Raw genomic sequence first — 144,179 nt, 5'->3', positions numbered from 1 at the left:
TGTTTTCCCCACATTTCAGTGCTGAAATTCCATTAGCATGTTTCTATATGCCATTTCCATGCCATTGCATTGCATATACCATTGCCTCGATTTGCGTGCCCGTGTGCACGCATTTCGAGGCACTTCATTTTCATCTATCGCCCTCTTATGTGAGTGTGGCTGAGACTCTCTCATGTTAGTATAAGTCCATGTTGCATTCTATATGCCATTTCCATGCCATTGCATTGTATATACCATTGCCTCGGTTTACGTGCCCGTGTGCACGCATTTCGAGGCACTTCATTTTCATCTATCGGCCTCTTATGTGAGTGTGGCTGAGGCTCTCTCATGTTAGTATAAGTCCATGTTGCATTCTATATGCCATTTCCATGCCATTGCATTGCATATACCATTGCCTCGGTTTGCGTGCCCGTGTGCACGCATTTCGAGGCACTTCATTTTCATCTATCGGCCTCTTATGTGAGTGTGGTTGAGGCTCTCTCATGTTAGTATAAGTCCATGTTGCATTCTATATGCCATTGCATTGCATTGCATGTACCATTGCCTCGGTTTACGTGCCCGTGTACACGCATTTCGAGGCATTTCATTTTCATCCACCGGCCTCTTATGTGAGTGTGGCTGAGGCTCTCTCATGTTAGTGTAAGCCCATATCATATTTCCATGTCGTTTGCATTGCGTATGTCATTTTCTCGATTTGCGTGCCCGTGTGCACGCATTTCGAGGCATCTCATTTTCACAGCATAGTGCATACTAAGTTGTATCTTAGATCGCATTCATGCATTTTCTCGGTTTGCGTGCCTGTGTGCACGCACTTCGAGGCATCTCATTTTCACAGCATAGTGCATACTAGGTTGTATCTTAGATCACATTCATGCATTTCCTCGGTTTGCGTGCCCGTGTGCACGCACTTCGAGGCATCTCATTTTCATAACATTGTGCATACTAGGTTGTATCTTAGATCGCATTCATACATTTCCTCGGTTTACGTGCCCGTGTGCACGCACTTCGAGGTATCTCATTTTCATAACATTGTGCATACTAGGTTGTATCTTAGATCGCATTCATGCATTTCCTCGGTTTGCGTGCCCGTGTGCACGCATTTCGAGGCATCTCATTTTCATAGCATTGTGCATGCTAGGCTGTATCTTAGTTGCATTCATGCATGTCATGCATATTGCATCGTGTTCGGAATAGGAGTTAGCCCGGGCACGGGAAACGAGGTGCATTTCGTACTCCGAGTGACGGAATGTATCTCAATTCCCCAGTCACCGACACTCCGGATCATCCATGATGGAGTTAGGTCTCGTTGTGTTTTCATGTGCATTCATCCCATATTAAATTGTGCAATTCGACTCCTCGGCCATCATGCCTCGGTATGCGTGATTGGTGGCACGAGGATCGAGGCATGCATATATTTGTGAAAATACATTGCTATGCCCCTTTCCTACTCTCTGTTGCAGCAAAATGAAGAATTAGCAACTTTTCGGAGTCTAGCACGCTTTCCAAGAATAACTGCTAAACAGAGGCTAATTGGGGCATCCCAGTGGATTTTCGCACAAGGCAGCCTAAACATACAACATTCATCAGAAGCAAGGCAGTCCCCTGGCTTGCATGCCAATTTTACAGTTTTCTTAGTTAATTTGTTAATTAATTAGGAATTTGTATATTATTTGGACTGTAATATTTGGATTGTATTATTTTTTTTATTCGGGACTGTAATTATTTATTCGGGACTGTATATTTATTCGGACCCTCTGCGCCAGGGCACAACTGTAATAAGTGTGCGTGCGTGTGTTGTATGTCTTCCAACCCCACGTCTTTCTCCCTTTTATTTATCCGCTTATGATGGTTAGATTAGGGCATGTTTTAATTAGCATACAGTATGATAGCATGTTTGCATTCATTCATCTGTTGTGCATGCACCGGGCTCGGCGCACCATACTAACCGCATTGTATTTTCAATTCCAAATTGAATACATGTTAGCTGTAGCATTCCATATGCCATGATTAGAATAGCCGAGCCTGCTATAGTTGCATTCTGTATATGTTGCATTAGGCATTTCTGTATACTTAGGATCATGCATGATTTCTAATATAGTTTTTGTTTTGGCTTGGAGTACCCGGTAAGCTTTATGCTTTAGCATCCTTGCATGCGTGTGAGTGAATGCCATGAATAGCATGCTTACCATGAGGCTAATTGCTTATGTGATATAACTGCCTGAATGCCTGTGGGTGAAGGTTGAGTTATTTGGATTGGAGCAAATCATTGACTGTGAGTTTTAAAGCCCACTAGATAGTGGCAAAACCATCTTTTCTAAGCCCACCCGAGGGTGGCAAAATCTGCATTTTAAGCCTACCTGCGAGTAGCAAACCATCTTTCAAACAAACAAACATGAAATATTTTGTTCCAATTCAGGCGACTCAGTCTATACTTGTATGCTGTGCGCATCACATAGTAACCTAGGCTAATAACCGGAATAAGAACATACAATGTTTTCAAAAATAGATATAATGGTTAGTAGAGGCCGATCTCTGGCCGGGCGAGCGGGGGTGTTCACGAAGTGACCTTCCCCAATCGTACCCAAGTTCCCGAGCCGAGGCAACTTTAGTGATGACGGACACGTGGCCTTAGGCAACGAGTCAGGGTTTCCTAAATTTCCCAAAATAAAATATTTAGGTGGCGACTCTGTATCTGGAAAAACAGTCCATGTTTGGCACTTCTTTCAAAATCTGTTTTCTCAAAACGATTTGCCGGATTTGGACTCTTTGGTTCAGATTTAGAACCGTGACACAAATCGAGTCCGAACTGTAGCGAGGTCCCCCGCGGACTTGTTACAGTTTCTGGCGACTCTGCTGGGGACTTAGAGAACTTGACTCGAACTCATGATATCTGTTTTTGACTACACTTGTGTGTTTTTTGCATTTCATTTGCATTGGTGCGCCTAGGACACCGTGTTTGCCATCTGCTATTCCTGAACGGTTTGCCGGAGGCTTGCCTTGTCAAGGCATGACCATAAGGCTGACCGGTTGTGGGCTCTGCCAGTATGGGAACAAAAACCCCGATTTTACCGGGGCACCCTCTTTGACCATTCGACCTAGTGCATATTCGGATCCATAGTGACCATTCCAAACTAGGACAGGTTGCTTACCCGTTTATAGGTTGTTTGAAACCGCTGCGTGCGTAGTGAAACCCTAGCTCCTGACAAAATAGGACAGGGAAACCCTACCCCAACATAGGGGTGTTTTGGCTCTCACTTATCTGTTATGTGCTTTAGAGTGCGTCTCTACAGGAATGCATGTATCAGTATATGAGTTTGGGCATCAGGCCTGCGGGCATCAGTTCAGTATTGTCAGCATCAGGCCTACGGGCATCAGTTCAGTATATGAGTTTGGGGCATCGGGCCTGCGGGCGTCAGTTCAGTAGTATGGGTATCAGGCCTGCGGGCATCAGCCAGTATTTGAGAATTAGTTATCTGTGGGTATCAGATTCTGTTTTAGGGGACAGTGATACAGGGATAATAATCAGTGTTTGAGGACAGTGTGTATTCAGCTTATTGACTGTGTGTTGTTATGCCCGGCTGTGTGTTATGCATTTTATTTTAAGCTGTTATGCTGTCCGTTTATCTGTTTATTTATTTCCTTTTCGCTTTATTTATCTTTTGCTAGGTCAGTTCTAGCACAATTGCTTCCAACCCAGCAGGCATTCCCCAAGCACTTTGGACACGAGGTCGTCGACTCAATCGATCTAAGGATCTAATCGACGGACAGCCAGTGTTCCATTCTCTACCCCCCGTTACCAAAAGAAAGCCGAAAAAGCGCAGTGTGTCAGAACAGAGGTTGTCAGAGCAGTGGGTTACTTCATCAGAGGACTATAGGACTGAGGTCTCAATTACTGCTGTAGAAATAGACATACCAGTTAGTCAGATGGATCAGCAAAATACATCAGGGATGGAGGCTCTAATGCGCCAGATGCAGGAGAGCATGAGACAGATGCATGATGATGCCGCCCGTCAAGCGGAGTTCTCCAAACAGCAGGCCGCGATCATGGCCCAACAGGCCGAACTAATCACCAGACTGCAACAGCAAAATGCAGCATCTGCTTCACACCAAATTCCTCCTCCGGCAGGGGCTCCATTACTTGAGCAAACGCCTACTGTTCAGAACGCTCCGCCAAACACCCAGAACGATGTGCCAAATCTCCAAAACTTACAAGAGGACACGAATCTTCCAACGGGGCCAGCTCCGCCCCCGCTTCCGCCACAACTGTCCAAGGTCCATACACCCAATCACCCGGACTCTCCCTTCGAGTTCGAGGTTGATTATACAGCTCTGAAATTGAGCAAACTTGAGAAGCTCTTCAAGAAATCCCAAGGGGTCAAGGCTATCCCGGATATCGAGGACGGATATACCGACGTGGCCGTAACATTGCCCGATAGGTTCAAAATGCCTCAAATTGACCGCTTTGACGGGTCCGGGGACCCCATGGTCCATCTCCGACTGTTCTCAGACATCTTGCGGCCAATGGGCCTAACGCGACCACAAAAGCTTTCATTATTCGGCCGAACCCTGTCGGGTGTGGCCGCTCACTGGTACGCAAAGTTAGAGGATGAAGTGAAGAAGAATTGGGATGAAATGGCTGAGGCCTTTGTCGCGCAATATTCGTATAACACTCAGATCGAGATTACAACTCGCGATCTCGAAACGACAAGGCAAGAGCCCAAGGAAACTTTCTCGGACTTTGTAATCCGATGGAGGGCAAAGGCGTCAATGATGACTCTAAGGCCCACGGATAAGGACCAAATCCGGATGATTGTGCGCAATCTCCACCCAAAGTTGATGCAGAGAATGATTGTAATCCCCTTTCCTACTTTCTCAGATTTACACGAGATGGGGGTGCAAATCGAAGATGCAATGAAACAAGGTCTGTTTGACCACGACAGGGAACAACCGAGGAGGACTTTCAACCGTAACAACAATGCGGGCCCGAGTGGCGCTGCAAATACAAGAGCCTCGGAAGTCAGTATGGTCACCACCACTCCCCCTCCCCCTTCAAGGCCCATGGCTGCCACACCCTTCTCCGGCGCGTCCGGAAGCAACACACAAACCACCAGATTCCAACCTCGAGGCCAAAGAACCTTCACCCCATTATATATGCCCCTGTCCAAAGCTCTAGGGGTATTGATCAAGAAAAAGCATTTGAAACCCCTGGAGCCGAAGCCACTACCGAATCCACTCCCTTCCTTTCATGACCCAGCAAAGTACTGCGCGTATCACCAATAACACGGTCACGACACCGACCGTTGTTTCAGATTGCGTCATGAGATCCAAGATCTTATTGACAAACAGGTGATCGCGCCTCCTGATAAACCCAATGTCACAACCAACCCTCTCCCACCACATAACCAAGCTCCCCCTCCCAATAGAATCAATTTTATCCAGACTAGGGTCGTGTCTTACGATCCTAGCATCTATATTACTCCCACCCACCTACCCAAGCCGGAGGTGTTCCTCCCCGACTGCACTGACTTTTTGTGCGTGTTGGACATCTCCACAAACCAACCAGAGCCGACGGTGGTGGCCATCGGAGATGGGGAAGAGCAAACTTCAGGAGAAAGTGGGGTTGTTGAATCCGGGACTGGACAGAGTTTTGCTGGGGGAGCTTATGATCCAAGCGAGTACATCCTATCAACGAGCCGGATTGGGCTAAGTATAGAATTGCCAGAGACAGGAGAGCTGTGCATGATCCGGGGGGATGGATCTGGGCTAGGGGCAAATGATCTGACAGCCGTAGAGGAGGACTTTGCCAACCTACAATTTTTCGATGACCAGGAACCGGGGGATGCGTCAATCAACTGGTTCGACTATGAGGAATCGGTGGAGGCCACTGGATGGCTCGAGGATCAACCAGATGAAGTGGGGGAAGCCCAACCAGAACAGAGCCCGGCAGGGGCAGGAGTATCAACTGTGGCCGGAATGGCCGGAAGTCAAGTTGTATCGCCTGAGAGCGCCGGTGCTAAGAATTCCGCTCGAGACTTGGGCATTATGGATACGGGAATTGTTGAACAACCAGCTGTACTGATGCAGCTGGAACGAGAAAAGTTTGAGGATGCCGAGAGAATTAGGAAAGCTAAGGGCCCTGAGGGGACTGAAAGTGCTGTGTGCACGAAGATAGAGAATGCTGCGAGCATGTGGACAGGGAGTACTGCGAGTACAACTGAACCGGAGCCAGACAGGTGTCTGTTGGCTGCCGACAGAATGTGGTGGGAAGACGATGACTTATGTCTTGCCCACACGGATGAAGACTGGGGAAATAATCAACCGGATGACACTTGGTACCTCGATGAGGTTGACCATATGACGAGAAGTGGGCGGTACTTCAAACCCCCACACCTGGACCAACCCGAGGCATCCGGGAAGGATAGAGAAGTGGAGAAACAGAAGGAGAAGCAGATTGAAGAGGAAGCTGTGCTGAAACAATTAAAAAAGATACAAGCAGACATCTCCATCTGGGGACTGCTAATGGCATCACGAGTACATAGGGAAGCTGTCCTGTCTGCTATGGACAAGTCCAAACTCTCCATAGACACCACGCCTGAACAGCTGGTTGGGCTGGTTTTTCCGGGAGGAGGTTCCCCGGCATTAACCTTTTCGGACAAGGAACTACCACCTGAGGGCACAAATCATAACAAACCTCTCTATATTTCTGTGGAATGTAGAGATAAGTGGATACCGGTGGTACTTGTTGATACCGGGTCTGCGATTAATGTCTGCCCGACCAGAACGGCATATGCAATCGGGTTGAAGCCCGTGGACTTCGTCCCAACTACTCAAGTGATCAGAGCATATGACAATACCAATAGAGAAGTGATGAGGACTGTTAAAATTCAAACCAAGGTTGGTCCAGGACAACACAGCATTGAATTTCATATCTTGGACGTTCCCGCAACCTTTAACCTACTTTTGGGGCGACCGTGGTTGCACCAGGTCAAGGCAGTCTCTTCCACTCTACATCAGATGCTAAAGTACCCTCACGGGAAAGGGGTAGCGATCGTTTTTGGGAATTCATCAATCCATCCGCCGCCGGAAGTGTCCACACCTGTCTTGGAGATCGAGCACGGCACGGAGGATGTGTTTTTATCGGGGTTCACTTTGGGCGAGGCTCGAGTGGTACAGAATGTCATGGCTGTGAATGAGGGTATGTACGTCAGTGCTCAATCTGTCTACCTCATGAACAAGCTACAACATATCCCCGGAATGGGATTAGGAAGAAGCGGCCGGAAAGGCGTCGCGGCATCGGCCGAAGTGCCACACAACCCTCACACCTTTGGATTGGGTTATCTGCCCACCAAAGAGGACTGGGTGAGGAAAGGGAAAGAAATGGCCGGAAGAGCCAGAGCAAAGAAGGCTGGGAAGCCATTTGAGTTAATGCATAGGCCCATCTGGGGTACCCTAAACGGACGCTTCGTCCGGGAGGGGGAAGACTTTCCATTCTGCGGCTTCCCAGAACCATGGCAGAACGCGGAGAGGAAGCGCGTGCCTGGTTTCGAAATCTTCTTCGACTTACAATTACCTGGGGATGACGTTGCCGAAGCGCAGACAGACCCACCAACTGAGGTTGAGCAGTGTGAAGCAGTGGATTCTGAAAGCACCGAGCTTGAAACGAGGGTAGCACTGGCGTGTCTACTTTCAGATCCTTCGATCGACCAAGAGTGCTTGGGGGATAACTCTTTGGTTTCTATGATTGGGGATGAAATAGCTGCGGGCTTTCCAGCGCCTATCTTGGATGCATCTATCGCACCTTCTCTCATCTGGCAATATGAAGAAGGCTTTTTATCTAGCAGCTCCGGGTCAGGTAGTGAGCCGGAATCTGATTCCACCGAATCTTGTGCGTCGGAATCAGGTTCCAGCTCGGCTGAGTCTGAGTCCGGTATTCCTGGGGGTGATAACCCGGATGCCACAGTCCTGTCTAGGTCGTCATTTTCATTTTCTTTTGAGTCTGTTGTAACAGAGGAATCCGACGGCTTGGAAGTATTTAATGAGAACGATGTGGATGTGGTTTCTGAGTATTTCTCTGTGCCTTTGATTTATTGCTTAAATCAGGATTTTCAAAATTTTGATGAAAACAACGAGGGAGAAATTCCTCCGGTTTTGCAACGGTTAATTGATCAAGAGCAGGAAAGATTTGTTAAACCCTTAATGGATGAAATCACTACCGTGAATGTTGGTACTGAGGAGGACCCGCAGCTGGTCCAGATCGGGTCCACGTTGTCTTCGGAGGAACGCGAGCGCTTAGTCGCTTTATTAAAAGATTTTAAAGATGTTTTCGCGTGGTCCTACAAAGACATGCCTGGAATCGATCCTGAGATTGTACAGCACCGGATCCCTCTTGACCCCGAGGCCCGACCTGTCAAACAAAAACTCAGAAGGATCCGCCCGGACTGGGCTCTTAAAATTAAGGAAGAAGTCACCAAGCAAATTGACGCAGGTTTCCTGCTGGTATCCGAATACCCAACTTGGTTGGCCAACATTATTCCGGTGCCAAAGAAGGATGGCAGAATTCGGGTCTGTGTAGACTTCAGAGATTTGAACAGGGCCAGTCCGAAGGACGACTTTCCCTTGCCACACATTGATGAATTGGTGGATTTCACGACAGGACACGCCTTGCTTTCGTTTATGGATGGTTTCTCAGGCTATAATCAGATAGTAATGGCACCCGAAGACCGGGAGAAGACTACATTCACTACCCCGTGGGGTACATATTGTTATAGAGTGATGCCATTTGGGCTGAAAAACACTGGAGCTACTTATCAACGGGCAGCAACTACAATATTGCATGATATGATCCATAAAGAGGTCGAGGTGTATGTGGACGACATGATTGTTAAGTCCAAAGAAAGAGAAGGCCACTACACCGCCTTACAAAAATTCTTTCAAAGGATCAGAGAGTTTCGGCTGCGATTGAATCCCCAGAAGTGCACGTTTGGTGTTACAACAGGGAAGATGCTAGGGTTTCTGATTACACAAAGGGGCATCGAGGTCGACCCTTCCAAAATCAAGGCCATCTTAGAAATGTCACCACCAAGGACTGAAAAGGAGGTGCGAGGCTTTCTAGGTAAAGTGCAATTCATAAGACGGTTTATCTCTAAATTAACTTTGACTTGTGAACCACTTTTTGGTCTCCTGAAGAAAGGAAAGAAATTCCAATTGGACGGCCGATGTCAAGCAGCTTTTGAACAGATCAAAGAATATCTACAGAACCCGCCCGTGTTGTCACCACCAGAGCCGGGGAGACCGTTGATATTGTACCTTTCGGTAACTGAGACTACCATGGGCTGCATGCTCGCGCAGGAGTCAGAAGACAAAGTGGAAAGGGCCATCTACTATCTGAGCAAAAAGATGCTGGATTACGAGACCCGCTATACACCGCTGGAGAAGGCTTGTTTGGCCTTGGTATGGGCTACCAGGAAGCTGCGGCACTACCTGTTAGCTCACTCTGTAATGTTGGTTTCACGTTTGGATCCCATCAAATATCTTTTCGAGAAACCAGCACTTACGGGTAGGCTAGCTCGTTGGCTGCTGTTGCTCTCCGAATCTGATTTGAAGTATGTAACGCGCAAGTCAGTAAAAGGGAGAGCGGTAGCAGAGTTCCTTGCCGACCACCCGGTTGAGGGTGATGAAGCGGTTGAGTACCTATTCCCAGATGAAGCCATTCTGCACGTCGAAGATGAAACTTGGACGATGGACTTTGACGGAGCGTCAAACCAGTATGGGTATGGGATAGGGGTGTTGCTGATAGCGCCTGACGATTCCCGTATCCCTTTAGCATTCAAGCTCCGGTTCAAAGTCTCGAACAATGAAACAGAGTACGAGGCATGTATTGCTGGCCTGGAAGCAGCCCTAGAACTAGGGGCAAGACGGTTGGACGTCATTGGGGACTCAAACCTAGTTGTATCTCAAGCAAAAGGAGATTGGAAAGTCAAGGAGGAAAGGATGATAATTTACCACCAAACCTTGGATTTGTTAATTCCTCGGTTTGAGAAGCTAAATTTCATCCACCTCGTAAGAGAGAACAACAGGTTCGCAGATTTACTAGCAACTCTATCTTCCATGATAGACATCCCGTCCGGAGTCCGGATGCGTCCAGTCATTATTGATCAGAAGTTTGCGCCAGCATACGAGTCGATTTCCGCCATAGATGAGGCTCAAGACGGAAACCCCTGGTATTACGACATCTGGAACTTCTTGGAAAAGGAGACGTATCCACTAGGGGCAAATGCCAAGGATAAGAGGGCCATCAGAAGAATGGCTGTTCAATTCATCATCTGCGGGGGTAAGCTGTACAAAAGGGGTCATCTGGGAATGCATAAGCTCTGTGTAGAAGCTGAAGAGTCGAAGCGCCTGATGGAGGCCATCCATGGAGGGGAGTGCGGTGCACATATGAATGGAGTAATGCTGGCCAGAAAGATCCTCAGACAGGGCTACTACTGGTCAACCATGGAGGAGGATTGTATTAGTTTTCTTCGGCGATGCCACAAGTGTCAAATTCATGCAAACCGCATGAACATCCCGCCGTCAAAGCTGTACAACATGGCTTCGCCATGGCCTTTTTCATTTTGGGGAATTGATGTGATCGGAGCTGTTACCCCGAAGGGGTCAAACGGGCATGAGTTTATCCTGGTAGCGATAGATTATTTCACAAAGTGGGTCGAGGCCCAATCATACGCGGTGTTGAAGGCGTCGCACGTCGCAAAGTTCATCAGAAACAACATCATCTGTCGCTACGGGGTGCCAAACGAGATAATTTCAGATAATGGCTCCCACTTCAAGAAAGAAGTGATAGACTTGTTGGAAAAATACAACATGGCTTTCCATAAGTCATCTACATACCGGCCGCAAACCAACGGAGCGGTTGAGACCGCCAACAAGAATATCAAACATATACTGCAGAAGATAGTGGAAACCTATCGGGATTGGCCAGACAAGCTGCCGTTTGCTCTGTGGGGCTACAGGACTTCAATCAGAACTTCTACTGGAGCGACTCCGTATTCATTGGTCTATGGAATGGAGGCTATTCTACCCATCGAGATTGAGGTTCCATCGTTACGAGTATTGGCTGAGTGTCAAATAGCCGAAGCAGATTGGTAGCAGAGCAGATTTGAAGAACTCATGCTCTTTGATGAAAGAAGACTGAAAGCACTGTACCACATCCAAGGCTATCAACGCAGAATTGCCCGGGCTTTCAACAAGAAGGTTAAGTCCAGGAATCTGAAAGAAGGAGATTTGGTGCTCAAAGACAACCGAGCTCCCATCCACGACCCAAGGGGCAAGTTCAAACCCAATTGGACTGGTCCTTACATCATCAAAGCTATCTGGTCAGGTGGAGCTGTGGTTCTGATGGATCTAGATGGCTTGGAGTTCTCACAACCGATCAATATGGACAAGTTAAAGAAATATTACCCTTGAGAGGCTCGCTAGGCCGAAAACCCGAAAGGGCGACCTAGGCAAAAGTCAGAGCACAAAAAATTAGAAAATATAAAAACTGAGCTCGCAAGGTTGAAAACCCGCAAAGGGCGGCCTTGGCAAAAGTTACAGCGCAAAAGGAGAGTGAAAATACTCGAGTGAACCTCAGCCTGAACTACGTAAGGCTTGATTCCCATCTTTGGGATACGTAGGCAACTTCGCCTTGAAGTTCAGCCATAAACTTTTCCCCGATCAACTCTGTCCATTTTGATCATCTCAGTCATCTTTATCCATCAGCATTTATCGCGATCTCCGGTACAGTGCTATTCAGGCTAGGGGCAACTTTCCGTTGCCATGCAGTGCCGCATTGTTCTTCAGACTAGGGGCAACTTTCCAGTTGCAGGGATCTGGGGTTGTGCATCTCAGTGACAGATCTTCGGCGTGTCCAGTTCTGATCCACATCGAAAATAGTTTTGAAAAGTTTTAATAAAAGTTGACTTTGTTCAAATTAATCTTTTTACGACTAAGACCATTTTTGGACCAAAGCGGAAAATTTTCAGTACCACAACCTTCAATTTTATTGATTTCAAAACAGAGTTCTCCTACTCTTGCATACAATCGAGGTTGCTTTTTTATTACATTCATAAAGAAAACTTGAAAATACTAATAAAGCAATAAATTTGAGGCATAGTCGAGTCAAGTATCTCTGCGCCCCCTCCCAGAGCTGGACGAAGCATCTGATGCCAAGCTAGGCCCAACCTGTGCCTCCTCGTTGAGCCAATCTAAGCACTCGTCAGACAAAGTGCAACTGAAAATGGGAGCAGGAGCCAGGAGCTCTCTAGTCCTCCATGCTGTGGCATATCGGGCAAGCTGTGCACCTCGGACCGGGAAAGCAGCTGGGTACTCAATCCCCTCCGGTGGGCAGATCTGATCGTGACCAAACTGGCGCAGGAACCGGAACGAAAAATAGAATACGCAGTGGGTTAGACCAATCAACTGGATCCCAATCAGTCGGGACATACTATAGCTCATTGCCGGGAGGTTGAGCCAAGGACAACGCCAAGCAATGCGGTCTGCGGACAAATTGCACATCCAATCAAACCACCACCTTTCGTCAAGAGCATTGACTAGGCGCTGCCGAAAGAAGTAGCCTCGAGCTGAATAGGCCGGGCAAGAGTCCACAACCTGCAACTTGTCCATTAACCATACCTGGGGGAGGGATGGAAAATGAGAGAATAAAGAACAGAGAGATGTACGATGAGAGAAAAGTAAGACAAGGGTTTTGTGAGAAAAACCGAGCCTGAGGGTCGAGTGATGTGAGCAAATATATATGTAAGGTTGGGTGGGAAACATTACCTGCAGCAGCAGTGGACTCCCAGCAAACCTAGTCGTTTCCCGGCGATAGACAGAATCCAAGCCCATCAGCGTCTCAGCCAAGGTCATGGCGATACAGCTCTTTCCTTCTCTTAAGCCTTGGGCAACTTCAATCAGGCGGATGCTAGCTCCGCCGAAGCCCGAGGAAAGCAGAAAGTGAGACAACAAACACAAGCAGAGGGCGTGTTGTCGGAAACCTTGCCAATAATGGTTACTGCGGTCACCGGCGTCGGAAAAGCGATGGATCAAGCCGAGGATGTCCAGTTCCCCACTGCAGATCAGAGATCGAGCATCATGCGCCGTGAGCCCACACATCCGCCCTAAAGCCTGGGCATGGCCGAAGCAGAGCTGGGGCAAGATCACTTCAGAGCATTCAGACTCCATCAAAACCTGAAAATCTTCGAAAGTGGGACATACCTCTTGGCCGCCAAAGCTAAAAACGTGCGTCACTGGGTTCCAGAACCTTGCCGCGGCATGGAGAAAAGGGAGATGTAGCGGAGTACGGCTCAGCGTGAATAGTGCATTCAAACCAAAACCCCGGAAGTTCAGCTTTTCCGAGCCATATAGAGAAGAGATCCAAGATGTGAGATTTTCTACGAAAAACGCCTCCATCTTTGTGTAAAACTAAGATAAAATGAATGTTCCCGAAGTTGAGGCTTTTATAAAGGGAAAAACACTATTCACGGGGACACGTGTCAAAAACTAGGTGGCTGCAGGAATAAGTGGCCGGCCGGCCACCTTTTCTGGCTGGCCGGCCATTTGCTTTTTACAAAACTGGCCGGCCGGCTCCCACTCTCCATAAAATTGGCCGGCCGGCTCCCAAAGGTGGCCGGCAATGCTCCAGTTTATCTCCTTGGCCCTGTTTTACCCTTCGAGGGAAAGTTTCAAGCATTTCCATGCAACGGGAGAGTCAAAGGCCTTCATTTCCCTCTGTTTCGGATGCATTCCGGTGCCCAGATCGTCCGAAGTACACTTTGTTGTTGCTGAGTTTTGTTTATCAAGTTGTTTTTTTTGATTATCGAGTTGTTGTTTTGCTTATCGAGTTGTTTGTCAAGCAGACGTGCTTCGTGTTTTCGAGTCATTGCTCTCTGTTTAAACAATCTTTGTTTAAGTCTTGTTTATTTGCGTTGCCAACGCTATTGCATTTTGTTTATCGAGTTGTAAACTTGCTAAAGTTCTGTTATATCTTAGTAAGTTGAGTTGCTTAGTTTGTCGCGTCGGTTCACTACCTGATTTGGTGATTACACAATGCACATTACCATTCAATTTTATTTTTGTGCGAAATAAAATGATGCGATACGATGCTAAAAGTTTAAAATACAAACACCTTTTTGAAAGCTGTTTCATTCCATCATGTTTTACAACGAACAAAGGTACAAGTTTTACAAAAAATAAAACTGCCTAACAATGTGCAAAGTGCTACAAACTACTAGCAAAAAGAAAAATAAAGCAGGAAACAGCAGCATCAATGTCCTCGGGAGCGGGAATGAGAAACACTCCTCATCCTCTTCTGCGGGACAACCTCTGCACCATCATCATCATCCGGGTCGGAGCTGTCGTCCTCAGGATCCCCCTCAGCCTCGCCTCTGTTCCCCGAACCAAGACCGGAGCCCCCCTCCTCAGCAGATGTCTCTGACTGGCGGTCGGTAACCTCCTCCTCCTCCTCCTCCTCCTCCTCGGGCTCCGCCTCTACAACGTGTGCCCTACGTCTGCGGGAGGACCCTCCTCGAGCTCCTCGAAAAGGCCTGGATGGCCCAGCTCCTCGAAAAGGCCTGGATGGCCCAGCTCCCTGAGAAGGCCCAGATGGCCCAGCTCCGTAAAAAGGCCCAGATGGCCCAGCTCCCCAAGGAGGCCCAGGTGGCCCGGCCCGCGGCTGAGCATATACAGGAGGCATCTGAAAATGAAAAGTTCAATACATCAGTTCAAATATGAAAATCAGATACGAGTACAGTATGTGAGTGGGGTGTGTGTCGGATGTGCTCTATAATACGGAAGAATGTTCAAAACCAGTGTGTCATCAGAAGTGTGATAAATACAAGAAAAATGGACGATACCTGCACACCCATAACGGATAGGTGGGTCTCTCTCCGAAGGACCATGCCCTCAAGTGCGGCCATCACCCTGAGAATCTCGTCCACATACTCAACCGGAGGCTGCAGATACAAAGGCAAAACTATCAGTAAAGGAATGAATGTCCAAGTACCCGACTGATAAATCAAAGCTATAAATCATACCGGTGGTGAATCAGGATCCCTGACATATCTATGGTCAGGAAGTGGAGGCTCTAGCGGAATCGGGTAAGGAGTCCCAAAACGCCATCCCGTCAACTCGGACGGCATGTTCGGCCATCCAGGATGAGGATAAGTCGGAGGAATCGGAAGAACCGATCTACCCCCACCTCTCGATGTACCAGCCCTACTAGTAGAAGGGGCGTCTGCAGCCCGAGCCCGGGCCTGGCTCGAAGATGACGTACCAGCAGACCTCGCCATCGGAGTGCGAACCCCCGCCAGTGGAGGCATCAAATATGTATGACGGTAAGTGGCGTAGTCCCCCTCCTCGAGGTGCAACAGGGCATCACTACCCAGCATACCGCCGACTACCTCCTGGTGAGAGAGCCTATCAGCTGTCCGCATACTGACTGGGGGTGCTGCGGGAGGGTCCTGAGAAGTATACCCCCATACCTGACGCAGAAAGCGTTCCCCCAGAAACCATGCTCTACCAACAGGTCCTTCGAGCAGGAACCTGTACTGGGAGGTGCCCGATCCTCCGGGATACTGAAATCGGAGACCATCGCCCAAGGGTGCCCAAGGCTGCCATGTAATCTGCGGATAACAAGTGAATAAACCAATCAGAAATCAGGAACGTGCAGGGCAAATCAGAGATAAAAATGGGAAGAACTGAGGGTTCTGAAGTACCTCCGATGGGCGCACAGTGTCAAATTACTGTCGCAGATAAATGAGAGTCTCTCAGGGTCTCAGCCGGTGCGGGCCCTCGAACACCAGTGAATATGGGGTCATGGGGGGCCCTGCCGCCTCCAACTCTGGGGCTAATACTGGGAAGTATACGTAAACCCATAACTGAGAAAAGCAGTGCAGAATGTAAGTACAAAGTGCTGAGGGCAAAATACAGACTGTAAAGTGCGCTGTGTGTGCAATGTAAAAGTAATGAAGAGCAGAAATGTAAATCAAGGGGACAGAAAAGTACCTCCCAGGCTCTCCAATAACTGCCAAGTAAGTCTCCCTGCCCGCGGGAGGTGGCGCTCATGTAGTAGTAAATGGTATCCAGGCCGGCGCCACCCCAGTCGTATCGACTGACCTGTGATAGGTCAACCAGAGCGCTCAACAGATATAGCCCGACCGTGTTCCCTCTATCGGCAAACAGAGTAGTCCCGAAGAGGAACATAAGGAAACCGCGGGCATACTACTCTGTCTCCTCAGGAGTCTCAGGCTCCATCTCCGCCCGCCGGAAGTGAGAAGAGAACCAAGTATATCGAACTCTCCCGGAGACCCTGTCGATAGGCGGGCGAGCTCCCAGTAGATATATCCAAGCGGCCTCCCACTCGCCCATGTCCTCGTCATAAGGAATGGACCAACCTCCTATGTCCAGGCCGGTCAATACCGCAAAATCCAGAGGGGTCATAGTCATGTCCCCAGTGGCAGAGAAATGAAAGGAGTTGGTGGTGTCCCACCATCTCTCTACCAAAGCCGCCATCAGTGTCCTCCTGGCAGGACAACGTGACAATCCAATGCAGAAGGCCCCGAACCCTGCCAAGTCTACTAAATCCCGGACAGCCTCCGAGAGCTCAACGTACCAATCCCGCGCGGCAGTGGAGCCATACCCCCGTACACTGCGAGAACCAACCTGCATTCAGAATGAATACATGTGTCAGTATGAAATGAATGAACTGTGTGCCAATGAAATGAATGAGCTGTGTGCCAATGAAATGAATGAGCTGTGTGCTGTGTGCCAATGAAATGAATGAGCTGTGTGCCAATGAAATGAATGAGCTGTGTGCCGATGAAATGAATGAACTGCGTGTTCGACTTTCAATTAGTGTGGGCTGCGTGTTCACTATCAATCTGGGCTGCGTGTTCAGGAAATTAGTTTGGGCTGCGAGTTCAACTTTCAATCAGTGTGGGCTGCGTGTTCACTATCAATCTGGGCTGCGTGTTCAGGAAATTAAAGTTTGGGCTGCGAGTTCAACTTTCAATCAGTGTGGGCTGCGTGTTCACTATCAATCTGGGCTGCGTGTTCAGGAAATTTAAGTTTAGGCTGCGTGTTCAACTTTCAATCAGTGTGGGCTGCGTGTTCACTATCAATCTGGGCTGCGTGTTTAGGAAATTTAAGTTTGGGCTGCGTGTTCAACTTTCAATCAGTGTGGGCTGCGTGTTCACTATCAATCTGGGCTGCGTGTTCAGGAAATTAGTTTGGGCTGCGTATTCAACTTTCAATCAGTGTGGGCTGCGTGTTCACTATCAATCTGGGCTGCGTGTTCAGGAAATTTAAGTTTGGGCTGCGTGTTCAACTTTCAATCAGTGTGGGCTGCGTGTTCACTATCAATCTGGGCTGCGTGTTCAGGAAATTAAAGTTTGGGCTGCGAGTTCAACTTTCAATCATTGTGGGCTGCGTGTTCATTATCAATCTGGGCTGCGTGTTCAGGAAATTAAAGTTTGGGCTGCGTGTTCAACTCTCAATTAGTGTGGGCTGCGTGTTCACTATCAATCTGGGCTGCGTGTTCAGAAAATCAGAGTTTGGGCTGCGTGTCCAACTCTCAATTAGTGTGGGCTGCGTGTTCACTATCAATCTGGGCTGCGTGTTCAGAAAATCAGAGTTTGGGCTGCGTGTTCAACTCTCAATTAGTGTGGGCTGCGTGTTCACTATCAATCTGGGCTGCGTGTTCAGAAAATCAGAGTTTGGGCTGCGTGTTCTACTCCTAGTCAGTGTGTGCTGTGTGTTCACCTTCAAATTTGGGCTGTGTGTTCAGAAAATCAGAGTTTGGGCTGCGTGTTCAACTCTCAATTAGTGTGGGCTGCGTGTTCACTATCAATCTGGGCTGCGTGTTCAGAAAATCAGAGTTTGGGCTGCGTGTTCAACTCTCAATTAGTGTGGGCTGCGTGTTCACTATCAATCTGGGCTGCGTGTTCAGAAAATCAGAGTTTGGGCTGCGTGTTCTACTCCTAGTCAGTGTGTGCTGTGTGTTCACCTTCAAATTTGGGCTGTGTGTTCGATAAATCAGTGTTTGAGTTGTGTGTTCACTTCTTAACTAATGTGTGCCGTGTATTCGCAATCAATTAATGAGCCGAGTGTTCAGAAATTCAAGTGCTTAAGCTACATGTTCAGGATGCAAACAAAGTACTATGTCATAGGCTAAACTGTGTGTTCAAGCATGGCAAAGGCATGATATGTACGAAAAATGCAAAAAATGAAGTAAATACCTCTCGGGCCTCATGGGAGAGGTGATGCTCTGGCTCCCGCAGGAGTAGATCTCCAGGTGCTCGCTCATCAAAACCGGTGAAGTGACGAAAAACGGCCCGGGGAAGGACATGTGTTGGTGTAGCGTACCTCCCGGGAATAAAAGGGTGGACCCTCGGGGGCAAAGTCATGGGATCAAAATCGTCCCCGGCACCCGGAAAGCCTCCACCATGAGGAGAATGACCCGCCATTTTCAGAAAATCTGCAAAAGGAGCAAAAAATGAGCGAAAATGAGCCAAAATTGGAAAAAGTCAACAAAAGTCAACTCTCGGGAAATAAAAAGTCAACAAAAGTCAACTCCCGAGAAAATCTTCCAAATATTGAGACAAACTCACCTCAGGTGGAGAAAATGAGAAAAGAAGCTCCGAAACCAAAATTTAATCAATTCAAGGGGCTTGAAACTGAATATTTTCGCGAAAACAACTTGCGTAAGGCGTTGGAAAACGCGTGTGGAACTCAGATCTGGAGAAGAAAATGGTGTAGGAGACAAGAGAAGAAGACCTCTCGGCTGCATTTATAGGCTCAAAGTCTTGGGATGAAGGAGCATAAAGAAAGGAGGTGAAAGGACCAAAATGCCCTCGGATTTGGGCAGATGGCCTGCCGGCCACCTTTTCCAGCCATTTACTTTTTGGAAAACCGGTCGGCCAGCCATTCTCTTTTTGTAAAACCAGCCGGCCAGCTCTCATCCCTCATAAAACTAGCCGGCCATGTCCCTTACAGGCTCACCTAGCTCCCTGCAAATTTTGAGGAAGATTGGAGTTCCCGGGACCTGAAAAAGTTCAAGAAAAGTACACTTCCGGTCGCGAAATTGCTCCGCCGGAACTTCAGCTTCAAGTTCTGACATGTGTCTCATCATTATTCATCAAAATCAAGATGTATCCTTTTGAATATGTTGAAGTCTTTCCAGGAAATTGAATCGAAGGCCGTCATCGAAGTCGCCGTCGCCGAAACACGCGTTTCCTTGCTCGTCATTTCATAACAAACGGGCACCATGATTTATGCTCGTTTTGCACTATCATGCACATAACTTGCATTCTCATGAGCATACTTGCATTATTATGCACATTTCTTGATATTGCCATACCTCTGTGCTTGAGCATGCGTTGTCACGCACTTTCCTTTCTCGCATCACGATGCATTCACTCGCCGGCACTGCGTGTGTCAAACTTTCGGGATCACATTGAATATATGTTGTTAGCATATTGTGCTTGTTGAATTTCTCTCTTTTACAGGCACGATATTGTATGTACGGTTGATTTGAGGCTAGTGCGACCAGACGAATCGCGCAGGTATCGTATCTTCTCCGTGTGAGACGCGACGAGAATTGAACAATTCTCCGCATTCTTAACTGCATGAAATGTAGTTGTTGCTTTGAATTCTTGCTTAAAACTGTTGCATCTATTTGCGAATACTTGCTTCATTACAGCTTGCTGCATTTGCATGATCATTGAGTTATGTTCGACTTCTTGCACATCGCTTTGCATTTTGCCCCCTGCCTGCGGGCATATCTCTGTTTACTTTGTACGTTTGTCTAAGTCTTCGGCCTTGTCAAAAATGGGTCGTCTCTGGGCTTTGACATTCACTCCCGTCACTTGTGACTTCCGAGTACTGTCAAAGAGGGGCAACTGTAGACACCCCATTTCTGACCGACCTTAAGACTCAGACGTCACCGATTGAGCGCTTGGTGATATTACATAATGTGCTCGTTCAGAAGTTTCAGAGTCGCGGCCGTGAGCCTTGCCTCCGGACTTCCGAACCCTCTTTTGTGCTTTGCCTCGGTTTGCGAACCAAGCTCAATTTTCTCTGTTTCTTTTCCTGAGGGGAGGGAGAGGTCCCGTAGACCATCTCTCAGTGGCCGTGGGCTACATTTGGTGGCCGTAGGCCATTTTGCCCATTTCGGAGCCCGGTTTCCGATTTTTCGGGACCGTTGGCCATGTGCCTCGGTTCGGGACCGCCTAACCATCTCCGTTTGCTCTGATTTTCGGCATACTTCTTATTTACTCCCTTTTGAGGGACACTGGGGTCTGAGAGACCCACTTCGTGCCCGAATGCCACTTTTGGTGCTTACTAGGCAATTTTCGGGGCCTCGAACTACGCGTTTTGGCCCCCGAGCATTCGTTTTGCATCGGTTTTTGTTCATTTTTGGCAGGTACCTCTGTTTTATCACCGGGAAGGCCGTAGAAGGGTGGGAGGCCAGCAATTGTTTCAACAACCAGTTTTTGCTCCTCCGGCGCCCTCCGACGCCCGTTTTTCTCACTTCCGAGCTAATGTTGAACACCCTTGGGCCACTTTCTTGAACTTTGAACCACATATTTGTGATATACACACATGGGAGGACCCTAAAATTTAGTGGCCGGCCACTAATGTTTCTTGGCCCTTTTGAACCCCTCCTTCCGAGCCAATGTTGAACACCCTTGGGCCACTTTCTTGAACTTTGAACCACATATTTGTGTTGTACACACGTGGGAGGACCCTAAAAGTTCATGGCCGGCCAGAAAATCCAATTGAACCTTTTGAACCCCTCCTAAAAATGGCTTGTTCTCCCTCCTGTTTTAGAGTTTCCAAATTCGAACCACAGGGCTGTGATGAGGGGACCTGGGAGGCCATCTTTTTGTGGTGGCCGGCCACTAACTGAACTTGACCCTTTTGACCCCTAGCCGGCCGGCTAGGGGGGGTGGCCGGCCGGCCACCTGCAAGTCCAAAAACCAGCCGGCCATGTTCCTCACAAAACACACTTTACAGCTGTATAGCTGTATCCCCCAGAAAATATCTCAATCCAGGGGATATTTTTTGGGGGAAAACTTGCCTCCTTTTCCCCCACCTTTTCCCCACCTTTACTCCCTCTTTTTGTTCCATATAACCAGGGGCCAGCACTTGTATTAGGGGTTAGAAAAAAATCCTTTGAGCCTCTTGCATTATATCTCCCTCTATCTCTCTCATTTTCTCAAGAGCTCCTAAGTTCTACCCCATTCCTTCATCACCACCAAGCACTACCACCACCACTCCATTTCCAGAAACAAGGAGGGCTTCTTAGAGGCTAAAGGTGCTGCAACTTGGTCCAAGAAGCAACCAAAGATTGGTCTACATGGGTGAGTTGCCATTTCCCCCTTTTTGAGCTTATTTTTGCAACATTTCTTAACCATATATGCTTTTTGCTTTGAGCTCCGGCCATAACTGAAAGTGGCCTTCTTTTGAGCTCTTTTTCACTTTTTCTTAAGGGCTCAACCCTGTTTGAACCCCCCATCTTGCACTTGCTTCAATATCTTCCTTAAATGCTATTTTCTTGCATGCTTGGCAGCCTATTATGCTTCGGTTTTTGGCCATTTTACAGCACTGAAAATAGTCTTATTTTGGTCCATTCTTCATGTTTTATTAAGGGCCTTTCATGGTTTGGGACCTCCATATGCTACTTCATGTTATATCCCTCCTTGGTCCCCTTTTCTTGCATGTTATGGCAGCCTATTGTGCTTCGGTTTTTGGTCATTTTACAGCACTGAAAATAGTCTTATTTTGGCTCATTCTTCATGTTTCATTAAGGGTCTTTGGCTGTTTGATGAATATTTTGTATACTTTGTGTTATAGCCACTTTTGAGCCTCATTTTGCATTGCACTTATAGCATGTTTGTATACTGATTTTGGGGCTGCCATAAACCGTAAATGTGCATATTTTTGGTCCCTCTTCAGTGTTGTAGAAGGGAATTTTTCAGTTTGGGCTTTGCATATACCACTTGTTTCATTGCCCTCTCTTGGCCCCTATTTTTGCATGCCATTGTTGCCCTATCTTTGCTTGTTGTTTGGCCATGATTTGTACTGGAAAAATGCTTATTTTTGGGCTTCCTTGCTACTGTCTCTTCATTGCATGTCCGTATTGTGCATATTTGGTGTAGCTATAGGCCATTTCGGGTGCCAAAGTCCATGTTTCGGGACTATTCCATGCATCGGGTGTGTTTTCGCCTCATTTCGGGGCTGTTTTCCCCATATTTCAGTGCTGAAATTCCATTAGCATGTTTCTATATGCCATTTCCATGCCATTGTATTGCATATACCATTGCCTCGATTTGCGTGTCCGTGTGCACGCATTTCGAGGCACTTCATTTTCATCTATCGGCCTCTTATGTGAGTGTGGCTGAGGCTCTCTCATGTTAGTATAAGTCCATGTTGCATTCTATATGCCATTTCCATGCCATTGCATTGCATATACCATTGCCTCGGTTTGCGTGCCCGTGTGCACGCATTTCGAGGCACTTCATTTGCATCTATCGGCCTCTTATGTGAGTGTGGCTGAGGCTCTCTCATGTTAGTATAAGTCCATGTTGCATTCTATATGCCATTTCCATGCCATTGCATTGCATATACCATTGTCTTGGTTTACGTGCCTGTGTGCACGCATTTCGAGGCACTTCATTTTCATCCACCGGCCTCTTATGTGAGTGTGGCTGAGGCTCTCTCATGTTAGTGTAAGCCCATATCATATTTCCATGTCATTTGCATTGCGTATGTCATTTTCTCGATTTGCGTGCCCGTGTGCATGCATTTCGAGGCATCTCATTTTCACAGCATAGTGCATACTAGGTTGTATCTTAGATCGCATTCATGCATTTCCTCGGTTTGCGTGCCTGTGTGCACGCACTTCGAGGCATCTCATTTTCACAGCATAGTGCATACTAGGTTATATCTTAGATCGCATTCATGCATTTTCTCAGTTTGCGTGCCCGTGTGCACGCACTTCGAGGCATCTCATTTTCATAACATTGTGCATACTAGGTTGTATCTTAGATCGCATTCATGCATTTCCTCGGTTTGCGTGCCCGTGTGCACGCGCTTCGAGGTATCTCATTTTCATAACATTGTGCATACTAGGTTGTATCTTAGATCGTATTCATGTATTTCCTCGGTTTGCGTGCCCGTGTGCACGCATTTCGAGACATCTCATTTTCATAGCATTGTGCATGCTAGGCTGTATCTTAGTTGCATTCATGCATGTCATGCATATTGCATCGTGTTCGGAATAGGAGTTAGCCCGGGCACGGGAAACGAGGTGCATTTCGTACTCCGAGTAACGGAATGTATCTCAATTCCCCAGTCACCGACACTCCGGATCATCCATGATGGAGTTAGGTCTCGTTGTGTTTTCATGTGCATTCATCCCATATTAAATTGTGCAATTCGACTCCTCGGCCATCATGCCTCGGTATGCGTGATTGGTGGCACGAGGATCGAGGCATGCATATATTTGTGAAAATACATTGCTATGCCCCTTTCCTACTCTCTGTTGCAGCAAAATGAAGAATTAGCAACTTTTCGGAGTCTGGCACGCTTTCCAAGAATAACTGCTAAACAGAGGCTAATTGGGGCATCCTAGTGGATTTTCGCACATGGCAGCCTAAACATACAGCATTCATCAGAAGCAAGGCAGTCCCCTGGCTTGCATGCCAATTTTACAGTTTTCTTAGTTAATTTGTTAATTAATTAGGAATTTGTATATTATTTGGACTGTAATATTTGGACTGTATTATTTTTTTTATTCGGGACTGTAATTATTTATTCGGGACTGTATATTTATTCGGACCCTCTGCGCGAGGGCACAACTGTAATATGTCTTCCAACCCCATGTCTTTCTCCCTTTTATTTATCCGCTTATGATGGTTAGATTAGGGCATGTTTTAATTAGCATACAGTATGATAGCATGTTTGCATTCATTCATCTGTTGTGGATGCACCGGGCTCGGCGCACCATACTAACCGCATTGTATTTTCAATTCCAAATTGAATACATGTTAGCTGTAGCATTCCATATGCCATGATTAGAATAGCCGAGCCTGCTATAGTTGCATTCTGTATATGTTGCATTAGGCATTTCTGTATACTTAGGATCATGCATGATTTCTAATATAGTTTTTGTTTTGGCTTGGAGTACCCGGTAAGCTTTATGCTTTAGCATCCTTGCATGCGTGTGAGTGAATGCCATGAATAGCATGCTTACCATGAGGCTAATTGCTTATGTGATATAACTGCCTAAATGCCTGTGGGTGAAGGTTGAGTTATTTGGATTGGAGCAAATCATTGACTGTGAGTTTTAAAGCCCACTAGATAGTGGCAAAACCATCTTTTCTAAGCCCACCCGAGGGTGGCAAAATCTGCATTTTAAGCCTACCTGCGAGTAGCAAACCATCTTTCAAACAAACAAACATGAAATATTTTGTTCCAATTCAGGCGACTCAGTCTATACTTGTATGCTGTGCGCATCACATAGTAACCTAGGCTAATAACCGGAATAAGAACATACAATGTTTTCAAAAATAGATATCATGGTTAGTAGAGGCCGGTCTCTGACCGGGCGAGCGGGGGTGCTCACGAAGTGACCTTCCCCAATCGTACCCAAGTTCTCGAGCCGAGGCAACTTTGGTGATGACGGACACGTGGCCTTAGGCAACGAGTCAGGGTTTCCTAAATTTCCCAAAATAAAATATTTAGGTGGCGACTCTGTATCTGGCAAAGCAGTCCATGTTTGGCACTTCTTTCAAAATCTGTTTTCTCAAAACGATTTGCCAGATTTGGACTTTTTGGTTCAGATTTAGAACCGTGACACAAATCGAGTCCGAACTGTAGCGAGGTCCCCCGCGGACTTGTTACACATTGAATATTAAATATTGGAGTGGTTAATTCATAATAGGTGTAATTCTTATTGACCATTATATGAGATATTCATGATTGTTATATTACATAATTTGGTATATAAATATTCTTATTCGTCCAGAGTTATTATTATTATTATTATATTGATAATTGCAATCACATAAAAGAAATTCTAGAAATCATAAATAGTGATTTCATTAAAATAGTGATTGAATTAATGGTAATTAAATAACTCAAATTAATGAATAGAGAATATTGTTGGTTAGTTCCATATTCATAAGGTTTACTAATTTAGCAGCTGTCAAAGTGGCCTAGATTTGTAAAACTTATGAATATAGAATTACATAAAAGAATTGTTAAAAGGGTAACATTAAGGTCAATAATATTCTCAATTGCAGTTATAATTAGGAGATTGAGACTAGCCCAAAGGAGAGTCGCTTTCAAATAATTATGAATTGGGTACGGTAAGTTATGTAATTTGACTAATTAGAATTGAATACCCAAAGGTAACATGATTAACTGAAAAGTTGCATAAATTACTTTAGGCCTACATAAGTGATTCTTGACGAGTGGACAATAGATATACCTAAGTTTTTCCCAAAGGAAAGACTTATGTGATATCAATAGTTCATCACTATAATTCTCAAAGCTTTAATATGTATATTGTTTATGCCTTTTTCCGTTAGTCATGTTACCTTTGGGTATTCAATTTTAATCTGTCAAATTACATAACTTACCCTACCCAGTTCATAATTATTTGAAAGTGACTCTCCTTTGGGCTAGTCTCAATCTCCTAATTATAACTGGGTAAGGTAAGTTATGTAATTTGACAGATTAGAATTGAATACCCAAAGGTAACATGACTAATTGAAAAGTTGCATAAATTACTTTAGATCTACATAAGTGATTCTTGACGAGTGGACAATAGATATACCTAAGTTTTACCCAATGGAAAGATTTATGTGATATCAATAGTTCATCATTATAATTCTCAAAACTTTAATATGTATATTGTTTATGCCTTTTTCCGTATTACTTATGAGATTTTGTGTTAATACCTTTTAAGATCTGTAAAAAAGATAGCTTGCTATCTAAGATGGTTGAACTTAGGAGGGAGGCTATATTGACTCCTCCGACCTTCCTGGGATCTTACTTGGTTATTGACCAAAGGACTCTTTAGTGATGTTACCCTAATGCTTAAAGTAAAATTTGGGGCATCACATGTTCTATCTTATTGCATTGGAATACTTAAAGGCTGTTGAAGATCAACAAGTCACTTGCTGGCACTATTATTGCTGAATTGACAATAATGAAATATAATGGCCACCGAGGAGTTTAGAATCACATCCACAATATGGCGACAAAGTTACAAAGCTTAAAACTTTAGGGATGCAAGTTGATAAAACTTTCCTCATGCAGTTCATTCTCACCTAACTTCCATCACAGTTCAGCGCATTCATAATTCACTATAACACCAATAAAGATAGGTGGAGTTTCAATGAGTTGACTAATATATGTGTTCAGGAGGAAGTGAGGTTAAGGGAGGAAGGACGTCAAATTGCATTGGCTGTAACTCATTGAACTATAAAGGAAAAAAAAGGTAATTTTGTAAAATCAAAGAACAATCCATCCAAGAAAAAGAATGGGCCTGGGGAAGAAAATCAGGCTCAGAATGATTTCACTGTCAAGTGCTACTTTTGTGGCAAGAAGGGACATGTGAAGAAAGACTGCAGCAAGCGAGAGACTTGGTTCGAAAAAAAATGTAAGAAATTTTCTTTTGTTTGTTATGAATCAAATCTTGCTAAAGTACTTGCTAACACTTGGTGGATTGACTCTGGGGCCACGACCCATATTACAAATTCCATGCAGGGATACCTCTCAACTAGAAAATCAGAGGAAGGTGAAAGATTTGTCTATATGGGGAACCGTCTCAAAGCTGAAGTCGTAACTGTAGGAACCTATCGACTGATCTTAGAGACGGGTCATCAAATGGATCTAGAAGACACTTTTTATGTTCCTTCAATTTTTAGGAATTTAGTTTCGTTATCCAAATTAGATCATGTTGGATGTTCAGTTTTATTTAGTTGTGGAAAACTCAATTTAATATTTAATTCAATAATGATTGATTCTTGTAATTTATGTGATGGTTTATATAAAATTACCTTAAATCATGAGTTTGCACAATCATTAGTAACTCTGCATTCAAATATTGGTTTAAAACGTGGTTTAATTAATGATAAATCCTCAATTTTGTGGCATAGACGATTGGGGCATATCTCTAGAAATAGAATTGAAAAATTGGTGAAGAATGGGATTTTGGAAAACCTAGACTTCACTAATTTTGAGATATGTGTGGATTGCATTAAAGGAAAGCAAACCAAACACACCAAGAAGGGTGCCACAAGAAGTAATGAGCTTCTTGAAATAATTCATACAGATATTTGTGGGCTATTCAACATCCCATGTCTTAGTGGTGAAAAATATTTTATCACATTTATATATGACTTCTCACGTTATGGATATGTGTATCTAATTCATGAAAAGTCTCAGGCTGTTGACATTCTTGAGGTGTAGCGACCCTGATTTTTCATAAGTCTTTATTTATTTGTTATTACTTTATTTTATGTTTGGCTTTATTAATTATGTGGATCCATGAGATTTTAATGTGATATTTAATTAATTTAATGTGTTATTTAATTATATATAATTAATCCAAATATTTATATATTTATATTTGTTATATAAAAAAAGAGGTGTTATATATATATATATGGAAAATGATTTAGAGCCCTAAAATTTTCCCCCCTAATCCCCCTAATTTCTATTTTGGGCAACTTTTTCCTTTTTTTTTTTTTTTTTTACTTGATATGGAAATTAGGGGGATTAGGGGGGAAAATTTTAGGGAGATGTAGCAAGACCCTATATATATATATTTAATCTTATATTTATATTTATATATATTATAATTATGTTGTATTATATAATATAATATATTATAATAGCTTATTAAGTTAGAATGGGGATTAGGTAATCAAAGAAAAAAAAGAGAGCAGTGCTGTTGTGCGGCGGCAAGCCGAGAGAGAGAGAAATCAAGAAAAAGAGAGGGTCTGTGGCCATGTGTGGGAGAAAGAGGAAAGGGGGAAGAAAAGTTTAGGGTTTTGTTTTGGTGGTTTCATTAGTTCTTCAAATATTTTCTTTATCTTCAAATAAATATTGGGAGTACAAAACTTACTTCCTTTGATTTATATTTAATTCGTTGTTTTTATTTATTTATTTATTTGATATTAGTTTGATTTTATTTTTACATAAAGATGATAGATTGATTTTAATTATTTTGATTAGTTGTGTATGTAAGGTTTAGAATTTTTAGATGATTGATTTATTTTAATTATTTTGATTAGTTGTGTATATTAGGTTTAGGGTTTTTTAGATGATTGATTGATTTTAATTATTTTGATTAGTTGTGTATGCAAAGCTTATGATTTTTATATGGATTTATTTTATAGATGTAATCACACTCATGGATATATGAAATTAAAATAAATTAGGAACCCATAGATAAATTCCTTACACTCCACCATGACTCCATGGATTGTAGTTTTATTGGAGTGTTGGTAAGAAAGAATATAAAAAAAAAGTGAGGATTATGAAATTTATTTGAATGCTTTAGGCTTGATATTGTTATGTTTGTTCTCATTAGTGAGATGCTTTGTATATGTATATTGTTGCCTCGTTCTCAAGAGTAGACGAGTGCTTTGATTTACGCGCGTACGTATATACTAACCATCCGGAGAGTGTGGCTCAAACTTGTAACAACCCAGATTTTTAATTATTCTATAGAATTTATACTAATATTATTTAATCTCAGTTCGGAAAACATATAATTTATTATATATTATTATGCGTAATTTTGTAAAATAATATAATTATTAAAAGTTTAGGAGTCAAAATATAAATAATAATAATATAGATAATATAAATAATAATAATAATGGGTGTGGTAGTAAAATAAATAATTAATCTTATGTTGGTATACGATAGAGTGTAATTTAATTAAAAATTAAATTATTTATATAATTATATTAAAATATTGAGTCAAAAGATAATTATCTTAAATATTTATTAAGAATAAAAATAAAACTATATAATTATGAATTAAATCTGAGGGAAAGCGACGCCTGTCACGTGCTGAGCGCCTGTGGCGTCCTCCTTCCTATTTAAGGGAGGCAACAATGATTCATTCCACTAAAAACATCACCACTAATATCATTAATGCATTAAAAAAGTAAAAAAAAAAATACAACTCCAAGACCAAAACATCACATCATTAATGACGGGACCCACTGCCACCTAATTAGTGGGAGCACTAAGCATTTTTCTTAAGGGAGGAGTTGATCAACCTGCGAGAAGAAAAAAAAAGAAAGAAGAAAGGAAAGAAAAGAAAGAAGAAAAGAAAGAGAGAAATGCGAGAAAGAAGGAAAAAAATAGTGAAAGTTAAGAAGGTCTTTAACAGTGGAAAGAAAGTATAAGGTATTAAAGTTAAGGTGAGTTATATTATACTTTGAGTTACCAAAATGTATTTTACATATGTTTTGACTTACCAAAATCTGTTTTATACAAGTTATGTTTTTAATAAAAGTTCTGTTTTATAAAGGTTTCAGTTACGTGGTTTTATTTTTGAACTCTATTTGCTCAAAAGTAAACCCATGGATATGTCTGTTTATATTTTAAAGAATATTTGACTATAACCTTATAAACAATTATGTTTTGTAAGTACCACCACGGCAGTCCCACGCTTTGGGGGACTTAAATAACCATTGGCTTCTGTTTGACCACTTTGTGGTCCTCTGTTTGTCATGGATCCATTGACCTCTGTTCTGTGCGGAGCAAACTGCTGTACGGAGTTAAGTGCTACACTATTGTGGGAGCCATCTCTAGAATCCGTACAAGCCACCTCTTGAATCCGTACCTCTGTTCTGTGCGGATCAAAGTGCTGTGCGGAGCTAAGTGCTACACTATCGTGGGAGCCACCTCTAGAATCCGTACGAGCCACCTCTTGAATCCGTACGAGCCACCTCTTGAATCCGTATCTCTGTTCTCACTGTCACTTCTGTGACCTCTGCTCTGTTATGTTCTATTCTGTACCGTGGTTATGGTGATATATTTACATAATATCTGTATTTCAGTTTCTGTTACTTAAATGATTTCTGCTACTCAAATGATTTGTTTATGTAAATGTTTTGGCTACATAACTATCAATGGTTATTTCATATCCCTTATACTCTTGGTATAATATTTCTCACTCTGCCATGTGCTTATAGTTTTTTTACCAATTTTTAGAAAATAATGCAATTCAGAAATAGCTTTGGAAAGTCTTAGATGCGGGGCTGCGGAATAGACACACACAACACTTTTATAGTTGTGTTTATATGTAAATATCAGTTTTTTTGCCAATAAATTTTGTAATAAAAATAGAAGCTCCAATGATTATTTTTGTACCCTTACTTAAATATTTCTTTCGCTTGCGTTTATTGATTTGTTTAAGAATTGGCCGTAGGTAACTTTAGTTGCTGGCCATCACGATACTTAACCCTTGGGTACGGGGAGCGGGTCGTGACAAAACTCGAGACGATATCCCCGTGCAAGTTTGGCTTCGAAGCGGTGTTAGGTATATAGGAGGCACATGAGATATATGTGTAGGCCGGAAGTGGAGGCCGGAGTAGTGGAGTTAAGGTACAAAGAATTTAATTATGAGTTTATTGTTATAGTGTGAATTGTATTGATTTGTACATCTTGAAAAATGGTAAAAGACCTCGATAAATTATGAAATTTGAGCAAAGGCATATATACATGATTCTAGACAACTTTTGTGTTTTAACTTTTTATTCAAAAAATCGATTAGAACTTAGAATCGGATGATCTTAGATATTGTAATTTTGATTCATTTTAGCAATGCAAATTTTAGAGGCTATTTTAACCCACGAAACGAGCTCATTTTTATTGGTTTCGCGTAAACTGAAGTAAAACATTATTCTGAACACTTTTTGTGTTTTGAACTTTTCCGAAAAAATTCATCTTACAACAGTTTCTTTTCATTTTCAGCTCCAGATTTTTCGATCAAAATTCGGTTATGATTTTCTATTAAGTTTTTCTCTCAAGCTATTCAGTTTCTACTAAATTCGTCCACCTAGTCTTTTAGAAAATTTGTTTTTGTACAACTTTTGTTCTTTGAGTTTTGGTCAATTCGAATTATTTAAGTATGAAATGGTGCATTTTTATACTTCTTTAGCAAGTTACTTATGATTAAATTATACTAACTTTATTTTTTTTTTGTAAGATGGTGGGTCTCACTAACTTTTTATGCAGGGCTGACCCACCATATTTTTATTTTTATTTTTTTATTTTATACTCAATTTATATTTCGTTGTGTACGAGTAAGAAACTAAATCCCACCGTATCTCGAGAAACTACCCATTCGTCTCGGTGCAATTGGAACTACTTGTCTTGTCCCGTAACAAAAATTAAATGTATTTTTGTTTGTGTCTGGTGGACATGTGGGTGTTAAATCGTGTACTCATACCAGTATGCCTGTATACTGACCCGTTTTACCTCTTGACAACTCGGGTGCGTTCTGTTTGAGCGCAGCCGAGCTTCCTTTGTAGGATTAGTTGGGACTACGGTGGTGACGTGGTATAACTATAGTTGTTGGACATGTCTCTTGAATTTCTTTTATTTTATTGAGCTTAGGGTTGATGTTAGTTTATGTATTTAATATTTTTTTTTATAACTTTAGTATTGGGATAATTTGGTATGGTTTGTAACCGTACATTGTTTAAGTTATTTTGACTATGTATTGTTACTTTAATGTTGGAGGTATTGGCTAGCTATGAAATTATGGTGGATGGTTTGGTTGGCGTTTAGTTTTTATTGTTTCATCCCTAGGATTTGGATGATGGAATATTAATTGAGGTTTAGTCCTAATTTAATATTTAATTGTCCAAATTTGGGAGCGTGATAATTTGGTATCAGAGCTCTAGGTTATTCTAGACTTGTGAGAGTTTAGGTGATCCTCGGATTATGGAAACATGGGTTAGCTGGTTTAGTTTTGTGGTTGAATTTATTCTAAGTGTTTATGAACGAATTCTTTTTGTGTGTTTAACTTGAAGGTGATGGCTGGAAGGTATCTTTTATTTTTTTTTGAGAACCCATTAGAGTACTTTTTGATACTGGTGCCTTTTATGCTTTCATATCTAGATAGTTTGCAGAAAGAGAACATATTGTAACTACCTTCTTGTCCAGACCTATTCGTGTTGAGACCTCTTTAGGAGGGGCAGTTACTCTTTATGAGATGTGTAAAGATTTTGAGATTGACTTTGCGGGTAGAGTCTTGTATGTAGACCTAATTATGTTAAGGTTTGAGGGGTTTGTAATTATTTTGGGTATGGATTGGCTGCGAAAACACTTTGTGACTCTAGATTGTTCGGTATGCCATGGCTTACCCACACTTTTAGCGATGGAGAAGAGTCGGTGATGACGAGTTTTCTATGCTCGGTAGAAATCTCTAAGTAAGATATTAGTGAGGTAGATGTGGTGCGTGAGTTTGAAGATGTATTTCAGGAGATACCTAGACCTCCACCTCGACGGGTAGTAGAATTTCGCATTGACCTAACATCGGGAACTGTACTGATTTCTAAAGCGGCATATAGAATGGCGCCTAAAGCGCTTGTGGAGATGAAGAAGTAGCTGGAAGAGATTCTTCAGAAAGGGTTCATTCGTTCAAGTAACTCCCCGTGGAGAGCATTCGCGATCTTTGTCTCCAAGAATGACGGCACTCTCCGCATGTGCATAGATTACAAAGAGCTGAACAAGGTGATTATCAAGAACAAGTAATCGCTACCTAGAATTGATGATTTGTTTGATTAGTTGAAGGGGGCAGCTATGTTCTCTCAGTTTGATCTCAGAACAGGTTACCATCAGATGGGTGTGTCAGAGGAAAGTATACCGCTCACTGCTTTTTGGACTCGGTATGGGTTGTACGAGTTTCCTGTAATGCCTTTTGGTTTGACAAATGCTCCTGCCTATTTCATGGACTTGATGAATAGAATTTTTCAACCATATCTAGATAAGTTTGTGATTGTCTTCATATATGATATCCTGGTATATTCTAAGAATGAAGGAGAACATAGAGAACACTTGAAAGTCGTGTTACAGACTTTGAGGGAGCAGCAGTTATACGCTAAGTTCAGTAAGTGTCACTTTTGAGATAAAGAAGTTTGGTGTTTGGGAAGTGTTGTGTCCAATCAGGGAATAGTGGTAAATCTTAAGAAAGTTGTTGCGGTCAAAGAATGGAAGCAGCCTATAAACCTTACAGAGGTGAAAAGTTTTTTAGGACTAGCCGGTTATTACAGGAGATTTATAGAGAAGTTTTTCATTATTGCAGTACCCATGACCAAGTTGACCTGCAAGAATGTGAAGTTTGTATGGACAGATGATTGTGAGAAAGCTTTCTAGGCGTTAAAGCAGTGGTTGACTACAGCACCGGTGTTAACTATACCAATACAAGGAAAAAAGTTAGTAGTGTTTACTGATGCAAGTGAAACTGGGTTGGGATGTGTGTTGATGCAGCATCAGAAAGATTGTATATTATGCTTCTCGACAGTTAAAACCTCATGAGAGATGATACCCTACTCATGACTTAGAGTTGGCACTAGTTGTTTTTGCGTTGAAAGTGTGGCGACACTACTTGTTTGGGGAGCGCTTTGAGTTGTACACTGATCACAAGAGCCTCAAATATCTTTTTTCTCAAAAAGAGTTGAACATGAGGCAACAGAGGTGGGTTGAATTCGTCAGTAGTCATGATTTCGAGATCCTTTACCACCTAGGGAAAGGAAATGTGGTCGCAGATATACTTAGTCGACAACATGGGGTTATAGCGTCTTTGATGATTCAGGAATGAAAGTCCTTGGAGTTAATTTCGATGCATGATGTTCAACCAATAAAGAGTGTTGAGAGGGCATACATTGGTAGTTTGACCGTGTAGCTGACGTTACTGGGTAAAGTTTGTCAGATACAGAATTTAGATGGGTTTCTCGTCAGCAAGCTCGATGACCTTGTAGTGGATTTGACCGATGATTGTCCTATTGATTGGTCTGTGGACTCAAATAGGGGATTGCGATTCAAGGGCAGGTTGTGTGTACCTAACATTGTTGAATTAAGAAAAGAGATTATGGATGATGTCTATAGGTCCCGATATACCATTCTCCCTGGTTAGACTAAGATGTATCATGACCTAAAGAGGACGTTTTGGTGGGAAGGTATGAAGAAGGACGTAGGAGAGTATGTTTCTCGATGTTATGTGTGTCAACAGGTTAAGGCAGAACACCAACGACCGTTTGGACTTTTGTAGCCTCTTGAGATCCCTACTTGGAAATGGGGGTACATCTCTATGGATTTCGTGGATGGATTGTCGCGGTCTAAGTGAGGCAATGAATCTATTTGGGTGCTAGTGGATCGACTTACCAAGTCTGCTCATTTTATTCCTATCAGTGTTCACCGAATTGCGGATAAACTAACTAGGTTGTATATTTGGGAGGTGGTGCGACTTCATGGCGCACCAGTTTCTATAGTTTCGGATTGTGATCCGTTGTTTGTGGCAGAGTTTTGGGAGAGTTTTCAGCATGCTTTGGGTGCTAGGTTAGACTTGAGCACGGCTTATCATCCTTAGACAGATGGGCAAACTGAACTGGTAAATCAGATCTTGGAGGATATGTTGAGAGCTTATGTGTTCGATCTTGGTGGTAGTTGGAAAGAACACTTGCCATTGGTGGAGTTCGCTTATAATAATAGCTATCACTCTAGTATCGGGATGGCACCTTTTGAAGCTTTGTATGGGAGGCTATGTCGCTCACCTACTTGTTGGATAAAGGTAGGAGATGTGCAGTTGTTAGGACCAGAGTTGGTGAGGGAGACCACGAAGAAGGTGAACATTATTCGGGAATGTGTTAAGATTGCACAGAGTCGTCAGAAGAGTTACGCTAATAAAAAACATAAGGGAGTTGAGTTGAATGTTGGAGATTTTGTGTTTTTGAAGGTCTCGCTGATGAAGGGTATCAAGTGGTTTGGAAAGAAGGGAAAGTTGGCACCTAGATTTGTGGGACCATATGAGATCACTGAGAAGACTGGTAATGTGGCTTACAAATTAGCCCTACCATCTGCTTTAGCTATGATTCACAATGTGTTCCATGTATCTTTATTGCAAAAGTGTGTGCAAGACCTTTCCCAAGTAGTATCACCAGAAGTGTTGGAGATTAGTGACGATATGACGTATATGGTGCGACCGGTTACTATTCTAGACCGGGATGTAAAGCAGTTGCAGCATAAGAAAGTGAACTTGGTGAAATGTAATGGAGCGCGGATGAGAACGATTTAGAAGAGAAAGTTCGGCGTATGCACTCAAAACTTTTTGCTTATTACTCTCTCCTATCGAAACTCGGGATGAGATTCTTTTGAGGTGTGTATATTGTAACGACCCTGATTTTTCGTAAGTCTTTATTTATTTATTATTACTTTATTTTATGTTTGGCTTTATTAATTATGCGGACCCATGAGAATTTAATGTGGTATTTAATTAATTTAATGTGTTATTTAATTATATATAATTAATCCAAATATTTATATATTTATATTTGTTATATAAAAAAAGAGATGGTATATATATATATATTTAATCTTATATTTATATTTATATATATTATAATTATGTTGTATTATATAGTATAATATATTATAATAGCTTATTAACTTAGAATAGGGATTAGGTAATCAAAGAAAAGAAAAGAGTAGGGCTGTGTGAGGCGGTAAGCCGAGAGAGAGAGAGAAGGTCTGCGACAGTGTGTGGGAGAAAGAGGAAAGGGGAGAAGAAAAGTTTAGGGTTTTGTTTTGGTGGCTTCATTAGTTCTTCAAATATTTTTTTGATCTTCAGATAAATATTGTGAGTACAAAACCCACTTCCCTTGATTTATATTTAATTCATTGTTTTTATTTATTTATTTATTTGATGTTAGTTTGATTTTGTTTTTACATAAAGATGATAGATTGATTTTAATTATTTTGATTAGTTGTGTATGTAAGGTTTAGGATTTTTAGATGATTGATTTATTTTAATTATTTTGATTAGTTGCGTATATAAGGTTTAGGGTTTTTTAGATGATTGATTGATTTTAATTATTTTGATTAGTTGTGTATCCAAGGCTTAGGATTTTTATATGGATTTATTTTATGGATGTAATCACACTCATGGATATATGAAATTAAAATAAATTAGAAACCCATAGATAAATTCCTTACACTCCACCATGACTCCATGGATTGTTGTTTTATTTGAGTATTGGTGAGAAAGAGTGTATAAAAAAAAAAGAGTGAGGATTATGAAGTTTATTTGAATGCCTTAGGCTTGGCATTGTTATGTTTGTTCTCATGAGTGAGATGCTTTGTATATGTATATTGTTGCCTCGTTCTCAAGAGTAAACGAGTGCTTTGATTTACACGCGTACGTATATACTAACCATTCGGGGAGTGTGGGTCAAACTCGGGACGATATCCCCGTGCAAGTTTGGCTTCAGATCGGTGTTAGGTATACGGGAGGCACATGGGATATATGTGTAAACTGGAAGTGAAGGCCGAAGTGGTGGAGTTAAGGTATAAAAAATTTAATTATGAGTTTATTGTTATAGTGTGAATTGTATTGATTTATACATCTTGAAAAATGGTAAACAGCCTCGATAAATTATGAAATTTGAGCAAAGGCATGTATACGTGATTCTAGACAACTTTTGTGTTTTAACTTTTTATTAAAAAGATCGGTTAGAACTTAGAATCGGATGATCATAGATATTGTAGTTTTGATTCAATTTAACAATGCAGATTTTAGAGGTTGTTTTAACTCACGAAACGAGCTCATTTTTATTGGTTTCACGTAACGAAAAAATTCATCTTATAGCAATTTGTTTTTGTTTTCAGTTCCAGATTTTTCGATCGAAATTCGATTATGATTTTCTATTAAGTTTTTCTCTCAACCTATTCTGTTTCTACTAAATTCGTCCGCCTATCCTTTTAGGAAATTTTTTTTTTTTGTAAGATGATGGGTCTTACTAACTTTTTATGCAAGGCTGACCCATCATATTTTTATTGGTATTTTGTTTATTTTATACTCAATTCATAATTCGTTGTGTACGGATAAGAAACTAAATGCCACCATATCTCGAGAAACTACCCATTCGTCTCGGTGCGGTTGGAACTACTTGTCTTGTCCCGTAACAAGAATTAAATGTATTTTTATTTGTATCTGGTGGACACGTGGGTGTTAAATCTTGTACTTATACTAGTATACCTGTATACTGACCCACTTTGTCTCTTGGCAACTCGAGTGCGTTCCTTTTGAGCTCAGCCGAGCTTCCTTTGCAGGATTAGTTGGGGCTACGGTGGTGACGTGGAATAACTATAGTTGTTGGACATGTCTCTTGGATTTCTTTAGTTTTATTGAGCTTAAGGTTGATATTAGTTTATGTATTTAATATATTTTTTTTATGACTTTAGTATTGGAATAATTTGGTATGGTTTGTAACCATACATTATTTAAGTTATTTTGACTATATATTGTTACTTTAATGTTGGAGGTATTGGCTAGTTATGAAATTATGATGGATGGTTTGGTTGGCGTTTAGTTTCTTTTGTTTCACCCCTAGGATTTGGATGATGGAATATTAATTGGGGTTTAGTCCTAATTTAATATTTAATTGTCCAAATTTTGGGACGTGACATGAGGTGTACATAACTGAAGTCAAGAGACAATTAGATAGAAGGCTAAAATAGTAAGATCAGACAGGGGTGGTGAGTATTATGGTAAATATGATGAGTCAGGCCAAAATCCTGGCCCATTTGCCAAATTCTTAGAAAAGAAATGTATTTGTGCTTAATATACAATGTCTGGTACGCCACAGCAGAATGGAGTTGCTGAAAGGCGTAATCGTACACTTAAAGATGTGGTTAGGAGTATGTTAAGTTACTCAATTGTACCCATTCACTGTAAGGTGAAGTTTTAAAGACTGCAATGTATATCTTAAATAGGGTTCCTAGTAAGACGGTCCCAACAACTCCTTTTGAGTTGTGGACTGGTAGGAAACCTAGTTTGAGACACTTACATATTTGGAGTTGTCCAGCAGAGGCAAGAATCTTCAACCCACAAGAGAAAAAGTTAGACTCAAGAACAATATCTGGATATTTCATTGGTTATCCAGACAAGTCTAAAGGGTACAAATTTTATTGTCCTAATCACAGTACGAGGATAGTAGAGACTGGTAATGCTAGATTCCTAGAGTGAAATTAGTAGGAGTGAGAAAACATGAGTGGTGAATTTCGAGAAAATTAGGGTGGATGTGCCAACATTTGATCCTTATCGAAAAATTGTTGTTCCTCAGACTATTCCACAGGCTGAGGGAAATGAATAACATAATGAAAATCCTTCACCACCTCATGTTTCACCACTTCATGAAGATACCACCATTGAAAATATTGTAGAACCACCACAACCGGCAGTTCTGAGAAGATTTCAGAGGGAAAGAAAGCCTGCCATTCCAGATGATTACATAGTGTATCTACAGGAATCTGATTTTGATATTGGGATTAACAAAGATCCAGTCTCATTTTCACAGGCCATGAATAGTGATGATTCGACTAAATAGGTCAATGCTATAAATGAAGAGTTAAAATCCATGGAACAGAATGGTGTTTGGGATCTCGTCGAATTGCCTAATAATTGTAAAAAGTTTAGGTGTAAATGAGTCTTCAAGACCAAGCGCGACACAAAAGGCAATATCGAACGATTTAAAGCTAGACATGTTGCCAAGGGTTTTACTCAAAAAAAGAAGGCATAGACTATACAAAGACCTTCTCTCCAGTGTAGACACCCCATTTTTGATCGACCTCAAGACTCAGACGTCATCGATTGAGCGCTCGGTGATAGTGCATGTTTGTGCTTATTTCAAGGTTTTGGAGTTTTCGGTTGAGTGCCTTGCCTCCGGGCCTCTAAACTCTTTGTGTTTTGGCTTGGTTTGTGGACCATGCCTTTTTGCCCTTGCTTGGAGGAGGAAGAAAGGTCCGTAGACCACTTTTCCCTCCTGGAGACTAGTTTCTGTTTTTTGGAGCCTTCGGCTGCGCGTCTTGTCTCGAGACCGCTTAACGTTCTCCGTTTGGCCTGATTTTCAAACCATGCCTTGTTGCCTTTGCCCAGAGGGACACAGAGGTTTGGGAGACCACTTTTTGTGATCGTAGCCCACTTTCCCCTCGTAGACTGCTTTTGGTGCCCGTAGACTAGTTTTTGAGGCTTCCGGCTGCGCGCTTTGACCCCCCGAACTTTTGTCTTTTATCCTTTTTGGTTTGTTTTTGGCACAAACCTTGTTTTCCTTGCTTGGAGGGTGGAATAAGGGTGGAAGACCAGTTTCTCTCCCTGAAAACCACTTTTCTTCCTGCCAGCTAGTTTTCTGGTCGGCCAACTGGTCTTCTTGGTCTTTGGACCATCAAAAGTGGTCGGCCACCACACCATTGGTTTGCTTTCAGTGTGCAGACCACTCCTCTCCCCCTGCCGACCACTTTCTTTCCTGGCAGACCACTTGTGGTGGTCGACCGACCACAACAAGTAGCTGGCCGACCACTTCAAGTGGTCGGCAGCTTTCCAGCACCTTTCTGAAGATCTTTTGGTGCCAGCTGTAACAGCTGGAGGGCACAGAAACCATCCTCCATACATGTGTATGAAGGGATGGCTTTAGACCGTAAGCTTGTTCAACAAGCTTGAACTTTGGTTCTCTATAAAAAAGAACCTCCCCCATTTTGCCTTAGGTTCAGAAAAACTCCTTTGAGCTATACATACATCTTTGTCTCTATATTTTCTTCCTTGCTTCATATTTGTGCTTGAAAGTGCATTTTCATCATACTATTACACACAAACACATAGTGAAACACCACCCTTTTGTTGCTGAGGCACTTTGAAGTTGGTTTTGGTGTTTTTGGACTGGTTTTGATCCAAAAAAGCTGCTGGAGTTGTTGTAAGGCCCCGGTGTCCCACATCGGGAATGGAGGGAGAGTTCTTAGGCTATAAAAGTAAAAACCTAGACCCTTATATAGCATCGAGACCTTTTCCCAAGTGGTGAAATCCCTATTAGAACTCCCCAGTTAAGCGTGCTTAGGCTGGAGTAGTTCTAGGATGGGTGACCCACTGGGAAGAACAAATCCGTGCAGGCGTGACCCAAAGCGGACAATATCGATGACGTGTAAAGGGTCGGTGCGTTACAGTTGTTGCTTTAAAGTTGTTCTACAAGGGTGAGCTTCTAACCTCTTAAACCCTTATTTTTTATTAAGCTTTTGGCCCTATTTGCATGTTGTTTTAGGCCTAACTTTCTACTGCAAAAAGTTTTGATTTTTAGTGCTTAACATGTTTGTTTAAGGCTTCTTTGGTGTTGAGGGTGATCTACTCCCTTGCATGCCTTGTTTGGCTTTGTTTTGCACCATCACTTTAGGCCCTTGAGATCACTTTCTCTTGGCCTTTTAACCACTGAAATCCAGTGGATTTTCAGTGGTAAAACTTGTGTTTTGAGGTCCCAAATAGGAGAGGGTCATCCCCTCTCCTTGTGTTTTGATTGTTTGCCTTGTATGCCTCATGTTTGAGCATGTTTGTTAAGCTTGTTTTGGCTTGTTCTCAACATATTTTTGGCCTTATTTCAGTATGGCATACCACTGTTTTGGCTTGGTTTGGTCATTCTTTGTATGCTTTATGCATTTGTCGTGTAATTCTTACAAACTAGCCTTGTATGCCTTATAAAGTAGCATGTCTTTCTAGCATGTTTTGGCTCCATCTCAGCTTGTTTTTGGTGTTGTTTTAGCATGCCATAACTCTGTTTTGGGTTGGCTTGATAGCCCCTTGCATGCTCCTTACACTTGTAGTGCATTTCCATTCACTAGCCTAATGTGTATCATGCTTTAGACCATCATTCTAGCATATTTTGGCTTAACTCCAAGAATTTTTTGGCCATGTTTTACCATGCTTAAGGTCTGATTTAAGTATTTTGGGTCATGCATGCATTGCTTTGTATAGCCATGGTTCAATCTAGCTCACTAGCTTTAAGTTTCCAAGCCACTAGCATGCATTGCTTGGACTATTTTCATGATTTGGCATCATTTTATATGTGATTTCAGTGCATGTAGTGTGGTCATACACTCACATCTGTCACTCTTTCAATGTATTGGAGAGTTTGTGCTTTATGCCTTAAACATGAGCCATTGTGTATGCCTTCATGCTTAAGCTTGCGAGCTATCATTTCAATGTGTTTTTGGGGTTGTTTTTCCATGATATAACTCTAATTTTTGTTGGCGAAGCCATCTTATGCTTGGCTTTGGTAGGTGTAGTGTAATCCTCCATTTTGGCCTTGCATATTCCATGCTTCATGCCCTTCATGTTAGCTTGTTTTGGCTATACTCCGTGCATGTATTAGTGTCATTTTGGCATGCTCTAGGACTGTTTTGGGTTGTATTGGCTATATGCTTCATGTATTGCATAACTTTAAGTGCCTATGCTAGTTTCAAGTTTTGAGCACCATAGCATGCTTCATTTATGTACATGATTTGGCATCATTTCATATTATATTTTAGAGCATTTAGTGTTGTCACACTTCCATGTTTGTCACTACTTGAGCACTTTTGAGAGTTGTCCTCTTAGGCCTAATTGATGAGCTATTGCATGTGTATGCATGTCATGCATTTCATGCCATCTTTCAGCATTTTGGCCACTGTTTTGGGCATGATTGAGGTCTGTCCATATTCGGTTTAAGGCCATATAGCATGTTGTTTGCATGTTCTAGTATTCTCATGTTGCATGGTTGTTTGCATGCTTATGTTGCATTGCATTGTGTTTGTATGCTCATGTTGCATTAGCATTCTTTGTATGCCATTAGCATAGATAAGTTGATCATGTGGCTTGCATGTTGTTGCATGCTTGTTGCATTGCATGTTGTTGCATGCTTGTTGGTTTGCATGTTGTTGCATGCTCATGTTGCATTGTATTGTATTTGGCATACTTGTGTTGCATTGTGTTTGGATAAGATGTTAGTCCAAACATGAGAAACGAGGGACGTTTCATGCTTGAAGTGATGAAACGTGCCTCAATTCTCGGTCGCCGACCCTCTTGATCATGCATGATAGAGGTTAAGACATTTATGTGTTATTTGTGCATTCATTTACATTGAAATGTGCAATCTTGCCTCTTTGGCCATCGTGCATTGCTCGGTTGGTGGCCCGAGAGTCGAGAACCACACCTCCTTGAGCTTAAGAAATGATGGAGAGGGTGGTTGTGCACACATATCTTGCAAATACACTACCATGCCCCTTCTTGTTCTCTGTTGCAGCAAACTGGAGAAGTGCAGCAAAAACTGGTCGGCAGACCAGTAAAAGTGGCTGGTCGACCACTTTTCTGGTCTGCAGCAAAGGCAAGTGGTCGGCAAGTGGTGGGCAACACCACCAAGTGGTCGGCAACACCACCAAGTGGTCGGCCATGCTCCTGGAGGTTCCCATGGTGGAGCAAAAGCTATCTGGAGCTTGGTACAGTGTTTTGAGAACAAATGCAAACAGAGGCAAGTTGGGGCATAGCGATGGATTTCCGAGCGAGGTGCTCGAGCATGCGTGCGTTTCTCGCTCCAAGCCCCTTTCTTTTATTGCTTTACTTAGCTTCTTACTTAACTAGCTATTGCTTTGGTTTTGTACTTAAGTAGTTAATGTACTTAACTATTCAATTTGTGTTGTAATAACTAGTTAGTTAACTAGGATTAGTTAATTAGTTCTGTTTTGTAATAATTAGTTTAATTAGCTTAGATTAGCTAGTTAGATTATTGTTTGGACGCTCTGTCGAGAGGGCACAACTGTTGTAATAAGCGTGCGTGTGTGTGATGCATGTCTTCCAATCCCCATTTGTTTCTCCCTTTTACTTACTTGCTTTCAATGGCTAATTTTAGGGCATACTTCAATAAGCATCCTTATGCTATGCATGCATGCATTATTCATCTGTTTTGCATGCACCAGGCTCGGTGTATCATACAAACTGTATTGTATTTCAATACCAATTTGAATACATGTTATCCAGTTGCATTCACATGACATCTTAGGATAGCCGAGCCTATTTTAGTTGCATTCTTGCATGTGTTGCATTAGGTATCTTAACATAGCTAGGATTATGCATTGATTACTAACTAGCTTCCTTTTTGGCTCGGAGTACACTGTGAGTGTTTATGCTTTAGCATCCTTACATGTGTGTAAGTGATTACCATGATAGCGTGACTGCCATGAGGCTAACCGCTTAAGTGTTTAACTGCATAAATGCCTGTGGATGAAGGTTAGATTGCTTAAATTGGAACAATTCATCAAAATGTGCGTTTTAAGCCCACTTGAGAGTGGTAAGTCATGTTTTCTAAGCCCACTTGAGGGTGGCAAAATCTGCATCTTAGCCTACTTGCGAGTAGCAAACTTCAAACTGTTTTCAAACAAACGAACATGAAATGTTTTGTTCCAACTTAAGTGATCTAGTCTATACTTGTATGCTGTGCCCATCAAATAGTAAGCTAGCTAATAAACTCGAATAAGAACACATGTGTTTTAAAAAACAACATATCATGTTAGTAAAGGCTGATCCTTTGATCGGGCGAGCGGGGGTGCTCATTGCATGATCTTCCCATCTCGTACCTAAGTTCTCGAGCCGAGGTAACTTTGGTAATGATGGACACGTGGCCTTAGGCACGAGTCAAGATTTCTTAAATTTTTCCAAAATAAAATATTTAGGTGGCGACTCTAAAATCTGGCAAAGCAGTCCATGTTCGGCGCTTTTTGATTAAAATTGATTTTTCAAAACGATTTGCCGAATTTGGACTCTTTAGTGATTTATCAGTCTTACATTGCACTTTGTAAGATTAGATTCAGAACCGTGACATAAGTCCGAACTGTAGTAGCTAAGAACAACGATTCGCGCCCTTGCACGCAGAGCGGAGTTCCGGGCGGTCTACATCCAGTATCTAAGAAAGACTCGCTTAGAATCATCCTAGCATTGGTAGCTCATTATGACTTAGAGTTCCATCAAATGGATGTGAAAACTACTTTTCTAAATGGGAATTTGGATGAAGAAATTTATATGGAGCAGTCAGAAGGATTTGCAAAGAAAGACAAAAAAACATTTAGCTTGCAAATTAAAGAAATCTATATATGGCTTTAAACAAGTTTCCAAGCAATGGTATTTAAGGTTTAATGATACCATTACCTCCTTTGGATTTAAGGAAAATACAGTTGATCAGTGCATATATCTGAAGGTTAGTGGGAGTAAGTTCATTATTTTGGTGCTATATGTGGATGACATTTTGTTAGCTAGTAATAACATTGGCTTATTGCATGAAACCAAGGAATATCTCTCTAAGAATTTTGAAATGATCGATATGGATGAGGCAAACTATGTTACTGGCATAAAGATCTTTAAGGATCGATCTCGAGGATTGCTAGGACTATCTCAGAAATGATATATTGATCGTGTTTTGAAGAGATTCAATATGCAGTTTTGTTCAGCCGGTGATGCACCTATCATGAAGGGTGATAAATTAAGTGAAAAATAGTGTCTAAGGACTGACTTGGACATAAAAAAAATGAAGGACATTACATATGCTTTGAGGCTACAAATCATGCTTTATAGATGTGAAATTTCATCTCAAAACTTGCTGTTGTTGACTCAATTGCCAAGCCACTGAAGATATATTGTGACAATACCGCAGCAGTTTTCTTCTCTAAGAATGGAAAGTACTCCAGTGGTTCCAAACACATAGAAGTAAAGTACTTAGTTGTTAGAGAAAGAGTCCATAAACAACAAGTGTTAATTGAAAACTTAAGCACATCTCTTATGATTGCTGATTTATTCACAAAGGGATTGCCACCAAAGACATACAAAGAGCATGTTATCAGGATGGGTCTTTTAAGCAACCCTTGATGTGTATGGTTAATAGTGAGTGCTTATTTTTATTTGACACTATTTGCGCAATAATAATTTTGTTTATGTTTTTCCTGTTCTAAAAATGTGTGTACACATTAATTTGAATATTGATAAACATGAAATGTCTTAAAAAGACAAATTGCAGGGGCCTTTCAGGTAAATAATTACATATCCCAATATTGGACTGGGTTAGTGAAGGTTATCGATGGTGTGGTGCATAGAAGGGAATATGACATAAATATTATATAACCGCTGTGACTCACATTGGTGATCTGAAGTAATTACAGTATTATAATTTTTAATATATCTGAACTTATTGGCTATTTTTAAAATTCGTGATCACGTGTCAAAGTTTTTAGTGTGGAATCCAATAAGTCAAAATTTTTTTATAAGTTGCATATTTCTTGGAAAAAACTCATAATTGCATCATAATCGGCTTAATGGGCCAAGTGGGAGAATGCTAGATTTATTTTCTAGTGTGGCCCAATAGCCTACATATATCTACATGTTTTAATTTATTTGGACTCCACAATTAGATAAAACCAATATTTGATATAAAGTTCAGTAATTAGAATTTTAATATAATTACTCTTCTAAGATAAGAAGGAAACCTTGATGGATAGGAATTCTTCTGATAGAGTTTATCTGGCCCTCTTCTCTCCTCTATATAAGGATGGATGACTCCCCTTTCATATCATGGGTATTTTTCTATCACTCTAAGTTTTATAGTCATCCAAATTAAGAGAGACAGAGAGAAGAATGTGAGTCAAGAATTAAAGGTTCAACTATTAGGGGTATTTTCTCAACTTCTCTAATTCAATGGCTGACAAAGGTATGTTCGTTTTATTCTTGAGTTGTATTGAATTCAAGATCCTGTAAAATTTAATTCCGCATTATTATTATGGTTACATGTATTATTAAATCTTACAAGAGACAGAGAGACAAAGACAGATAGAGAAAATAGATATTTGAACAGATAGAACAAAACAATTCATGCTCTTTTTTATTTTTATTTTGAAATTCGATGATTGTAAAGCCATTATTGGTGATTCAGATTGTTCTTGTTGTAAATTATTTGAACTGATAAAAAAATTTTAATATATCAATCTCCATTTCCTCTCTATGTATATCATAATTTAAATAGATAAAAATAAAAAATTAAATAGATAAAAAATAGGTTTATGAAATTCAACAAATGAGGAAAATAGGCTTTGTGAAATTCAACAGGAGCAAAAACTTCAACAGATAAGGGGAAAAAATTAAATAGACAGTCAAAAAATTTAAACAGATAGGAAAAATTTTGAACATATAAGAAAAAAAATTGAACAGATAGGTAAAAATTTGGAACAGATAGGCAAAAAAATTTTTATAGATAAGAAAAATTTTGAATAGATAACAAAAAAATTTGAACAGATAGTCAACAGATAAAAGAAAAGTCAACAAATAAATTAAGGCACAAAATTAAAAATAAAATGTCATTCAAAAAAAAAAAGAAAAAAAAAAAGAAAAAGAATTTCTCACCAAACTATTTCATAAAGGGTGAACCTCTCACTAACAAAAAATATCCACTAGACCTTGCCTTACAACTTCTTTAGATTGAATTTATCACCAATTTACTCTTTAAATTATAATTTATTTGACTTTTTAGGTTATTTAACTTAAAAATGTAAATTTTCTTAAGTTATAATTTATACATTTTTTAGTTTATTTTAAACCCTTAAATAAATGTGGACAAAATAATCCAATCTCTGCCTTTAATTATACTTTTTTAATGTGACAATTTGTTTAACCAAACTGAGAGGGTAATTTATAAGTAAATTGGGTCGAGCTGGGTAATGGGTCGTTCTGTGGGCCGCAGTAAGAAAGGGTTGAGTAAAATGGCTGAGTAAAAGGGCCATGTAGTTAGCTCGGTCTAAGAAGAGCCTTGAAGTTAGCTCGGTTACCACGATCAGAGTGGTAACAATTGGCTCGGTCGTACCATTCTGGGCAGAAATGGTTTGAGCTTCCCTCAAGACCTTGCTCTAGATTAGCTCAGCCCAAGCTTGCTATGGTTAGCTCGGTCTCAACAGGTGAAACCAAGGTACAAGCTATGAAAGGAAGAATTGAGCTAGTTAGAGCTCGGTCATATTTGCCAGTTTAACATGGCTATGTTAGCTCGGTGGTTTTGTCATACTACCGAGGTAAAACCATCTCACTTGGTTTAAGCAGTGAGGGGGTGTTAAGAGATAAGCATTGTCTTTCAAGAATGTGATTCCTAGGAGGACTCTACATGGAGAAATAAGAGTCCTACTAGGATTGTGCCACGCGGAACCTATAAAAGCTTATAACATCACTTATGGAGAGGTAACACAACTTGGATTCCTGAATTCACAGAGCTTTTATGTCTATTGTCTATTATGCTGACTTAGGCATCGAAGGGGTTTCCGGTACACACCCGCCGGTTAGCTCACGTTTATATTTTCAGGTGGCAAAGCGACGACGTTTCGAGGAGCGCAAGCTTGATCAACAGGATCATACGAGAAGAATTATTTTATGCTCGTACACAAACAATTTCAATTTTTTTAACAGATTATGGAAAGCTCCACCATAAATTTTGTAATTTATTTTAAATTGTTTCATATAATAATGTAAAAATTTATAATCATAAAATATAATTTAAATGTGATACCAAATGAAAACCAAAATATATGAAAGAAAAATTAATTGAATCGAAATTCAAATAAAGAAAACTTTAGGTATAACTAATGTACAGACAAACTTTGGTAACATTTGGTTTACTTTTCAAAACTCTATTCTGTTTTTAAATAATGATTTTGATGAAATATGTTAATCAAACATATTTTTAAACAACAATGACATATCTCTCTAAATCAATGAGCTCTAATGACATGAAAAGTAAAAAAAAAATAAAAAAATACAAATATCACTATCACAGTGGGACCCACACTCCATTAGAACTATTATAGCTCTTTTATTAGGGCTCCAGAACATTCTTGATTTTTAAAATACAACTCAAAATAACTTTCAAAATTTCTCTCTTCTCTCTTTTTATTTATTTGTTATTATTTAATCAATCAATCACTTTTTCTCTCTCATCTTTCCTTTCACATTTAATATATCAATCAATTAAAAAAAAAAATTACAAATTATTCTAAAACTATTTTTAAAACTTATAACTAAACAATTTTTTTTTTTACAAATCATGATTCAAAAACTCAAAATATAACACCACACTCAAATTATAATTTTAAAATTAAACTGAACGGACTATTTATTTTTAAATAATACTAAAACATGATTAGCAATGATGTTTTCAATAAAAATAATGGAAGAAAATTTGTACGCAACATTTTAATTTTAAATTAAATTTATAGCAAAAAATAAAAAATAAGTTTCTATATTATAAACTAAAATTTTTATATTAAAAGAGTAATTAAAGTTGGATTTGTCTACTAAAATTTTTATATTAAAAGGGTAATTCAAGTTGGATTTGTCTTTACAATGTCTGCCAAATACAAATAACAAATAGAAAAATATTACATGACTTGAATTTTTGTGATTTAAATGGTTCGAATGTATCAAAATAACATTATTTTATTCCAAAATCACGTCGGGCCATTCGAACTTTAAAAATTTGGATTACAATAGGGGTGTTTGTTTGAGCTTTTTTGAGCCAACTTATGGCTTCTAATTTTTGAAAAGTTATTTTGGACTATTTAGTTAAATTTATTTCAAACAGTTTCTGATTCTAACAATTTATTTTAGGTCAAAAAAGCTGATACTGAAAAGCTGCTCACCCCTTTGCTTCTGATTATCGACTTCTGCTATGGATATGTTAATTTACGGTTATACTCTTAGATTTTTTTTTTAAAAAAAAAAGAAGAAAAAGACTCAAATAGACTACAAAATATTATTATTATTTTTTATGAGAAATGTAGACAAGTAGTGAATAATAAAAACTAAAAATTAATTGAAAAAGTTACTTCATAACTTATTTAATAAACAATACTCAACAACTTAAATATATAATCTAACAATTATACTAAACAGATTAATAATTTCTCATTAAAATCATAATCTATAACCTATAATTTATTAAGTTATAATGTGTAATATGTTTTAGCAGTTATTCCAAACTGTGCCATCATTGTTCTAACAAATAACAAATCACTTTCAGTTTCAGGGGAAAAATCTACAAAAAAAAAAAAAAAACGAGAGCCACAAATGGGTGTTGGCTACTCAACTTGCTCTCTCTCCTCCTCCTTGACTCATACCTCTCGCTTTGCCTCCATCACTCTTTTCCCTCACAAATCAAAATCACACACTAATCCCACCTCTAAATTCTCTCAAAACCATCACCAAAACTCCACCAAAACCACCATGAGCCAACCCTCATCTCTGTCATTTTTGGCTGTCAAGTGCGGCAGGGTTGAAGAGATCAAAACCCAAGAGGAGAATTCTTCAAAACCCATGTCTCATGTTCATGGTATCGACTCTGAGTTGCTTCAGAGATTGGTGAATGATGTTCTGGTTTGGAGTTCGCTTCATGGGCTTCTTGTTGGAGACACAAACGTACAGGTCAGCGCAATCTCTCTCTCTCTTCTCTCTCTGTCTCTCTGGGTTTGTCTGTTCATAGAAAAATAAATAAACAATTAATTAAAAATGAATTTTCCTTGGGATCTTCATGGGTCATTCTACCCTATAAATTTCTCAAAATGCCTACAATACGCAAGTTATGATTCACAAAGACTTGGGATCAAATCACTTTTTAAGTTAAAATTAAAAAGAATGGGTTTTTATTGTATTGTAACTTAATATCACTTGAAAATAATTAAAGATATTTTAAGTCATAATCAAAATAGTCAAGTCATATAACTCAGGTTCATAATCAAACCCCATTTGAGAGGCATAATCCAAACTTTTTGTCCGATTACAAGGTGATAGCCCATTGTGTCATAAGGGTGCTGTTAGGCCTGTAGTGGCCATCACGGTTATTGATTCGATGATCCCAATTTTAGGATAAGTGACATAAATGTGGAATCTTGAAGCAACATCTACTTTTTCCACAATCAAATTACTGTAATTTTGGTTTTTCCATGATGCGTTTTTTATAAAGCACAAGATGAGATGGTACTGTCGTACGTTGCAGAAAGTACTAGTCCATAGCATATGTGTGTGTGTGAATAAAAGGGTCTTGCATATGCAGTAACATTGGACTACGAGTTTATTCTTACATTTCCTAAGCTTCAGGATAGAATGCAAGTAGATAGCTATTAAAGGAAGTTTCAGCTGTTTCAAATCATATTTTTGTCAAAAATATTTTTAAAATAAATTGTTAACAAAAATCAGATCTGATCAAGTATTTGATCAATGTGATTTTTTGTAGGAATAAAATATTCAACGAGCTCTACACATTAAATGCTCCGAATCATCAAAACATAACCTGTGGTAAGCCCCATGGGGCCGAGCAACACGGTCCAATCTACTGTAGACCAGGGAGAATCTGTTTCCTTATAAAATTTCCCCTCTATTATTTGATTTGTTGCCAGTGGATTTTCCGGGAGGGAATTACATCCCAATGAGACAGATAAAAAAACATAGAAGGTGCAAGTCCACAGCTTTTGAGTCCCACCACACAAAGATTTGCCCCCCATGTTTTACAAATTTTTTTTTTGGTCTTCTACCTTGGATTGTTATTTTCCTATTTTCCGGGTACAGCAGAGGGTAGGAAGGAGAAAGATTTCTCTTGGAAAATGTGAAGGCATTGCAAAGAATTATTTTTGGTACACAGTACCAAAGTTTTTAAAGGTGAATGCGTATCTCGAGACATTTTGTCCCTTATGAAATGAGCTGTAAGCCTCAAGGCGTGAAGACGTAAGCATTTCAAATTTTAAATATTAATACTTAGTGAATAAATTAAATATTTTTAAATAGTAAAAAATTAAAACTAAAATTAAATATAAAGGTGTAAATACGTTTCTCCTTAAGGCATCGAATATTTTACTACATAAAAGGAAATTTGCCTTTTTAGTGAAAGTGAAATTGATATTTTTAACTTTAGTGATTGAGCTTGTCAACCATTTACTGTGTTTTTCTTGATTTGATCATTTACTTAACTTTTCTTGTAGAATATAGTTGCAAAAATGGATTCTTTTTATTTTTTGCTTTTTTATGTTTAAGCAAGTTTAACAAAAGTCCAATCCAACCTCTGCTGCATATGCATACTCTCATATGCTTATGCACAAAAAGCGTACAAAGCACAACTAAGGTACATGTCTCAAACTGTGGTGCGCAAGCTTTTGGGGAGTAATGTCTAAAAATCAAAGCCTTGATGCGTTTTACCGTTGGCGAGGCGAGCCTCAACAAATCCTTTTACCACTTTGCACAGTACAATGGGTTTCAAGGTAGGTCTTATAATCAATACTTTGCAAGATAAAGTGAAGATGAGGTATAAAAATTTAACAAAATACCTGAAACTTCAAAGGAATAAATTATTAGAGGCAAAAGTGTAAAAGGTGTATTGAAGTATGTGAAAAGTGTGTAAAAATATATAGATTTATGTGAAATGTGTATTGAAATTATAATTTTTTTTGGCATTATTCGATCCGTAACCAATGCGTGGTGGTTAGCCGGACCTTTTAAATAAGGCAAGAATGATTTGAAGAATAGAGCTACATTTACTTGTGGTGATGTTTGGATGATTTAACTTGCAGAGATCAGGAAAAGTGCCTGGGGTGGGCATGGTTCATGCCCCATTTGCCTTATTGCCCATTTCATTCCCAGAAAGTCATTGGAGACAAGCATGTGAGTTGGCTCCTATTTTTAATGAACTTGCTGATCGTGTGAGTTTGGATGGAAATTTTTTACAGCATTCACTCTCCAGGTTCTCTCTCCCCCCCCCCCTCCCTCCATGTGTCGTAATTATCTTGAAATTGAAATGAAGGTGAATATTCTCATGAAGCTAGGGTGAAGTATTTATTCATTGGGTGGGGCAAGTTCTTTATAATGTGCTTTGTACTTTCACTTGGTTATAATGTGTATGGTTTTCTGTGGGGAAGATTGGGTGTCAAGTGATACCAGAAATTATCACAAGGGTCCAATAAATGGTATTTTGTGATTTTCCCACGTTAGTCCTATTTTTTTGAACCATGTAAGCACATAGCCCCTATTACTGAACGGGCACAAACCAACATGGTGTTCTGAGAAGACAAGATAATTACTCTAGGCAGACACGCTTGCCTGCTTACATATGCAGGCAGTAATTAGTGGTCATTTTTGTATGAGTTTGTTGGTGCACAACTAACTCCATAACTTCTTAACCAAACTACTTGGGGTCAATCAGGGGCAGACGCAGATCCCAAAAGGAGAATAATCGAAGCCTGCTGTAATTTTATGCACCATAAATCTCTTAGCAAATGTTGGAGCACTTACATGGGAAACGATAAATTTCTCTTTAGGTGTATATTCACCTCTCAGTCCATGACCTCAATATATGACTTGACATATTCTGAACGCATGACACTGCCTGGTATGTCATAAGCAATGAACTCTGCCCTCCAAGGTTTTTCCGTGCTATACTTGCCAATATGAAAAACAGAAGCAGGAAAGGATGCAGGAAACATAAACATGAAAGATGGTCAAAAAATATTATTGGAAACACAAAAAAGAAACTCTAAGCGATATAATATTGAATAGAATATTTATAATAATAAATTTTAGAGTAAATTACTAATATACTCCCTGAGATTTATTTAAAATATAAATTGTCCCCTATGGTTATGGAAATTACAAATATCCCTTTATTAGAATTTTTTATTTAACAGGATTAATTGATGATAGAATTTTTTTTATTTAACAAAATTGATTGAAAAAAATGAAATTCATAACTGATTTCCTAAAATAATAAAATTACCTGAAGTATTAATTAAAATAAATTTCTAATATCACTAAAAATTATTAATTGACTTGATGATTTATTAATAAAATGGATTATTTGTTATGAAATTAGAAACTTCAAGGGGCGAGATGTAATTTCTATTACCACAGGGGACAATTTGTATTTTAAGCAAATCTTAGGGGGTGTATTTGTAATTTATCCTAAAATTTATTAAGAATCTTAAAATTAGCAGCATAAAGTATTAGCGTACTTTCTTAGTCAGCTACAATACTAATGCTGCAAAATATTTTAGAAACTTACTAGAACAATTATATGTTTCTGTTGAAAATGAGATTTGTGAGAAAGAAAAAGTACTAGAAATTATGAGATGAGTTTCTACAGTGTTTCCACAATATTTTTCAAGAATTTCTCACAAGTTTTTTAATATTGTGCTAAACTTTCAGAAACATATTGGAAACGATTCTTAAGAGTTTCACTTTAAATTTCAGGTGAATTTTTTCTCTGTTGTAGAGACGAATTTCTAGGGAAGTGAGTTTCCGAGTAACTATGTTTCAAATTATTTTACCTACCAAGAGGGGGGGGGGGGGGGGGGGGGGAAGATGAAAAAACAGTTTTCCATAATTTTCTGCAACATTCAATTTCTGTCTATTTGTCGTGGTTGCTTCTAGTTTTAGCTTTATTTTAGTGCCACATAGTTTTCCTTTTTTGCCAATTTGATTGCTATTGTATATTTATCGAAAGAATATAGTCTCCCTTTTTGTTTCCTGAAAGATAGGCAACAAATGCTTACTTTTTATTGATAAGTAAAGCAATTGTGAACTGAAATATTCTTCTCTTTCTTTACATATTAGAACAAAGAAAGTGGATGTTTTCACCTCCAGACTCTTAGATATTCATTCAAAGATGCTAGAAATTGGCAAGAAAGAGGTAAGCATATATTGATGAGGCAGTGAATGTTGATTGTTATAGCATAGAACTCCATAAGTTGGTCCCATCAGTTCTCTTTTTGTGGAATAACCTCGTTACACTTTGCTAATGATATATTCCAAAACATCTCTTTTAGAATGTCACAAATTAAAATTGTAATGGCAACAATATTTCTGGTTTTTGGGCAGCTCCTTTTACCTTGTCTCTTCGTTTAGATAATTCTAGATATTGTTGTTGAAGGAAGTGAATTAAGTTTTTGACATGGAGAAGACACTAATTTTTATTTATTTACTTATTTTTGTTCCAATCACTGACATAGGATATACGCTTGGGTTTACTTCGCTCTGATTATATGCTCGATGAAAAAACTAAATTACTTCTCCAGATAGAGCTTAACACAATTTCATCATCATTTCCTGGCCTCAGTTGTCTTGTCAGTGAGCTTCACAGGTTAAGTATATTTTCTGTCTTCATATTTATTGTTGTTCTGTTGGGTAAGCATGCTTCTCTTATTCTTTAATTTTATTCAAACCACCAAATCATGCATCAAAAGGTGACTATTGTTCAAACTTCTTGTGGTAGTTCTCATATTTGCATGAGGTTCAAACTTCAAATTTTTTCCAATGAAGCCTCAGAAAGCTTATTTTGGTCAACATGTCGAAGTAGGCGTTGCAGCCAAAATCTTCTAAATTATAAACTGATCTTTCCGTGCAGTATTAGGTAATTAAAGTTGCAAAACCTTCATCATAGCAGTGCATCTTTGATAATGGAAACTATCATGAGCTTTTTCTTCAAGGCTAAACATAATTGAACAAGGTATCATGAAACAATGATAATAATAATAGCAATAATTGAAAAAGCTTTAACATGGTGTTATGAGTAGCATGTTTTTCCGAAATGGTATGTGCTCTCAATAACGTAGGAATGTAATATGATGGTGTAAGATATAGTTTGTGTGAGAATAAATTCAGTGAAATGTTGTCTTATTCCAAGGATATTAGGACAAGAATCCTTGTTTCATTTCATGGTAGTTGGTAATAATTCACTGATATAACATAAAAGGGGGTAATATTAAATATTATCCACAATTAAAATTTTAGACAATTACATGTATTAGTAGGTGACTAGGTTTATTTTGTTTCTTTTATCAGTGCATTTTCTCTTTGTATTACTTCTGCATTTTTATTATTTTGATACTTATCTTTGCCTTATAGATAGGGTATCATTTTTCGTTGCTCATCAACAAAAGTGGTATGCCACACAATTCGTCCTAGTACCCTCTTAAACAGTTGCTGATGTGGCTACTATGAATTGTGGCCACAAAATAGTTTCATGCCTCAATTGCTTTTAATTTACCAATACTTTTTCTCTAATTATATCTTTTAGATTGAAAACACTATTTGTGGATCCATATTGTTTATTCTTGTTATTTAACACTATGAAGTCGTAGAATATTTGGGTGTATTCTGGGTCTTGAAGAAGAAAATTATTTTCTGACGCATTATCCGCAAAAAATAAACAGCAAAATAAGAAGTAATTAAATAGTTGGCGGTCATTTTCAGGAGCTTACTGAATCAATACAAGGAACAACTTGGGTTAGATTCAAGAAGGATTCCTGGAAACTCTTCTGTGAGTCGATTTGCAGAGGCATTGGCTAAAGCTTGGACCGAATATAATAATCCAAGGTTGTATTTGATTGAATGAGGTTCTTTTTCTTTTGGAATTAATGCATTCACTGAGGTCAAGGTTTTACTATTTTCAGTTATATGTTTACAGGGCTGCAGTTATGTTTGTGGTTCAACCTGCAGAACGCAATATGTATGACCAACATTGGCTTTCTACTATACTCAAGGAAAGATATCCTTTTTTTTTATAGTTACATACTCACATGAAGCTCCTATAGTTTAAATTTCAGAATAATAAAAAATTAGGATTATGCTTGACAAGTAGAATAAGTATTTGAAAGTTGAAACCTTTGTGAGCTAAAGGTTTTGTAAGTCACATGTCATCAGTAGCAGGGCCAGAAAATCAATCTGGGAGGGGCAAAAAATAGCAGCTTTAAATAAGGTTGAGCCTAAAGATGCACCACCACCCTTTGTGACATCTGACAGCATAAAGTGTCCGCAATTTAAACACACATCTAGCAGGACTACAATAGGTGCAATACACATAATCACTGCACCTGAAGGAGGCATACTGGTGAATTCCTTGTGGTCTTGAGAAGGGCGTATCTCTAATTGAATCAGATGAGCCAATTGAGATGGCAGAGAAATGAATCGCAAATTTTTATTTGAGATACACTGGATGGTAAAGTAGGTTGTTGAGAGAAGATCAGGACTTGAAGAACGGCAACCACAAAGTGTCAGAGAGGGGGGGGGGGGGGGGGAGGAATTCCTTTTATAACTATAGGTCAAACACTAATTTCCATAATTATCTTCAGTGATTTATTTATCAGATATACCATTTTGATTTCACACACACACACACACACACACATATATATATATATATATATTTAACCTTAACTTTGTAACACACATGATGTTACAACTATTCGGAAAACTTTGGCAGAAATTGATGAGCAAGCGGAGCTTCTACCAGATGGAACCCTTCTTGTGTATGTAGCTTTGTGGCTTAAAATATTTGAGTTTTTTTTTTTTTTTTGGGTTCTAAATTTGTTGGATTACAATGTGATGTTTTTATTTGTAAGTTATTACTTTAACCAGTTGAAATCTTTTGCTCCTGCAGTGGCGGTCAAGCAATTGCAGTCATCTATTTCAGAGCTGGGTATGCACCAACTGATTATCCCTCAGAATCAGTGAGTAGATTCACTTTGCAGAATGAAGTTTTTTGTCATAAAACTAAAGCATCAGCATAACAAAAGTTTAATCTACAAACAGAATTTAGTACTGCATTTTTCCGCAGCTACCAGCCAAATTATTTTCAAACATTACTTTCAAACTTTGCATTGAATGTTTGCTCTCACCCTTTACTTTTCTTTTTTTTTTGGGGGGTCTTTTTATTGTTTTTTTAATACCATAATTAAATTCTCATCCTCTGCTTGATGGTGATCACAATGTTGGATTATTTAGAATAGTTTCAAATTTTGGTTTCACATCCTCTCAGTGTCCCAATGGTAAACCTTACAATTCTTTTTCTTTTATCAACTGTCATCCCTTTTATAGGAGTGGAAGGCTAGGCTATTAATGGAGCAGTCCTCCGCTGTCAAGTGCCCTTCAATTTCTTATCATTTAGCAGGCACCAAGAAGATACAACAAGAGCTTGCAAAACCCAATGTTCTTGAGAGGTAGTAATATTCATTGTTTTAACTATTATTTAGTACTGCTTTTCATTCAGATAATTTGCAATTTTCACTAGGGTTTTTTTAAAGCAATTACAAGAGGATTGATTTATGATCGCCCACAAGAAGAAGGTATACTGATAGCTTATTGTTCTTTCAATCTTAAGTGAACGATACATTGATGTGAACCTTCAGTATGTAATTTCCTTAAAATTTGTAATCCTTAACAAAAATGCAGGTACTAGTTGCTTCTTTTACATGATATTTCCACCATAAATGGCTTGAAGAACTAAGACCAAGATATTAGAGCTCACATTACAATTAAAAAGCGAATTGGAAATTATATTTTCTTTGAACTTGCTTCTGACCTCGCCTTCCTAGGAACCATAATATATTATCGACTTCGTAACTTTATGGAGAAATGAGTTTCATTTTTAATCATCCATTTAGTGTTCTTGGTGGATTTCTTATTTGCCTTGTTCTCTCTTGTACTTCTTTTTGTTTAACATTTAATAATTTTTTTTGTTGTTGATAATAATAATAAAAATAATAAATAAATAAACATGATCTGGTATGCTATGAAGCACAAATGGATACCTCTATGGAGGTCACGTATTGGTGTAGGACATAGACACACTATGTTGGAAGAACTCTCCCATTTTTCTCTCAGTTTGACACACTAGGGGACATGTGATGGATACGTTAGGGACACGGGACACGTTGGGGGCAAGTGGTGTACCATATTTTTTATTGTCACTAGAGTAGCATACCTAAAGTTGATGAATTGGATGAGAGTAAGTATTTGACATATAATAAAATATGTAATGTTCAAATATATGAAATATAATAAATATAAAATATTATATGTTTTGCACATGTCCCCGTGTCCTACAATTTTTTTAAATTTGTGTGTTAGTGTCCATGCTTCTTAGCTGCTATGTCTCTTGCTAAAATTTCTTTTCCTCGGTTGTGAGCAGGTTTCTTGAGAACAAAGATGACATTGCCAAAGTACGAAAATGCTTTGCAGGATTGTGGAGTCTAGATGACTCGATAATTGTCAAGGATGCAATTGAAAAACCTGAATTTTATGTTATGAAACCACAACGGGAAGGCGGAGGTTCCCATTACTTAAGCTTATTCTTTGCATTGTTATTGTTGTTGCAGTTCTGTTTTGAACACAGAAACCAATCATAGATTTGAACGCAAAATACATACGAATGGACAAGAGTTAACAGTATTTGTTGGTGGAGTTCACTTTTAAAAAATCTTACCCGTCCATATACATTCTGTGTCCTGTTTTGTGACTGGTTTTTGTGTTCCTTGACTTACTCTTCTTCTTGCTGCTAATATTTATATTACTATTAAAAATGAATCGACATCCTTCTTCAGGGAATAATATATACGGTGATGACGTAAGAAAAACTTTACTAAGATTGCAAGAGGAAAGGACTGAAGAGGATGCTGCCTACATCCTCATGCAAAGGATTTTCCCAACTATTACGCCCACATTTTTGATGCGTGATGGCATTTGTCATAAAGATCACGCTGTCTCAGAACTCGGGATATATGGTGCTTATCTAAGGTGCGTAACATGTGTCAAGTTTCCTCAACTTGAGTTTCAGTGTGATTCCATGCACATTATTTCTCCTCTTTAACACATAAACGAGACTTGAATATTTTTCATTATCTTTTGGATAATAAGATTCATGTTCTTTCAAATTGAGTTTAGTTATTTGAAAATGAATGAATTGGGAAAAAGGATTAGCATCCTTGGTAATATTTATTGTTCAATGAAAAATGAAGCGCCACATAACAAGTTTGATCCCTGTTGCACATTGTTGGCTAATATTCAAACCATGCATTGCCTAAGGTGTAAAATGCTATTAGATTGTTCCATATTGTTTTTACTTCATATTATTTGTTCTCATTTTTGAGAAACACGAAAAACTTGTTTGGCTACTTGTTTTCGAAAACTATTGTCTACAAAATTTTATGGAAACAACCCTCCTTTTAGAAAACACAGACATTTTCAAAAAATTGTATTTTGCACAAAAATGAAAACAAATCTTCTAACTATTCTTTGTTTTTGTATCTAAACACTCAATTTGCAAAGTCAAAGAAAGAAAATGATACCAAACATGAACTATGTTTTTTCCGCCCCCCTATTGGTTGCTTTTCTTCTTAAATCTACTTGCCTCTTAGGTTTTTGGTTATTTGTGAATCATTTGAATGTGCAGAAACAAAGATAATGTGATTATGAATGAGGAATGTGGTTACCTAATGCGGACAAAGGTTTCTTCATCGAATGAAGGAGGTGTTGCTGCTGGATTTGCAGTTTTGGACAGTTTATATTTGGCTTGACAGGTGTGTTTCTTCAAGTAACCGTGCTGAGGTTCGGTAGTGATTGAATCCAGTTAACAAAGTTGCCTCATTTGGATGTCTTCTCTCTTATTTGTTTCGGTTTTTCATTTTCCTTTTCATTTTCTTTGCCTCGAAGAAAAAATAGCCATAATATTGAGTGGTCTTTCTCAGGGAATATGTTTTGTAATGAATTTAACAATCAGTGGTATACTAATTAGTGTACCAATATATGTTATAATATTGCAATTTCAAAATTATGGACCTCACCCATTATACAAACTACAAAAATTTAAACTTTTAAAATTATATCACATCATCCGTTGATATACCAATTAGGTTTGTATAGTAAGTGCCATTCTTGGCATTCCAAGTGTGAAAACATTAAATTTTTTTTTTTTTTTTTAAGAAAAATGCTTGGGAGCACTAATTAGTGCTCCCACTAATTAGGTGGCAGTGGGTCCCGTCATTAATGATGTGATGTTTTAGTCTTGGAGTTGTATTTTTTTTTTTTTTTTACTTTTTTAATACATTAGTGCTATTAGTGGTGATGTTTTTAGTGGGATGAATCATTGTTGTTTTTTTAATTTTCGTTATTATTACTATTTACCTTTAAGCATAATTACCATTAAGGAAAAAAAATATATATATATTCAACAACTCCGTGCCACCACTTCCTCCATCACATAGCCCTCTGCCGCCCCCACTCCCTCCTAGTTCTTTTCCTTTCCTTTTAGTTACGCTGTGTTTAGTTAGAAGATTTGACAAAAGATTTAAAATAAAAAATGAAAAAATATATATATAAATAAAATATACTTATATTTTATCTAGTTATACATACTTTTTCCTTTTCTTTTTTCAAATCTTTTCTTAAATTCCTTAACCAAATATAATATTAAGGTTTTTTCTCTCTCTTTTATATGTTTTTTTTTTTTTTGGGGGGGGGAATGATTAGTCCATTTCACAGCTAGTAATTAAAACATTAATAATATTAAATTTAAAAAAATAGTAGAGATCTTAAAAATTCTATTAAAAATTTTATTAAATATCTCACATAAGTGTGGGACTCACATGAGACCTATATTGTGTAGGTACTACAACCATGTGAGACATTTAATAAAAATTTTTATAGGACTTTTGTAAAATAATACCAAATCCACTAAAACTATATCGATCTGCATCAATTCGCACCTCTGATCATTAACCGCGGTTTAAATTTTAAAATTTATAATTCGTCAACCGAACCGCTCTGCTCCGCTATAGTTAATCCATATATTTTTTAACTTCCAATAAAATATCAATATAAAAATAAGTATGGGAGAGATTTAAAATATGAAATTTATTACAAATTAATAGTTATATATATGAAAAATATTATGTAAAATTACTTTGTATTATATAACTAAAAAATATTATACAAATTAATGTTATATATTATACAAATATATGATAATTAATTAGAATATTCTTCTATCCGTCAATTCACCAAAAACTGCTCAAACAACAATTTGTCGATTCACTAATCCGTTAACCCGCTATTCAGTTTGTAATTTTTCTTTCAAACCGTTTGAATCGCACCGCACAAGCCCCTATATAGCATTACTCTTAAATTCATCATCTTTTTATATCTCATTTAATTTATCATCATTTCAAGTGACACATTCATAATCATATATTCATAACAATCATGAATACTACAAAACTAATAGTTCAGACAGTCAAAGCGAATCTGAAGTGAGCCTACCGAGCCCAACACCACGTAATCCATTTCCTTTCTTTAAATATATAAAACTTTGGAAAAGATAATATATGCATAAGCATATATTTTTAATAATTATATATATAATGCTATACTGCATAAATAGTAAAAATTTATTTTGTGAATGAAAAAATAAATAGAAAATTTAATTTATAGGTGATTCTTTTAAAAAAAAAGTTTTAATTTGTGTGCATATTTTACATAAATCTATTAAATTTATGATTCAACATCATGCTTTTCAACTAGGAAGAAAAAAGAGAGGACTTAGCTTATACCACTTCAAGAGTAGAGATAACAAAAAGTCTCCATAATCAACATGTTAAAAATGATAAAATTTCTATATTTATGTCTCACCTTTGTGAATAACCACAATCTTGAGAAAAACAGGATGGCTGTTAATGGCATCCATTTCTAACTGTTGCTCACCTGATCTTCATTGCTGGAAAATAAGGCCGAGCTGCTTCTCTCCTATCACGCTTGACAAAAGCTTCCGATCTATTTGATTTCGTTTTCAAAATATGTTTTTTGAATTTTTTTTTTAAAGAAAGGTAAAAACTAATTTGGTGAATAAAATGAATTGCAAAAAAAATAATCATCATTTTCATTTTGTTTTCAAACTAGTTTGGTGTTTCTTTTGCCAAACAAGTATTAGTATTTAAAAAAACAAAAAGTAAATATCAGATTTTGAAAACTAAATCAAACAGAGCGTCTGTGTGGGTCCTCCACTGCAGGGCAAACACCTGATCAGTTCATTTGCAACACTGGAATAGGAACATTGTCCGGAAATAGGGTATACAACAAGTATCAAGCGAAAGTAGTCTCAACATATTCCATTGCCTTCTGCTTAACAGATTCAATACATTCTTCATCGCCTAGAGACTTTTCAAACTCGAGATACTTTTTGAATAAGAACTGCATTTCAAAAACAGCAAAGCACTCGTGTGAGACACTCCTAACAAGAAGGAAGGGTCTGTTTGGTGCAGCTTCTTGCATGCTGAAGGTTGATAATCAGAAAATAGAAGCAAAAAACACCCTTTTCGCTGCTTTTCAAGATTTCCCAAAAAACTTATAAGCAGCTCTATAAAAAACACCAAACAGGGTAGAAATCTAAAATAATGGGGTAATGGCACACACACCTTCATCTTTTTAGCTGGAAGGCTCAAGGTTGTTGCCCTCTCAAATAATGCACGAATCACATCCATGTCACCAAGTCGAATTTCCTGTTAAGTTTTAAGACAATTTTAGGGCACAAAACAAACATTTTATCAAACAGTAAACAACAAAAAAGAATTTACTTGATCAAGATAAATGCTCCACAAATCTGTTCTCTTAGGGTAATCACGAAGCATTCCCTCAAACATTGATCGGCCTCTATCAGGAACCCCACACTTGAACTCAAGGATGGCTGCTTGTGAGAGGAACTTAATGTGCTTATGGCGGGGAAGGCATAGAACAGCGCGTTTTACAACAGACTGAACTTCATCCTGATTTTGCTTCAATAGCCACTGAATCCGCCTTAACCAAACCTAAAATTCCACAATGTTAAGTCTGGTAGTTTAATTTGATAGCTCATCTTGAGGAAAAGCTCTATTTGATTTCGTTTTCAAAATCTATTTTCTGAAAAAAAATTCAAAAAATAAAATAAAAAACACATATCATTTTCATTTTGGGGGGGAAATAAATTTTGAAAATATCTTTTTCAAACTAGTTTCTATTTTTTCAAAACATTTTTGAAAACGGATTCTGAAAACAAAACCTAAAAACGCGAATAGTAGCTTATCATAAATACCTTGCATGAATGCTTGAATTTCTTGCTCATTTTGCTGAGAAGCTCGTCAGCCAACTGGTGTTGCTCGGTCCTTTCATACATTCCCAACAGTGCCAGATGCACCTTTTTGGGATCACAATATTGCAATGCTCTTTGAAATATTTTTGAAACAGCCTCCTGAAGAGAAAAACTAAAGTAAGAAAACTCCTAGAGGCTATTGGAATGACACTGATAGTGAGAAAGCTATTTGGAAACACAGTAAGATATACATGTATATATATTTATCTTTTACCTCGCGAGGATTTCCATATGCATTCTCTAAATTAAAATAAGCCACCCATACATTCAACTTCTCAGATTCTTCTAGGATGTTTATTGTTTTCAAAGACCTACAGAACACAAACATCAGATGACATGGTCACGGGTACAGTACAAAATGTTTTGCTTGAAGCCAGAATTTCAAATGAGAGAATAAAAAATTTATAAAAAAAAAAAATTGCAGAAAAACACTCCTTTTTTTTTAAAAAAAAAAGAGCAAACTGGAAACTAATAATACCGCTAAATGGGTACCTCTCAGCAATCAAGCGGGCTTTCTCAACATCAGCCAAAGAAAGCATAAATGCCATGTACTTTATCCAGACAAAGCTGCTATTTGGTGAAACCCTAACCAATTTCTCAAATTCATCAACACTTCTTGGAATATCTTTCTCTAGTAGCCGTTCTTCAGCAGCCCTAATTTCTCGTTCCCTGTGCAGAGCAGTTGCCATTCTTAATAGGGAAACAAGACAGCCAGAGCCCTCTATAAGAAAATATGCAAATAAAGAAATTACCTCACTTCTTTCGAGTTATGCTTTGCTGGTCTCTTATTCTTTTCATCTAGGGTATCTAGATCACCGACGTGCTCTATATTTTGACAAACTGCATTAACCATGTCTGAGTTCTCTATATCATCGAGAGGAACCTCAAGTGGAAGAATAGAAGCCCTTGCTTCCACTTCAGCAAGAAGAGGATGTTGCACTTTTGCACAATTGCTCATAAAATATGAATTCTTCATGCCAAGAGATATTCGTTGTCTATCCTCATCCACCTGATTACCATTTGAAAAACAGAAGAAAAATAAAAATAGAAAAAAAATCGCTTCTGTAGCACAAAATAGTTACTCAAACAGGTAGAAGTTCAATAGTAGCAGTTACCATTTTAAATAATATTTGAAGAAGTTATTCATTTGACTGAATATATGAAAACAAGTCCGGAACACCCTTTTCTTTCCCAGATACACTGCTAACTCGTAAGGCTTATGGTTCCTCATAAGAGGTTTGATTTTGTACTTAACCCCACGATGAGAAGTATAATATTTCATTAATAGAATACCATCGAATCGTGAGAAGTTATGGAAGTAAACAGTTCGAATCTTAGTTTCAGCAGTAACCACTGCTAAACGCTCTAGAAAATCGAACAACATTTTATTACTCCTTTCTTCAAAAGAAGGTATTACATGTTCGTAATCTTCACTGAAAGATGTTTCAATTGAATAATCAGGCTATCAATCCCGTTCCTCAATCTCTCGTCCAATCGGAGCTTCTCGCGGCTGCCTCTCAATCTCAATCGATTCTCCGAATCAAAATCATGTTTGAGCCTATGTTCAAATCCACCCCTTATTTGAGTAAGGCTAGAAAGAATGCCCGCGAAGTTAAGGGAATGCTTCCCCCAACCATTCAAGGAAAGGCTCGACGAAGGGAGGGAGATGTGGCGGGGTAAGGAAAACGCTTTTGGAGATTGAGATTTTGTTTGTTTTTCATCGAAAATGAAGAAGGCCGAGGATGGCCTAGGGTGTGTGTTGTTCAAGCTTGATTTGATAATTTTACGATCTTAAAACTATGTTCAAGCTTGACTTGTTTACACAACGAGTTGATTTCTAACAAGCTGAACACACGAGTCGAGCTCAAGTAGCTTGGTTTTTAGGAAGCACGGATACGGATACGGGATACGGATACGGATACGATACGATACGATACGGCGATACGACAAAATTTGAAAAACTAGGATACGGGTACGGCGGGGATACGTTCGTAAAAAATATTATTTTAACAATTTTTAGTAATGCAGTATGCATAAAAATAAAAGTTAAACCAAAAGACAACTTGATAAAGAAGAAAGATTCCTACAAAACTAAGAGTCTTCAAGGTCAATAGCTTCAACTTGTTCCCCTTCATCAGTGAATATCACAAGACCTTAGCTAAAGCCAAAGCCAAAGCCAAAAAACCATTCTTAAATAAAAATTTCAGCAAATATACTTTTTTAAGTCATCAATGATAGCCTAGGAAGCACGGATACAAATATGGTGATATGGGGATGTGGATATGGCGATATGTCAAAATTTGAAAAAGTATGATACGGGTACAGCGGGGATATATTCGTAATTTTTATTTTTTTTTATGATTTTAATAATGTAATATGCATGAAAATAAAACTTAAAGTAAATTAATAAATAAAGAGAGGGATTCCTATTATCCTAAAAGTGCTCAAACATTCATAAAACATCCAAAACTAAAAGCAAAAGCAAATGCAAATGTAAATTAAACATCATCCTTACATGCCAACACCAAAAAAAGAATGAGAGCAGAGAGAAGAAACGTGAGAAAGTGAGAGAGAAGTGAGAGAGACAACAAGGATACATCAATTTGACAAATTCTATTACTTTAGCTCTCACTATATTCCTCTTATGAAAGAACTAAACAAAATATTATAAGTAATATGTAACTTCGAGTATCCGATACTTCAAAATTAAGTATCCGATACTTCAAAATTAATAAAAAATTAATTAAGAAGTATCCGATACTTTTAAGAAGTATCCGATTCGTATCCGCGAGTATCCGAGGAGTATCGGTATCCTATAAGTATCCGATACGGATACGTCACCCTTTTTGAAGTATCCGTGCTTCATAGCTTGGTTTTCTATAGTGCATATAAGCTTATCAAGACGAGTAGTAGGTTGTTCAGGCTTAGTTTGAAAACTTAACAAGCTTAAAATTGTGTTCAAGCTTGACTTATTTACATAATGAATCGATCTCAAACAAACTTTTAACGAGCCGAACGCGAGTCAAGCTCGAGTAACTTATATGCATGTTCTTCAGAGTCTAGAATGAGATTACAATATAAATCACTAATCAACAAATTACTTACAGTGTTGGTATAACCACTAGGTTCTTCAATCACCAAATCTTCATCAACTGAACTCGAAGAAATCTCTATTTGTTTCTTGCCACCAAAAAAATTATCCTCAAGAGCTCTTGCTTGACTTTGAATTAATCTCTCTACTTTTTGCTTCTTTTTTCTATTTTCATATCCAAAACTATACTTTCTAAGAAGCATGATTAGATAATGAAGAAATTCAACCAAAACCCCTTTATATCTGCAATAAATTATGTTTGGAGACACATTGAAACAGAGAGAGGACATAGAGAACAATTAGGGCAAAACAGAACAACACAATAATAATCTAATAGCAGAAAAAAGAAGGATTTAATTGTAATCAAACTAAAAACCAATAATAGAAGTTAGGGCACAGATTCGATAAAGAAACAAATAGAGGACTCACCAAAAAAATCGCCAGAAGCCGAACGCCGTCACTCTGTTTGTCACCTCTGTTTCTATACAATAATTTTTTTGTTTCTGTTTTTACAATTTAGACCCAAAAAATTATTAAATTTTTAGTTGACACCCTATTTTTTTGGGGGGCCTTTATTCAGATTGGGCTGAATTCGTTAGACTGTGCCCTAGTTCAATATTATAAGGGCTTAAAAAATTGTGGGGGTTTTTTTTTTTAATGGATTTTTAGTTCGATTTAAAATTTTAAAAATATTTTTTGGTATTTATTTTTGTCTAAATAATTTCTTTTTTCTTTTTTCTTTTTTTTGTGGAAAACTCAACTAAGCATCAAAATTGTGGAGCTGGGATGAAAACAATTAAAATGAGGGATTAGTTTACTTTTATCACCTAAATCATTATTATTTTTTCTATTTTATTCTTATTAAACTATCAATTTTATTAATTTAATCTGTAAAGTTATTTATTTCAATTCATAGGGTATAATCGGAGACAACACATTAACTAGTAATGGTAGAAACTCAACTTTTTTATAATTTAAATAATATTAATCATACAACTAAACATTCATATTCTAATTTACAGTATATTAGACAACTTATATCTTACAATCAAACACTCATATTTTTCTTTACCTCTTATTACAAAGTAGTGAATAAAAAAACAAAGTATTTAGTTATATGATTTAAATTGTTTAAATTTTAAAATAATTTTTTTCCCCCATCAATGAACCATATTAGTTGAAATTAGAAACTTTAGAAATTAAATAGATGAAATTAATAGTTTAAGGGCATGTTTGATTGGGTGGATTAGAGCATGGGATTAGGATTATTAATCCGTGGGCCCAATTATCTCATGTTTGTTTTAACATTTTGGTTTAGGATTATTAATCCAATGGATAATTAATCCAACAAATTTGTAGGATTATTAGTAATGGGGTAGGGGTGGGATTATTAATCCAATGGATATTAATCCAATTGGATAGTGAATCCTACACTAATTTAATAGGATTATTAATACTTCACTATTAGTCTTTTAAATCAAACATGACCTAAGGGAAAAAAATGACAATAGCTTAGGGAATAAAAGTAAAAGTAATTCTATGCTTTTAATATTAATTGATGACAAATATATAAAATTTTGAAAAAGATAATATATGAAACATATGTTTTAATAATAATTATATATATAATGTAATATTATATATAAATCATTTATAGTAAAATCTTATTTTGTGAATCCTAATTAATTAAAAAATATATATATAAACTTTAATTTACATGCGTATTTTACATTAAAAAAAATTAATAATAAAACATGTTTGTTCCTAAATCTACTTAAGCCTGAAAATATTAACCTACATTGGTCTTTGGGTCTAACCTAACAAAAGAAAAGAAATAATGAAGTATGACTAATGCTTACATCTATGTAATTTTTACATATTATAATGATTTTCTCTTATTTATTTATTTATTTATTATTATTATTTTTATTGATCTTTGAATCCAACGAATTGTGAATCTCATAGTCTTGCGAGAGGTCTGTAGATGGTTGTCTCCTTTTCATTTTTTGTTCTATAATGCAAAAAAACTCAATGCTATAGATGTTAGAACCAAACATTAAGCAGGTAGATGAACTATATTCATCAAGGAATTTCTATTTACAACAAAGTAGAAAGAAAGTTTACAAATAATCCAATCCATTTTACTTAAAAAGTGAAAATCTAGCTATTTGGATAACAGACATATTTTTTGAACATAGATTGATCAGCCCGGGTTGAGAGATTACTTAATCCAATTCATTTTACTTAAAAAGTGAAAATCTAGCTATTTGGATAACAGACATATTTTTTGAACATAGATTGATCAACCCTAGTTAAGAGATTACTTAATTGCACCACCAAACAAGCCTTAAGAAGGAGACACACCATCATGCTAGGGAGTCATGTCCGCATACCCAATTCCTCTTCTTGTAGTTGGGAAGATAATGAACAAAAAGCTTGACAAAACCCCAGCTCCTAGTGGCAAATTCATTATCAATGCATTCTCATTAGCTCCTACTTCAGGAAATAGACAAGTTTGCACCTCATAGTCACTCATGGCGAAGACCAAGAACACGAAGAGTGACACAAAGGCGTGAACAAAGTCTATCCTGTTGATTTTGAACCTAGCCAAGTACTCCAAGCTCTTTCTCTCTTCCCCTTCATGATTATTGTAGTTGAAGACATATAGGCCTTTGAACGTGGCAATACCATAGTAGCACTTGCCATCAGAGCCAAGGAAGCTGTCGGTGAAAGAGGAGAGGAAGCAAATGATAGCACAGAATCCGACGAGGGATGTAGTGAGGCACATGTTGGCGATTTGGCAAGTGCCATTATTGGAGAACGAAGGTGTCAAGGCTTGAAATGCTAGGACTGTACCGGTTGGTAGAAGGTTTGCAAGATTGGCTGCAGTTGCTAGGGTTTTGTGAACCGGGTGGCTAACAACACTTTTGGGCAATAATGTGGGAAGGGGTGGTGGAGTAAATGAGTGTGGTTGTACCATAGATAGTTCAACCATCGTGTTTGGTTGTGCCATAGGTGGTTCAACCATTGTGTGTGTGTGTGTGTGTGTGAGAGAGAGAGAGAGAGAGAGAGAGAGAGAGAGAGAGAATTCGATTTGTTGCTGGTTAGTTATTTTTGTTGGATGTGACGTTAGTTTATAGAAATGGGATAGAGAATTTGGATGGAAAGCTTGTACTCATTAACATGTCAAACATGTGAAGTGGGACTTTTTTGCAAAGAGATACATTAGGGATTCTACAATTGCCCAATTTGTATACCATAAGTAATAAGATGACGTGTGATTTTTGTTATTTTTAGATAATGCCTAATGTGACTATGATGATTTAAGAAAAGCAACTTGAAGTCTAAAATGTCCAAAATATCCTTGATTCCATCAACATCAAGCTTGAGGACCAAATAACGACACATTTTGTACTTTGAAGTCAGATCAACATGATTGGATAGTTGATTATCAAAATAACACATAATATGTATTTCAAAGACCAAAAATGTATTTGCTATCTAAAAATAAAAATAAAAAAAGACCAAAAACGTATTTAACTGATTTTTTTAATATATATTTTTTTATCAATCAAGTCTTTGAAAATTACTCTCATGGTCTTCTCATAGCCTATTGCATAATTTTTTGGACTCTTAGGGAGTGCGATTATTTCAATTTCTGAAATTGTTCGAAAGTAAACTCTAATGCGATGTTTAGACCAAGTATTTAATGAGAGAATGAAAAGAAAATAGAAAACTTACTTGTATTCATTCATTTTCAAAGGTAATAAATTTTGAGTTTCTATTAAGAAATATGTATTTATTTATTTTTTTCTTATTTTCCTTTCCAACCAAACAAAAAAAGAATTTATTTGATTTCATTATTTTTTCTATTATTTTTTCCTTTCTTTTCTGTTTCCTCAACAAATTCAAGTCACCTAGTTGCGGTGAAAAAGTAACTATAAACATAAGCTATTGAAATATTTTTTAAAAACAAAATTTGATGCCAAAGACCATAACAAAAAATAATAATAGTAATAATAAATTAATACAATCCCCATAATAAGAGAGATAATCAATTCAGAAATACCCAACTAAATTAGTCCATTTTGTTGAAGTAAATAAAATGAGCAAGGGGCGTCGCATTGACGTCTTGGTGCGATGAAAATGGGCAAAGGTTCCCTCATTTTTCTCGACAAGCGCGGGTAAAGAAACTAGTCCAAGACTATAGGTTTAGAGTAGCCACTTGAAATATAGGAACCTTAACTGGTAAGACGATGGAATTGGTAGATGTTATAATTAGGAGGAGAGTTAGTATAGCTTGTGTACAAGAAACTAAGTGGATAAGTGAGAAAGCTAGGGAAATTGAGGATACCGATTTTAAACTGTATTATAGTAGTAAGGATAGACGCTGGAATGGGGTTAGAATCATAATTGCCAAGGGTCTTGTGGGGAATGTAATGGCGGTCATTAGGAAAGGAGATAATATTATGTTAGTTAAACTAGTTATTGGAGGGAATATAGTGAACCTTATTAATGCATATACCCCTCAAGTAGGATTAGATGATCAGACTAAAAGGGATTTTTGAGAGCAAATGGATGAGATCTTTTAGAAGATACCCGTAGGAGAAAACCTGGTTATAGGTGGAGATTTTAATGGCCATGTAGGCATAGATAAACTAGGCTATGAAATGGTACATGGTGCATATGGTTTTGGTGACAGAAATGAGGCTGGAGAGAATATCTTAGATTTTGCGTTGGCTTCTGACGTAGTGGTGGCCAATACTATGTATAAGAAGAGAAAGGAACATTTGATAACCTTTAAGAGTGTGTCAGTTAAGAGCCAAATAGGTTACTTTTTAGTGAAAAAAGTGGACCGCCTAAAATGCAATGATTGTAAGGTGATTCCTGGAGAGAGCCTGGCCTTTCAAAATAGGATTTTGGTACTAGATTTATGTTTTAGAGGGCAATACCAAGCTAGGAAGAATGGTGGGCGTTGTAGGACGAGATGGTGGGACCTAAAAGGGGGTAAACTAAAAATATTTAAGAAAATAATGGATAAGAAAGGTACTTGGGACTTAGAAGATGATGCTAACACTATATAGAACTCGATGGCCAATTGTGTGAGGAGAATCTCAAGGGAAGTGCTTGGAGAGTCGAAAGGAACAAGACCCAACTCTAGGGAAACTTGGTGGTGGAGGGAAGAGGTTCAAGCAGTAGTTAAGGCAAAAAAAGAGTGCTTTAAAAAGTGACAGAATGATAGAATTGAGGAAAACCTTAGGAGCTATACATTGGCTAATAAGGAGGTCAAGAAAGTAGTAAGAAAAGCTAAGTTGAAAGCTTATGATGACCTATACACTAGACTAGATAGTAAGGAGGGAAAAAAGACAGTATACAAACTTGCTAGGATACGGAAGAGGAAAACACGAGATTTTAATCAAGTTAAGTGCATCAAGAGTGAGGATTCTAAGGTATTGGTGAAGGATGAAGAGATTAAGAAAAGATAGAAGAACTATTTTGAGAAACTATTAAATGAGGAACATGGATGTACGGCAATAGGGGAAGAAATAGCCAGTAATACGATAAATCAAGACTATATGTTCTATTGCAGGATTAGGAACTTTGAAGTAGAGATTGCACTTAAGAAGATGAAATCAAATAAGGCTTTCGGACCCGATGATATCCCTATTGAAGCTTGGAAGTGTTTGGGTAAAAAAGGGGTTACTTGGCTGACTAGATTGTTTAGCAAAATTTTGTTGACTAGAAACATGCCAGATAAGTGGAGGAAGAGTATTTTAGTGCCAATCTATAAGAATAAATGAGATGTCTAGAATTGTAACAACTATAGAGGAATCAAGCTAATGTGTCATTTAATAAAAGTGTAAGAGAGGGTGGTGGAACGCCGATTGCGAGATATAACAGATGTGTCAGAAAATCAATTTTGATTTATGCCTGGTAGGTCAACAATGGAAGCGATCTATCTTTTGAGGAGAGTAATAGAAAAGTATAGAGAAAATAAAAAAGATATTCGTATGGTGTTTATCGACCTTGAAAAAGAATATGATAGAGTGTCCCGGGATATAATATGATGGATGTTAGAGAAGAAATTGGTGACAAAAGGTTATATTTATGTGATTAGGGATATGTATGAAGGAGTAGTGACCACTTTCAGATTGCCTGCTGGAAAGACAAATAAATTTTCTATCAAAGTAGAGAAGAATTAAAGATTGAGAACCAAGAACTGCCTAAGAGTGAACATTTTCGTTATTTAGGATCGATTATCACAATAGTGGGGGAGATTGATGTAGATGTGGCCCATAGGATTAAGGCGAGATGGTGTAAGTGGAGAAGTGCGTCTGGGGTACTGTGCGATAAAGGAATATCCACTAGACTAAAAGGTAAATTCTATAGAACGACTATTAGACCAACGATGTTGTATGGAACGGAGTGTTAGGCAACCAAGAAACAACATGTAGATAAGATGAGTGTGGCTGAGATGAGAATGATAAGGTGGATGTGTGGTAAGACTAATCAAGATAGAATTAGGAATGAGTGTATTCGGGAATGGGTAGGAGTAGCACCGATAGAAGATAAGTTGAGAGAGAATTGATTGAGATGGTTTGGTCATATTCAACGGAGACTAACAGAGACAGTAGTGAAGAGAGTCGATACTGTAACGGTAGATGGAAGTATTAGGAGACATGATAGGTCTATATTAATATTGGCTAGCGTTGTAAATAGATATATGGTTCTACTTAATTTGACCAATGAAATGGCCTTTGATAGGGCTGCTTGGAGAAGAAGGATTCATGTAGCCGACCCCATTTGATAGGACTTAAGGCTTAGTTTGGTTTAATTTGATTTTTGTTGAAACAAATAAGCCTACAAACATGACTAGTGCCCAAAACTTACAAATTTTATTTATTTGTATAACACGACTCAAACTGAAACAAAATTTCTCAATCTCTCTCTCTCTCTCTCTCTCTCTCTCTCTCTCTCTCTCTCTCTCTCTCTCTCTCTCTCTCTCTCTCTCTCTCTGTGGCTAAGCAATAAATATGATTTGAAAATTTTCACAAACCTCCCAAAATGTTTGATCTATCTTACCAAATGTGAAATATGGAATCACAATTTCCATGGCTTTTACTATTTTAAAAAACAAATAATACCAAATTTATCAGTTCATTGATGCTTGTATTTCTTCTAGGGTTCGGCCTTTTGTCTCTGGTACTAGCTTTGCAACGAATAGAATAGTTAAGGCTCCCATAATTGCGAACATGATAAATGTTCCTGAAAGAAAAAAAAAATGGTTAAATGCGAACATATTAAAGAAAATGATATATATAAACAAAATTTGGTTACTAATTTTTTTTATTATTATTATAGATAGAGACAAAGACAGGGAAGGCCGATGGGGTTATGGAAGGGAACCCTGTTTATTTTGTATGGCTTGTGCGAGCAGATCATACATACAAAAATTAGATTTATTGGATATCACTAGTCAAATGATTAGTGTATATTTGTTTTATAAAAATAGATAAAAAAAATATGATTTTGAAATTACATTGTCTATTTTTAAGACAAATTTGATTTGATTATATAATTATTAATATCCGATTAATTTTATTTTATTTTTGCATAAATGATTATAAAATATATGATTCAAATGACAAATGTGGGCCTATAATGAGCCCACTAAGGCCCAATAATAGCTCTTAATTGGAGAGAGGGAGAGAAAGAGTACCATCTGAGCTCCACTCCATTAGGAAGGGTGAAGGTATATGAAATAACCCAAGTGAAGAACCAGTTGACTGCTGTTACAAGGCTTCCACCCAAAACTTTCATGTTTATGGGGAATATCTGTAATTAAAAAACACACCAAAATAAAAAAATAAAAAAAAATAACAAATAACAAATTTCTCTTGAAATATTCTTCATAAATTTAGACTCTCAATGACAAAATGTTTATTCGAAAAAAAAAAAAAAAAACAGTTCTTCTCAAAAAAAATATCAAAATTTAAATACAATGAATCTGATTGATACATTTCAAATTCTAATTTTTTTTTTAAAAAAAATACATGATATTACTGATTCAAAAAATATTGAGGTATTTAAATAAAGGGTCTAGCTTGTCTCAAGTTGAGATCAAGACTGGACCCGTCCAGTCCGGCCAATGGGGTCCATTTTTTGGGCCCGTTTTGATAATCTGAACCGTCCAATGTGTAGAACTCGTCGAGTACTATATAATTATAAAAAATCACATTGATCGGATAACAATAGCTATGTGATCAAATCAGTTTTATATATATAAAAAAATAGACGGTGAAAAAATTAACGGCTGATAAAAAACTGTTTTGTTCACATAGCTATCGATATCCGATCAATGTGATTTTTTACAGGCATATAGTACTCGACGAGTTCTACACATTGAACGGTTCAGATTATCAAAACGAGACCCGTGGTGGATCCTCATGAATCCAACAACACGGTCCAGTCCGATCTTAGACTGGACCAAAGCCACTGCCTTAAATAAAAGATGTACCTCGGACATCATAACCCAGGGGATTCCTCCCATGCCTAATGCAAACATTCCTCCGAACAGCTTATTGCATAATCAAAAATATCAAATTCAAATTCATCCATTTACCTAATAACAACGTCAATTATATTCTAAGACTTGTTTAGAGCATAAATTTGGATAGGAATTTAAAAATAGCAAGAAAAAGACGTAAGAAATATGAATAAAATATAAACTAATTTATTCCTCTTTTTTCCTCGCATTTTTTCCCCTCCAATTACTATCTAAATCCATTATAACTTAATGTACACATTCTATCTCTCCCCGGCCCCATCAAATGGTGACCAAATTAGGTATAATTTTTTTTTTCTTTTTTTTTTCTGGGTGTGCTTGTAAGAGCAACTACAGCAGACTTTTGTGAATGTTTTTCTAGCATTTGGTAAAGAAATTATCATTTTGCCCCTCAAATTATCACTTAAAAATCAATTAACACTTGTTCTTTTAATAATATCAATTTTATATTTTAATTATTCGACTTGCATCAATTTTATCCCGCCGTCAATTGTTGTCTATAATCAATCAGAAATTGCTAATGTAGATCCAACCTGCATTTGAAAGTTCAGGGGTCTAATTAATATTTTAGAGATAGTTTGAGAGACAAAACATAATTTGAAATTAAATTTCGTTGTCATGACATCAACTTTTGTTTGATTATAAACAAAAGCTAACGGCAAAGGTAAAATTGATCAAAAATTAAATAATTTAAATATAAAATTGATATTATAAAAAAAATGGAGATTAAATTGAAATTGATCAAAAATTAAATAATTTAAATATAAAATTGATATTATAAAAAAAATGGAGATTAAATTGATTTTTGAATAATAATTTAGGAAAAAAAATAATATTTCCTCCATCAATTATTAATAGTTAACAATCACCCACAACTTTTCATCTTCAGTGTAAGTGTTAAATTGTGTGTAGTGTCATAAAAGTTGGGGAAATTCTACTATAAACATCCTATGAAAGAAGTGCAGCATATGCACTTTTAGGCCTTTTTTGTCGTAATTTAAAAAAATTAAAAAGTCAAAAAATTACTATTCTATTTAAGTTATATCATTTTATTTAAATTACATCACCTCTCTATTACAACACTTCAAATCTAACCTATATACAACTCATATTTCATAAAAAGTCAAAAAGTACACTTATTTAGATCATCCCAAACAACCCCTAGTTATATTATTTTTTTTTTAGTTATAACAATATTTATTTATGACTCATGAGATTTTTAATTATGCCTTATGCGGTGTTTGGTTATATTTTTTTTTTTTTAATTATGACTCAAAAAATATAAAATTATATCATTTTCTCTTTTAATTATAAAATATATATGATACACATTCATTGAGAACGGTATATGATACACATTCATTGAGAACGGTATACTATAATCTATCCCCATAAGTTATTAGCGTCCTAAGTTAAAATGTGCGTTAACAGTGATTGGATGAGGGTTAACAAAGAGGTGACAGAGAAAAAGGAGAGGAAGCTAGCACATTTTTATTTTATTTTTATTTCTTTAACGCACATTTTAGCTATACCATTAATTTAATCATTTACATTCTAAATTAATAAACATTTAACATATAATACTTTGTGCCCCCACAAAACCAAATTTCCCTTCCAAAAAAGATAAAATTATTTTAAAATGACGAGTGCTATTAATTTATTTTTATTTTTTAGATCAAATTAATTTAAACTTTTTAAAATTTTTTTTTTCTTTTTAAAAATTGATTTTGAAAGTCAAACCAAACAGAGACTAACTTTTCAAATAATTTACATAATAAACAAAAACAAATGACTGCAATTTAGTCAAATAGAATTACCACTGCGCCGACAACCGCCAGAATGGGAGTGATTTCCTCCCAGGCTTGATCATCCTGCTCTCACAAAAATTTAATTTTCAATTAATAATAATGTTTTTTTAGTGTAGAAATGACAAATTCAAAATTCAAAATAATGCTCTGTTTATATAAAATAAATATATATATAAAAAAAAAAAACCTGCATCAAGAATGACAATCCTATGAGGAAAGAACGCAAGCATGTTCCTGCTGCAGAAATCTGCAAATAATTTGTAAATATTAATTTTATACAAAAATTTCAATCTGTGACAGTGACATTTTTGAAATGATAAGTCCTTTTAATGGATTTTTTTTTTATTTAAAACGTATGACTATAAATCTAGGATAAATTATAGTCATGGTTTCTGTAATTTCAATTGCAATAAATTCACTCTTTAATTTTTTACATTGTATCAATTTAGTCTGATTGAAAATATCCGTTAAAATAATTGGATAGAATTCAAGGTTAAATTAGTCTATTTAAAAGAAAAATCCCTTTGTAGAGAGTGAATGAACTATTTATACCTTGATTTTAGTCGAATTTTTAAATAGAAATTAACACAATGTGAAAAATACAAGGATACATTTGATACATTTAGAATTATAAAAACCAATTTAAAATAAAAAATAAACAAATTATAAAAATTACAGATATAATTTATCCAAAAATCTATCAAACTTTTATTTTATGTATAATTACTTGTTGATTTGTATACCATGAGTCGTTTTAGCTTTATAGCAAACTCAAAAGGCACCTTTTGTGCATACCATTAGGAGTGGTCTTCTTCCTGATCTATCCATCAAGAGCACACCCAAAAAGGTCATTGGAACCTGCACAGAGTTATTTACCAATATCTTCTAAACAACTGTCATATTTACACAAAAATAAAACAGAAAAAAATTTCAAACGCAGAGAATAGGTAGAGCCTACATTTGAGACCCACCTCTTATCTCTCATTTGCAATTTTTGTGTTCATTTGTGCTACTTGTTCAAAAAATAAAAAAATAAAAAAATAAATAAAAATTATGGAACAAAGAGAATAGATAGAGCCCAGTTTGCATACCGGGTCCATACTACACATATGGGTTCGTCCCAAGGTTTTAAAAAGCGGCCGCAACCGTTACGTAACGCCGTTACGTAACGGTTTTGGTGGTTACCACCACCCGTTACGGCCGCTTTTGCAGTGTGATTGAGATTCACAGGTGTGTTGGCCGTAGCGGCCGCTATAGCGGTCGTAACGGTGCCGTAACGGCCGTAACGGCCTGTTACGTACCGTTACGTAACGGTTCCGAACTGCTTCTTTAAAAAAAAAAAAAAAAACTGAAAATAGGGAAAAGGGGATAGAGAGAGAAGAGGGAAGATGAATAATATGTTATTGATTTGTTGAAACTGTAAGACCTACGATATTCTATTCAGCTACTATCAGTCAACCATTTTGTTTGTATGTATCTATCTATATATTATTTGAAAATCATAATAATAATGTGGTCATTATCGATTTGGCTTGATTAAAATATATATATATATTTAGACTCTTATTTATTCTCTTACTTTTGTCTTGGTTTATCTTATATATAATAATTAGTGATTGATTTTTTTATAAAAAATCTAGAAAACATAACACCTATAATTATATATTAATAGATATTTTACACTTGTCAATTTTTATTAGTTTATTTTATTTTTATTTACAGGTTATCTAAAAAGAGAATGAATATTCAACTGATCCAAACTCTCCCAAAAAAAATTCTTTATAATTTATTTTTTAATTTTTATATGATTATATTAGCATGTCTAATTTATTTTTTAAAAACTATTCAAGTTAAAATTTGCATATGCTTCTACAAGTATAATAATTAAAAAATAAATTTATACGTCTAACTCCAATAATTTTTTTTTTACCACAAGTGTAATATGGATTTATGACATATAAAGTCATTAATTAGTAAAATAAATGTAAAAAACTCAGATTATAATGATTTAAAAATATGAAATATATTGAATCATACTTAAAAATTTATAAAAATTGATCAATATTTATTTTAAAACCCAATAAATATGATTATGAAAAAAAAATATGCGTATCGGTAAGTTTTTTTCAAATTGTGCGAAAAATAAAAAAATTCACGGTTTCGGTTACCGCAACCGTTACGCTACGGCCTTTACACCCCGCAACCACAACCGCGGCACCGCCACCGTTACAGCGACCACAACCGCTTTTCAAAACCTTGGTTCGTCCTCTTTCTTTCATATGTGAAATTTTGTGTGTTATATTTTTGACTAACTGTGCTACTTGCATCCAAATAAAGCACACAAAATTTCACAAAGAAAGAGAATAGGCAAAGCCCACCTCTTATCTATCATCTGTGGAATTTTTTGGATATCATTTATTAACAATTGGACTAGCACAATTAGTTACGCTTTTTTGTCATGAATTTTTCAAACTATCGCTACAAGTTAAAAATTAGTGACATTCTTTTGTGATATTTTTTTAAACTATCGCTAAAACTTATAATTAGTAACATTTTTGTGACAATTTTCAAACTATCGCTGAAAATTAACAAGTAGTGACATTTTTTAATAATGTTCGATAAAAAACATCATTAATTCTCACAGGATCTATTGGCCAACAAATTCACCTATTAGGACCTCGCGTAAGTCCCCCGTACTTTTACGTGTTCCATTTGTGTGGAAATAGAATTTTCCATTTCTTGAATGCCCCTAAATTAAAATCATAGATGGAGAGTCCAAAAACCTGAACAACAGCAATTGCAATGGTCCCAATGGTACTTGAAAAACCTACATTCAACAAAGAGACTCAAATATCAGTTTTCCATTGAATTTTATCAAAATTTTACACTCTATATATCTAATATCAGTTGTTATATGACTGTATCGCCATGCTGATACTTACCAGCTGATTCAAAAATGGCAGCTGCATAGTATCCGATAGCATTAACACCTCCAAATTGTTGCAGTACCATGAGCCCAACTCCGACCTTAATTTTATGTGATCGAGTGATAAATCGATTTTTGGAGTCATGAAATGGGAGAGAAGACACAACTTAGGTTTTTTTTAGAAGGCTTACAATGAGGGAATGAGCATATTTCCGCCGGAAGATGTCAAAAATGGGATTTGGGAAGAGTTGAAGGGTTTCTGTATATCTCTGTGAAACAATATTACCTTATCTTATATTTTCTTTCCATGCTAACAAAATTATAAAAAAAAAATATTATATGCTTATAAGAATTTAAAAGAAAATGTTGTGCAATGGCATTTGTGAAATTATAAAGATAATGATGGATGTTTTCATTGTAAATGAAAAAATATAAGATGTTATATCATTCTGTATAGTATATAATTCTGTTTATTGAAAAAAAAAAAAACAAATTGTAACACTTTCATCTTCTGTATTTCGTTTTCATATTCTTCGAAAACCAGTTACAAAAACTTGTTTGGTATATCTACGTTCTCAAAATTTTTAAAAACAACAACAAAAAAAAAAAATATTTAAAAAAACAAGTTTTAATTTCTTCATTTTTCTCCCACCACCTTCCAGCCACCACCCACTATTGTCGCTGCCACCAACACCTCTAACTATTGACCACCGCAAGTTGCCACTCTCTGATGAACTCAACCAAAACTCTGGTCACCACCTTGTGATGTTCAATGACCTCCAGCCACTCCTATCGCCGCCACTCTCCAACGCCAATCAGACCTCTGATAACTCCTAAACATATTCTTTGTTTTTGTTTTCATTTGTTTTTAAAATATTTATATACAACAATTTGGTTTTTTTTTTTTCAAAAAATAAAATAAAAACTTGTTTTTAGTTTTACGAACTTTATGCTAGTTTAAAAAAGAACTAAAAAAAAATTATGATTCAAGGAAAAAAAAGAAAAAAAGAAAGAAAAGGATTACTCTAATTTCATGTGCTTCTTCAGAAATATTGGCATTCTGTCCTCGAAGGCGCTGTAATGCAACTTTACATTGTGACCACCGGCCAAGCATTGCCTGCATTCAATTAATGTCATCATTATTTATATTAATTAGCTAAAATTCGTTATAAAATATACTATAGTTTCAAAACCCAACTTATTTTATTTTATTATTTTTATTGGCACTGGAGTGTCCGGATTAAAACCCGACTAATTCCCAAATACACATGTGTCCGGATCTCCAAGTTAGTCCTAGGGATTCGTCGGGAACTAATTCTTGAAGTGTCTGGATCAAGAAATTTCTTGCAAGTGCATCACGGTTAATTCAATTTTTTTTTTTTCAGTCCAATGACCCTAATAAATTGCTAACACTTAAAAGATTTCAATCCCTAAACTTTGGAGGGAGCACACCCTGAAAACGCAAGACCTTAGATATCCGCTCATTGTTTTGTCCTTCTGATTCTGATATAGTTAGAATAAAATTTACATGTGTATTAATTGATTCATGATACATATTGATTCATAACCAATTCACATGAGTTCATTATGCCGGTTCAATTATCACCAATTACTATATATTGCAAGGGAGTTTTTTTTTTTTTTTTGGATGTGGCCAAGGTTAAAAAAGTTCCATTTTATTTTTCTGAATCTTATCTTCAATGATTTGTTTTTTTAAAAAAAAAATATGTGTCAAGCAATCTTATTCTTCTAGTAAGAAAAATCTAAAAATAAAACAATTAAAAAAAAATCCACTAAAATAGTGATTATTTTTATTTTTAGGGTCTTCTAATTTTGTAGGACCTAAAAGTGAAAAAATATATATTTTTTAATAATTTCAATAAAAATGGAGGAAAAAAATTAAAAATTGCGAGGAAAAAAAAAAATAAAGCAATTATGAAAAGCTAAATTTGGAATCAAAACTCACCCGCCACCTAGGACACACTCAGGCATGAAGTGTAAGCCCAGAAGCTGAAGTACACATGGAACAACTCCTGAAGTAATAATAGGACCAGCCACAAAAAGTGTTAGAAATGGTTGGAAAATTCTGAGTTAAAAATAAAATTTTTCTTAACTTTGGTCTATTATTTAGGTGGGACTCGTACGTCAAAATTGGCGGGTCTAAGTAGTAACGCGTTCTGTGCCGCGTTATGATTCACGTGGTATATTTGGTTGCTCAAAACCATTATCGAGTGAATGAAAAATTGAAGCCAAAGTGTGCTCTATGAAAATGGAGTTTTGGTAGAAAATTCTTAAAGGTTTGAAAAATGACTTGTCCCATATTTTTTTGGTAGGGAAGTTTTGAATGGGTTTATAAGTCTTGGAATTGGAACTTGGGGTGTGCCCCAAGGGGTACCCAAATTTTGTAGAGAGGGAGGTTATAAGTAAAATGGACTAGACCCAAAAAATCACCATGCGCGCCGTTGTTCGTCCGTTCGGTCAAGCCCGCTAGCACGGGTGCGTGATGTAGGGCTGCTCGCAGGTCGGTTTTGGCCGGGTGCGGGTCAAAACCGACCCGACCCGCACTTATGCGGTTGGGGAAAAATGGACCCGCAACCGCCCGCGATGCGGTTTGCGGTTTAGTGTGTTTTTTTTTTTTTTTTTTTTTTTTTTTTTTTTTTAAACTTAAGCAAATTTGACATTTTTTGTTACTTTCTAAACACTTTTTTTTTTTTAGAAGAGTTATAAATTAAATTACAAGATATACAATTCATGATCATAATAAATAGTCCACATGTTAGATTAGATGATATGGAACCGTGCTTGAGGATAGTAATTAATCTTCCTCCTTAGCTTGCAAAAACAAACCCTTAAAAGTCAAACTAGTAACACTAATTTAAATATGCAAAAATAAACCCTTAAAAGTCAAACTAGTAACACTAATTTTAATAGTGGATTAATCTTCACTGTTTAGCTTTTAATATGCAATAATGTGATAATAGAATGACAATTCAAAATATCATATTTAACTGTGTCTACTAGACTAATGGAATATAATGATTTTTTTTTTATATGTATAAATAAAAGTAAAACTCGTAACACTAATTTAAATATCATTAGATCATGATAATGTATATAAGTGCCCATATAATAAATTTTACTTTCATCCAAAATGTAAAAATAAAAATAATAACTAGTTATCTCCATCCATCCAAAATGCAAAAAATAATAATAATAACTAGTTATTTTTTCTTAAAAAAAAAAAAAAAAAACTGCGGGTTGCGGGCGGGTCGGGTTCGACCCGAACCCGATCTTTTGCCAATTTCTTGACCCGCACCCGCCCGCCTACCTACATCGAAACCGCCCAAAACACTGCGGGTAGGGTAGGGTCGGGCGGTTTGTGCGGGCGGGTGGGTTTGTTGCCCAGCCCTAGCGTGATGTGTGGTTGGGCTTGTTCGGCCCAATACTAATCTTTTTTGGGCGAAAAACATTTGGATTTAATTTTATTTTTTGAAATCTATCCAACTATCCATAATTGAAATTAATTATGGAATTAAACTGTTCTGGTTTTTCTTTACACCCAAACAGGACCCTACGGTTTTTTATCTGTTCAAATTTGAATCTAACAGGTTTGTAGCTGTTTATTCAAACTAAACAGGTATCATACCTGTTCAAACAGGTTTTGCACCTGTTTAATTCAAACCCAACAGCCATAAATTCTCCTATAAATAGACAAGTCTCTCATTTGTTTCTTAACTCCAATTTTCGTACTTCTCCTCTGCTATAATTCTCTGCATTTTGCTGCATTGAATTTCTGTGAGAAAGAGTGCAAACACTTAGTGTGTTCGTTAAGCAAACAATTTGTAGTGCTGCTATTGTTTGCAGTTGATCATTTCATTCTGGGAGATAGACGTCCACATTCTGAAAGCACTGTGGAGAGGACGAATCTGTCTTAAGGACACAGTGTCGAACACTGGACTTGATCAGAATATTGTTCAAGAAATTAACCAAGTAAGTTGGTTATTTATTTTCTGTTTTATTTATTTATTTAAATCAGATTTTGATTTTATTTTTGTAACAAAATAAAAATCTATTTTTATTTATTTTATTTTCCTGGGTTGATTATTGTAATCAAACAATTCTCTCATTTTTCTTTTATTTCTTATATATTCTGTTTGTTATTAAGTACACAATAGAATTCATTTTACAAATACAGTAAAGATTATCAAACAAAAAGCAATTTATGTTGAACTATTTTTGTTGACTGAATTCAATTAACAAAAAATTACAATTGAATTCCTTAAATTAAAGAGGATAAACAAAAGAATTCAGTTACCAATTAGAGACAAGACTCGCCAGTGGACCACGATTCCAATCAGATATGTCATTGATAAACCCGTAGTTACCAACAACTGTAGAATCAACAAGATGTAGGTGAGTAAAAGCTGTGTCAATTTAGACTCATCATCAAACGTTAGGTTTGTTTAAGTATAAAATAATTTTTGAAAAATATTTTTTTTGATTTTTTGATGCTTAGTAAGTCGAAAAATAAAAGCTAATTCACAAAAAATGAGTTTATTCAAGCATAAAACATTTTCTGTGGAACTTGAATACTATTAATGTGACCACCACCCAACCACCACCACCATTACTATAGGCTAACGCTACTACCTTGCTACGTCATTACCATGTTTGCCACCAGTGACGAACTCAGAATTTATCTTAAGAGGAGGCCAAGGTAAAATTACTAAAATATTTAGAGGCTAAAATAAAATTATATAAATTTTTAAGAAGACAGAGCTAATTTTTATTATAAATACTAAAAATAACATGTGCCGAATAAGGTTTTTGTAAAGTTTGGGAGGGCAACCTAAAATCATATATATATAGCTTGGTGGGGTTAATGTAAAATTAAATAGGTTTTGAAGGGGAAAAAAGGTAAAAAACTATATACAATTTTAAGGGTCCAAAATGATTATAAAACATTTTATTTTAAAAATATTTCTTTTTCCAAAACAAAAGGAACGTAAATTTCTACCAATTTTCCTGAATTACCTGATTTACTGTTGTTGTGAACCCACCTCGGAGATTCTTTGGTGTTATTTCTGCTATATATACAGGTACCTATTTAGAATTCAATTGATTAATTTGGCAAATTACATCTTTAAATTTCACATTAGAAAAGCAAATAAAAAATGAAACACAAAGAAGTACAACATTTACCACATATGAAAGAAGTCCAATGCCATTTCCCAAAGATACTCTTCCAAGGTAAAGGCTCCAAGCACCCTTTTCAGAGTCATTGAACAAGTATTAACCCAAGGCAAAATTTTAAAATATTACTTTTTATACATGATGATAAAAATTTAATAAAAATGATAAATTACAATAATAACTCCTAAAGTTTAACATTTTTTTTCCCGTTTAACTCTAAAGTCTAATTTTTATCATTTAAGTACTTAAAGTATTAAATTCAAATAAATTTAGTCCTGAAAATAATAAAAAAATAAAACATAAGTCCAAGGGTTATATAAAATTGTTATAAAGCCCGAATTTTAATTTATTATTAACTTAATTATCCTACACGCATGTGTTTTAGAATTGATATCAGAGTTTGGTTTATCAGTTTTGCCAATATTAATATGTGAGCATTAGATATATTGAAAAAGTCAAATAAGATAATTTAAATAATAGTACTGCACTATAAATAATAATTGAACAAAATAATAATCACATTATTAAAAGAACTTAGCGAAAATCTTAAGGAAAATTAATTGGAAATTATACATTAAGTTGACATCTATTATTAGATCAAGGTAAACATTTAACTCTAGTAAGAAATAATACAGATAATTATTCTTATCCTTATCCTTACAGGGTAACTCTCCAAGATAATCTTTTCAATTAACACCAACAGAAAAATAAGGAAATAGATCTAAGTAATTATAGTCTAGACGAATTATAAATAATGGTGAAACAAGGAAAAGATAATGAAATAAATATAAATAATATTAGAAATATCAGAAAAATAAGATAAAATGGATAATTGCATATTATGAGAAACAAATAATAGTAGAATAGAAACAGAAGATGACCTATGAGTATTAGAATTAATCAGTTTGAGAGAAATATACTAATTATAAAAACAAACGTGCTGAGGATAATTTAGTTAACAATAAATTAAATTTGGGCCTAATTACAGTTTTCTATAACCTTTAGGCTTATATTCTATTTTTATATGTCTTTAGGACTAAATTGAATTGAATTTAATACTTTAGGGACTCAATTGACAAAATTGAAACTTTTGGAACTTAAATGAAAAATGTGTTAAACTTTAGGGACTATTATTGTAATTTATCCTAATAAAAAATTAGGAGAAATTACAAAAAAAAATAAAAATAAAAAAATCCCAGGGATTAACCCTTATAACAGAATAAATCTTGTGTTTTTAATTTTGTCAATTTAAACTCTAATTTTTTTTGTTTATTTTCAATCTAAATCATCAACCTATTTTTATACAAGTAAAATCAAAAAAAAGAAAAGAAAATATATTTTAGCTATTAAACACAATAAAAATGATATTTTAGATATTTTACGTACACTTACATTGAGTTTAATTATTAAAATATATTTTTTCTGTCTGTTTTACTTAATAGAAAAATGCAAATGGTTTAGATTGAAATTTAGGATTTAAATTGACATAATTAAAAATGCATAATTTATTTTATTACAAAGGTCAAATCCTGAATTTTTTTTTTTAATTTTTTACAAAAAAAGGGCAAATTACATATACCTTCCTCGATGTTTAGTTAAATTACAGATATCCCCTGGGGTTTTGAAAATTACAGATACCCTCCTGAGGTTTATATTTTCATAACAAATTGCCCCCATAGATTTATATTTTCATAACAATTTGTCTCATAATTTGAACCCCAATTTGCCTCCTGAGGGGGATATCTGTAATTTCTCAAACCTTAGGGAGTATATGTAATTTTACTAAACCTCGAGGGTTATATGTAATTTGCCTTACAAAAAATAATGAGAAATGATTATTCATAATTATTTTTATTTGTTTAGTATTCACACAAAATTTGCTTGAAGGTACAAAAATAGTACTCACTCACAATGATAATTACTCACCAGATCCCAATACATTTTTGAAAAATGCTTCGGACCCTACTGGGAGTCGACCCCCAGTGAGGTGGCGCGCTGTGATTGGACAAAAAAAAAACTGTTTTATTTATTTTATTTTTTTTTTGAGTTTCAGCCAGTGAGGGCTCACCACCTCACTGGGGTCTGCAGCAATGCTCATACACTTTTTGTATTTTTAATTATAAAATTACTAATTATTGAATAAGAGCCTAATCTAATGATATGATTGATGGAAAATAAAATTGTTAGACTTGAATACATTTGATTGGCCCTTCATTTTTTAACCTACCAATATTATATAAAGCTAAAATTATTTGGAACCTCTAAAACTTTGTTAAAATTTGAGGTACAAGAAGATGAGGTACCCAAAAAAAACTTTCTTTCCGATGTATCCAAAAAAATTTTTTTTTGAGGTACAAGAAGATGACCCGGTTCTTCTTGACTACCCAGACAAATACATATATAAGGGCAATCTCAATGTAAGAGACTATTATAAAGTTGAAGTAGTTAAAGGTACATAACCTTATTAATTTAAAAAGTTTTTGTATATCATGTCATTGAGTAAGTCGCTTTCCAACACAATCTCATTTTTCATTCAAATTAGGACTTCAAATTTTCTTATTGATTATCAAATGAAGCATAAATGAATGACAAAGAAGACAGAGATAGAAAGAGGGGAAAAACGAAGCAAAGAAACCTCTGCGAATGCTATTGCAAACCACCCAATAATACAGAATATTTGTGAAAACGCCATTGTCTGCATCACAAAAACCATTTTAATTAAGAATAAAAATAAAATACATCTATATTTCTTAAACTACATGTTTTGTGTCATTTTAATTTTTTTAGTTTTGATCTTATCAATTATAGATAACCATCTAAATCACAAACATAAATAATTAGAAAATTGGATTATAGTTTCTAAAATATGTGTTCTCCATCACTTTAGATTTTAAAATTTTAATTTTGTTATGTTCATCCTTTAATATTGTAAAGTCACTTTTTTCATCAATGTTTATTGACTAAAATGACAAAATCAAAATTGTTGAGAATTAAAGTAATACAAACTCATGTCTTATTATATTATGGATTGTTTTAGAAATTAATTATTTTAGTTGACTTTTTAATTTTTTTTACAAAAAGACATGTAGAAAGTATAAAAAGTGTAGGCTCTATTTGGTAGAGTTTTTGAAGTTTAATTCTATCCATTAGTTTGAATGTGTTGTTTAGTTACAACTTTAGAAAATTAATTCCACACTCACTTTTCAAAACACCCACTTTTTAATATTATATGTCACATCACTCAATTCAAACTCTTTTTAAAATTCATAACCAAACAAATTTTTCACACTTAAATCATAATTCCAAAACTCACAAACTCAAAATACAAATCTGTTATCAAATTATAATTCTAAAGCTCTACCAAACACAACCTTAACTTTTGTGTAGTAACTTTTTAATATTTTAACTATTTTAATTTATTGTCAAAATAACCCTATAATTCAATCAATGATTTAGACTATTCATTTAAACTATTTGAGATTAAAAATATTAAGATTAATTACACTTTACCCCTTTAACTATTACTAAATATCATTTTACCTATTTTAGATTTGAAATCGTACATTTTTAGTATAACTGAGGGGTTGCTTGGGATGTTCTAAATAAATGTACTTTTTGATTTTTTATTAAATATGAGTTGGGTTTAAAGTGATGTGATAGAGAGATAATGTGACTTAAATAAGATGATGTGACTTAAATAAGATAGTGACTTTTTGACTTTTTAACTTTTTTAAGAGATGATAAACAAGACCTTAATTAATCCAAATTATTATTATTATGAATTTTCATATAAATAAAGAGTAAAAGCGGAAACATACGCCTCTCCGGCCAATGAGATCTGCCATCTTCCCACACATTACTGCCCCCAAACAATGCTCCCAATGTCAATATTGACCCAAAAACAGAGTACTGCAAAATCACATCCACACATGATTGGAAACAAAGAAAGTCGAAGAAAATCTAAACTAACTCACTCTCTCTCTCTCTCTCTCTCTCTCTCTCTCTCTCTCTATATATATATATATATATATATATTAAGAAAAATGGGATTTATAACTTTAAGAATTTTAAGAGTTTCAAAATTTCAATTCAATTATGTTGATTTTGTGTTATTTTTTAAAAGGAAAAAAATATCATTGGTTACTAAAAATTAAAATTTAAAATTTGTTGGCACCACATTTAAGTCATCCAATGCAAAGGTGACAAGTGGAAAGTATTTAGATATCTAAGAGTCCCACTTTTGAAGTTGCCCACCTAAGCTACAAATGCAATTCTTCAACTAACAAATATGACGAGCCTAGTGAAAGGCACATGAAGAAGGAGTTAGCAAAGAGCAGTTGCTAGCAGTAACACATGCACAAAGACAGAATTATGACTTTAAGAAGTAGCGAGAAGTAAGGGAATTATGGTGAAAGAGAGTAGCCTAACTTTGAAAGCGCCAAGAAAAGACTATAAATAGATGGAAGCAAAGACTGAAAAGGCTCGATCAAATCCAAACTCTACGTCTTTGTCAATTTCATTTATTTTTAAATTTCTACACTTTGTTTTTATATACTGCACTTACATTTTATAGGAGTAGATTAGTCTTATAATTCCAAAACTCGATCGGTTTCAAAGTTACCCTTACTAAAGGTAACATTTTGTAATTGTTTATTCAATTAATCAATTGTAATTTCTCTCCAGTTTTTTCCTCCCATTCTATTACTAATTTGAGTTAAAGTTTTGGTTCATCTTTTTAATAGAACACAGCAAAGTCCTCTTCATTAAGATTAAGAGAACCTTAAGACAATCGCTTGATAAAAATTGACATTTATTATCTGTAAAAACTTTTCAGATTCTTACGGGCATGCTTGAATTACATTTCTAACAATTGAAGTGTCAAAAATAGCCAACAAAATTATAATCAATGAAAATTTATTGAATGGTATCATTTAGGGATCTAAATTCCAAAATACACACAATTTAATGAATTGTTTTCCATAATAAAAGTATACTATATATTTTACCTAGCTAATCAGCAGGAATTTATTAAAAAATGCTTACACAAGAAACATTTTTCACTCCTTTCAAAATAAAAAGGAAGCTTATACAATAAACATTTTCATCTCTACCAGAATAAATATTCTTTATACCCCCCTCCCTCTTTCAAATGGTGATTGTTAAGATTTCATTGGTGTTTAAATGATTTTTTTTTTCTTATTCTTTTTTCTTTTTATTTTTTCTTTTCATTCAAGCTTAATCTCTACGTTCGTCCGGCCTCTGTTAAAAACGAAACGACAATAAACCAGATCCATATATGAAAATGACCATGGATGCCTCCTTCAAATTTTAAGGTAACTACAAATAGTTATTGGTCTCGGTACTAAGATTAGGTGTGAATTATTTTTTTCATATTTGTTATTTCTAAGTTATGTAATGGATCGATCTGTCATATATAATCGTTTAAATTGTCGATCTTGTTTAAAAAAAAATAGAGTTTGTGGTTGATTATAACTCTATCATATAAATTATAAATACAATAAAAAAGGAATTGTATCTTTTATTGATTTTATATATGTAGTCCTAAAAGTCAGTAATTATATTTTTCATAATTTTTAGTTTCAATTCTATTAAGTGAATATTTGATTTATCAATTAGTGTATTTCTTAGGTGTAGAATATACTCTGATATGTATATTATTATCGAGCTGAAGAAACTTTTGATTTAAGAAACTCTAGGAATTTCAAAGCATTAATATAAAATTAGAAAAATTATGCGAATAGTCCCTGTAGTTGACATGATATGTCAATTTGGTCCATGTAGTTTCAATTTGCTCAATTTTGTCCCTTAATTTAACGGATTGTGTCATTTTAGTCCAATAAATAACGGTTGTTAAGTTAATTTAACGGAAAGTCAAACAATGTGTCAATTTAGTCCCTGTCAAAATCGAGAAAATTGAAACTACAGCGACCAAATTGACACATTGTTTGACATTTCGATAAATTAACTTAACAACGTTATTTATTTAACTAAAATGACACAATCCGTTAAATTAAAGGGTAAAATCAAGCAAATTGAAACTACAGGGATCAAATTGACACATCGTGTAAACTACAGGGATTATTTGCATAATTTACCCTATAAAATTTTAAAACTTAAGAAATACAAGTGACATATAGCTATTGCCGGATTTAACTGTATCTGTAGTTTTAAATTTTAAAAAATATTTATATATAGAAAGTCAAATAAATAAATTTAATCATAACTAAGCCACATCTAATTTGATATTTGAAAATCCTTAAAAAGAAATTCTAAATTTAAATTTAGTATTATATAATTTAAAACTTTAAAAATATTTACTTCAAAATATTATTCATTTTTTAAATATTTGAAACTAAAAAATAATTATAATTTAAAACTATTGACTTATCTAACCATATCTAATTCTCAAATTCAAATTTAAATTGTACATAAAATGTCAAAAACAATTTTAACTATATCTTTTTGGTTAGATAGCAATTTGTTTTAGCTATATCTAAGCAATATTTAATTTTAAATTTAAAAAGAAAATTCAAAGAAAATTTTAATCATATATAATTTTAAAATATTTAAATTATTTTTTAGTTGTTAATCATAATTTATCAAAGGGTCAAAAAAAAACAAGTAAACATGTCATAATCTTATTGAAAAAAATATTACATTGAAAAGTTTAAAATTACTTTCAATTCATATCATACACTCACTTTTGGAATAAACTTTTATGGTCCATTATATTTTTTAGATTAAAACATAGTCCATGAGCTAGTTTAGTCTAATCTTTGATGACATGTATTTTTTATTAAGAACTTAAAACATACAATTATTAATATCAAAATAATAAATTTCACTTATATGTAACTTTGATAAAAATTAATAAAATTTAAATTGATTATAAATCATTTCTATGAATTTTATATAAATTTTATATTATTATTTATATTTAAAAACTAATTTTTAATTATTCAAGTAATATGCAAGTAAATAAGAAAAGAAAAGACTGTTAGAAATTGCAAAACTCCAAAATCAGTGAGACACAAAAACATGTGAGAGTGCCCAAAATTCGATTTGTTCTTTTTCGAAACTTCCATCCAGACACAACGTATCCAATGCGTATCCAATCAAAGAAATATGAATAATTCTATTTACACAACAAAACTAACTATTTATACATTTTTTCTAATTACATCACTAGAAAAATTTAAATTTTTTATTTTATCTTTTTACACCTTTCCTAACTATTGAAAATCCGTGCTATGCATGGAATGTGAAAAAATTAATAAAACAATAGTTAGATTTTTCTATATAAATTATGAAAACAAAAAAATGTTGAAACCTACAATTTAAGTTTTATAATTTTATGACAATTTATGTATTAATTTCTAATTTGTCACAATTTTGATTATGCAACTTTCAACCCCCTTATTAAAGTTGTAAATTTGGGCGAGTTGAACCCAAACAACTCGAGTCAAGTTTATAAATTTTTAAAGATTGGGAACATAATTTTTAATTTGGTGAGAACCTATGTAAAATTTTAAAATTCGAATAAATTTGAATGGACTTGGACAGAGACACTAAATAACCTAAGCACTCGAAACAATATTGTATACATAAATATATAAAATTATTTGTTAATTTATTTTTTTTAAAAAATAAGATTAATTAAAAATTTAATATTAATGAACAAAAACAAATGCACCTTTTAGAAAAAAATCATCGAATAAGTTGATATTAAAAAAAACATTTTATAATGGCATAAAATAATTTAAATATGATTTTTCAAAAATTATTTTTAATTTAAAAATTACAATAAAATATTTAAATATAATATAATTAGATTTTTTTACAAAATAAAAGTATCCGGATTAAAAAAAAAAAAAGGTATGAAGAATATTTAGAATGGTATTATCATTTGATCTGAAAATAATTCTAGATGACCAATAAATTATCACCTATAACCCTCATTTTTTTTAAATAAGAAAAGATATTTCACAAACCATCACTTTTATCAGAAAAATAACATTTATTTTTATTTATTTGAGCAAAAATCACTTTTTAGCAATTTGACCCAAAATTTTTTCTTTTTTTTTATTTTATTTTAGTTTTGTTTAATTGACAATTGAGTTTAAAAAAAACAAAATAGGATCTACCATGTTTCGCAAGTACTAAACAAGTCTAAACGAACAATAAAAAAAAAATGTTTGAGACCTACAAAAAAACCCCACAATTGTATCCATAATAATGTGGTATCATATGTGTTAACTCTTGATTTGTTATACACTCAATGACATGGGACCCAACTCCCATGCCACATCATTATGGGTGAAAGTGTAGGTCTGTAACATTATTGGAACAATAAATTATCACATGTAACTCTCACTTTTTTTATTATATAAAAAAAATAAGTTTCACCAACTATCACTTTAAATCATAAAAAAAAAAGAAAGTTTCACCAACTGTCACTTTAAAAAAAATAAGTTTCACCAACTATCACTTTAAATCATAAACAAAAAAAAAAATTGTTTATTTGTATTTAATTTAAGCAAAAGTCACTTCTTAACTATTTAAGCCAAAAGAAATTTATTTCTTTATTTTAATTTGTTTAATTGACGAGTGAGAATAAAAAAAAATTAAAAAATAGAATCTATTATGTTTGGCAATTGTTAAAAAAATCATTCATTCCCTTAATATTTTTGTCTTTTGTTTAAAAAAATATTTGTATTAAAAAAATTTATTGTTTAAGTCCTTGTAATTTAGAAAGATATAAAAAAAAATTATAAAACTTAAAGCCAAAAATGACAAAAACATAAACTTTTGATAGCGATTAATAATTTGAATGCATGTATTCAATAACATATTATGTTTACACCAATAATATTATGACACATCATTATAACATATGTAAACATAGATCTCATTCTAATTGTAACAACATAATTTAAAAAAGAATTTAAATTTAAAATTTTGTTTTATTTATAATTTAATAAAACATGCATTAATTAAGTAATGAATATTGATCTTATTCTGGTAACATAATTTAAGAAAAAAAATCTAAATTTAAAATATTATTTTAAGAATATAAAATTAATTTATAGACCAATCATATTGTGATATATAATAACAAAAATTAAACAAAATCAAAAAAATTAAAACAATTAAAAAAAGAATTGCAACTTTCAACTTTAATAAGATGACAACGTTTTGAAATTATAATAGTATATGAATTTTGTATGAGGTTTTGAAACTCTCATAATATCTTTTCTTAAAAGTATTCTTTTGTAAAATATATAAATAGTTTTAACGATACTCTTATTGCTCCTTAATATAAAAATTATGAGCTAATTATGATAATTTTAAATTGGTATTTAAAATTGATAAATGCTAAAATAGATCATTATAATTTTAAATTTATATTGTGTCAATTTTAAATAATAAAATATCAATATAAATTTCAAAAATGCTAGAGGTCCCAAAAATTCTACCAAAAATTTTATCAAATGTCTCACATGGGTGTGGGACCCACGTGGGACCCACATTGTGTGGGTCCCACACCCATGTGAGACATTTGGTAAAACTTTTGGTAGAATATTTGGGGTCTTTAACATTACTCTATAAATTTATAGGTTGCGTATTTATTAATTTTCTCTCCCACCGAAACAAATTTCGTTGTTAATCAATATATATGTTTAAGGGTTTGGCTTCTCTCTAGTCTCAGATTAGACTAGAGGGTATTGTTGGGTCCGTAAAGGCCTACCAAAGGTCTCGTTTCAATAACCTGAACCGTTCAATATGTAAAACTCGTTGATTATTATATATTTGTAAAAAATCACGTTGATCAGATATCGATAGCTACGTTATCAAATCAGTTTTGTATAAAAATAAATAGACGGTGAAAAAATAAACTGTTGACAAAAATTTGATTCGATGAAATAGCTATTGTTATCCGATCTATGTAATTTTTTACAAACATATAATACTCGACAATTTCTACATATTGAATGGTTCGGATTATCGAAACGGAACCCGTGGTAAATTCCACGGACCCAACAGTACCCTCCAGTCCGATCTAGGACCGGAGGGAAGCCATTCTCTATTTTTAAAATTTGATAGTTTTTAGCCTTATATATATATATATATACACACACACTACAATTCTAAAAATTTTATCCTTAATTAATTTCCACCGCACAATTACAATATTCATAAAAATCCTAATCGAATTTTCTGGAATAGTAACATTAATGAAATATATATACACCATGTGTTTCAAAAATTTAAATCTAACTATAATGTATTTAATTATATATATTACATTAATCGATATAGGTAATTGATCTTTTTTATTTTTAATTTGTAAAGGCGGCATCATTATATATTATGCAAATAGAATTGAATCACACTAAATCAGAGTGAATTTTACGTTTTAATACGATTCGAATAATTTATATTGAAACACATATCAAATTATATGAATTAAATTGCAAATTAAAAGATTCTAACAAACACATATTGCCTGAGAGGGTAATTTTTGGAGAAATTGGACCGAGCTTTGAGATGGACTTTATGGCCCAAAGTGTGAAGGACTCAGTAAAAGGCCGCAATGATATTCCGGTCCAGAAGAAGCATAGTTACTCCGGCCCAGGAGAGGTATGGTTACTCCGGTTTAGGAGAGGTGTAATTGCTTCGGCCCTAGATGGTATAAAGCTACTCCGGTCTGGAGGTAACTTGATGTTAGTCCGGCCTCACGGTTAGTTCATAACTAGAGTTAGTCCGGTCTCGGAGTTAATCCGGCCGCGGTGTATTGTGGTTAGATCGGCCAGAGCTTGCTACTCAGAAGCTTGGTCTAAACGCATCATGGTTGAACGGGGAAAAGCCGAGATAAGGAGTTGGAGGAGAAAACCGAGCTAAGGATAGTTCGGTCTTCTCTGTGGCTCAGCATAGCCAGTGTTACTTCGGTCAAATGGTGATTCGGCCATGGAGAAAACCATCCCACTAGGTTTAAGCAGTGGGGGAGGGTGTAAAAGGATAAGCATTATCCTTAGGAGTATGAATCCTAGGAGGACTCTGCATGGAGAAATACAAGTCCTACTAGGATTGTGCCACGGGAAACTTATAAAAGCTCACAAACATCACCTTGGAGGAGGTAATTGAATACAATTTTTTCTGAGAACATAGAGCTTTGTCTATTTGTCAAGTTTTCTGACTTAGGCATCGGAGGGGTTTCCGGCACACACCCGCCGGCTAGCTCACGTTTGTGTTTTCAGGTAACAAAGCGACGTCGTACGGAGGAGCGTGGACTTGGTCAACAGGATTATACGAGGAGAATTATTTCCTCCCCGTACAATGCCAAACACATAAGATTTCTACTAACCGCTGCATCAGAGAGCCCAAGATCATCCATAATGCCAGACTCAGCAAGTGATGAATATCCCACCTGCAATTCAATACATATCAAGACTTCAAATATCGATATATATAGCAGATATTGTTTGATATTGGCCGATATATAACTGTATATATATTGGTTTTACTTACAGCAGCCCCAAACACATAAGAAACACAGCAAGCAATAAGGGTGCTGATGACAACAATGGCAGTCGCCGGGGACTCGCCGTCGTTGTTGCTCTGCAATTCACTATCATCCCTGCCATTGGCTCTATGAACAAGCAGAGGACTTCTTGTTTGCTCTCCTTCAAGCAAAATTTTCTACATATCTCTGTTCTCTTAGGAATGGAACAGAGTGAGAAAGTAGGAGAGAACATAAAAAATAAAAAATAAACACCCAATATATATACAGGCCTTGTTTGGCAAAAGTTATTTTTAACTATTTGGGTTAAAATAGAAAAAAAGATAAAAATAGTTAATAAAACAAAATATCATATCATATCAAACTCATAATCATTTTGATTTTTCTCCCACAAATATCACATTCAATTATAAAAAAATTAAACAATATTTTCGAATACAAATTTTTTAATCTACTAAAGTAACTTATTAAAATAACTAATTTTTGAAATGAGGCCTATTCACTTGCTAATATATTGCCATGTCAGTGCTTTGTTTGAAATGTATGAATGAATGAATTAAACAAGTTGAATTTTTGTATTCATTGGTGCAAATGGGAATATATGAAACAAGCGTTTTGTGGCTGATAGTTTGCTATGCTATTGCACTGAGAAATGTGAAAAAGAAATGTCAACAATAAACAGTGATTTTAAAACGAGGAACTTTATATAAAAAGGTGTTTCGACTGTACCTAACTTGTGGACTAGCTTAAATTTGGAAAAATTATTTCTTAGTTAAGGGATTTTATGTGACTATATTTTTAGTTAATCATAAATTATCATATCTTTTTATACTTTCGAATGACTCAACATAAAATTTTGAATCTTTACTCCATCAACTAATCACACTATATGTTGGAAGAAATGATTTTATATCGGCATATTTTTTAATCCAATTTGGGTGGACCCCAAACGTCTTTTGGGGTGGGTCCGAAGAGGTGAAGTGGTGAAAACGGAACGTCAAAACCATTTATGAGTGAATGGGAAGATGACGTCGTTTTCGAATCTAACATTAATTTTTTAGATAAAATTCATTTGAATTTTTTCATTTAAAAAATTATTGTGGGAATTTAATTTAATTCTAAAATTCAAATTTTGGATTCTTGAGTGGTTTCCTAAAGCTTTTAATTGTGGGAATTTAATTTAATTCTAAATTCAAATTTTGAGTTTCTAAGTGGTTTCCTAAAATTTGTACCTCATCATTTATTTATTTATTTAACTATTTCATTAGTTTAATATATATATATATATATTTGAAATAGTTTGAATAAATAACAAAGATTCTAAAGGTTAGAATTTGTTCCATCAAAAAAACTGCGGAACACTTTTTCAAATGTTTGAATTTGAATATTCCTGTTCAAATGGTCAACTTTGTTTGAATTGAAAAACAATAGCACCTTTTCATTTCATTAAACTGATGCCTGTTCGGGACTTTTTGTTGCTTATAAATATCATCTATTCTAGTAGTTTTCGTATCTGGTTTTTTTTTTTCCAATCCGAGAAAAATCAGTCCGTGTATCTGATTTTGCAATCCGAAAATAGTCTGAAATTTTGTCCCATTGTTGTCCAAAATTTTCTACTTTTGCATTATTCTTCATTTTAGATTTAAGAATAAATATTAAGAGAGTATTAGAACACAAGGTTTGGTTCACCGAACAAATTGTTTGGAGTACTACTACAATTTGTGAAGATCATTGTATCCTGGGAGATAGACGCCACTCAACCGTAAGTACCGTAGCGGGGCGAATCTGTCTTAAGGACAGAATGTCACACACTCGACTTGGTCTTGTAATTTTTATTTGGTTCGACAAAATGAATCTGGTATGTTTTTATTTATTTTGTTTGAATTTATTTGGAGTTATTTTATTTACACAGAAGATTGGTCCAACAATCTTAAGACAGATTAGAATTATTCTGTTTACAGAATTTTTCGTTTGTTTTCCTTTTTCATTCTTCGTAAGTAATTTCAAAATAAAATTATTTTCTGTGGATTTACAAAATAATATTCTGATTGGAAAAACAAATAGTGATTATATGTTATTTGACAGATAGTAGTAATATACTGTCTCTTTTCTTTGACAACAACTAGTAGTACGATACTGGTGTCATTAACAATTCAGAATATATTTTTGTGGAATTTTTTCAGAAATTAATTTTGGGTTTTAGAAATTATTTTCCGAGTTTTCATTAATTAAAATTCTGTTTCAGTATTTTAATTATTGAAGTGTTACTGAAATTAATTTTCTTGTGTGGAATTAATTTGGTTAAATAAAATTTTATTTTATTTCCAAATTAATTGAAAAATAAAGGTTATAGTTTTTATTTCTTTTATTTTTACAGAATTTAATTTCTGGTGTGGAATTATTTTGGTTAAATAAAATTTTATTTTATTTCCAATTTAATTGAAAAATAAAAGTTATAGTTTTATTTCTTTTATTTTACAGAATTTAATTTTTTGTGTGGAAGTAATTTGTTTAAATAAAATTTTATTTTATTTTCAAATTAATTGGAAAATAAAAGTTACATTCTTGTTTCTTTTATTTTTTACAGAATTTAATTCTGTGAATTTGGTTTAATTTTCTATGTAGTGTAAATTCTAATTCTAATTTTGTTTTATATATTAGAATTGATGGCTACTGAAACTAATGCCCAAACAAGTACTACTGTGGTGGCTGCAATGACGCCAACCCCCTCTCCTGTTGTAACAGTACCGGTAAATCACGGTGAAAAGCCAGAGAAGTTCTTAGGAACTGACTTTAAAAGATGGCAACAGAAAATGTTGTTTTATCTTACAACTCTGAACCTGGCTCGTTTCCTCCGTGAAGATGTGTAGACGTCCCCGAACGCCCCGGGAGAGACGAGCTCCCGTTCCGTTCATATTGGGGTCACTACAGCTCAGGACTCTCAAATTTGTCACGGTTCTAAATCTGAACCAAAGAGTCCAAATCCGGCAAATCGTTTTGAGAAAACAGATTTTTGAAAGAAGTGCCAAACATGGACTGCTTTGCTAGATACAGAGTCGCCACCTAAATGTTTTTTAATGGGAAATTTAGGAAACCCTGACTCGGTGCCAAAGGCCACGTGTCCGTCATCACCAAAGTTGCCTCGGCTCGGGAACTTGGGTACGATTGGGGAAGGTCACTTCGTGAGCACCCCCGCTCGCCCGATCAAAGATCGGCCTCTACTAACCATGATATCTATTTTTGAAAACATTGTATGTTCTTATTCCGGTTATTAGCCTAGGTTACTATGTGATGCGCACAGCATATAAGTATAGACTGGGTCGCCCGAATTGGAACAAAACATTTCATGCTTGTTTATTTGAAAGATGGTTTGCTACTCGCAAGTAGGCTTAAAATGCAGATTTTGCCACCCGCAGGTGGGCTTAGGAAAGACGGTTTTGCCACTATCTAGTGGGCTTAAAACAAACAGCTGATGATTTATTCCAATCCAAATAACCCAACCTTCACCCACAGGCATTCAGGCAGTTATATCACATTAGCAATTAGCCTCATGGTAACCATGCTATTCATGGCAGTCACTCACACGCATGCAAGGATGTTAAAGCATAAAGCTCACCAGGTACTCCAAGCCAAAACAAAAACTACATTAGAAATCATGTATGATCCTAAATATACAGAAATGCCTAATGCAACACATGCAAAAATGCAAACTATAGCAGGCTCAGCTATTCTAAACATGGCATATGAAATGCTACAACTAACATGTATTCAATTTGGAATTGAAAGTACGATGCAGTTAGTATGGTGCGCCGAGCCCGGTGCATGCAAAACAGATGAATGATGCAAAACATGCTGTCATACTGTATGCTAATTGAAATATGCCCTAATCTAACCATCATAAGCAGGTAAATAAAAGGGAAGAAAGACGTGGGGTTGGAAGACATACATCACACTCACGCACACTTATTACAGTTGTGCCCTCGCGCAGAGGGTCCGAATAAATATACAGTCCCAAATAAAAGAATATTACAGTCCGAATATTACAGTCCGAATATGTACAAATTCCTAATTAATTAATGAATTAACTAAGAAAGCTGTAAAACTGGCGTGCAGGCCAGGGACTGCCTTGCTTCTGATGGATGATGTATGTTTGGGCTGCCTTGCGCGGAAATCCACCGGGATGCCCCAATTAGCCTCTGTTTAGCAGTTATCCTTGGAAAACGCGCTAAGTCCGGAAAAATTGCTGATTCTTCATTTTGCTGCAACAGAGAGCAGGAAAGGGGCATAGCAATGTATTTTCACAGATATATGCATGCCTCGATCCTCGTGCCACTAATCACGCATACCGAGGCATGATGGCCGAGGAGTCGAAATGCACAATTCAATATAGGATGAATGCACATGAAACACAGCTAAAACCTAACTCCATCATGGATAATCCGGAGTGTCGGTGACTGGGAATTGAGACACGTTCCGTCACTCGGAGTACGAAACGCACCGCGTTTTCCGTGCCCGGGCTAACTCCTATCCCGAACACGATGCAATATGCATGACATGCATGAATGCAACTAAGATACAGCCTAGCATGCACAATGCTATGAAAATGAGATGCCTCGAAATGCGTGCACACGGGCACGCAAACCGAGAAAATGACATACGCAATGCAAATGACATGGAAATATGATATGGGCTTACACTAACATGAGAGAGCCTCAGCCACACTCACATAAGAGGCCGATGGATGAAAATGAAGTGCCTCGAAATGCGTGCACACAGGCACGCAAACCGAGGCAATGGCATACGCAATGCAATATGGCTAAAATGGCATATAGAATGCAACATGGACTTATACTAACATGAGAGAGCCTCAGCCACACTCACATAAGAGGCCAATGGATGAAAATGAAGTGCCTCGAAATGCGTGCACACAGGCACGCAAACCGAGGCAATGGCATACGCAATGCAATGGCTAAAATGGCATATAGAATGCAACATGGACTTATACTAACATGAGAGAGCCTCAGCCACGCTCACATAAGAGGCCGGTGGACGAAAAATGAAGTGCCTCGAAATGCGTGCACACGGGCACGCAAACCGAGACAATGGCATACGCAATGCAATGGCTAAAATGGCATATAGAATGCAACATGGACTTATACTAACATGAGAGAGCCTCAGCCACACTCACATAAGAGGCCGATGAATGAAAATGAAGTGCCTCGAAATGCGTGCACACGGGCACGTAAACCGAGGCAATGGCATACGCAATGCAAATGACATGAAATGGCATATAGAATGCAACATGGATTTATACTAACATGAGAGAGCCTCAGCCACACTCACATAAGAGGCCGGTGAATGAAAATGAAGTGCCTCGAAATGCGTGCACACGGGCACGCAAACCGAGGCAATGGCATACGCAATGCAAATGACATGAAATGGCATATAGAATGCAACATGGATTTATACTAACATGAGAGAGCCTCAGCCATACTCACATAAGAGGCCGGTAGATGAAAATGAAGTGCCTCGAAATGCGTGCACACGGGCACGCAAATCGAGGTAATGGCATACGCAATGCAAATGACATGAAATGATATGAAAACATGCTAATGGGATTTCAACACTGAAAAGTGGGGGAAAACAGCCCCGAAATGAGGCGAAAACACACCCGATGCATGGAATCTCTCCCGAAATGCAAATTAGGCGCATAGAATGAACTACAGCTATACAAAGCATGCATAATTGGTACATGGAATGAAAAGAAAGAAGTAAGACAGCCCCAAAATAAGCATTTTACTAGTACAAAACATGACCAAACAGCAAGCAAAGATAGGGCAAAATTAGCATGCGAAAATGGCCCTAAACATGGGATTAAGAAACAACTCATAGCTGCTGTCCTCAAACAGGTTAGGACCCTTCAACAACATTGAAGAGGGGCAAAAAATAAGCACTTTCACAGAACTGTAAAAACCTCAAAAACAAACGTAGATATGGCTAAGCTTTTATGCAAGAAAACGGACCAAAAGGTGGTCAAAGAGGCAAGTGGTATATGCAAAGCCCAAACTGAAAAATTCCCTTCTACAACATTGAAGAGGGACAAAAAATAAGCATATTTACAGAACCGTAAAAACCCAAAAACAGTATACAAACATGCTAGAAATGCAATGCAAAATAAGGCTCAAAAGAGGCTATAACATGAGGTATGCAAAATATTCCACAAACGGCCAAAGACCCTTAATAAAACATGTAGAATGGGCTAAAATAGGACTATTTCCAGAACTGTAAAATGGCCAAAAACAAAATCATGGTAGGATAACAAAACATGCAAGAATGGGGACCAAAAGGGAGATACAACATGAAGTGGCATATGGAGGTCCCAAACCATGAAAGGACCTAAATGAAACATGAATAATGGACCAAAATAAGAACTTTTCTAGCTCTTTAAAATGACCAAAAACCAAAGCACAATAGGCTGCCATAGCATGCAAAAATGGGACCAAAAAGGGAGTATAAAGGCAAGTATAACATGGAGGTCCCAAACAGTGTTGAGCCCTTCTTCAATGTTGAAGAGGGGCTCAAAATAAGTCTACTTACAGTTCACATCATACTCCACAACAGATTACACACGAGCTAAAAATATCATGCAAGAAAACGGTATTTAAGAAGGGTATTGAAGCAAGTGCAACATGGGGGACTCAAACAGGGTCGAGCCCTTAATCAAAAGTGGAAATGAGCTCAAAAGAAGGCCACTTTCAGTTATGGCCGGAGCTCAAAGCAAAAATCATAGATAGCTTACAAAAGATACAAGAAATGGGCCAAAAAGGGAAAGATGCAACTCACCCTTGAAGATCAATACTTTTGTTGCTTCTTGGACCAAATTTGTTGCCTCTTAGCTGCTGGAATTCCTCCCCTTGCTGCTGGAATGGAGTGGTGGTGGTAGGGCTTGGTGGTGTAGAAGAAATGGTAGTGTAAAGCTTGAAGGTTTTCAAGGAAATGAGAGAGATGAAGAGGGATTCTTGTATTCAAGCTTGAAGAGCAAATTTTCCAACCTCTAATCCCAATGCTTGCAGCTGGTTATATGGACAAAAAGGAGGGAGCAAAGGGAGGGAAAGAGTGGGAAAAAGGACCAAGTTCCTTTTCCCAAAAGATATTTCCCCCGGATACAGATATTTTGGGGGAAAAAAGTGCATAGCTGTAATGCACACAACCTGAGGATCATGGCCGGCCACTTTCTGGAGCTTCAGGTGGCCGGCCGGCCACCCCCCAAGAGAGAGAATAGGCCACTTTTAGGAGGGGTTCAAAAGGGTCAAGCAATATTAGTGGCCGACCACCAACTTTTAGGGTCCTCCCATGTGTGTACATCACAAATATGTGGTTAAAAGTTCAAGAAAGTGGCCCCAAGGTGTTCAACATTGGCTCGGAAGTGAGAAAAACGGGCGTCGGAGGGCGCCAGAGGGCGTATAACTTGATTGCTGAAACAATTTCTGGCCTCCCACCCTTCCATGACCTTCCTAGTGATGAAACAGAGATACCTGCCAAAAATGAACGAAAATCGATGCAAAACGAATGTTCGGGGGCCAAAACACGCAGTTCGGGGCCCCGGAAATTGCCCGTTAAACACCGAAAATGGTATTCGACCTCGAAGTGGGTTTCTCAGACCCCAGTGTCCCTCAAAAGGGATTAAATAAGATGCATGCCAAAAATCAGAGCAAACGGAGATGGTTAGGCGGTCCCAAACCGAGGCACACGGCCTGACGGTCCCGGAAAACCGGAAACCGGGCTCCGAAATGGGCAAAATGGCCTACGGCCACAGAATGTAGCCCACGGCCACTGAGAGATGGTCTACAGGACCTCTCCCTCCCCTCAGGAAAAGAAACAGAGAAAACCGAGTCTGGTTCGCAAACCGAGGCAAGGCACAGAAGAGGGTTCGGAAGTCCGGAGGCAGGGCGCACGGCCGTGACTCTGAAACTTCTGAACGAGCATAATATGTAGCATCACCGAGCGCACAACTGGTGACGTCTAAGTCTTAAGGTCGGTCAAAAATGGAGTGTCTACAAGATGCTCCTATCCTGAAAGATGATGAAACCGACCGGCAAGTTATTGCTGCGGTTGATGCTTGGAAACATGCCGATTTCCTTTGCCAGAATTACGTCTTGAACGGACTTGACAACACATTGTACAACGTTTACAGTCCAATCAAGACAGTAAAGGAACTTTGGGAATCATTGGAGAAAAAGTACAAAACGGAAGATGCCGGCTCAAAGAAATTTGTGGTCGGTAGATTCTTGGATTTTGTAATGGTTGATTCAAAAACTGTGATCAGCCAAGCTCAAGATTTCCAACTCATTCTGCATGACATTCACGCAGAAGGTATGTTTCTCAGTGAATCCTTTCAAGTTGTAGCCTTAATTGAAAAATTACCAAAATGGTGGAAGGAATTCAAGAACTACCTCAAACATAAGCGCAAAGAAATTTCTATGGACGAGTTGATTGTGCGTTTGAGGATTGAGGAGGACAACCGCAATTCTGAAAAGCGGGCTGGTAAGCTTCCTATGGAGTCTAAGGCAAATGTGGTGGAACATGCTTCAAAAACTAAGAAACGAAAGTCTTCTGGAGAAAGTTCATCACAAGGCTCTAAAGGGGGGGGGGGGAAATAAAAAGTACAAGTTTAATGGCAAATGTTACATCTGTGACAAAGAGGGACATCAGGCCAAAGATTGCCGCAGCAAAGGCAAAAGCAAAAGAAGAACAAGCAAGAAGCCTGCTCAAGCCCACATGACTGAAGTGGACAATATTTTCAATGGTATAGATGATATCAATCTTTCTGCAGTTGTTTCCAAGGAAAATCTTGTTAGAAATCCTAAAGAATGGTGGGTGGACACTGGTGCTACTCGCCATATCTGTGCCGACAAAAAGATGTTCACATTTTATTTTACAGTGGATAATGGTGAACAACTCTTTATGGGCAACTCCTTAACTTCCAAAGTTGAAGGACAAGGAAAAATTGTACTCAAGATGACATCTGGAAAGGAACTCACTCTCAACAATGTGCTGCATGTACCGGACATTCGCAAGAATCTTGTTTCCGGATCTTTGTTGAATAAGAATGGGTTTAGGCTAGTATTTGAGAGTGATAAATTTGTACTTACTAAGAATGGGATGTATGTAGAAAAAGGTTACATGTTTGATGGCCTTTTCAAGTTAAATGTAATGACCGTTGTACCCTTAGTTATTAATAATACTACATCTTCTTCTTATTTGCTTGAGTCTTCAAATTTATGGCATGGTAGACTTGGACATGTTAATTATGGATCTTTGCGTAGATTAATTAATATGGAATGTTTACCTAAATTTAACATTGATTCAAATCATAAATGTGAAATTTACGTTGAGGCAAAATTATCTAAAACTCCTTTTCATTCAATTGAAAGAAGTACGGAACCACTTGAATTAATTCATAGTGACATTTGTGATTTTAAATCAATTCAAACTAGAGGTGGGAAAAAGTATTTTATCACTTTTATAGATGACTATACTAGATATAGTTATGTTTATTTAATTCGAACCAAGGATGAAGCTTTGGAAACTTTCATTCAATATAAGAATGAAGTAGAAAATCAACTTGGTAAGAAAATCAAGAAACTTAGAAGTGATAGAGGTGGTGAATATGAATCACCTTTTGGTGAGTTTTGTAAAGAACATGGAATGATTCATCAAACCACCGCTCCTTACTCACCTCAGCAAAATGAAATTCCTGAAAGGAAAAATAGGACTTTAAAAGAAATGATGAATGCCATGTTAATCAGTTTTGGATTACCTCAGAACTTGTGGGGGCACTACAACAAAAACAAGCTATGGCAACGTTTTTTTTATGGCATTTTTATTAAAACGCCATCATTGATCAAATAAAAATTAAAAACTACAGTGTTGTGTTAATTAAATTTCAAAACAGTGCTGTTGTGGTGCATATCTGACGCCGTTACATATCCTATCTCACTCTCTCCCTCCCTCTCACTCTTGCTCGAATTCATTCTCACTCTCACCCTCGCTCAAAGTCTCTCTCAATCTCAGTCTCACTTTCGCTCTCGCTCAAATTCTCTCTCACTCTCGGTCTCATTCTCACTCTCTGTACTCATCTCTTCATCAGATCTATGACGTTTGTCGAAGATTCGAAGGTTGATTCTTGAAGATTCGAAGGTTGATTCTCCAGATTTGCAGTTGTCTCTCACTCTCGCTCTCATTCTATCTGTCTTAGTCTCACTGTCGCTCTTGCTCGAATTCTCTCTCTCTCAGTCTCACTCTCACTCTCTGTACTCATCTTTTCATCAGATCTATGAAGTTTGTTAAAGATTTGAAGGTTGATTCTTGAAGATTCGAAAGTTGATTCTCCAGATTTGCAGTTTCTCTCACTCTCGCTCTCAATCGAATTCTCTTTGTCGCAGTCTCACTCTCGCTCTTGCTCGAATTCTCTCTCTCACTCTCTGTACTCATCTCTTCATCAGATTCGAAGGTTGATTCTTGAAGATTCGAAGGTTGATTCTCCAAATTTGCAGTTGTCTCTTTCGATTTTGTGAGTTTCAATTTGTTTAGGTTTTTTTATTTTTAATAGATTTTTTACATTCTGACTCAAATCTGGCTTCTCACTTCTGATTTTCTGTTTTTATTAGATCTCATCGTTCATCAATTGGTCGATTAATCTACATGAAACCTGTTTGAGATTTGGCTTCTCAAATCTGTAAGTTTTTATTAGATCTCTCTCTCTCTCTCTCTTCTTTGTGTATACAGTTATATATATATGCTGTTAGAATTGCAATATTACTTGGGATTTGCTCTTTATTTTCAATCATAAAAAAAAGGGAGCTATTTGAATCTGTATTGCAAAAACTAATGGCAGAGTGGAAAATTTGAGACCTTAGTTTAGAATTTAATTTTGAATATAGATTTGAGAATTTCTTGATTTGGTAAATATTGGAGTAAAATTCAATTTGGTGTAAATTTATGTCAAAGAGTTTCGGGTGTTCTGAGTGGCTTTTTTTTTTTAAAAAAAAAAATTTCAAATTATTATTCAAGTTTATTTTATTTTAGTTTATTTTTTTATTTTTGGTTTCAAAGGAATCGGAAGTGATTGAAGTTTTTCTAATTGGAATGGTGTTGGGTTCATCATTGATTTGAAATATATGAATAATATGCTCTGGCTTCATCACTGTTGCCACTCCGATTGTTAAGGACAATCTTTGATACTTTAATTCTGAATAATTTGAGTGCTATCTTTCTCTTCATACTCCATATGGGAGTTCTTCTTAGTGGGGAGAATTGATGAAGATCGATAAGGCAGCAATAATTGGGAGTTTGAGTTATTTAGGAGTATAAATCTGTTCATGAGTTATTTTGAGTATATCTATTTATTTTTATTCGTTAGCCTTATATATACATAGTGTTGGTGTATAAATTTTATTAGATTGTGGCATAATTGAAGCTTAAGGCTTAAGTGGAACCTACTTTTATGTTGCTGCCAAGAGAATCGCATGTGTCAAAGCGAGTTTGTAAACCAAGGATTGTTTCAATGCTCTTACAGCATAGTTTCGAAACCAAGAATTATTTTTTGATGATTGCAGTTGGCATTGTGATTATATATCTTTCATGCTAGATGTTAATGGACTATTTTATTCTTTAAGTTCTTTAAGTATAAGATTCAATTACGGACAGATGAGCCATCTGTGGTGGCTCCAGAAAATTTGGTTAGGGTATTCAAAAACTTGAACTTAAATTAGAATTTGTATAAAAAGAATACACTTATCAGTGGTTATTTCCCACTACTAATAAATCTTCCAATTTGAACTTCTCAAATCACAAGCAAAATACTATTGAATAAATTATTTTCAATGTAAGTAACTAAACAATCATTTTTTCATTAATATCCCATTTCGTTACGCAATCAATTCTTTACAAATTTTATGTCCTAATTTGACATAAGCTACATTTACTAGGAGAGCTATTTGTTTGGTACCTTTATTTTATTTGAAAAATAAATAGGAACACAGATATCAAACATAGAACTGAACACAAAATGTATGAATGGATGAGATTTTACAAGATTGATTGGTGCACTTTTGAAAAATCTTTTCCATTCATACATTTTTTGTGTTCAAGTTTATGTTTGGTTTCTATAGTATTAGGCTTTTTCTTTTTTGTTTGAGGATTGTTTTTTGATCTTGAATATTACTCAAGTGGAATGTGAGTTGGGTGTGCAAAAATTGAAATCAACAAATTAGGTGTTCAAGATCTAAGAATTGGGTATTCAAAATCTTGATTCATTACTGATAAACATATATGAAACCTCAAAAAAAAAAAAAAAAAAAAAAAATCAGGGTTGAGTGTACATGCTCTGCCTCCCATGTGAGCCATGGATGGATTTGTATCATTACTAGTGATTATTGGATATTGATCGTGCTTTAACAGTCATTTTCATTCTATGAATTTGATCACTCTTTTGGTTGTGTTTATTGTTAATTTGGTCCATGAGGATGATGCAGATGCTACATCGGACACCTCAAACCAGGAAATGCACAGTACTGCACCTTTTCTCAGAAGTAAAGCCTCCAGTTCCTCGTTGCTCCCTGAAAATAGACAGTTCAATCTTGAAGTTTCATCTTTAAATATTCCAGTTGATCAAATGAAAACGATTCAAAACATTAACACATTAATTTCCGAGGTAGCTTGTGCTCCATCTTTATATAGATTTCAGTTCACTTGTTTATTGCAGGATGAACCTTTTTTATTTCATTTTTGTAAGGTTCTGATATCTATATTTTTTCCTTTTTCATATTTGATATTTTTAATTTCCTGATGAAATAATTGAAGTAATATTATTGAGTATACTTTTAGAATTACCGAGTTCTGGACTTTGTGTTTGCAGTTAGCATTGGAGAAGGAAGAGTTGATGCAAGCATTGCTTGCTGAATCATCTGAACCATACAGTTATTGGAGGACGTGAGATAAGAATTGTTTTTGCAGAAGAGAACAGGAAAACGCCTCAAGAAATGCGTAGGGTTACACGCCCAAGGTGTAATATTGCTGTAGTTTTTTTGTTCTTTTGCAGTATCATCATTTTTCCCTGCTGGGAAAATCTCATTTATCCTTTAAGCAGTTGATGACTTTGTTTTGCTTTATTTTCATTTGTAGTGGAAGAGGAAGCTACAGGAGGCGAAGTCCAGCAAGGTCCCCAAGACGCCGCTATCGCTGTCAGTTCACGTGTTAAACTTTTTTTCGTTCATTTGACCTTTTCCCACACTTTTAGACCCACAAATTCACCTACAATGATGTGGCAAGGGAGTTGGGTCCTATATCATGCCATATCATTGTGGGTACAATTGTGGGAGTCTCGAGGGGGTCTCAAAACATTTTCCATTTTACTTTTTGTTTTTGGGTTGTGCACTTAATGCTTATTGTGGCAGCTTTAAATTATGTCATGTTGTAGTTCGATAATCTCTTTTCCTTGCTAATATGTTGTTATGTTTTGTATGACAGCTTATTCACGCTCACCTTCCCCAGAAAGAAGTGGCATAAGGTCTGGTTTCATATCTGTAAAGAGAGTATTAATTGCACTGTGTTGGTTTTTGGTTTGGGATTCTTGGGCTTTCATTTTATATCTCACACTACTAAGTTCTTTGTGCTTTCACGTTCAGGCTTTCAATGTTGATCTTATGTTATCCCTTTTCTCATCATAATGTTTTTTGGATTGTATGCATATTTATTGGACTAAAAAAATTTAGTTAGTTACCTTCATGTATTGTTGGAATCATACACATATTTCACATTTTTACAAACTAACTATCTTGTAGTAACTACTGTGTTTGTGGGCATTCATTTCCTGGAAGAGTGGTTTAAACTGTAGAATAATCTATTGGGTACTCCTGTTAGCTTCTTAAAACACTTTGTTTTCCCATTTGATTCTTTTTCATTTAGTCATATGATTGAGAAATCTCTAAATTTTCTTGTTCGTACAACTTCCGTTTTTTTTTGTTTGTATAGATGATGTTTCATTGCTGTGATTTTTTTCATATTCTACACATTTATTGTTCTTTTGGGTGATGTTACGTGTTCTAGTGGATTTGAATGACATCTGCCAGTGGCCTTGTTCATGCAGATTCTTAGTGAAAAAGAGAGACTTAAAGAATTCAGAATTAATAAAGTCAGAGACAAAGATCATAAAGTCGAGACTGCTTGCTTACCTTTTGATCAAAGCCTCTTCAGAAGTTTCATTTCTAAATTCACCTTTATCAATAATAAACTACAATTTGCATAGGCCTTTCCTATTTTATGCTTTTGGCTTGTAAAGCTTCTATCATCTAATGGAACCAATTAGGTGGACTTGGTTTGTGAAATGATTACGATCACACAAGAACTTCATTTTCTTTCTGATTTAAATTGTTAGTTTGATGACTTGATGTTGCATACTATCCAGTTAAAGAAAGAATATAGAGCTTGTAATTGGCCAAAGAAAATCTTCAAAGATGGGAACTGGTAGAGGTATGGTGGGTTGTTCAAGAAAAGATAGTATGATGTTTTAAAAAGTTGAGGCAAGAAAGCTGTGAAGTTATCAGATGCTGATCCACCAGTACACCATTTTAAAGCCTTAAACAGTGTTTCGATCAAAGTTTCATGTTTTTGTGCAGAAACTCTGTAAAGGTTCAGGTAAAGGTCACATTTCAGTTGTTTGGATTTTAAGGGAGGTTTGAGTAAATTTTCTTACTTATAAAACAACTTACATAATCTCGCTTATTTTCCTAATCAAGTGTGTGCTGAAATTGCTTTTGTGTAGTAGTATTATTCTTTACTTTTGATAAGATTCTCTGTCGGGGAAGTTAGAGATGCTTTTTGTTGGTCTTGTATTTCCTGTTAGATGCATCAATAATTGATCCATGAACTTATTTTGCAGTTTTAATATAGAAATTGATTTGTTTGATTACTAGAAATTACTAGAAGTTGTGCACTCATTACAATCAATACACTTTTTATATATAATGTCAAGATTGCAAGTTAACCTAAATGATTCCTCTTTCAAAAGACTTTCCCTGTTGCCAACATTACATCAGAAGATATTTTGCTTGGTTAAATGGCTTTGTCTTTTATAGAAGCCATTATAGAGTTGACACTATTGAATCAGCACTAGGATTTCACAAAGTGGCTTCAGAATGCATTATCTTTTTTTGTCTGTCCTTTTTGTTTTCAAGTTTGTCTTTGATGGATGGGTTTTCTTTTCCCATCATGTTCATATTTGTAGTGCAGAGAGAAAATTGACATTTGAATTCACCTTAGATGATGGTTGATCAATTCTTACATTTCAGTGCTAAGCCTATGTAAATAATCTTGAAAAGTTTGTTGTTTCTTGCTAATATTCATTTTTTTTTCACTGTGCACATTTTTTTACTGTATTTATCTTCTTTTATTTTCTTTCCTTTTTCTTCTTACTTCTCATAAAAGAGAAGTGTGTCGTATCTATATGTAAACTAGGTTTTTTTGGACAGTTATTCAAATAGGTAAATAGGGAAATCAACCAGGAACTTGCAAAATCATTTTGTTTCTGAACATTGCTTTCTCCCAAATTGTCAAGTAATCTTTTGAATATTTATCATGCTACTTGGAAACTTACAGAATGGACATCCACAAATAATTGAAAAGGAGTTGACATCTGCAAATGATGGTAATGTTGCTGAAGATCTGATGTAGAATCGTGATGTATTCTTAAGTACCCTTCGGTCTCACTTGACAAAATTACAGGTCTGTGGATCTGATTTATTACTATTTTGGCATTATAGCTGATTGCTGATTGCTGAAATTATGTCATCTATTAAGCAGTTTTCCTGCATGGAAAATTACTGGATGTTTGTAATAATTGACAAACTTTTGCCTTTGATTTTCCGTTTTGAATAAAATTCTATTTCTCTTATGTGAATTGCATTCAAGCATCTTGTTTTATGTAAGGATGCTGATAATGTAAAATTCTAATGAGTGCAGGTGGTGCGCTATTTTTGAGAACGGAATATATCAAGGGTGATATAGATGCTACGGGGAAGTTGCCTTGTGGGTATTTCTTGGAGGATTTCAAGCGTGTTGCTTGTTCATTTCAGATGGTTCCTATTGGTAACCAATTTCTTCCTTGTTTAATTTTATAAAGGTTGTATGTGGTGTAGGTACAAGCAGACTTGATCAGTATTCTCATGGAGAAAATGGAGATTCTGACCTTAGGTTTGCACTAAACAACATGGCAACCATGGGGGGCTGATTTGAAGAAAATTCAAACTGTTTGACGGTATATGATTGAGATTTGGAAAGTTGTAGGGTTAAATCTCCAAGGAGATGAACTAGAATTTTTATGATCTTTAATTTGGCATTGTAATTCAAATTTGAGCCAATCTATGTTCTTTTATATTAATTATTAGTTAATTCTCAATCTCTGTTCCTAGTTAAATTTATATAAATTCTCGGTTAATTTTCAATTTCTATTCCTAGTGAAATTCTCAATTAATTGGGCTGTGTTCTTAAAAAATTAAAAAAATAAAAAAGACTTCTTTTTGAAAAAAAATCCCACTAAATGATGTCATCATGACATCGCATCAGTGGCAAGGATTAAAAATGAAAATAGATGGCGTTTTTTTAAAAAACGTCGCTGAATGATGTCACCATTACATCATTAACGGAAAAGTAAGTGGCTGTTAAAGTTTTTGCGACGTTTTAAAAAACGCCGTCATATCTTTTAGCGACGCTTTTGAAACGCTGCTAAGCTATTGCGACGGCCGTATCTTCGACGAAAATATTAAACGTCGCAAAATTATATCGTGGCGTTTTTCAAGCCTATAGCGGCGTTTTTGAAACGCCGCTAAAAGTTAAATTTCTTGCAGTGGGGGAAGCAATACTTTCTGCTAATTATATTTTAAATAAAGTACCCCGAAAGAAAGTGAATCAAACACCTTATGAAATGTGGCATGGTAGAGTACCATCCTACAAATACTTAAAAGTGTGGGGGTGTTTGGCTAAAGTGGCTATTCCTAGTCCTAAAAAGACTAAGATAGGTCCTAAGACCATTGATTGCACTTTCATTGGTTATGCCAAGAATAGTAGTGCATATCGGTTTTTGATTCATAAATCAGAACATTCTGAAATACATGTAAATACTATTATTGAATCTCGGAATGCATCCTTCTTTGAACATGTATTTCCGAATAAGATTGGACAAAAGACTAGTAATAAGAAAAGATCTTTTGATGCTATTACTAGTAATGATCAAGAACATGATCAAGAACAAGAGTTAGATCAAAATGAAGAAGAGGAACCTAGGCGTAGTAAACGTACTAGAACCTCAAAATCTTTTGGTCCAGATTTTCTAGCATATTTGTTAGAAAATGAGCCTTTAACTTTTAAGGAGGCTATGTCCAGTCCTGAAACTCCTTTATGGAAAGAAGCTGTCAATAGTGAAGTTGAATCCATCTTGCAAAATCACACTTGGGAATTAGTGGACTTGCCACCAGGTTGTAAACCTCTTGGGTACAAGTGGATTTTCAAAAGAAAGCGGATGGATCAATTGACAAATACAAGGCAAGACTTGTGATCAAAGGATTTAGACAAAAAGAAGGTCTGGATTACTTTGACACATACTCACCGGTTACTAGAATAACATCCATTAGAATGCTAATTGCCATTGCATCTCTATACAATCTAGAAATTCATCAAATGGATGTTAAAACCGCTTTCTTAAATGGTGAGTTAAATGAAGAAATTTACATGGAACAACCAGAAGGGTTTTTTGTTCCAGGGAAAGAAAAGAAAGTGTGTAAATTGGTTAAATCATTATATGGTTTAAAACAAGGGCCAAAGCAATGGCATGAGATATTTGACAAGGCAATGATGTTAAATGGATTTAAAATTAATGAGTGTAACAAATGTGTTTCTATTAAAAACACAGATAAAGGTTATGTCATTGTATGCCTTTATGTAGATGATATGCTCATCATAGGTAGTAATAATAATATGATTAAAACTACCAAGAAAATGTTGAATAAACATTTTGACATGAAGGACATGGGCATTGCTGATGTAATTCTTGGTATGAAAATTACCAAAACATCAGAAGGATATGGTTTGTCACAATCTCATTACATTGAGAAAATACTTGACAAATTCAGCAAAGATGATGATCATCTTGCTAGAACTCCTGTAGATGTTAATTTGTATCTTTCTAAAAATGTACAGGAAAGTATTTATCAATTAGAGTATGCCCAAATTATTGGAAGCTTAATGTACTTGATGAACTGCACCCGCCCAGATATAGCTTATGCAGTAAGTAAATTAAGTAGATATATGAGTAATCCGGGAGTAGAACACTGGAAATCAATAATAAGGGTTCTAAGATATCTCCGATTTACTCGTAACATTGGGCTTAACTATACTAGATATCCAGCAGTACTTGAAGGATACTGTGATGCAAATTGGATATCGGATACTAGAGACTCGAAGTCCACCAGTGGGTATGTCTTTACTCTTGGTGGGGCAGCTGTATCTTAGAAATCTTCCAAACAGACTTGTATTGCTAGGTCTACTATGGAATCTGAATTCATAGCTTTAGACAAAGCAGGGGAAGAGGCAGAATGACTTTGCCACTTCCTTGAAAATATTCCAATTTGGCCAAAACCGGTGCCTGCTATATGCATACATTGCGATAGTCAATCTGCAATAGGTAGAGCATAGAGTCATATGTATAACGGTAAGTCTCGACACATTCGTCGTCGACATAACACCGTAAGACAACTACTCTCTAATGGAATTATTTCCATAGAATATGTTAAGTCTAAAGACAACATAGCGGATCCACTAACCAACGGGTTAGCAAGAGAGTTAGTTGAAAATTCATCGAGGGAAATGGGACTTAAGCCTATTAAATAAGAGTTACCACAACGACAACCCAACCTAGTTGACTGGAGATCCCAGATCTAGGTGCAAAGGGACAACAGAGTTGTGATTGACTCAGAAGGATCACTGTGGAGTCCAACTCCTACCCATTTCTATGATGAAATAAGTGATGTCTGCAGCGATTTAGGTTAAGTAATACTTTTAATGATTCTTATATCTAGGTAAACCTAGTGGAGTATGGCAGGATACTCATAAGAATCACCTATGTGAGTGTGAACTGGGCCGGTTCTATAAGATTTGTGAAGGGCTACAAGTCTTAGAGCACTCATGAAAGACCAGGTTGTTCAGGGCCAAAATGAACACAATAGTGAGAACTAAACTGTGTCTGGGAATATACTGTGTGAGTTCTATTGTCTTGGTTTATACAAACGGCTGAACAGTTCAAGACATCATGTTCACTGGTTAGCTAGTAAATTCGATAGTGTCTCACAAGGGAAGGTTCAAAGCCAAAAGTTACCTATCCTTTGCAGAATATTTTCAATTTCTGTACTCTCTGATTAGATCATGTTGTTGCATTTTCTCTCCGTCAACTTCCATTCATGTAGGGGATTGTTGGAAAAAATGGTTTTATATAGGCATATTTTTTAACCCAATTTGGGTGGACCCCAAACGTCTTTTGGGGTGGGTCCGAAGAGGTGAAGTGGTGAAGACAGAACGTCAAAACCATTTATGAGTGAATGGGAAGATGATGTCGTTTTCGAATCTAACATTAATTTTTTAGATAAAATTCATTTGAATTTTTTCATTTAAAAAATTATTGTGGGAATTTAATTTAATTCTAAAATTCAAATTTTGGATGAGTGGTTTCCTAAAGTTTGTAATTGTGGGAATTTAATTTAATTCTAAATTCAAATTTTGAGTTTCTAAGTGGTTTCCTAAAGTTTGTACCTCATCATTTATTTATTTATTTAACTATTTCATTAGTTTAATATATATATATATATATATATATTTGAAATAGTTTGAATAAATAACAAAGATTCTACAGGTTGGAATTTGTTCCATCAACAAAACTGCGGAACACTTTTTCAAATGTTTGAATTTGAATATTCCTGTTCAAATGGTCAACTTTGTTTGAATTGAAAAACAATAGCACCTTTTCATTTCATTAAACTGATACCTGTTCGGGACTTTTTGTTGCCTATAAATATCATCTATTCTAGCAGTTTTCGTATCTGGTTTTTTTTTTTCCAATCCGAGAAAAATCTGTCCGTGTATCTGATTTTGCAATCCGGAAATAGTCTGAAATTTTGTCCCATTGTTGTCCAAAATTTTCTACTTTTGCATTATTCTTCATTTTAGATTTAAGAATAAATATTAAGAGAGTATTAGAACACAAGGTTTGGTTCGCCGAACAAATTGTTTGGAGTACTACTACAATTTGTGAAGATCATTGTATCCTGCGAGATAGACGCCACTCAACCGTAAGTACCGTAGTGGGGCGAATCTGTCTTAAGGACAGAATGTCACACACTCGACTTGGTCTTGTAATTTTTATTTGGTTCGACAAAATAAATCTGGTATGTTTTTATTTATTTTGTTTAAATTTATTTGGAGTTATTTTATTTACACAGAAGATTGGTCCAACACTATACTTGTGACAAGACATGACTGTGTTCCAAGACCATCAAATAATTTCCAATTTTAGATTAATTAAAATATATATTTTTGTTCACAAACTTTGTCCAAATGACTTGATAAAATGGTAAGAAAATAAAATCATAAACAATAAAAAAAAAAAAAAACCTTTTCTTTTTTAGGGTTTTCGTTCAATGTTTGGTGAGTCCATAATTGGAGTTAAAAGTCTGCAACTAGATTTTTTGAGCTGTAGTTTGGTCCTCCCGTGGTCACCAATGGGTCAAAACTAAAATGGTAAATTACAAACATATTATGAGGTTTAGTCAAATTATAAATCATCTTTAATTGTTCTAGAAATTATATTGTCTTTTAAGATATTTAATTTCATAACAAATAGGTTCTTTTATTAATAAATCATCAAGCTAATTAACAGTTTTTAATAATGTTAAAATTTTATTTTAATTAATAATTCAGATAATTTTATTATTATATACGTAAATAGTTAGAAATTTCACTTTTTTAATTAATTCTGTTAAATAAAAGATTCTGATAAGAAGGTATTTGTAATTTTTCAAATTATAAGGACAATTCGTATTTTAAACAAATCTCAAATGGTATATTTATAATTTACCCAAACTAAAAAGACTTCAAGAAATTAAAGCATTTATAAGGTTAAGGGTCCAACACTAATAATTGCGAGCGGATCCTCTAGAGTAACTCTCTAGAGTGATCTCCTAAAGTGAGCGGATCGGACGGCTCAGAATACTCCTCACCAAAACGACGTCGTTTTGGTGAGGAATTTCAAAAAAAAAAAAAAAAAAAAAAAACAGATTTAGGATTTCAAACTTCCCCCCATATGAACAGCTATACAGACGGCGGGAAGAAGCGAGCGAAACGAGAGCGAAGAAGATTTTGTTTGAGGCCGATACCTGCATCCCCGTCGTCGTGTCGATCCCCTGCTCTGCTCCAACCGATTGAAACGTATATAAGTATAGTTCGATTTTGTTTTTTTTGGTCTCTGCTGAATTGAAGTTTCTGAATCTGTGGGTTTGTGTCTGAATCGAAGTTTCTGTTATACATACATGAACAAGCATTGTTTTTAAATTTACAGATTCATGTTTTAGAAGAGACCAAAACCACAGATTCATGTATGAAGCTCTAAATTTTAGTCTGAATCAGAAATTTACACGAATCAGAAATTTACAGATTCATTGTGGGTTTGTGTCTGAATCGAAGTTTTTGTTATACATACATGAACAAGCATTGTTTTTAAATTTACAGATTCATGTTTTAGAAGAGACCAAACCCACATATTCATGTATGAAGCTCTAAATTTCTGTCTGAATCAGAAATTTACACGAATCAGAAATTTACAGATTCATGTTTTAGAAGAGACCAAACCCACAAATTTTAGTATTCAGAAATTTCTGAATACACGAATCAGAAAATTACAGATTGAGACAGCAATTTTAGTATCTGAAGCTGAAGATGGTAATATATTTTTAATTGTAATAAATATCTACCAAAATTAATAATTGAACCCTGAAAGAATCATTAGTATGTGGAATTTAAACTTTGAAGCCCAAAACAAACACAACTGAACTCTCAAACTTATTTTAATAAGAGCCAGAGTCAGAATTTTATTGAAAGTATTAGTGAAGTACTTATCAAAAAAAAAAAAAAAAAAAAGGGAATGTAGCACTGTTTATTGACTGAAGCAACATACATAGTTTAGGTAACATATATATATATATATATATTTGAATTCGATTCTCTTTCTGCTTCATTATTATTGAATTAATTGAAGTATGATTTTGTGCTTATCATTTACGGTGTCACATTAGTATGTTTACTGGAAGTAGGTATCTGGTTGATTGTAATGTATGTGTGCACACATGTAGGTATCCAGTACAGAACAATATGGTTAGAATTGGATGCTTCAATTATTTTGAAAAATACTTGCTTCAAAAATAATTATTTCATACCCTAATTTATCTTTTACAGTTCCTTGTTTGATATGGAACCTAACAATCATGAGAATGACGGGGGTGAGTGTGATTGGAAGCCTAGAGTTCGCATGACATTTGATACAGAACAAGAAGCATATGATTTCTATAATACTTATAGAGGAAGATTGGGCTTTAGTATTAGAAGGGGTTATGTAAACAAGAGCAAAGACGGACAAATCACTTCAAGGCAATTTGTCTGTAATAAGGAAGGATTTCGAGTTGTCGACAAGCGAGATCCATTAACAAAAAATCCTAGGCAGGAAGTGAGGTTTGGTTGTCAAGCCCGACTTGTCATTAAGTGGGATAGGAATATTCAGAAATTTTTTGTTAGTGATTTTCTTGAACAACATAATCATATCTTCGTACCAGCAGAATGTACACATATGTTACCATCCCAAAGGAAGATATCTGCATCACAGGCAACCGAAATAGATTTAGCCGAAAAATCTGGAATCTGTCTTAGTGCTGCATTTGAGCTCATGGGTAATGAAGTTGGTGGAAGGGAGTCGCTTGGGTTTACAAAACTTGACCAAAAAAATTATTTGAGAACAAAGAGGCAAAACAGTTTAGCATATGGGGAGGCAGGTAGCATTTTGCAATATTTTCGTGACAAATCATTGGAGAATCCATCTTTTTTTTACTCCGTCCAATTAGATAACGAGGAGCAGATTACGAACATTTTTTGGGCCGATGCTCAGATGATCATGGATTATGGGCAATTTGGTGATGTTGTCACTTTCGACACTACTTACAAGTTAAATAGTGCACATAGACCTTTTGCGTCTTTTGTTGGATTGAACCATCATAGGGAAACTGTGGTATTTGGTGCAGCTTTGATGTATGATGAGACCGCCGATTCTTTCGTATGGCTTTTTAGAAGATTCTTGGAGGCAATGTCAAGTAAGGCTCCAAAAACAATTTTTACGGATCAGGATGCTGCAATGGCTAAGGCCATACCTATTGTCATGCCTAACACAACCCATCGCCTTTGCACTTGGCATTTGATGCAAAATGCATTAAGGCATGCAAATTCTATCTTCAAGGATAAGTCGATGAAGGATAAGGGGGTGAAGAGTGTTTTATACACGTTTATGTACGACATTGAGGATGAGGAAGAGTTTATATTAAAATGGGAGGAAATGCTTGACAAGTATGAAGTAAGAGATAATCATTGGTCGAAGTTAACATTTGGGGTCAAGGAAAAATGGGGTTGGCCATATGTTAGAAATGCATGGGGTGCGGGCATGAGTAGTACCCAACTTAGTGAATCCTTTAATGCTTTCTTGAAGGATTTCATTCAGTCTGATCATAACTTAATGCAATTTTTCATGCATTTTGATCGAGTTCTGTCTGAGAAAAGGTACAAAGAGTTACAAGCCGAATATGCTCTATGCCAAAAGTTGCCCAAGGTGAATATTAAAGTGAAGATTATGGAGCAAGCTGCAGATGTTTACACAAATAAAATTTTTGAAGAATTTCAGGATGAGTATGTCAAGTCCCTTGAAGTCAACATTGAAGAAATTGAAAATGATGGTGAGAGTACCGTTTATACAGTTCTTGATAGTGATGGTATAAGGGTGAGGAAGGTGAGGTAGGAGTGTGATGATTCGGTCACTTGCAATTGTAGGAAGTTTGAAATGAAGGGCATTTTGTGTAGTCATTGTTTAAAGATCCTTAGAGAAAGACTCAAATTGAAAGAGATTCCTTCACAGTATATTCTGAAGAGATGGACTAAAAAAGCAAGATCTGAAAATGTGAAAGATAGGTGTGGGCATGATATTCAGGTTGATGTAAGATTGCATCAAACTTCACGTTATAGGTCATTGATGGCAATATTCAGATCAGTAGCGTGTAGAGCTTCTGAAAGTGAGGAAACATATAATTTGACGGTCGAGAAAGCGGATGAATTAATTGCAGACATTGAAACCATGTTAAGCGCAAAATTCAATATGCCTTGTTCAGATACTATTCAACAAGAAAGCCCCCCCAACACATGCCCGAAAGCTTTGAAGTGGAGGTGTAGCGGATAAAAATGTAGTCCAAGCAAAAGGACTCAAGAGAAAAGAGTGCACTAGCAAGGGACGAAGGCGGACAACAGGTGGTTTGGAGCTTGCGTTGGCAAAGAAAAATAAAACAAGTTCACATAATGCTTCTCAAACTTCCATATCTGTTACTCCTCAAACTCCTCCCTTATTTTCGGCAAATGCACCTGAAGCACCTCCCTTAATTCCTCAGTCTGCACCTTTATTTTCAAGTGTTCCTCAACTTCCTCCATTCTCGCCGAGTGTTCCTCAAGTTAGAGCTTCTTCGTCTCAATTTATGTATTCCGCCTATGATGTAAGTTAGTTTAATAAAAAGTTTTAGTACGAATTTGTAGCTGACTATTATCATTTTAGATTGATATGTGTTTGTTATTGTTGCAGCCAAGTTTTCTTCATCACAATATGCATTTTTCAATGCCATCGATGTATTCCAGCCATGGAACCTATCAAGCATTGCTTAACAATGCAAGTAGTTATCACTCGCAAGCTTCAAATAGTCCCGCATGTAGTGAAGTAATTTTTTTTCACCTTTTCTCTTTTATTTTGTCATTCATTCATTTAAAGTTCCATTTTATTTTATGGTTCCTTTGATGTAATATATATATATATTTTTTGTAGGTACTATATGGTCGTGGGCGCGGCCGTGGGCATGGGGATGTGGATCACACGCCAACGTCTTAGCGTTATTTTGTTTTGGGAATTTGTGTGAATTTTTTGTTGGATATGTAATATTCAAAACCTTTCATCAAACTATTGCTAAAAATTTTCTGTTCAAATTACTCAGTAAATGTTGCTGAAACTAATGTTGAAATGTTGAAATTTTGATTAATTTTTGAAATGTTGAAATGTTGAAATTTTCTGTTCAAATGTTCCTGCTGGCAGTATTCCTTGGGTTCTTCTGCTGAAATGTTCAAAATTTTCTATTGAAATGTTCAAATTTTCTGTTGAAATGTTCAAAGTTTTCTGTTGAAATGTTCAAATTTTCTGTTCTTCTGCTGTGGGCAGTCTATCTGCTGGGGTTCTTGTTGCTGTCACTCATTGTTGTTGATGGATGTATATTCAAGGTGTAAAAAGGTTCTTCTGCTGGATTTTGCTGCTGGATTTTGTTGCTGTCACTCATTGTTGTTGATGGATGTACATTCTTGTTGCTGTCAGCTCCCATCATTTATTTTTATATGCTGAAGTTTAATGTGCAAGTGCCTAGACTTAGGAGCTCTTCATAATTGAAAATGCTTACATCATGCTGCTATGCAATAGTTTCATGTTGTATGATAGATTTTCAGATAACAATTGCCGCCTTTCTTAATTATGAAGAAATGATAGATGCATGATATTAAAAGTTTTCAATGTTAGCCGATACTTGGCCTTATGTTTTCCATGACATCGAATTGTATTGTTCAGTCTGTAAAGTTGCTTAAACTATTATCTTACTGCATAATTTAGGTGGCTGACCCCCATTTGATGTCTTTTTTATGTGTACTTCATTTGATTCTCATATTAGACTCAAAAGAACAATTTTGTATTTAGAGCTCCATAAAAGGATTTAATAAGTGTTGTTCTAGCTGGAGTGTAAAATTGTTAATTTGGCAGGCTTGCTTCACTAATTTATATATCTGGTATCAAATTTTCATCTGCTAAAATTGTATTTTACATTGATTTTCAAGAAGGTGATATAAGTTGATTATAATTGGAAGCTTTGATCTTACCCATCGTTGCAGCAAACACCTTGAACCTGTTCATGGAACACATTGAACCTGTCCATTACAATACACCTTGAACCTGTTCTTGATGAAATATTTGGCAGCATACATCAATTAAACATATTTGGCAGCATACATCAATTTGGCAGCAAACACCTTGAACCTGTTCATTGAACACATTGAACTTGTCCATTACAAATACACCTTGAACCTGTTCTTGATGAAATATTTGGCAGCATACATCAATTAAACATATTTGGCAGCATACATCAATTTGGCAGCAAACACCTTGAACCTGTCCATTACAAATACACCTTGAACCTGTTCTTGATGAAATATTTAGCAGCATACATCAATAGATTTCAGAAACCTGTTATACAACATTCAACATTTTCAACAGTTCAACATGCAACATTATTCAACATTTAAGAAACCTGTTATATAATATTCAACATTTCCAAACCATCACATATAATACACATTGTTAAGCAACCAACATAATTCAATAGATTTAACAAACTGTTCATTCAACATTTCATCTCAAATAAACTGTTACACACTTGTTTTTGCAAACCTTCAGAATTTGAAGCACAAAAAAAAATTTACAAAACAAGTACAAAAGTAGATTACATTCATAGGATGTTCGAAAACCTAAGAACTGAGTCATTTACATGAAAAAGTACAAAAACACACAAAATACAATGACATAAGTCACTGCCTTCAAGATGTTCTCAATCCTTTGAAGCCTTCTATCATGCTCACCAAGCCTTGAAGTAATGTCGTCGTCGTCAGCATTGGCACGGATTGATGAGGTAATGTCGTTGTCGTCATCATCTGCGAACCACCTGAAGTAATTGCAGTGGTCGTTCGAATCCTACAATGGACAAGAATCAATTAATCAATAAAGGACAAATGAAATTTGTAAAAAGTAACAGATTCATTTATATAACAGGTACTTACATATTTTCTTGGGCAAACAAAATAGACACGTCCTTTATTTCCATTCGCATTGGTTCGTACAATACGCATGGAAGCTATTCTTCCACAAGTACAAAACCTTTGCTTTAATCTTAAGTTCGTATTATCAATAGAAGATGAAGCCATTTTTTTTTTCTGCATAAAAAACAAGTTATTAACAAGTGTGTTAGGAAAGTCAAGTTATCACAGCATAACAGCTCAATCCTAATGAAGTTTATATTTTTATCATAAATTATATATTGTTCCCCATTTATATAGCATCATATCAATCCCTCCATTCCGTATAGTCACTGTTACCTATTTTATGATCCTCTATGATTGAGGCTTTCTTTGAGCTAACAAGTCAATTTATTAATTTAAAATAAGTCTATGCACCCAGAAAATATGAGACACATAATGCATAGATGTGTGACAATATTGGCAACTACAAATGAGAACATTTTATTCACAACTATTTTGAAGTCAAGTTATTTGAAAATGCTTTCCAAAATTTTCCTCTACAATTTTACTTTCAAAATTTTTCGTAATCTTCTTCCAACAAACTTGACATCTTTGTCCCCCTCAACCAAAATCCTGGCTCCCCAACTGCCACAGAGTACACTTTCTGCTAAAGATGTGTAAGATTGAAGGATAGGAATCATGAAAAGTTAACATAATCTAAAATTGCGGAAAAACTATTTTATAATGCAATCATGATAGCTTCCAATAATATGCTTATTTTGAAAAGAATAAGTTGTTGGAATGGATGCTAGTTCAGTGGAACCGTATTAAATTCGGATTCAGCTTTTTGTATTCAGAACTACCACTTCAACATGTAGAAAATTTTAAGGTTCAAGTGTGACTGAAACCTGTTTTTTCTTCATCTGGATGTTCATTCATTGTTTTTGTTCCCAAAAATGAAGATTATGAAGACACAACAAAACATGCCCTAAGCTTTTTGATTGATTCAAGATGCAGCCAAGGCAAGGGGTTCAATTTACTTCCATAATCATGAGCAATACTGAACTTGAGTAATTAACACCCACATCCCCCAAGGGTAAATAAGGGCATTATGTGAAAGGTGCATATAGGAGATTTCATTAGCATGTACAAAAAGAGTTCTCTTTTCATAGAATAAGAGGTAGTGGATATTAAAGTTCATATTTGCCTTTATTTGAATGCTCCATGGAACTGAAACACACTATTTCACTTCAAGGATCAATTAGAAAACGCAAGTCAGTGGCTTGCTAGAGTCATCCCATAATCACTTGTACACCAAGTGAATTACTTAGAAACCAGGTCAATGTTTTAGGTCCTAAGTGACATTAACAAATAGGATAACAAAATTATCAGTGATGCTCAAACACAATAATAAACACAATGGACTTAATAATGCAAAAGCTTAATAAAAAGCAAAGGGATCGTTTACTGTCTAATTGTTGTTCAAAAGGCCCATTTGTATTGAGATCCTGCTCAGTATATACAAATGCACATTTCAAAAATGAAAATGTAAACAATTCAAAATTTGCCAATTGTCATCACTCATCATTGTGTCTGATTTCAAGAAAGCAAAGAATCAATTCAACCAAAAACATATAACTTGAAGCATCAGAACATAGTAACGCCAAATCCTTTAATTAAACAAAGCAAGGGTAATCTGATTAAATGTTGCTAATAATGCCTGATTAAATGTTGCTAATAGTGCCTACCTATTCTCCCAATTCAACACTGGATTGTTGGTTGTATACTCAAAAGTTTTACAGGCTCAAGTGAAATGGAAGTTTTGATTTCTTACGTGTTGAATAGCATTTACAATCAATATTTTGAGTATACATCACCTTGACATTTAGGAACAACCATCTACGTACTTATCTTCTACTACATAGGCTTTCATGTTAATCAATATGTAAATAAGTCCATCTGCAGGTTTAAACTTTGGTAAAGTTCGAAGGAGCAAATTATCAAACACTTGGTGTGTGAGCATTCCAACTGAGTGAGTACTGGAACAAATGCTCATAACAATGGATCAGATCAAGAAAAAACTGATTCATTAGATAAGATGAAGATTGATAATTCAGATTCACCAGTTTGATTTTTAGTTCATCTAGATTGAAATATATTTTTTTATGTAAAATAGATTAGATTGGAATGCAGGGTCTGTTTTTTTTTTTTTTAGATCATTGTTTAGATATTCACAAAATATGCACTTTAATTTTAATTAATACTCCAATGAAATTAAGACGTAGATCATTGTTCAGTGCTCTGAACTTAAAATTAATTAAAAATTCCACTTTAATTTTTGTTGGTAGACTGAACTTTCAACAGTTTCAACAGCTTCGGTCTCTCGTCTTAGCGTTAGATATCTATACACATATATGTGTATAAAGGGTGCAAATCAATGATTTAAGCAATACATGAAATAAAAAACCTAACTTGTTGGTAGACAAGAATAGAACAGAGAGAGAGAGAGAGAGGGAGAGAGGGAGAGAGGGAGAGAGAGGAATAGGGAATGAGATGAGAGACCGAAGCTTACGGCAGGATAGTGGCGACTGCGACGGTGGGCCGACGGGATGCATGACGGAGCAGACGGAGCAGCCTCTCTAACTCTTCTTCCTTCTCTCATTCTTTCGCAGCTTTGGTTCTTCCCGCTCGTCTGATAAACCTCTTCAGCCTGGGGGAATTTTGAAATCGAAAAAAATGGTTTTTTTTTTTTTTTTTGAAAATCCTCACCAAAACGACGTCGTTTTGGTGAGGACTATTCTGAACCGTCCGATCATCCACTTTAGGAGATCACTCTAGAGAGTTACTCTAGAGAATCCGGACGCCTAATAATTAAGTGGTTGAACATGAAAACTCCAATTTGGAGCAATTTTTGAGGCTAAGGATCTTTTGTCTCAAAGTCTCTTACTCAAATTTTATTATTTTTTATTTTTATGTGCAGATTATGTAAATAGTCCTTATAATTTACACGTTGTGTCATTTTGATCCTTCTAATTTTAATTTGCTCGATTTTAACTTTAAATTTTGAATTCTGTATCATTTTGGTCCAATTGAAAACAAAAGTTAAGAAAGTGGATGGAAAATTTGCACATGAATGACATGTGATTGGTTTCCAAGGGCACAATAGACATTTTGCTTTTGCTTTTTCTTTCCCTTTCAGTTTCTTCCTACGCTTCTCTCTGTCTCTCTTTCAAAACCCTAGCAACGCCATTGCCTGGAAGAAGTCGAGACTGAGCACCGAAGCTTTCTTCCATTGCGACAACGGCAGGCGAAGGAACCTCGCAGGGTCCACCACCACCATCTCCGCCTTCGCTGCTCCTCTTCTTTCTTCTCTCGTACCTTCTTCTATCGCCTCTCTCTACTCTCTGTCACTAGCGCCAGCTCCCATTGACACTTCCGGAGCCATCTCACCCTTCGCTCGTCAACAGTTTCACATTCGGATGAGCCACCGACCACCATTGTTCTCCATTCCATTGCCTTTTATCTGTTTGAATGAATGAATATGTGTTCTGTTTTGGTTCATCCATTGTCATAGCCGGTGGAAGTGTATTGCCTGGTTCGGTTCTATCCGCGTAACGGTGGTTGCTTGCAAATGATGTCAAGTCTGGATGTCATGGTGGATTTGTACAGCAATGTAAGTATACTGAAACTTGGGTTTAGCTACAGGAGTTGCGTGAATCGTCGTTCATGGTAAGTCTACACCAGTCTTGTGGTTGTGTTTGAGTATGGAGTGCACCTTGTGCTTCTATGCTGATAATGGCGTTCATCCGACTCTAAGTGAAATCGTCGATTAAACTGGTTTGGCCGTGTAGCTGGAATTGATTTACAGTGTGGGTGGGTTTGGCTTTGCCGGCTGCTGACCGATGCAAGTTTGTCTTCTTCGGCGTAACCTTGCCTCTTCTCTGATACTGGTTTGGTTCTACTTCGGCTTGAGTTATGTTTTGGTTCAAATTTATGGCTGCCTTGCCGGTTTTCCCGGCGTTGTGAGGTTACATTTTGCGCCGGTGGTGTACGGGTTTGGGTTCAATGCTCGGTCCTGAATTAGGTTGACTCCATCAATGCTATCCCCTCTCTCTCTCCCTCTCTGTCTCTTCTGTGTACAGAGATATATATATATATATATATATTATATTGAGTTAAATGGGAGTGAGTTAATTGATTTTACGTCAAATTTCTTAACTTTTGTTTTCAATTAGATCAAAATAATATAAAATTTAAAATTTAAGGTTAAAGTTGAACAAATTAACATTAGAGGGACTAAAATGACAAAATGTGTAAACTACAAAAATTATTTGTATAATTTTCTTTATTGATAAAAATTAGTAGTTAGTATTTAAATTAACATTTGGGCACTCTCTTTTCAAAAGTCTTATTTCACATTCCACTCCTTAAGAGAGGGGATTAAGCACTTATACTCCTTTTGTGTGACGTCCTAAATTTTTTTTTTTTTTTGAAGTATCAAGGGAAATTAAATTAACAAAATGACTTAATAAACTAAAAAAAAGTTGACATCTTAACAGGGTAATCCAACTCTCGTACATAACCAAACGTCCAAATAACAATAGATAAAAACTTAAAATTATCCAAATACAACATTAAATGAAATTATAAAGTCCTTAATAGCTATTATATAAAATAATATAATTTATTCGGTTCTACTCGGGGTTTCAGGTCAGCCAAAGATCTACGTTAGCGTCGACTCCATTTCAGCTTCAATTATTTTCTCGCCAAGACCTGGCATAAAACGCCAGGGCAACAAAAATATATGCCATGAGTTTTGTAACACAGTAAGAAAACATAACCAACCTACCATTCTTTTTAAGAGAAAAATAATGAGATTATAAACATGAGATAACAGTATAATTGTAAGCATAAATTACAACCATTAAATAATTTCAATAATTTTAATAAATTAGGTGACACTCGAAATCTCACCAAAGAGATTTAACTTACCAACCACTAAGCATGGCAACGGTTAATTTGAAACCCTCCATTGGTCAAATATTTTAGTGTTACCAACCGTAACTACCAGGGATGCCCACGTCTGGAGTTATATACCCAAGTAGTAGCATCCGTGGTCTGCCCCAAGGAAACGGTCTGCCAGGGGTACGTAACCTCCCTGTGCGCCACCAGCACATCCACCCTTATTCCAAAACCAAATACCGAAAAGGGTTCAAATAGGTCCCGTGCCATCTTAGAGTTTCGCAACACAATTTACGTGAGAATTCTCAAAACCAGGGCTCACCTTGAACAACCGGTATTAACCGTCAATCCCTTGATTTCATACACTCTTTAAAATCAGAACTCACCCTGAACAACCGGTATTAACCGTCAACTCTTAATTTCGTACACTCTTTAAAACCAAGACTCACTCTGAACATCTAGTATTAATCGTCAATTGTTAACTTTGTATATGCCATTAATCATTTCAGTTAATTTTGATATTACTCACAAATAATTCTAATTTTTTTTTCACAATTGATGTTATACCAACTCATTAAAATTCTCAACATAAAATATTACACATATCACACAATAATAAACAAATGTACAGCATTTAAATAAACAATTTATTTAAACCATGGTATGAAATAATAATTTAGATACAGAGAAAATAAACCAAAGTCACACGTGCATGGATTTTTAATTTACAAGATTAGACTACCACAATATTAAATAAACCACAATACACCCATACATGGATTACTAATTTACTATATTTGATGAATTGGACCAACACAATAACTGATTTTTATCCGAATAAATAATTGAAGTCATGATCTTAAACCTGCCTAGAAATTTTCAAGTTATACCTTAGATAATAAAAATTATAAATAAATTATTTATACATTTCTAAAATTCGTGAAAATGTACAGAATATTCAATAAATATATTTGGGTCATTTTTCAGAAATAAATTCCCAAAAATAAGTTATAAATAATTCTGTAAAATTCCCAGAAATATTATGACACAGATTTATCACATTTCCTTAAATTAATTCCATACTTAAATTTTATAAATAAATTCCATGATCTAAAAATTTATTATGAAACTAGACTTCTCAAATTTCATTTTTTGCTTAGAAATTACCAGATTTGGTTTAATATAAAATTTTTAATGATTTTTCAAACACATAATAAAGTCTGTCTATAGCTCCAGATTTGGTTAAAAATATTTATAAATTCGTACAAAACTCAATAATTGTTGAAAATTTTTGTGGATGAACTAGACATCATTATCAACAACTTTGTAGAAGAAATCATCTTCAAATTTTGAGTATAAAATTGTCTAAAAATTAGTACAACCTTATGGCAGATTTAAAGGGCCAAATAACATCTTCAATCATCTTTTTAATAGCATAAACTACACATGCAAGTCCAAATTTGATGTACCATCATAAATTTTCATACAATTATAAATAAAATTCTATCTACAAGTTTAGACATTTTATCATATGTATATAATTTGAAATTTTCAAATATATAAAAAAATATGAGAGGGTTGAAAGGATTTTCTTACAATGTTAGGTTGCTAACGGTTTATCGTCCGAATTTGATTTATGATTCTGATCGTAAGATATAACTGTCCTGACTCCATGATCATCTTGCTAAAATTTCACATTAATCGGACACGATCTCACCGTTGATCTTTCATTGGATTCTCTTAGAACCTTTAGTTGTTGATCATCATCTTAGACTTAGAATTTGAAAGATCTAACCCCAGAAATGGATTCTACACGTCGAAAAACCTAGGGGTGGTCATCCCCAAAGTCATAGGACCACTCGATTAACCTAAATGTGCTAGGATGCACCGTAGCACCATGAGCCGAGAAACACTGGATAAAAATTTAGTTCATCTTCTCCAACAGCCCCAGCATGCACGACAGAGAGACTCAGAATTTTAGTTTCAATGTCACCGGTTCAAATGCTTGTATCTTCTTCATCGTAACTCCGTTTATCTTATTTTTCTGTCATTGGATTCACCTCACGGCTTAGTTTTTGGTTCACTACTCACACGCCTCGTTCCGTCTCTTTTTGCATGCCGTCGGATCTCCAAAATTTGACCAAAAATAAGATTATTTTCCTACCGTCTCGGACATTTTTTTCGAACCATCTTTCGGACCCCATAACTTTCTTAATTCTTAACGGTTTTACTTCATTCTTTTGCCAATCTCTTCAACTTACTTCGTACTTCATCTTACATGGCCTATTTGTCTCACTTCTTCCCAGAATGGATGGTTTTGGCATGCCGAAAGTAAGCCGAAAACCAACTTTTGAACTTCAAAATAAATTTCTCTAACTTTGTTTCTTTCTCTTCCATCTTCTTTCTTCTTCTCTTTCTTCACCTACAACACTTTGTGGATGGTGGTTCTAGATGATAATAAAAATAGGTGATGGTGGTGGTGCCGGTCCGACGGTGCGCCAATGGTGGTGAAGTTCGCGGGTTGGCGATAGTGTGGGTTGAGGGGAAGGAGGAAAAACATAGATAAAGGAGAAAGAGTGTTTTGAGAATGAGAGATGGAGGGAGAGAGAGAGAGATGAAACAGATAGAGAGAGAGAGCTATGCAATTGGAAGAGAAGCAAAATGAGGAAGAGTAAAAGAAGATAAAAGAAAATGAAAAGAAATAAATAATAAAAAAAAAAAGAAGAAATTGAACACTTGGTCAGCATGTTCACCACGTTTAAGGTGGAATGCAAGAAAACCTGGGGTAGCAAACCCATGGTTTTTGATTGGGTTTTAGTACAGCAAATATATGGTTTCAGTATAATTTGATTACCAAAAAAATATAGAGAAAAATATAATAAAAATATCATAAGGTTCAGAAATTAATATTGAGTAATAATATAAAGTCAAAATATTTTATTTTATTTTATTTTGAATAAATTTTCAGTATAAAAATATATAGACTATTAAATTCAAAATATTGTGAATAATTATTTAAGAAAATTAAAAATATACATATTATTTTTATTATATAAAAATACGGGGTTTCACATTTTGCTGCATAGGAATGAGTTGGAATAAAATAGAATAACTATTTTTTTTTATAATAGTGAATGGCGATTCTATGTACAATGCATTTTTTATTATTTTTTTAGTCAATCAAATATAGAAATAAATTGATAGAATGATCATTTCATTCCACTTCTTTTCAATGAACCAAACATTACCTTAGGTCTATCTCAATTATTGGGAAGAAAATATTCATTACAAAACCCATAAAAGATTGGATAAATTTGGAATATCCGTATCACAAGATCTCAAAAGAGATAAACAACTTCCATAAAAAGGAAGGATCTAAGCCTCCACAGAGGAGGATAAAAGACTCTCACAAAGGGGAAAAACAAATCTCTACCCAAGAAATATTATTACATCACCAAACTAAATTAAGAAAATCAAACAAAAAATTATATTTAAGTCGCGGCCAAACTTATTCAAAATTCCATTACTTTGTAATCTTCAACTTAAAATTTGGAAACTCTACCTCTACTGATCAAAATTAAACACTACGGTGAACATTAAATGCATTAGTTGCTGATGCAACATAAATAATCATCAATTTGATGAGATTTTTTGGCGTGAGCCGTTGGCCTAACTCGCTCCTACCATTAAGGTTTGGTTTTTAAAATTAAGATTTCTTTTGATAAGTGATTATTTTAACTAAAAAATTAAAAAATTAAATAATATTAAAAAATTGAAAAATTAATAATTTATACTAAAAAATTAAAAATTCTTTTTTCTATTTACTTTTTACACATATTTTCTATCTACTTGTTTAGATATAGGTTTTTTAGTAATCTTTTTTTTTTTGGACCTTTTTTTAACCGTTTGTAAAAAAAATTATATATTTACATTATACTCAACTACACAAATATAAAAAATGAACAAGAAATCGAAAAATTGAAAAAAAAAATTAAATATAATTCACTCTACTAAAAAACAAATCACTACAAAAAAAAAAAAAAACATTGGAACATAAAAAATACTCAAAATGAAACAGAGCCGTTGGGCTCATGTTACACATTCCTAGACACTACCCTCACCGTTGGATCTTGATATAATCCAACGGCTGAGATTAACCTCTAGGAACCATTTTCCTTTTTTTATCTCTCTCTTTCTGTCTCTCTTTTTCTCACTCTCACCGATCGTCTCTCTCTCTCTCTCTCTCTCTCTCTCTCTCTCTCTCTCTCTCTCTCTCTATTTCTCTGTATCTCATGTTCTTTTCTCACCAATTGTTTCTCTCTCTCTCTTTCTCTCTCTCATCCCCCTCCTTTTCTCATCGATTGTCTTCATTTCTCTCACCCATCGCCAATCATGAAGTTCGATGGAACACCACTATTTGGGTTTGCTGGATCACCACCGATTGCGAAGTTCGATAGAACAAGCCCTAGAGGTCGAAAAATTGTCGATTCCCTCAGTGATCTTGTCCCTCTCACCAACAAAGTAAGTCACAGATCTCCTCTTCTGAGTTTTTCCTATTTCATATTCTGTGAGATTTACTTCAAAATGCTTGAGATTTGTAGAAATTGTTTCAAATTTGTTTGAAATTGCTTGATTGATTGTTGTTGAATTTGAGATTTGTTGAAATCATTTCAAATTTGTTTAGATTTATTAATTGTTGTTGATTAAAAAAAATACTTTGCTGAATTTGGTGAATTCAAAAAATTGAGTTGACTGATTTCGCAAAAATTTATCTGTTTTGCTGGGAGGGAGGGAGGGAAACAGTTGGTTTTGGTTCAAAACAGCTACTACATTATAGCAATGACAACTCCAATGGCAAACCATTGGAAATGCTCTAATGCAATGCTATGTTGGTTTCTTTAGAATTTAAATTTGATTCAACTTGAAAAAGTTTGAAAGATCTCTGAAACTTTATTATAAGTCTCATTTTGATAATTCAAACCGTTCATTATATAACGTTTTCAATATATATTATATATATATATATATAATAGATTGATTTGATAAGTATAACATTTTTATTTTATTACGTTTGTTTATGTTGTTCATTTTTTTTGGAAACATACAAGATAAAATAAAAATGTTAAAGTTATTATATCAATTTAATTTTTTTCATGAAAATATAAATTGAGAACCTTACAAAAATAAACAGATTGGATCCTTCAAATCCTCTCAAATTTAAAACTTGAGAGAAGTCTACCCTTTTATGTGTGAATTTAATTGAGAGAAATCTAACCCTTTTATATATTATATTTAGTTAATCATTTCATATGTTAATAAATTTTATATTTTTTTTACTAATTGATGTGCCAAGCAATAAAAAAAATTAGAATCTAAAATAGAACCCATTTCAATAACGTAATAAATGATACATAAATGAGCAAGAAAAATTTATAGGAACTTGTTAGTTTATCATAATATCACGACTATATTTACATACCATAAAGTGTTTATTTATAATAATAATAATATATAAAATAATAAATATTTATATCGTTATTTTTGTAATAATTAATTTCTCATGCTAGGCTGGTTTTACCACCTTTTCATTCAACGTGAGTTGGCATATTTTATTATTTTGCATTATTGCATGTCACGTTTATTATGCCCCACCACGTGCCAAGATGCCAACACATTTTTATTTCCCATTATTAATACATGCTTCACGTGATTACCGGCATACATGTATGAAAAATGTTTTAAAATTTTAATTCTTAAGTTCTAATGTCAGTTTTAATAAATTGACAGTGAATTCCACCCATTACTAATGTGATGTATGTTTCTTAATTTTTTTTTTTTTACACCATATTCATTAGTGCTGTTGTTAAAGCATCTCCTTTAGAGCTCCCAATCACAACGACCCATTCATCCATATGCTTGATGAGAAAGGATTCTCTCATTGCATTCTAAGAGGAATAAAAGATTTCTCAACTTTATTCAATGAATCACATATACACTGATCAAGATATTATATAGGAAAAAGTATCTAACTAACTCAGTAATTAACTAACTAACTAACTTAGTAACTAACTCAGGCCTCGTTTGGGAAAAGGCTAATTTAGTAATTTTTGGCTATTTGGCTAAAAAGGTAGGTAAAAAAAACTTGTATGTTTGGGATGACTTTTTGACTAATTACGAAAAGATGTGCAAAAAGTAGAGAGAAAAGAGAATCTTTGACTTTTTGGCATGGGTTGTTGGCTTTTTGGCTAATTTAGTAACTTTTTAACTAATTGGCTAAAATAGCCTCTTGCCAAACGAGGCCTCAGTAACTAACTCAGCTAACAAACACTCTAACTGTCTAACAAACATTACAACTGTATCTATATTTGTTACAGATATTATCTGAAGAACATTTAGGAAAACAGAGCTGTGATAATGAAGATATCAATGCTAACTTCTTTTTAAGCTTAGACTGCAGCTTTGGCTCTGCCTCTAGTTGTGATTGCTGTAACTGGGTATGTAGCTTAGCACTCCCCTGCAAGCTGATGGGGCAAGGCTGCACAAGAAGCTTGTCTTTCAAATAAAGAAAACGAGAGGTAGAAAGAGGTTTGGTGAAGATGTCAGCCACCTGATCTGTAGTAAGAACATATTTCAAAGCAATCAATTTGGCAACAACTTTATCCCGAATAAAATGACAGTCAATTTCTATATGTTTAGAGCGAGAATGGAAAACTGGATTAGAGGCCAATGCCATTGCAAAAATGTTGTCACACCAGAGCTCAGGAATAGAAGATGAGAGAATATGCATATCTTTCAGCAACTGCTGCAACCAAGTTAATTCAGCAGTGGCATTAGCTAATGCTCTATACTCAGCCTTAGTAAACGATCTAGAAACAATGGGTTGTTTCTTAGCACTCCAAGAAATCATATTAGAACCCAAATAAACACAGTAACCTGAAGTGGACTTGCGATCAACACTATCTCCAGCCCAGTTTGAATCATAAAAAGCATGAAGAGATAAGGGACCAGAAGTAAAGTGCAGACCATGGTGAAGAGTACCTTTCACATATCTCAACAAGCGTTTGACAGCTTGAAAATCAGCATTCGTGGGCAGATGCATATGCTGATATGCTTGGTTAACAGCTAAGGCTAAATCAGGTCTGGTAATAGTGAGGTACTGTAGACCACCAACAACATTCCTATACAAAGAAGGATTAGAAGATGGAAGCTCATCTGAAGAAGAAGAAAGAGAATAAGAAGCCTTGACAGCTAAATGAGTGGAGCAGGATTTACAATCAGTTAAACCAGCTTTGTGAAGTAGCTCAGTGGCATACTTAGTTTGAGATAAGAAGTAACCATGAGATAAGGCTTGAACTGAAATGCCCAAGAAATAGGACACAGTCCCCAATTCCTTCATGGAGAACACAGTATGCATATCTTGAATAAATTGTGCAGGAAGAGCAGGATCACTACCAGTGACTAGAATGTCATCAACATAAACAACAAGAATAAAAAGACTGGTGGAAGTGTGTTGAACAAAAAGAGAGGAATCTGAATGACTGTTAGCAAAACCTTGAGAAATGAGGAACTTAGAGAAATTAGAATACCAAGCTCGAGGAGCTTGTTTAAGTCCATACAAGGCTTTCTTAAGTTTGCACACTTGATTAGAAGACTGAATAAAACCTGGAGGTTGTAACATATACACTTCCTCATCTAATGTGCCATGAAAAAAGGCATTAGATACGTCTAATTGATGAATAGGCCAATCAAAATGGAGAGCCAAGCAAAGAAAAATACGAATTGTAGGCTGCTTAGCCACAAGGCTAAAAGTTTCATGGAAATCAACACCTTCTTGTTGAAGATATCCCTTTGCCACCAATCTAGCTTTATATCTTGCCACAGAACCATCAGAATTCCTCTTGATTCTATACACCCACTTACAACCAATTACGATTTTATGATGAGGAAGAGGCACAAAATCCTAAGTGCCCTGTTGCTGCAAAGCTTGAAATTCATCCTGCATAGCAGTAAGCCACACAAGAGAAGCTAAGGCAGCTTGAACAGTAGGAGGTTCAGTTTGAAGATAAAAAGAGGATGTGGCTGTAAGACACAGATGAGGTTTTGTTTTAGATTGAGTGAACATGGGATGAACATTAGAGGAAGACAATGGAGGAACCAGATTAGAAGGCAAACCAGAAGGTGGAGGAAGATCAATGGAAATAGAATTAATAAGAATAGCATGAGAAGGAGGAGAAAAATTTAGAGGAGATGATGAATCTGGAGAACTAGAGCAAGAAGAAGATGTAGATGGAGAAGAAACAGTGGGAATCTCAGAAGGAAGAGAAGAAGGCCAGAAGAAATTATGAAGATGAGGCAAAGAGATAGGAGAAGATGAAGAAGAAAGAGCAGTGGAAGCAAAAGGAAAACAGGATTCATTGAAGATGATATGCCTAGAAACAAATATCTTGCCACTAGTAGGATCTAAACACCTATAGCCTTTGACAGTAGGATGATAACCTAAAAAGACACAAGATAAAGACTTAGGTTGGAGCTTGTGAGTGGTATAAGGTTTTAACCAAGGAAAACACTGGCAACCAAAGACCTTGAAGAAAGAAAAATCTGGAAGTGTTTTAAACAAAATCTGAAATGGAGATTGATTAGAAAGAACAGAACTAGGCATTCTATTAATGAGGAAAACTGCTGTAGCAACAGCATCAAACCAATATTTCAAAGGTAGAGAAGATTGATGAAGTAAAGTGATAGCAATTTCAGTGATATGACGATGTTTCCTCTCAGCAACACCATTTTGTGCTTGTGTATAAGGACAACTAGTTTGATGAATAATACCATGAGAAGAGAAAAGAGAAGCAACTTTTTTGTTTACAAATTCAGTTCCTCCATCAGTTCTTAAAATTTTAAGAGAAGTGTGAAATTGATTTTCAGCATAGGCTTTAAACTCAAGCAATTTTTCATAGACTTCACTTTTAAAATGTAAGGGATAGATCCAAGTTAATCTACTACAATCATCAACAAACAAAACATAAAATCGAAAAGGAGCATTATCAACAGTAAAAGGCCTCCATACATCAGTATGTACAAGAGAAAAAAGACTATCACTAGAAAAACAAGACAATTTGAAAGGAAGTCTATGACTTTTAGACACATAGCAGTCAGTGCAATCTATGACTTTATTAAAACTCTTTTTATTTGGAAGATGGGATACCAGGTGTTGAAGCTTGGAAACAGAAGGATGACCCAATCTTTAATGCCACAGCAAATTAGAGATTGGAGAGACTGAACCAGTGGATGATTGAAAGACCTGTGGTTGCTTGGGACAGATAAAAGAGGATGGAGACAACTAATAAAGGCCATTGATGTTTGATCCTTTATGCAGAATCTATTTTGTGTGTTTGTCCTAAATGACAAAAGAATCAGAATAAAAAATAACACGACAGTTATGATCCTTGGTTAATTGATGTACAGATAAGAGATTGGATGATATATAAGGAACATGCAAAAGATTGGAAAGATGAAAAGAAAATTGAGGTATTGGAAGAATACCACTTCTAACATGCTGAATAGGTAAAACTGAGCCATTTCCTACTGTAACCTGATCTGAGCCTTGATAGGCTTGATACTACTGAAGATTGGTCAAATCATGTGTAAGATGAGTTGTTGCTCCTGAATCAATGTACCAAGGAGGGACAGAAGAATCTGAAGAAGATCAAGAAGCTACAGCAGCAGCATAGGCCTTGGGAGAAGTAGTTGTTGAAGGTTGATAATGTGGATCAAGTCGATACCAACAGTCCAATGCAAGATGACCTGATTTGCCACAGATCTGACAAATAGAGGAAGCAGAACCAGAGTAGGCTGATGATCTCGATCGATTGTTAGAAAATCGATTATGAGATCTGTTGCCACGAAGATATATACCACTTATACCTCCTCTGTACTGAGATCTACCACTGAAAGTAAGACGAGGATATGATCCAAGAATAGAGTGTTGTGCTTCAAAACCAGAACCAAAATCAAAACTAAAACTAGAAGTGGAACATTTGGGTGCTGAGTAAGCAACATGCAAATCAGGTTTGGAAGAATTCTTAATCTTGCTCTCGATGTGAATTTCTTCTGAGCCAAGTAAGGAACACAACTCTTCCATAGAGACAGCATTAGATCTAGTATGAATTGATGTTTTGAATGCATCATATTCGTCTGGTAAGCCATTTAAGGTAAGAAGAATAAGATCTTCATCCTCAACCTTTGCACCCGACAGAGCTAACTGATCTGAAACTTCTTTGATATGTGAAAGATAGTAGTCAATTGAAGAAGGTTACTTGCGAATTGTATGAAGCTTGTTCTTCAATTGATGAATATGAGATCGAGAGACTGAAGTAAATTTCTTCTCCAGTGTTTGCCAAACTTGTGAACTACTGTAGAGATGAAGAACAGATGAATATACTGATGAAGATAATGTTGCATTTAAACACGTGAGAAGATTTGCATCAATTGCTTCCCATTGAAGATATGCAAGATTGGAAACAGATTTTCCAGATGCATCAGTAATTTCAGATGGAGGACAAGGTATTACATCTGTCACATATCCAAGAAGACCTGTAGCTCGAAGAATATTATGGAGTTGATTTCTCCAAATCAAAAAATTTATGGAATCAAGTTTAACAATAATGAGAGAAACAAAATTGGACAGAAGAGACTAAAGACTTGAAGGTAAAGAAACAGGATCTGCCATGAATGAATCTTGAAGGATGCTCGTAAGAGCTTAGTAATGCTCTGATACCATGAGAAGAATAAAAGATTTCTCAACTTTATTCAATGAATCACATATACACTGATCAAGATATTATATAGGAAAAAGTATCTAACTAACTTAGTAACTAACTAACTAACTCAGTAACTAACTCAGCTAACAAACACTCTAACTGTCTAACAAACATTACAACTGTATCTATATTCGTTACAGATATTATCTGAAGAACATTTAGGAAAACAGAGCTGTGATAATGAAGATATCAATGCTGACTTCTTCTTAAGCTGAGATTGCAGCTTTGGCTCTGCCAGCCTCTAGCTGTGATTGCTGCAACTGGGTATGTAGCTTAGCGCATTCCCTACTTCACTTCCTCCTTGCAATGGTTAAGATTCATCCTAAAAGAATTTAATGGCTCAGATTACTTTATTAAAAATTAAAAAATAATTTTTTTAGAATGATCTACACCATTAAATTCTCTTAAAATGAATCTTGATCATTGCAAGGAGGAAGTGAAGTAGGAAAGGTAAAGAGAGGATCCTTGCTCATGGTTGATTAGGCCGAACGACTGTTATTTCATTCATCGACGCCACATGGCACAATCTCATTGATTGATTTTAAAAGTCGTTGGCCTAAACTCATGTTATCATAATCGCGATTCGAATCATAACATCTTATGATATTATGATTCCAGTTTAGTCAATTGATTGGAATTAAAAATTTAGTAAATTTTAAATTGATTATAATTTTAGTTATAAAATTATGTAAAATCACATTACAATCTTAGTGGTTCGGTATGTTCAACATTTCAATATGACGGCTGAGTTTGGAAATAGTTAATTTTTTTTTCTCAAAATTTTTTATTTTCAAATTTAAAAAAATTGTTAAAATTTTTAAGTTTTCAATACTTTTTAGTTTAGATCTAAAAAGTAAAAGATAAAAAAAAATTAAAAAATCCAAAAAGTTAATTAAAAAGTTAATTTTTTTTTTAATCTTGAGTAATTTTTTTTTTTTAAATAAAAAAATTTATGTCTAGTCTAATAAGATTTAAAAGTGAAGCTTTATTTTTTCAAATGCACCATAAAAAAAATAAAAATAAAAAAGCAATTGGCATTTCTTCGACTTCTAGGTAGTGCTATTTTTTAAGGAAAATGATTTAGAGCCCTAAAATCCCTCCCCCTAATCCCCCTAATTTCCTTTTCTGGAAACTGTTTTCTTTTTCTTTTCTTTTCTTTTTTTTTTTTTTACTTAAAATGGATTTTCGGGGGATTCGGGGGTCCCCCCTTTCGGGGGATGAATCACTTCCCATTTTTTAAACTGCTGAAATTGCACCTCCAAATTTCTTCTAGAAATACTGATAATAAGTTCTTGCCAATGGTGATCCCCCAATCAAACTACACAGTTAGTCTTCTTATGGGTGATAGCACTAATTGCGGTCAATATTTTGACCTTATTTAAGATTTTTTGTTTACCACATAAGGCTTCGTTTGAAAAGTTATTTTTTAATGATTTTTAATTTTTTTAAATTAAAATATAAAATAAAAAAATAATATATTTAAAAAGACTTTTTAGCATTTTATAAAAAAAAATGAAGAAAATGTAATATGAATGAGATTGAATTTAACTTTGAAAGCAATAATTGATGTCAATGTTTGTCCTTATTTAAGATTTTTTTGTTTACCACCTTAAAGTTCGTTTGGGAAGTTATTTATTTATTTATTTTTGTATTTTTTTGATTTTTTTAATCAAAATATAAGGTAAAAAGAAGGATTTTTTTAAATTTTTATGAAAAAACGTGTAAAATGTAACATGAATGAGAATGAATATTTGATTTTGTAAAATGAATAGAATGAATTTTTGATTATTTGGTATGAGTTTTATTTTTTTTAACTTTTTAATTTTTTTATTGATTTTTTTAACTAAAATAGCCACTTGTCAAATGAAAGTTGGCCTATAAGACTCTATATTCTAAGTCTACTTATATAAGGGTAATGCACCAATAAATCTTAAATCATAAACTTTTGAACCATTTAATCCTGTCTTTTATTTTATGCACTGATAAATCTCATTTGAGTGGTAATGACGTTTTTGTGTATGGTGTTAGCGTGTTTTGTCCCGAATGTTATGGTGATATGGAAATTACGTCTGTACCCAAAAAGCTTACTATAGTCTTTTTCTATTTTCCTACCATCCTAATCAAAATGGAAGAGACAAAGATGGAAACATTGTGGATTCTCAATGTTAATGGATGTAGTTTGCTTTGTTTGTTGTTTATTTGGTTTTGGCAGCATTAAACCCTATATTTGTGTAACTAATTTTGATGTTTGGTTGCCCTTAAACCCTAGAAATACAAATCTCCAATTCAATCAATACAGTGATTAGGATCGAGAACTACATCATTCCGTCATTGGGTTGACGTTACCGACATATAAATAGTGGCAGCGATTGTGTTAGTAGGCAATGGAGTCAAGTATATATTTCGATGTTGTATTTTACTTCTTTGATAAATATTTTGATTGTGTTGTCGACATCATTGTCTATTTTTATATGTAATGTTGGATCAATATAGGTTCACATCGTAGTGTTGTTGTATGTGAATGGTAATGTGAGTTTGGAGTACATTTGGATTTTGGTGGTGTGTTCATTGTTTTGTTGTGTGTTATGTATGTGTAGATGTCATTTGGCAAGTTAATGTAATTTTGTATTGCCGAACAATGATTGTGTTGTGTAATGTTATGATTTTTGTTAGCCACATTTTGTCATTAGGATGTTTGTATTAACATGTGTTTTGTACACGTGAAATGACCTATGTTTTTTGACATTGTTATGGTTATTGAGGATATAGTAGTATTAGTTAGTGGCTTGGCTCATTTAGATATTAACTAATGTTAATGTTACAATAAGGACGGACACCACACTAGTAACACCACAAACGGGATAATATCATCCACCTACAAATCACTGCATTAAATTTTCACAAAAAAAAGGGTAAAAACCTACCTTACCTACACACACCCAACATCAAGAAAAAAAAATTCAAACAAAATCACACACAATGGCAAACAAGTAAACTCCCAAGCTGCCAAATTAAGAAAATACAACATATCCAAAATAAAATGGACTAATTGGTTTGAAAGAAAAATTCTAAAATTAAATGGATCAACTTTTCTCCAAATGGGATTTATGAGTAATCTATATATTGTACAAGTAAAAAAGGATTTTTAAGCATATTGATTGTAAAAGTTCCAAACTCTCAAACTAATTTTGTTAATTTATTAATTTTTAAAGAAATTTAAAAAAAATCTATCGAGTTAAGTCCCAAAAAAAAAAAAAGAAGCTCTAATTATCTATGATTTTTAATTTTAAAATTCAAAACAATATGGTAAGTCAATGTCACCCTTTTCAAAAATAATGTTGATCAAAATAATTCAAATAAAGAAATAATAAATGCACTAATTATCTATGATTTTGAATTTCAAAATTCAAAATAATATGGTTAGTCACCTTCACCCCACTCTCACCCTTCCAAAAATAATAAAAAAATCAAAAACTTTAAAAACCCTACCAAATTAAAAATTTAATACAATTTTCTCTTTAAAATATTTAATATTTGATCTTTTTTTCAAGCTGGCCAACGCCGCTCCAAATATAATAGTGCAAAGGTTTGTCTCTTACTTTTTTTGCCAGTAGTCCAAATTTATTTTAAATTTGTTTATTTGTTTGTTTGTTTGTGTTTGTGTGTGTGTGTGTTTTTTTTTTCATGTGAGTAATTTTTTTTTTCTTTCTCTATATGACTTTTTTTCAATGTATTTTTTTTTTCAACTAAATTAATAATAAAGATATATCTCTTTAGCTATCTTTGTTTTGGGAGTTGATTTCAAGTTTTGTTTTTTTTTTTTTTTTGGTGGATGTTTGTGTATTTTTTATATGTCTGTAGGACTTTTATTTTATTTTTTATTGTTTATATTGTTGTTATTATTTGATATATGTAAATTCATAATACAGTTATGAGTTTTTCACAAAGCATGACGCCTTACATTGTTCTTTATGATTTGGCTTCTTATTTTTTTTAATTTCTTAAACAAAAATTTCAATTTTTTTATTTGTAAAAAATTAAAAACTTGAGTTGACCTCGATAAATAAAATTTTAAATAATGAACATTGTTCCACAATTTATGAATTTTAAAAAAAATTATCACCCATATATGGAATAAGAAAACCTAAAAACAATTAATTTTTGATTATTTATTTATACTCGTGCATAGTACGGTTAATTATGCTAGACTGGAGTTGCATAGTAGTTAGTGGATGTGGTGAGCATGGAAACAATAAAGATGATGATGAGCTCGGTCAGAGTATTGTTTGTGCGAGTTTTGAAAATGTGAATATTGCTTAAAAGAATAGTAGATAGTTTGGGTGATAAATTGATTTAGAAAACTAATATGTGATTGAGACTAATAAGTTTACTATAAAAAATTGAATATGGATCATATTTTTTTTATTATATAATTTAGGGTACTTTTGTATAACAATCATAAATTATTGTGATCACTTGTATTTATCACGTATTACTTATCATTTGATGTATTATCGTTGTATTATTGTAATGAGTTTCATTGTTAATGTAGTGGTAAGATATCATATAATAAATAAAAATATGTTTTGTTATTATTCTTATTGATAATATATTTATTTATTTATTTATTTTTTATAATGTTCAAAAAAAACAATTTATGTTCATTATTAGTCTTTGTAGATGAGAAGTCAAAAATAAATTTTAATCAAAGTCAAGATACATCGAATTTGAGATTTAAAAAGAAAGTTCAAAAGAAATTATATAAGATTAAAATATAAATTTTTAAAAGGACAAGTTGGGGTAAATATAATGTTGAGCTCAAATCTAATATCACAAGTTAATCCTAATTCATTTTTACGTAAATCTTATGACATAAGACAAATTATAATTTTGATGCTAGACAAATTTTTAGACTTTACAAATCATAAAAAAAAAATTAATATATTGGCAAAAGTAATTTACTACT

General features: G+C 35.5%; 6 protein-coding genes, 1 long non-coding RNA gene and 1 pseudogene across 16 annotated transcripts; 4 read left to right on the top strand and 4 right to left on the bottom strand.

Annotated features, from left to right (window-relative positions):
- Positions 1–14,146: 14,146 nt before the first annotated feature.
- On the bottom strand, positions 14,147–15,199 carry LOC145790235 (uncharacterized). The gene is made up of 3 exons (XM_082868031.1): positions 15,069–15,199; positions 14,889–14,987; positions 14,147–14,728 (listed from the first exon to the last, which is right to left on the bottom strand). The coding sequence occupies exons 1-3, from the start codon at positions 15,171–15,173 to the stop codon at positions 14,300–14,302; spliced, it is 633 nt and encodes a 210-aa protein (XP_082724157.1). The 5' UTR covers positions 15,174–15,199; the 3' UTR covers positions 14,147–14,299.
- Positions 15,200–49,184: 33,985 nt separating this feature from the next.
- GSH2 (glutathione synthetase 2) lies at positions 49,185–59,744 on the top strand. Of its 5 annotated transcripts, none has more exons than XM_082870114.1 (13): positions 49,196–49,582; positions 51,718–51,887; positions 53,345–53,389; positions 53,753–53,828; positions 54,148–54,278; positions 55,391–55,513; positions 55,605–55,686; positions 56,366–56,445; positions 56,577–56,646; positions 57,014–57,135; positions 58,107–58,246; positions 58,519–58,711; positions 59,367–59,744. In XM_082870114.1, exons 1-13 carry the CDS (start codon positions 49,229–49,231, stop codon positions 59,488–59,490), a joined length of 1,710 nt encoding a protein of 569 aa, XP_082726240.1. In that variant the 5' UTR covers positions 49,196–49,228; the 3' UTR covers positions 59,491–59,744. The 5 variants fall into 5 exon arrangements, with proteins under 5 accessions (XP_082726241.1, XP_082726240.1, XP_082726242.1 ...); XM_082870118.1 differs by lacking the exon at positions 49,196–49,582 and adding an exon at positions 51,218–51,408 and having other exon boundaries at positions 51,718–51,808; XM_082870117.1 differs by lacking the exon at positions 49,196–49,582 and adding an exon at positions 51,267–51,408.
- A 1,737-nt stretch (positions 59,745–61,481) lies between these two features.
- Positions 61,482–66,808, bottom strand: LOC114282881 (rRNA biogenesis protein RRP5). Of its 2 annotated transcripts, XM_028225654.2 has the most exons (9): positions 66,613–66,808; positions 66,198–66,426; positions 63,845–64,101; positions 63,585–63,761; positions 63,307–63,403; positions 63,036–63,191; positions 62,542–62,772; positions 62,383–62,466; positions 61,482–62,158 (listed from the first exon to the last, which is right to left on the bottom strand). In XM_028225654.2, exons 2-9 carry the CDS (start codon positions 66,384–66,386, stop codon positions 62,051–62,053), a joined length of 1,299 nt encoding a protein of 432 aa, XP_028081455.2. In that variant the 5' UTR covers positions 66,387–66,426; positions 66,613–66,808; the 3' UTR covers positions 61,482–62,050. The 2 variants fall into 2 exon arrangements, with proteins under 2 accessions (XP_028081455.2, XP_082726245.1); XM_082870119.1 differs by lacking the exon at positions 66,613–66,808 and having other exon boundaries at positions 66,198–66,574.
- Positions 66,809–68,530: 1,722 nt separating this feature from the next.
- Positions 68,531–69,178, bottom strand: LOC114282888 (protein DMP10). The gene is given in 1 exon segment (XM_028225660.2): positions 68,531–69,178. A coding segment is annotated over 1 exon segment (648 nt).
- Positions 69,179–73,336: 4,158 nt separating this feature from the next.
- Positions 73,337–97,853, bottom strand: LOC114282889 (sugar transporter ERD6-like 5; annotated as a pseudogene).
- An 8,208-nt stretch (positions 97,854–106,061) lies between these two features.
- LOC145788869 (uncharacterized) lies at positions 106,062–110,775 on the top strand. Of its 5 annotated transcripts, none has more exons than XR_014330306.1 (8): positions 106,062–106,578; positions 106,724–106,753; positions 106,889–106,956; positions 108,745–108,811; positions 109,138–109,284; positions 109,404–109,462; positions 109,749–109,788; positions 110,686–110,775. XR_014330306.1 is itself a non-coding variant. In XM_082870112.1 (7 exons), exons 2-7 carry the CDS (start codon positions 106,555–106,557, stop codon positions 110,555–110,557), a joined length of 393 nt encoding a protein of 130 aa, XP_082726238.1. In that variant the 5' UTR covers positions 106,094–106,418; positions 106,551–106,554; the 3' UTR covers positions 110,558–110,775. The 5 variants fall into 5 exon arrangements, 2 of the variants coding, with proteins under 2 accessions (XP_082726237.1, XP_082726238.1); XR_014330305.1 differs by having other exon boundaries at positions 110,368–110,775; XM_082870112.1 differs by lacking the exons at positions 108,745–108,811; positions 109,138–109,284 and having other exon boundaries at positions 106,094–106,418; positions 106,551–106,578; positions 109,422–109,462; positions 110,368–110,775.
- A 1,094-nt stretch (positions 110,776–111,869) lies between these two features.
- LOC114308361 (uncharacterized) lies at positions 111,870–112,674 on the top strand. Its single transcript, XR_014330304.1, has 3 exons — positions 111,870–112,001; positions 112,239–112,304; positions 112,415–112,674. It is a non-coding gene; the product is annotated as an uncharacterized LOC114308361 (long non-coding RNA).
- A 6,108-nt stretch (positions 112,675–118,782) lies between these two features.
- Positions 118,783–120,804, top strand: LOC145791772 (protein FAR1-RELATED SEQUENCE 5-like). The gene is made up of 2 exons (XM_082872211.1): positions 118,783–120,360; positions 120,445–120,804. Exons 1-2 carry the CDS (start codon positions 118,783–118,785, stop codon positions 120,802–120,804), a joined length of 1,938 nt encoding a protein of 645 aa, XP_082728337.1.
- Positions 120,805–144,179: the final 23,375 nt, after the last annotated feature.

This window comes from Camellia sinensis, chromosome 5, assembly GCF_055761805.1.
Source record: "Camellia sinensis isolate YWXY chromosome 5, ASM5576180v1, whole genome shotgun sequence".
NCBI classification, from domain to species: Eukaryota; Viridiplantae; Streptophyta; class Magnoliopsida; order Ericales; family Theaceae; genus Camellia; species Camellia sinensis.
The sequence above is the reverse complement of the archived record's forward strand: the minus strand, read 5'-3'. Positions and strand labels throughout refer to the sequence as shown.

Coding starts and splice junctions, on each gene's coding strand:
- LOC114282881 (XM_082870119.1), bottom strand. CDS start 66,473: ATGTCCTCTCTCTGTTTCAATGTGTCTCCAAACATAATTTATTGCAGA. Junction 63,192..63,306: donor CATATGGAAATCCTCGCGAG/GTAAAAGATAAA, acceptor TTTTCTCTTCAG/GAGGCTGTTTCAAAAATATT. Junction 62,467..62,541: donor GGAGCATTTATCTTGATCAA/GTAAATTCTTTT, acceptor AAAACTTAACAG/GAAATTCGACTTGGTGACAT.
- LOC145790235 (XM_082868031.1), bottom strand. CDS start 15,173: ATGCCGTCCGAGTTGACGGGATGGCGTTTTGGGACTCCTTACCCGATT. Junction 14,988..15,068: donor GGGATCCTGATTCACCACCG/GTATGATTTATA, acceptor TTGTATCTGCAG/CCTCCGGTTGAGTATGTGGA. Junction 14,729..14,888: donor TATCCGTTATGGGTGTGCAG/GTATCGTCCATT, acceptor TTTCATTTTCAG/ATGCCTCCTGTATATGCTCA.
- LOC145788869 (XM_082870111.1), top strand. CDS start 106,555: ATGAAGTTTGTTAAAGATTTGAAG. Junction 106,579..106,723: donor AGTTTGTTAAAGATTTGAAG/GTTGATTCTTGA, acceptor TCTCTTCATCAG/ATTCGAAGGTTGATTCTTGA. Junction 106,754..106,888: donor TGATTCTTGAAGATTCGAAG/GTTGATTCTCCA, acceptor TGTTTTTATTAG/ATCTCATCGTTCATCAATTG.
- GSH2 (XM_082870114.1), top strand. CDS start 49,229: ATGGGTGTTGGCTACTCAACTTGCTCTCTCTCCTCCTCCTTGACTCAT. Junction 49,583..51,717: donor TTGGAGACACAAACGTACAG/GTCAGCGCAATC, acceptor TTTAACTTGCAG/AGATCAGGAAAAGTGCCTGG. Junction 58,712..59,366: donor ATATATGGTGCTTATCTAAG/GTGCGTAACATG, acceptor TTGAATGTGCAG/AAACAAAGATAATGTGATTA.
- LOC145791772 (XM_082872211.1), top strand. CDS start 118,783: ATGGAACCTAACAATCATGAGAATGACGGGGGTGAGTGTGATTGGAAG. Junction 120,361..120,444: donor ATGGTATAAGGGTGAGGAAG/GTGAGGTAGGAG, acceptor CATTGTTTAAAG/ATCCTTAGAGAAAGACTCAA.